This window comes from Polypterus senegalus, chromosome 12 (assembly GCF_016835505.1).
Source record: "Polypterus senegalus isolate Bchr_013 chromosome 12, ASM1683550v1, whole genome shotgun sequence".
Lineage (NCBI taxonomy): Eukaryota > Metazoa > Chordata > Cladistia > Polypteriformes > Polypteridae > Polypterus > Polypterus senegalus.
The window spans coordinates 12,418,906-12,536,691 of record NC_053165.1 but is presented as its reverse complement, the minus strand read 5'-3'; the positions used below and the strand labels follow the sequence as shown (position 1 = coordinate 12,536,691).

The 117,786-nt window shown below is 41.8% G+C and overlaps 3 protein-coding genes and 1 long non-coding RNA gene across 4 annotated transcripts; 2 read left to right on the top strand and 2 right to left on the bottom strand.

The window, feature by feature from the left end:
- Positions 1 to 19,709: 19,709 nt before the first annotated feature.
- Positions 19,710 to 26,005, bottom strand: vhl (von Hippel-Lindau tumor suppressor). Its single transcript, XM_039771006.1, has 3 exons — positions 25,661 to 26,005; positions 22,314 to 22,442; positions 19,710 to 20,139 (listed from the first exon to the last, which is right to left on the bottom strand). The coding sequence occupies exons 1-3, from the start codon at positions 25,860 to 25,862 to the stop codon at positions 19,958 to 19,960; spliced, it is 513 nt and encodes a 170-aa protein (XP_039626940.1). The 5' UTR covers positions 25,863 to 26,005; the 3' UTR covers positions 19,710 to 19,957.
- Positions 26,006 to 26,172: 167 nt separating this feature from the next.
- On the top strand, positions 26,173 to 46,045 carry trnt1 (tRNA nucleotidyl transferase, CCA-adding, 1). Its single transcript, XM_039771005.1, has 8 exons — positions 26,173 to 26,269; positions 35,997 to 36,135; positions 36,830 to 37,023; positions 39,196 to 39,334; positions 39,738 to 39,864; positions 42,829 to 43,022; positions 45,141 to 45,394; positions 45,487 to 46,045. Exons 2-8 carry the CDS (start codon positions 35,997 to 35,999, stop codon positions 45,733 to 45,735), a joined length of 1,296 nt encoding a protein of 431 aa, XP_039626939.1. The 5' UTR covers positions 26,173 to 26,269; the 3' UTR covers positions 45,736 to 46,045.
- A 3,048-nt stretch (positions 46,046 to 49,093) lies between these two features.
- LOC120540363 lies at positions 49,094 to 83,863 on the bottom strand. Its single transcript, XR_005635796.1, has 5 exons — positions 83,804 to 83,863; positions 71,035 to 71,071; positions 68,415 to 68,480; positions 57,293 to 57,407; positions 49,094 to 49,133 (listed from the first exon to the last, which is right to left on the bottom strand). It is a non-coding gene; the product is annotated as an uncharacterized LOC120540363 (long non-coding RNA).
- si:dkey-178o16.4 (vasopressin V2 receptor) lies at positions 59,989 to 71,500 on the top strand. Its single transcript, XM_039771058.1, has 3 exons — positions 59,989 to 60,063; positions 62,221 to 63,133; positions 69,836 to 71,500. Exons 2-3 carry the CDS (start codon positions 62,266 to 62,268, stop codon positions 70,042 to 70,044), a joined length of 1,077 nt encoding a protein of 358 aa, XP_039626992.1. The 5' UTR covers positions 59,989 to 60,063; positions 62,221 to 62,265; the 3' UTR covers positions 70,045 to 71,500.
- Positions 83,864 to 117,786: the final 33,923 nt, after the last annotated feature.

Genomic DNA, 117,786 nt, shown 5'->3' with positions numbered 1-117,786 from the left:
AAACTTAGACAGAATATTTACAAGAGAATGTTGTCTATAATGAGATTGTATAGAAAAATTTCATTTTACCTAAATATCTTCTTCAGATATTGTGTCTTACAGATGGTTACGAAGTTTTACACTAAGGCAATATTAATTATACTTACTGTATTGTCATATACATTTCTATTTTATCTTTATTATTATTTTACTTTAGGCTTCTTGCAAAAATATTTTTGACAAAAAAAAATTAAGACAAGAAACAGAATGAGGTCAAGGTCCCTTGCCATTTAATATAGACTGTTCCTACTAATGTTTATGCACTACTGTTCTAGCGCCCGTTATTGTAATGGGCTTAATGTCTAGTATATATATATATATATATATATATATATATATATATATATATATATATATATATATATATATATATACTCAGCAAAAAAAGAAACGTCCCTTTTTCAGGACTGTGTATTTCAACAATAATGTTTTAAAAATCCAAATAACTTTACAGATCTTCATTGTAAAGGGTTTAAACAATGTTTTCCATGCATGTTCAATTAACCATAATCAATTAATTAACATGCACCTGTGGAATGGTCGTTAAGACCTTAACAGCTTATAGAAAGTAGGCATTTAAGGTCACAGTTCTAAAAACGCAGGACACTAAAGAGACTTGTCTACCGACTGTGAAAGATGCCCAGGGTCCCTGCTCATCTGCGTGAACGTGCATTAGGCATGCTGCAGGGAGGCATGAGGACTGCTGAATAAATTGCCATGTCCGCACTGTGAGACGCCTAAGACAGCGCTACAGGGAGACAGGAAGGACAGCTGATCATCCTCGCAGTGGAAGACCACGTGTAACAACACCTGCACAGGATCGGCACATCCGAATATCACACCTGCGTGACAGGTACAGGATGGCCACAACAACTGCCCGAGTCACACCAGGAACACACAATCCCTCCATCAGTGCTCAGACTGTCCGCAATAGGCTGAGAGAGGCTGGACTGAGGGCTTGTAGGCCTGTTGTAAGGCAGGTCCTCACCAGACATCACCAGAAACAACGCCGCCTATGGGCACAAACCCACCTTCGCTGGACCAGACAGGAGTGGCAAAAAGTGCTCTTCACTGATGAGTCACGGTTTTGTCTCACCAGGGGTGATGGACGGATTCGTGTTTATCGTCGAAGGAATTGAGCACGTCTGTTGGATCGCAGGGTGAGGGCTAGGGCCATTCCCCAGAAATATCCAGAAACTTCCAGGTGCCTTGGTGGAAGAGTGGGGTAACATCTCACAGCAAGAACTGACAAATCTGGTCCAGTCCATGAGGAGGAGATGCACTGCAGTACTTCAAGCAGCTGGTGGCCACACCACATACTGACTGGTACTTTTGATTTTGAGCCTCCCTTCATTCAGGGACACATTGTGAAACATTTTTAGTTTATGTCTTATGGTGTTGACTCTTTTAGTGTTCATACAAATATTTACACATTAAGTTTACTGAAAGTAAAAACAGTTGAAAGTCAGAGGACATTTCTTTTTTTGCTGAGTATATATATATATATATATATGATTTTAATTTGTTGTTGAATGAAGCCAAGCCCACCTTTAAGGCCTGTGAAGGCTGAAGCAGGCCAGTAGAGTTTGTTGTCAGGCTGCCTATTTCTGGGCAAGCTTGGATAGGCCCTGCTCTGGTTTATTGGTCTTTTACAAGGCCTCACGCCATTTTGATATTTTTGGTTTTGTACATTCAGTGACAACACGGTTAATGCACTTGTTTCCTTTGATACTCTGGATGAAACAGAAGGTGACATTTATCTGACATAAGGCCATTGCCTAGACACTGTGTCCTGTACCTTATGCGCTAATACACATCAATTAATAATAATAATAATACATTTTATTTATATAGCACCTTTTACATGCTCAAGGCACTTAATTGAGGCCATTCACTTCTTCCTCTTCTGATCAGGCAGTGATTCCTGAACAAAAAGATACACCACTGCTCATCTTTCATGCCTTTTAGCCGTCCCAAGTGACATTTGTTCTTTGATTGATGATCATTTCAAAATAATGGGCAGCTAGAGAGATTCTTTCAGTCAACACAATACATCATTTGAGTTACAGAGCAAATTATTTCATTTATTCAATTCAAATGGCAATGTATGTCCAACTGGTTGTCTCAGACCTGCATTTCTATAAAGGAGTGTGTGGGGAGTGTGGCCTTTTTTGTAGTAGCAACAGCCATTTTGAATCAACTAAAGTGTCCCTTCATTAAAATTCCGATATTTTAAATATCCCATCTACTCCCCACCGAGTTTCCAGGTTGACAAATTTACAATTGCATTGTCTGGATTTGTATGTTCTGTTCTTATTCTTGGATACCAACTCGACCCCTAAAAGGAGATCTTTTTTGTTAAATGTTTTGGTTTTGTTGATTTTGGAGCTTTAAAAGAATAATACATATGATAAAAGTTTCCAAAGCTGTGAAAATATATTTATCTTTTAAAATCTGCTGCAGTCAGTTTCTTTTCCTTTTCTTCAGATTCTCGGTATGCCAAGCGCAGTTTTGTATGCCCCGAAACTGTAAGCACCAACTGAAACAAGAAAGAGAAACAATTGTCACTGCAAAACATGGTCACAGTTAAAGCAAAGAAGAAGGCTGTTAAAATTATTAAAAAAAAAAACAGGAGCTAACTTTTTGAGAAAGGCAATGATAAGAAATGAATATATTTGCAAAGATTGATTTAGCTGCAGTTAGAATCAGGATGACTCAAGAGTGTGGCTGGAAAAGTCAGTCAGGGTGCAGATGAGAGGCATAAGAAAGTGACCTGTTTGAAATGTCACTCATCACTGCTGACGTAGAAGTGGTTTAAGCACTGGAAAGCATTGCTTTATGAAAAGTAAGTGGCAGAAAAGGAAAAAAAAAATAAAAATTAGCTCACAAAATAAAAATGAGATGATCATTCTTTAAACTTCAAAACCGCTTTTTATACATAACACTGTTTGGTAATTAAAATCACTTACACTCAAACTGTTAGTAATGGCAATGGTATTTGAGGCCTTTGTCTATGAAGCTAAATGTGAAATACTGTCTTCCTTGTGTTGCTACATGGTTTCTATCTAAAAAGATCACAATGCGTTATGTCACAGAATTCCATTGTGGAAGTGCTACAAGAGTAAAACCACAGTTTAGAAAATGACTGGGGAATTCATTTGGATAATAAAACCTGGTATCTGGGGTAATACTCACACTTGGAGATGTGCTTTTCAGTAGGCCAGTAGCAAAATCCTCGTCTTGCTCTCTCATTAAACTCATTTCGGTACTTTGGCAGATTCTGAGGATAAATCTGTCTGGAGCTTCCTACTGGTGCCGTACCTGAGGAAGCAAAAAGTTTAGGAAATGATGCCTTCTTAGTCCAAAATAATCAACATGGAGTCCCTAGGACACGTTCTACCCTCCAATAAGCATTGCATTTTTCATTCCAATAGATGGAAACATTAGCAATGCTTTTACGAAGCCCATACCAAAAGAAATATAACAGTGATATGGCAACCAAACAGATACACAGGCACTTGTAATTTTATTAAGGTGTATATACTGTACATACATACAGTACATATTGTCAGGGATGCCAGGGGCCATGACCCGGCCGGGACGCCAGGAGGGACCGGAAGAGGGTCAGAGCCCTGCCTGGATCATGTGGGGTTTGCCTTCCAGGTTGCTTTGGTGGCCACGGGTCAAGGGCATGGAAGCCTTTCCCTGTAGGGGCCCGTGGTCACCGCCAGGAGGCGCCCCGATGTCTTGGAGACTTGTTGCCCCAGCACTTCCGCCACACCAGGAAGTGCTGGGGGGAAGATTTATGACGGCGCCCGGAGAGCAGCCGGGAGGACAGCCGGCACTTCCGCCACGCTGGGGCGTGGCCAACGGAGGAATGCCGGGAACACCTGGGGCTCATCCGGGTCCTCTATAAAAGGGGCCGTCTCCATTCATTTGAGGCTAGAGTCGGGTGGAAGGAGGACGAGGCAAGAGGAGCTGTGGAGGCGGCCCGAAGACAAGGCATTGTGGCCAGGACTATGATTGGTTTGGGGTTTGTGCACGTGACTAGGTCTGTGTGACCAATGGACTGGGGTCTTTGTGACCATATTATTGTATATATTGTGTTTAATAAGCGTGTGGTGGTTTTAAGACAACATGTCCGCCTGTCTGTGTCTGGGCCAAGTTCACAATATATACAAATGGGGCCAAAAAATTTAACAGTTGTTATCAAGGGACAATTCCAAAGTTGAATCAAATTACGGCAACAATGTATAGTATGACGTTATCTCAGAAGATTTCAGCCAGCTACACTGGTCATGCCTAATGATAATAATAATAATTCTTTGCATTTATATAGCACTTTTTCTCACTACTCAAAACACTCAGCAATTGCAGGCTAAGGGCCTTGCTCAAGGGCCCAACAGAGCAGAGTCCCTTTTGGCATTTACAGGATTCGAACCGGCCACCTTCCGAGTGCCAGTGCAGATCCCTAGCCTCAGAGCCACCACTTCGCCTAAGAAGAAATTGAAACAGTATGAGTGTCATTCTCACTGGATACTTTAACCAGCACTGTTCAAGCAGTAGTTCACCGTAATCACAAGTGCCTGGCAGCCATTTTGAGCACCTGTTGTAAATGTAGAAGTCAAAAGTGACTTGAATTCATCCCTTGATATCTATATAAATTTAATATCAGAACTTTAATACAGATTTTTCTTTTGTTGAAATGTGTATAGATACATTTTAGATATATTCTTTAGATCTATTGGAGAGTATCAAGTGAACTCTCTGTTATATCATACATTTGCCACTTTCACTAGACAAAGGGATTCCAGGGCTTATATAGACACAGATAAGAAGTGACAGCTAATTATTAGCAAATTATCCTATATACTTTGGAAAGTTAATAAGAAAGCTAGAAACGTAAACACAACTTCTCAATGACTGAAGCAAATTCAGGCTAAAGGAAATCCTATCTTTATATACAATACGCTACTGTGGCTGTCCATTTGTCTGTCCAGGATTTCAAATCACCTGTAGCTCTCAAACCGTTTGACCTGTTGATCTGAAATGTGGTACACATATACTACGTGACGTCTACTGTCTGCTTTCGAGGTGATGATTGACCTCTAAGGTTATTTCTCTTTTTATTTTTATTTTATTTTGTTGTAGCAGCAGGGCGGCTGTTCTCATCCCTTACCACCTTCACCGTGACTTCCCCCTAACTCTTCATATCTTAAATGATTCTTGATGGAAGCTGAAGTGCCAGCTTAAGTGAAAAAGTAAGGAAAACATATTAAGGAATTGCAACACAAACACTGACTTAAATCAGTTTCAACGCGAAAAGATGCTGACGAAAGAAGAGAAGCAGCGGGCCGCTAGGGTGGAGAAAAGAAGAGCTGGTCAGGAAGCAGCAAGCGCATCAACCTCTGAGCAAACGAGTGCTAAATGTACAGAGAAAGAGGATGAGCAGGAATGCTGAAGTCAAGTGGATTCACTGCACGTTATTGTTATAGCAGTGCGCTGTTACTGGTGTTTCATAATAGTAATATAAACATACATATGTGTAAAACTGGTTTTATATATATGTTGTGTCCTTTAGGGGGCATAACAGATACCTAAACCCCAGACTTAATTGTGCCAGACACAAGTCTTAGGTTCAAAATTAGTCTGTATGTAGATGCTATACCTTATTAACAATGCAGTAAATACAAGATTTTCATGCTTTCTTCTCATCTTTCCTTATCCACTACCACCCCTGCTCCAGAATCAAGTTCATCCTTCTCCATTCATGACTCCCCCCCAAAGGCTGAGGACTTCCTTTTAAAGCTGGACACAGGAGTACCCAGGAAACACTTCTGCATCAGGTAGAACCTCCTGCTGACAGGGGAGCCTCCTATGTACCCATACACCCCAACAGAACTACAACTGCCACGCAGCCCTGGGTATATCTAAATGGGAGGCAAACCAGAGGATTACCACCACTCAGTATACTGATTGAACCCATGGCCCCGGGAGACAGTCTCCCTCCATTCTTTCTTTATGTTGGAATCCCTACCAGAAAAGGAAAAAGAAACCAATCTGGTTTATATACCCATCCATATATACTGTAGATCTATATAGATATACAGTATATATATATATATATTGGGACACAGAGTCCAGAAGTACAGTCCTGTCTGTGTCCCAACATACCGACAGAGGGTGCTGTTGGGGGAGGACCTCCCTCCTTTCTTTATGGCCCAGAAGACATGTTATGGCACTGGAAGCATATCTGGGTCTCCCTTTAAAGGAGCCCACTGCCTCACATCAATGAGTCAGAGTAGGGAGGCAATGGGAAACACTCAATGGAGGATGAATTGTGTATTTATTGTGTAATTGTGGCAGATTACTGGAAAGGTGATCACAGTGAAGTGTATTAAATAAATAAATATAATTTTATCATAGTAATGGTGTTGGATATTACTGTGTCTTAGATTTGGGGCTCAGTGGCGCCCTCTTGTGGTCATAACTTAAAAATGATTTCCTTCACATTCCCTGAGAGAGTCATTCTACCTACCTGAGCTCCAAGTGCAAAACAATATTTAACCATTAGTCTTAGGACCGTGTTTCATACAGGAGGGCACCATGTAGAATGACTTGCTTTTTTAAATACTGCTTGAACTGAATTAATAATATTTTTTAAAAAGTATTACTTGAAAAAGCTCTTCCATTTCATTAAATGTTTCTTATTGTATTTGATTCTCTTCCAAAGCATAGTTATACTGTGCTGCTATTCTTGCTTTGTACTTGCTATTTAAAATCTGTCATTCATCATACTAAGTGCTACCACGTATTTGTTAATGCCTCATTTTTGATTTATCTTTTGTAAAGAAAGAAAGATTTGTGCTTTTTACATGATGTATGATAACCATAGTATCTGAAAGTTCACCTTGGGCTACGATGGTTAAACTAAGAAGTTGTACACAAATTGCAGTCACCCCCTTGATTTAGAAATTGTGTGTACACTTATGTAAAGTATAATTTGGGTGGGTTTAACATTACCTAGTGATTTCCTCTTAAGTTCTGTGGAGGAGGACTCCCTGGAAATCAGAACAGGGTACAGCTTTCCTTTGGAATCGTATCCAAAACGGGCTAGAACTTCTATATAACCAGTTGATGAACCTAAACAAAAGAACATAAGGGACATAAGTAAAGTACTTTTAAGTGAGGTCACAAAATCATTTCATTTTCTGGCCATTGCCTATGCATTTGTCAATCATTCTACTGTCTGTATGTGAATTTCCTATTCCAGGGTGGCAGAGAACTCAAGCTTCTCAGCAGCATTTGGCAGAAATCAAGACCCAGCCTTGGGCCAGGTGCACTCATGATTATTCTCACATCAACTCACGTTAGGCCATTTTAAAACTGCCAATGAACTTTAGATGCATATTGTATGATTATGATGTGGAACGAAATCAGAATGTCCAAAGATAACCCACGTGGACGTGGTGAGATACATGCTAGGAACTGAACACAGGTCTAAAGAGCTGTGAGCCAGCAGCGCCAACCAGTTACGAAAAACAGTCAGAAATATTACAGTTACAATATTACACACATAATAAACATAAGTCATAAATGTAAGAATCAAAAAGGCATTTAAACACAAGCCAAGGGGCAAACCCTGGCTGACACCAAACACTAAGTCCAATGTCTTATGGTTGATGTGTTTTGCTCTCTCTCATGTATTTCTCTCAATATTGTTTTAGAGAGTCTGTCACTCTCAGCTTCATCTACTACCACAAACCTTGTTTCACCCCAGGAAACTCTGTCCTTTGACACTTTTCTACATTAATTCTCTGTATCTGCTGCTTTGTGTACAACAGTTTGTAAGATCAATCCCTTCCTTAAAACCAATGCCTCTCAACTTCATGCCCATTTACTTGTTCTCTTTAGACTGGATTAGTGCATCTCGCTGCAAGCGAGGCTCCCAGCAACTGTTTTCTGACCTCTAGGAGTCATCCAGAGTGCAGATACTCAGTTATTACACTTTACGCCCCCACTACCGATGCACCTGAATTCATTGTTTTCTCACTGGCTTCTTTTTGCTGCTAGGATCGAAGTCAAAACTCTTGCCCTCATCTGCTTGCCACTGCACAGCCATGATCCTCAGAACCTCCAGTCTCCAGTCCCTGTTCATCTCATCGAATGTTATTTACCTATTTACCCTTATTTATTTACTTACTTCCTACAGTGTTAAGTCACAAGTAGAGTGCAGAACTTCATATGTACATATGTAAAAAAATGCATTCTTGCTCTGATGTAGAAGCATCGTCATGATCTGAGTTCACCTCTGTTATAGCGCGTCTATGTGAAAATAGCAGTGTCAAATGCGAGGTGTGGGGGTGGGATCGTAAATGCGGCTGAGAGAATAAAACAGAATAAAAGAAAACCAAAGCTAACCTTTACAAGTATCATAAATTATACCGGCTGTTACAGACTGGAATCAAATGTATGTTTTTATTCTAAAATAGTAAGAATACGAGCAGCTCACTTCTCAAAACGGACTTGTCCGGTCTCGAACGCAGGAAGTTTTGATTACCAGCCAACAGTTAATACCGTTGCACCACCGAAGTGGTCGTAGCAAATGTGTGTCAATGTCGCACCCTAACGCGGGTTCTTTTTCTGCGGTTATATTCTTGAATAAAAGCGCACTTGTTCTGTTATATTTGTACCTTTTGTGAAAGTGTTTCTTTGATATTTGGACTTCAGGCTTCACACATTATACACTTCATGTCTACTTTTTGTCAATTATTACTAAAACATGAAATAAGGTTTCTCTTTTAAAGTGTGTTTACATAGATCGTTGTAGACACGGAACACACATGAAATGCAAGTGTTCCAAATAACGATATAGTATTTATAAAAGGTGTCATTTTGCTTGACTTCTCACTCTATGCAACTCTAAGAAACTGACACGCAGGTAAACAGACTTGAGGTGAGAAAACTGTGTGTTGTGATAGCAGGCTGCTTGCTGTTTGCTGCTTATCAACACATTTAGAGGACAAAAGACGCTGACGGAGAGGTGCAAAGTGATTTAAGGTGGGACGGATCTACAAGTTTTTTCGTAGGCTCTGGTAATTCCAGTGTTAAAAAACTGACCCGGAAGTGTTTTCAAGTCATGTGGACGGAAGAGTAGAAGCACTTCTGGGTCGGACACTACATGAAGGACTGCTGGGAACCCAGCAGGCGAGTTGGGTGGAGGTGGACAAAGCTTGCTGGGAGGTGTGGAAGAGAAAGAGAGAGAAAAGATTTGTGTTTGTTGTTGGATTATATTTCCTGTTTATTGTGGCTGTGGTGCTTGGAGGGCACTATATTAGATCGAACAAAGAATAAAAAGGTTCTTAGTGCTTTTACCCTGTGTCCTGCGTGTCTGTCTGTTGGGTTTAAGGGGCAACAGTGACCCATAGCGTCCACAATAGTTACAACTGCAAACAAGACCAAATGTACAGTCAATACAGTAAGTAAAAAAAACAATGACAGAAGCAAAAAGAGGCCAGAAAATCCGGAAAAACAAACAAAAAAAAAATAGTAACACTCATCTTCCATAAGCACAGTGTTCTCCTGTTCCTGGCTTTTCTGAGCTCTGGCTTAAATAGGCAGAGGGAGGGCTCAAGAAGGGGTGACATAAGGGTGTCCTGCCTCCTTGGGCTCCACCCACAAAGCACAGGAAACACCAGAGCAATAAGTAATTACAAACCTAACTGAAAATACATAAGAATTGGAAAAATAATTTAAAAAGTGCAAAAATAAACCCATAAACACTTGTTGAAACAAACGTAACACACCTATAAGGTGCAGTGATTCTTAGTTCTTGCTTTGAAGACGTATAATGAGCTTCTCTTCACTATCCAAACTACTGACAGTCTACCAGCACCTTTCGAAATTCTCGAGTCTACACCCTGCACCTTTTGATGTACTTAAGCATTCCATCTCTCAGCCATACTCTGGACATTGGTCAACTTTTTGTGACCTTACAAACTGTCAACTTGCTGTGGTTTTGTTTATGGCTGTCTTAGTCAGAGTTCAAGGAGTTCTTCCTAATTGCCTCTTAACTTATCAGTGTTTTGCTAACAACTCTGATTACAGTGCCTTGAAAATCTTCTTGGTAAAACTGTATTTTAAATAAAAAAGAGAAGTAACAATTATATTATTACCTTTTCCCATAACGGCCTCAATTGGCATGGAGAACATACAAGTAGGTACCTGAATAAAGACAAAAATGTGCAGTTGTAGAGAATTTGCATTTCAAACTGAAACAATTCAAGCATATAATCCCCTTTTAGGATATATTGTGTTGCAAGTTGATGGTACACCCTGAAGTGTCTGGCTTATGGCATCCACACACAATGACAAGCAAAAACAACTCAGTGATCAATACGGGGACAGAGCTGGAAAGCAGTGACACCAGGGGGACATGTGAACTGTGCACTGAAGGCACTCGTCAGACGCGAGTTTGTCCCTGTAAGAAGAGCTTCAAACATTTTCTTAGATTTTGCTAATCTGAGAACTTTAATTATTCTTTTTCTAACTTTGAGATTTTATGTCAATGAATTTCCAGATACTTATTTCTCTTTTTATTTGTTTTACAAAATAATATATCAGTCAACTTAGGTTTTGGTACAAGATAAAAATATTTATTCATTCAGGTCCCATTTGTAAAAAAAAATATATATATTCTTCTTCTTATTATTATTATTATTATTATTATTATTTTCTTTAGCCAGGTCAGAAGTTTTCTTTTTTTGCAATTTTTTATGTGCATTTGAAGGGAGTTGTTGTTTACTTCTATAAAAAGTTTACATTTTCTTCTTGGGACAAAAACAATTTCAAATCATGGATTAACAAAGTATACCAAATTAAATAAAATCAAACAATAAAGTGCTAGCTATCTATCTATCTATCTATCTATCTATCTATCTATCTATCTATCTATCTATCTATCTATCTATCTATCTATCTATCTATCTATCTATCTATCAAACATATAGTGCCTTTCACATCTATCATCACGTCACCTTTCAGGCTTACCTAAGGTATGTGGTACCACCTCAGGATGAGAGGGGGTGCTGTTGTTACCAGTCTTGTCTCCTTTTTTCCCTCATAGCCTCAAGAAACCACCCCTTGAGGGCAACAAAGCCAAGGAGACCCCACTGTTTGTGGTCTGACCAGTATGAAGGAGGGATGGTCTTAAGAAATGGCCTCTCAGTTCAGATCTGGTGAGCCACAGGGAAGGTTACACAGATTATTATTATTCACACACCACAGCAACTTGCTGATCATTTCAGCGCCATCGTGCACTCCTTTCTGTTAAAGTCTTAGTTACCCTTTTGTGGCTACTTATTAAATGGGTTTTGCCCGATTGGCACTCCCAACTATTCTTGGGCTCATCATGAATCATCTATCACCCTGCTACAGTATCTATCTATCTATCTATCTATCTATCTATCTATCTATCTATCTATCTATCTATCTATCTATAAAAAGTTTACATTTTCTTCTTGGGACAAAAACAATTTCAAATCATGGATTAACAAAGTATACCAAATTAAATAAAATCAAACAATAAAGTGCTATCTATCTATCTATCTATCTATCTATCTATCTATCTATCTATCTAATCCTGCCTACTATACTATAAATGAATATCTATCTATCTATCTATCTATCTATCTATCTATCTATCTATCTATCTATCTATCTATCTATCTATCTATCTAGTAGTAGTAATAATAATAATAATAATAAGGCAGCTCAATAAAGTGCAAAGAGCCTAGTCAGAGTGACAGCGATTAGCACACTATGTGCATGTTCCATCTCTATAAATATAAAATCCAACGTCTCTCTGTCTATCTGTATGTCTGTCTGCCTTTCACGAGAAAACTACTTAACAGATTTAGATTGGGTTTTTTTCTATAATTTGGTTGAACATTCTGGTTGATTTTGCAACATTCTCAAACCTGCCAATTCTAATTCAGATTTACTAGGATATTTCAATTGTAAAGACAAAAAACCTAGGGTGGGACGGGGGTGTCCTAATTAAAGCTGCTGCCTCACAAACCCCATGTCCTGAGCTTAAGTGCTATGCCAGGGTGTTGGCTTCTTGGGAATTTGGCTATTCTCCCCATGTCTGAGTGGGCCCCTCTGTGAGGTAGGTGGTCCCTACCGTCTGTCTGTTGTGGTCAGGACAGGCTTTGGCTCCTTGTAACTCTAAACTATAATACAGAAGTCTGAAACTTGGATTCTATGATACAGTAATACCTGACAGACCTCACCATATAACATGTATTTCCATAAATATCAAACAATTTCTTGATCACAGCATAAGTAGTGAAAAGACTGGTCTTTTTTAAAATTTTCCATTCTTTATAATTTCATGATAAGAAACATTGTTTCTACATAGTAGAAGAAATATTCTCTATGACAAATTAATTAAAACTTTTTGTACCCCCCTCCCCGGTCTACCAGAGACTTAATGAAATGTTTCCATACATGCAACTGCACCTGCAACTTGATACCTTTTTGAAAATTAGGGTCATATCAGGTACTAAAACACACACGGCTCATGCAAAAGAAATAACAAAATGTATCACTTTAGTCTTCATTATGCTCCAGTGGTTGGAATGAATGTGAGGGAAGACAACAGGATCTCTCTTAGACCAATGCGTCATGCTGCCAAGAAGAAAACAGAGAAACGTACAGCAGAGTTAGAGACCCCTCTCAGATAAAACAGTCTGGTGGGCTGCACCTCGGCCACCTTCTTCTTTAGTACTCACCCTTCCTGTCTGTAGGGTCCTGGCTGCCCCAAATTCAGCTGCTTCCTCTCTCCCTGCATATTTCTTGTGTGTCTCAAGTTGCTGAGCCTTCTGATCACATTTCCATGTCTCCTGGTAACGACAGGATACACTCTTTGAAAAGTCTCATGCAAAACAAATATTTATGGAGTGTTTGATGGCACCCTTTAGGCTTGAGTGGCTTACAGTCGGTGCACACAAGCCTCAGAGATACGCCATAGCATTCAGCAGAGCTCTGCGGTTAAAACACCATAAATGGAGGAAAACTTCTGCAAATGATTTGGATTTCAAAATGTTATTATTTTGGATCAAGAATGTTTTCATCTATTTCATTTATGGTGATGGGTAACTCAGGCATCTTTTAAAAAATGTATTGCATATATATATTTATATATACAGGTATATATATACACACACACATACAGTATATACATATGTATAGACATATATAATGTTTGTATATATATATATATATATATATACTGTGTATATATATATATATATATATATATATATATATATATATATATATATATATTGTGAACGATAGGGGGCCTCTCGCTCCCTTGAACCCCTGTCCACGACTCCAGACACCAGGTAAAAGTCCTCAAGTTGACTTTATTTTGTCGCCACAGTGCACAAAGCACACTCTCCACCACAATACTCATATAAATTACCAATAAATCAATATACACAATCCTCCAGCTCCCAGACGCATTGCCACCCTTCCACCCAGCTCAGCTCATTGTCTGTGAGTTCCCATAGTCCTTTTATACTCCCTGACCCGGAGGTGTTTCTGCCCAACAGTCCACAAGTCCTTATTCCTTCCGGGTCAGGGTAAATAGTTCTTTTCTTCAACCCGGAAGTCCGTCGCTCTTCCTGTGACGAACCACCGGGTCACAGGGCACGAAGAAGCCCTCGGTCCTCCCTGCAGCTCTCTTCTGTGGCCCCCACGGCATCCAGCAGGGCTTTGCATAAAAACTCCATTGTCCATGATGCCCTGCTGGTCTTCTGGGGACCTCCATGCTGCGAGGAGGGCTCCACCTGGCGGCTTGGGGGTATTGGTGGGATAAATGGCGGCCATCCTTCACTATATATATATATATATATATATATATATATATATATATATATATATATATATATATATATATATATATATATATATACACACTAGGGGACTGTGCCCCCTACTCACTTCACTTACCCACCCCAAAATCCCCACCCCTGGGCGCGCTTCACGCTAGCCACTTCGTGTCTCTGACGCCGCATTGTGAAGGGGCTGAACGATATATATATATATCCATATCCATCCATTATCCAACCCGCTGTATCCTAACTATAGGGTCACAGGGGTCTGCTGGAGCCAATCCTAGCCAACACAGGGCGCAAGGCAGGAAACAAACCACAGGCAGAGCGCCAGCCCACCGCAGGGCACACACACACACACCCCCACACACCAAGCACACACTAGGGACAATTTAGAATCGCCAACGCACCTAACCTGCATATATATATATATATATATATTAGATGGGGTGTCACAGTAAAGGGAACAGGAATTCTTACCAGGCAAGGAGGCCAGCATGTTTGAAAGACTAGAGGAAACAACAGCATGTGGGTACTGCAGAGGGCAGCGTTCGTGGGATTCAGGTCCTCTTCGGAAACCCACAAGGCATCATGGGAGATGGAGACCTGGAGTACAGCCCTGTTCCATAGGTGCCACCAGGGGGAGTTGCAGGGAGATATGGCCCCTACTTTGTGAGATTCCCATCTGACCCAGAAGTGCTTCTGATGGACCATATTCTAGCCCCGGAACTATTTCCAGGTCACAGCTAAAAGCAGCCGCTTCACCTTGACTGGAGTTAAGAAGCAATGGACGAGGCTTGCTGGGGTCGGGGAATAGTGGAAGAAGAGGATTGTATTGCTTTATTGCATATACTTTGATTGTAATTACCTGTCTGTTATGGTAACATTATAAGTAAAAGGGACAATATTTGAACCTATGACCGTGTTGCGTGTGATTGTGTCTTGGGTTTAGGACTCAGTAACACCACCTACTGGTTACTATATATATATATCTATCTATATATTGTGGCGGACGGCCAGCACCTTATCCCAGCTGGGATGCCCCTGAAGTGAAAGGATGGGGGAAGGCAGCTTTTTCAGGACACTGCCTCCCCCAAAACGCTAGATGGCAGCTCCCCTGGAGTGTAGCAGCACCCCAGATTCCCGCAGGGCATCCTGGGACTTGGAGTCCGGTTTCTCAGCCCTGTTAGGTTGCCACCACGGGAAGCTATGAAAGGACCTGGAGAGTCATATTTCCCTTGCAGCCCGGAAGTGTTTGGAAGTCATAAGGAAAGAAGCCCCACAGGACTTCCGGGCTAATTAAACACTTGGGATTCTCCATCTGACCCGGAAGTGCTGGCAAGTCACATGGGAAGAAGAGCAGAAGCACTTCCAAGTCAAAAACTATATAAATGACTGGTGGAGACCCAGCCAGCAAGTCGGAGTTGGGAGGTAGTACGACAGAGCTTGCTGGGAGGTGTGGAGGAGAATATTGTGTAATTTGTATTGGTTGATTGTGTATTAGTGGTGGAGGTTAAAGAAGAAGAAAATAAATAAAAAGATCTTCTTAGAGCTTTTACCCTATGTCTATGTCTGTCTGTCTGTCTGTCTGTATGTATATATACATTTATTTCTATAGCACATTTTCATACAAACAGTAGCTCAAAGTGCTTTACATATTAAAGAATAGAAAAATGAAAGACATAATTATAAAAAATAAATCAACATTAACATCGAATAAGAGTAAGGTTCAATGGCCAGGGGACAGAAAAACAAAAACTCCAGACGGCTGGAGAAAAAATAAAATCTGTTGGGATTCCAGACCATGAGACCGCCCAGTCCCCTCTGGGTATTCTACCTAACATAAATTATATATAATTTATTTATATTATTATATATAAATATACACAAAGATGCTGCCTTAGACTGCCCACCAAAGTGATTTTTAAAGCTACTTATCTGGAAAGTGTTTGTTTGCCCATGAAAACAGGATATAAAAAATCCAAATTGACATTGTCATGTTGCAAACATCATTTCACACACACACTCACGCACAGTGTCACTGTAATGCCCTTTAACGACGTTGCACTTCACATGTATTGAAACAAGGAAGCAGCAGGAAAACATTTGTTCATTTTTGTTGCTTTATAATGTCACTATGGTTATAAGGGCTGAGGTTTGGAGAAGGATTATCATCTGAATTGACGGTCTCATAAAAGTAATTCTGTTTGTCCCCGTGGAAGGTGCATTGTCTAAAAGTGTCAGTCACAGCCTTAACAGAGAAGTCGGAGCACTAAAGACCTCAGCACTAGAAAGGTTTATTATTGTCATTTAATAAGAGTGAAAGCACAGAACTGAATCATTTGTAGATGTAGCATAGATGTAATGTTGTTGAAACTTTTAGAGCAATAAGAACTATAATACAACATGCATACATACCCAGAAATTTTAGTTTATTTGAAACCCATCACACATACAGTAAATCATGGCACTGTGATTTGCAGAGATTTCTAGCCTGGACGCTGCCACTGTGCAGGTTGTACATTTTCTCCCGTGCCCTCTTAGCTTATCTTTGGCTACCTTGGTTCTTTCCCTCATCACAAAAATGTTTTTTAAATTAATATGAGTCTCTAAATTGCTCTAATTAAATATTAGCTTGTTATGACTGAATGTGGACTGGCCACAGTATGTGGCCCTGGGGGATGCTAAATCTCGTACCCACACTGTCCTCTGTTGGGTCGCACAAGGATCAGTCCTTGGGCAGACCCTTTTTAACATCTATATGCTACCCCCCGGGTCACATCATCGGCAAGCATAGAGTTTCATGCCATTGCTATGCCGATGATACGCAGCTCTATGTGAGACTGGATTCGATTTCTCGTACACCTCCATCAACTCTTTCCTCCTGCTTGGATGAGATTGAGGCCTGAATGTCCAAGAACTTTCTAAAGCTGAACAGCACCAAAACTAAAGCTCTTTTATTTGGCACCCCACCATCAACTTCGTTCCTCTATCAATTGTATTTCTTTTTCTGGACATACTATTACCCTCTCCCCTTCTGTTACAAATTTGGGTGTCAAATTAGACTCCCATTTGTCATTTGATACACATGTCCATCACCTCAGTAAAACTGCATTCCTTCATCTTCAAAACACAGCCAAACTTCGTCCTTGCCTCTCCCTTTGTGATGCTGAAAAGCTGGTTCATGCCTTTGTCTCCTCCAGGCTGGACTATTGCAATGCACTTCTCATCGGGATCTCCAGCAAGAGCCTTCAAAAGCTCCAACAAGTCCAAAATAGTGCTGCAAGGATCCTGATGAGGGTGTGGAAATATGAGCATATTTTACTAATCCTTCGGTCACTTCATTGGCTCCCGATTCACCTCCATATTGAATACAAACTCTGCTTGCTCACTCACCAGTGTATCCATGGAAGTGTTCCACAATATCTTAAGGAACTCCTTATATTACAATCTACTACAAGAAACCTCTGTTTTGGAAATACCTACTGCTTTTGCCCCCCTGTGACCAAACTTCGTACAATGGGTGACCGAGCCTTTGTGGTTGCTGCTCCACCAGAGCACCAGAATGCCCTACCAGAGAGCCCGAGAACACACCAGATTGTGGGCTGTTTTAAAAAAACAGTTAAAGACTTATAGATAGATAGATAGATAGATAGATAGATAGATAGATAGATAGATAGATAGATAGATAGATAGATAGATAGATAGATAGATAGATAGATAGATAGATAGATAGATAGATAGATAGATAGATAGATAGATAGATAGATAGAAATAGGCATTATATAATAGATAGATAATAAATAGATAGGAAAGGCATTATATAATAGATAGATAGATAGATAGATAGATAGGAAAGGCATTATATAATAGATAGATAGATAGATAGATAGATAGATAGATAGATAGATAGATAGATAGATACTTTATTAATCCCAAGGGAAATTCACATAATCCAGCAGCAGTATACTGATACAAATAAACAATATTAAATTAAATAGTAATAAAAATGAAAAAAATTAAAATAAAATTAATGATAGCATTTACTCCCCCGGGTGAAATTGAAAAGTCGCATAGTGTGGGTCTCCTCAGTCTGTCACTGAAGCTACTCCTCTGCCTGGAGATGATCCTGTTAAGTGGATGCAGTGGATTCTTCATGATTGACAGGAGTTTGCTTAGTGCCCGTCGCTCTGCCACAGATGTTAAACTGTCCAACTTTACTCCTACAATAGAGCCTGCCTTCTTAACAAGTTTGTCCAGGCGTGAGGCGTCTTTCATCTTTATGCTGCCACCCCAGCACACCACCGCGTAGAAGAGGGCGCCACAACCGTCTGGTAGAACATCTGCAGCATCTTACTGCAGATGTTGAAGGATGCCAACCTTCTCAGAAAGTATAGTCGGCTCTGACCTTTCTTACATAGAGCATCAGTATTGACAGTCCAGTCCAATTTGTCATCCAGCTGCACTCCCAGATATTTAAAGGTCTGCACCCTCTGCACAGTCACCTCTGATGATCACAGGGTCCATGAGGGGCCTGGGCCTCCTAAAATCCACCACCAGCTCCTTGGTCTTGCTGGTGTTAAGGTGTAAGTGGTTTGAGTCGCACCATTTATCAAAGTCTTTGATTAGCTTCCTGTACTCCTCCTCCTGCCCACTCCTGATGCAGCCCACAATAGCAGTATCGTCAGCGAACATCAGCGAAGGTCTTTGTAGTGATGCTTCAGAATGAAGAACAAGCAGCCCGACTCGATTTTCATGCCTACCCAAAATGAACACATTAAAAATAAAGGTATATATAATAAAAAAAGTTTATTATTTGTTATGCATGTATACTTTTATATCTTTATCTTTTACTTTATCTTTACATATTAACATTTGAATGGCAGAAACAATTTATTCACAAAACATACTTCCTACGTGCAAGATGATTTACAGGAATGTTTCAACCTGTTCGCCATCACGTTCAGCACACCAAAAATGAGCAACAGTGCCATTTAAAGCCAGACACACATTTCGCGGGGAATGGATGATACCACAGTCTGTATTCTGTCCTTACCCCATAACTAGAAATCACAGAGTGTCAAATCAGGGGCGTGTTGAGGCCTTGGTAATCGTCCACCACAACCTATCCATCAAACTGGAAAGGTGTGGTCGAGATAAAAATAATTCATTAGTGTTAATCAATTCATTAATTAGTTAAATTTGACTGTATGTGTGAATATATATATATATATATATCTTATTTGGTTTGTAGAAAATACATTCATTTTTATAAAAAGTTTACTGCCACTCTTACTTTATAGATAGATATTACTGTATATTCAAATTACTTCCCTTGCAGTAGAACTTGAATTTTAGCTTTACCTTGCAGCACTGAAACTAGTTGAAATATGTATAGCATTTTTAATTACAAACATCCTGTAAAAAACATCAAATATAATTTTATTTTACTTTGCAAATGTTGCTCAATGAAGATTTTGTGAGTTTTTTCTTGTCTCCAGCCATCAATTCCGTTAATCAGTGAAAGGAAAACAACTACTTATCAGCTAAACAATTATCCTGTTTTCTCTCCCTTGCAGTCACCATTTAAAATGACAGACAAAAATGACGTATTAGTGTCCCGTCCGTCCCCAGTGTGAGGAGGCTCATAGCAACTGGATACCACATTTATTTGGGTATATTTAATGAAAGTAATAATTTTGTGAAACTGCAAGGTGTCGGAATTCTAGATAAATGCATGTGTTGTCAATAATTGAAAAATATACAGAATACAATGGAAATGCCAGAGTTCTTTTAATTCACAGTGCTTGGTTTGAGAGCAACAATGCGCTACAAAATACTGAATGCAGTGGATGATAAAAAAAAAATTCAGACAATCAAAACGGAATGAAGAAAGAGAATAGTCTTCTATTATTAAAAACAATACTATACTGTATAAATATAACACTTTATAGAGCAGTGCATGGCAGTAGTACTCAATGTCCTGATTATCCAGTATCATAAAGTCTTTGACACATTCACTCCTGCTGCATTTCCCTTTTTTCTACCAGTCGCAGTGCAATTCTCTGCAGATCTTTTTCTACAGCTGGGTGGTCCTCCAGGTCATCATGTAATGATCTTGCTATTTCCAACTTTCTGTAGTCTTCTCGCTTCACAAGGCCGCGTACTCTTTGCAAACATATTTCCTTTAGGCTGTAAACTAAATATGATGGGAAAAAACACAGTAAACAATTATAATATTAGGAGTGATTTAGGGGTTACTACAGTCATTATGTTTCAAAAATATCATCCTCTTTGATAAAACCCCTGTGTGCGTCCAGGTGTCTTATGTGTGGGTCTCTTCTGGTGAAGTGCGCATGCGCGGGGCCACACGGCACGTGTTCAGTCTCTTCCTGTGCATTCGCTGTGTGCGCACGAGAGACAGACAGACAGACAGACACGCAGGCCCGCATGGGTGACAGACAGACAGACACACACGCAGGCAGGCAGGCCTGCGCGAGAGACAGTCACGCACGCACGCACGCACGCCGGCCAGCGCGAGAGACTCACACACACAGAGAGAGGCCCGCATAGGGGACAGACATGCACGCGCACACACGCACGCAGGCAGGCCGGCCAGCGCGAGAGACTCACACACACACACACACAGAGACAGAGAGAGAGGCCCGCATGGGGGACAGACATGCACGCGCACACACGCACGCAGGCAGGCCCCCGACAGAGACAGACAAGCTCGCGCGCACACACACGCAGGTCCGCCACAGAGACAGGCGCACGCGTGCATTGTTGCAATGTTACGTTTCTTGGTTGTTTATTAGATTACGGATTTTTCAAATGTTCATTTTTTTCCCCTGTGTTTAAAACTCATTAAAAAAAGGTGTTTTTAGCGAGCGGGTCATAAGGTTGTAGCGCGAACTCTTGCAGTGTTAGTTTTCTCCGTTGTTCAAGGTTTTCTTAGTGTTATTCAATGTTTTTACATTTAGTTTACTATTACTATGTGCATTCAATGGTATTATTAACTATATTTGTGCTTAAAATCTTAAAATATATATATATAATATTTACATACGGTTCATATGATCTGGAACGGATTAATTGTATTTACATACAATCCTATGGGGGAAATTACTTCGGTTCCACTGTATTACTGTCTGACAAAATTACAGGCATTTTACGAAAATACAAACCAGTATTACTGAGAGAGAAAATTAAAGGCACACAATACAGTGACGCATATTACAGCCACATACAAGGTCCCTTGCCATTTAATATAAACTGTTCCTACTAATGTTTATGCACTACTGTTCTAGCGCCTGTTATTGTAACAGGCTTAATGTCTAGTACTAAATATTTAAAGAAATATGTGTCAAAACAACTGCCCCATGCTTCTAATGGGTACTTTTTTTTAGGTGGTTACTGTATGGTGCGGTATGGTGTCATTGGAATTTAACGGGTGTTCCAGGCAATTCACAACACAGAGAAGCCAAACCTGTTCTCACCGTGATAATATCTCGCACTGCCACCTGCTGGATTCCTCCAGATTTACGTAAAGTACGCGCGCAAGTATAAACAGTAAAACGCTTGCGTAGCAGGAGCGTCCACTGCAGCATGCGTTGTGTGAAGTATAAACCCGGCCTGATGGTACCAATTTTCCTATTGTTTTGTTTTTTGGTACCATGGCACGTAGAAGAGCGACTCCTTTTTACTATAGTCCAGGTGTAAAATAACATCCATCCATTTTCTTAACCCACTCATCACGGGGAAGCCAGAGCCTATCCCAGGCAGGCATTAGGTAGGAAAAACACCTGGACAGGGTGCCAGTCCATCCCAGGGTGAACACACACACACACACACACGCACACACATCAGGGGTGAGTTTATCAATTTCCAACCTGCTTAACATGGCTGTCTTTGGACTGCGGGAGGAAACACAAGTGGAAATGGGGAGAACATGCAAACTCCACTGACAGAGCACCCAGAACACAGACCTAACTAACTTTCTTAAATCTCTGAATCCATTTCAGAGTTGTCAGAATTCAAGACTATCCTGGCCGTAGTGAGTGCAAAGCAAGAAACATTTCAAAACGGGGTGCCAGTCCATTGCAGGGCCTCTTCACGCATACAGAGGGTCAATTTAGAATCACCAATTAACCAAAATGTCTCAAGGGACGTGGGAATTAGACCTGTGCAGACAGAGAGAAACATGCAGACTACACACAGACAATGACTGAGCATGGGATGCCAACCCAGGAAACTGCACCTGTGATGTGGCAGTGCTTGTCTGACAACAGATGTGTCAAATACAAATTACCGGTGTTGGGTGCACTTAAAGCACGCACAGAGATCGAGTAAGTTCACATATACTGGTTATACCTGGAAGAGTGATGAAGACCAGTGATTCCCTAGGTGCTGCATGATGTGATATGTTAGGTATGAACATCTCTCTTCCATTCACTTGCAGACACGTGTCTGTTTCTGCATCTCTGAACATCCAAGGATGACCTAAAGTGAAAGGAAACAGAAAAAATACAATGTTAGAATATTTCCTTAATGCTGAATGAAAATCTGTTCTAATGTGTTTTTACTTTCCGCCCCCCAAACCCACCAAAGTGTAGACACAAAGGCCCTGATGCAAAATTTGGAAAATACGTGTATTATAGTGAAGAAATTGTTGCTTGGCTAAACAAAGTATAACCTATTTTGAACCTAGAAATGCATGTGAGGGCGGCACGGTGGCGCAGTGGTAGCGCTGCTGCCTCGCAGTTAGGAGACCTGGGTTCACTTCCCGGGTCCTCCCTGCATGGGGTTTGCATGTTCTTCCCATGTCTGCATGGGTTTCCTCCGGGCACTCCGGTTTCCTCCCGCCGTCCAAAGACATGCAGGTTAGGTGGATTGGCGATTCTAAATTGGCCCTAGTTTGTGTGTGTCCTGCGGTGGGTTGGCACCCTGCCCGGGATTGGATTCCTGACTTGTGCCCTGTGTTGGCTGGGATTGGCTCCAGCAGACCCCCGTGACCCTGTGTTTGGATTCAGCGGGTTGGAAAATGGATGGATGGATGGAAATGCATGTGAGTAATCACTTTAAGACAAAGTTAAAATGGGTAGTCAGTTCACGGTTTAGAACATGACGGACAGTTCTGTCAAACGAATAGTGTATGTTATGTGGCTAATTTTATGAGAACCATTAGCTGAATTAACAAGTCACCAAATATGCTTATTTGGTTTTTGCCAATCATAGTTCCCTTCATTCTGAATATACGTAATAAGTGGCATCACAAATTGAATTAAACAAATGTATAATTTAAGGACCATAACAGCTGGGATCTATTCTGGGAGTAGCAAATGCAAAGTAAAAGATATTCTATAATAGCATATAAAGTGAAAAATACATACAAAAAAAATAAAAAGGGATAGAGTAACACAAATTAGTAGATCAAGTGTTATTGGGCAAACAGGTTAACTATTTAGAAAGACTACGATTAATAATTTTGTAAAGGATAAGAGTGACTTTTATATTGTACATCCATCCATCCATTATCCAACTCGCTATATCCTAGCACAGGGTCACGGGGGTCTGCTGGAGCCACAGGGTGCAAGGCAGGAACAAATCCTCAGGCAGGGCGCCACGCCAGTCCACCGCAGAGCACTCACACACACACACCCTGCACACACTAGGGATAATTTAGGATCGCCTATGCACCTAACCTGCATGTTTTTGGACTGTGGGAGGAAACCCACGCGGACACGGGGAGAACATGCAAACTCCACGCAGGGAGGACCCGGGAAGTGAACCCAGGTGTCCTTACTGCGAGGCAGCAGCGCTACCCACTGCGCCACTATGCTGCCCCATATTGTACATAAGTCTATAAAATAAAAAACAAGAAAAAAGCAGAGAGGCAAATCAGGATGTCGAGTTGATCAAACGGGTTCGTTTCAGCACAATTTTGAAAATAAACTGGTGCCAGTTGCCGCACTTACGCGACTACCAAGGCAGAATGAAAAGGAGAAATCTGAATTTGAAGCACACTGCCTGGCCAATATACACTCACCGGCCACTTTATTAGGTACACCTGTCCAACTGCTTGTTCAGCCAATCACATGGAAGCAACTCAATGCATTTCAACATGTAGACATTGTCAAGACGATCTGCTGTAGTTCAAGCTGAGCATCAGAATGGGGAAGAAAGGTGATTTAAGTGACTTTAAGCGTGACATGGTTGTTGGTGCCAGATGGGCTGCTGTGAGTATTTCGCAAACTGCTGATCTGCTGGGATTTTCACACACAATCATCTCTAGGGTTTACAGAGAATGGTCTGAAAAAGGGCTGGGCAAAAATGCCTTGTTGATATCAGATGTCAGAGGTCAGAGGAGAATGGCCAGACTGGTTTGACCTGATAGAAAGGCAACAGTAACTCAAATAAGCACTTGTTACAACTGAGGTATGCAGAAGAGCAGCTCTGAACACACAACATGATAAACCTAGAAGCAGGTGGGCTACAGCAGCAGGAGACCACACCGGGTGACACTCCTGTCAGCTAAGATTAGGTAACTAAGGCTACAGTTTGCAAGGGCTCACCAAAACTGGACAATATAAGATTGGAAACACATTGGCTGGTCTGATGAGGCTCGATTTCTGCTGTGACATTCGGAATAGTAGGGTTAACAACGTGAAAGCCTTCATCCATCATGCCTTGTATCAACGTTTCAGGTTGGGCATGGTGGTGTAATGGTGTGGAAGATATTTTCTTGGCAAACTTTGGACCCTTTTGTGCCAATTGATCCTCGTTTAAATGCCACAGATTACCAGCGTATTGTTGCTGACCATGTCCATCCCTTTATGACTGCAGTGCACCTAACTTCTGATAGCGACTTCTAGCAGGATAATACACCAAGTAACAAAGCTCATATCATCTCAAACTGGTTTCTTGAACATGACAATAAGTTAACTGTACACAAATGGCTTCCACAGTCCCCAGATTTCAATCCCAATGAGCACCTTTTTGATGTGGTTGAATGGGAGAGTCGCATCATGGATGTGCAGCCAAGAAATCTACAACAACTATGTGATGCTGTCATGTCAATAGGGACCAAACTCCATGAGGAATGTTTCCAGCACCTTGCTGTATCTGTGCAACGAAGAATTACAGCAGTTCTGAAGGCATAAAAAAGAGTTCAACCTGGTACTAGCAAAGTGGCTGGTGAGTGTATGTGGACACAGCTCGGAATGACTGTGTTCAGGTGTTTCATTGTTAACAGGTTCATCAAGCCATGCAACCTGCAATGACAAACACTGGCAATAGAATGGAGTCATACTGATCAGCAAGGTGAGCTAGCTGGGTTCAAATTCTTGCCGGCTGACTGTCCGTGTGACGTGCTCTCCTCAAGTTAACGTGGATTCTATCCACAGCACTACAAAGTTCCCATAATCTGTATATCAACACCAAGTGGGTGTGTGGAACTAGAAGCTAACACCATTATTTATATCAATACCCAATATAGGTCAACCCGAGCGTCGGGACCAACCGTGGACTCTTTGCAAAGAGATCGCAACTAAAATTATTCACTATAAAATAAAGCAACTTTCTGAGTCACACTTACAACGTCATATTTTCATACTGTTTTATACTGTTTGATCGCTGCGCTCTAGAATCTAGCTCAAGTAACACGGCACCAGCTACCGTTTCATGGCGTTTCAAAGGTAAAGTCAGACTTTCTCGCTTACCTAAGTATGTCGTCATCCGCCTCCCGGTTCCGGGTTGCAAGTCTCTGAACGGCTGCGGCTCCCCATTAAAATTGATCCATACTGGTCGGACCACCCGAAGTGTTCGGTTACAAAAGACAACGTTACATGAGATACGACTGTTATAAGATTTAATTACTGGAGGAGGGCGGCGTGCAGGAACAGGATGCTGCATCTCAAGCATCGCTAAGACCGTACGAGGTAGTGCGGTCTTGACCCGTCCAGGAAAACAGCTAGGAAGCTATCTTTTATAAAAGAAACAAATTCTCCTCAACTGTATCGGCTTCCTTCTCTTTCTTAACAGCAGACGTGTTTACATTATCAAAAGGGCGTTGAGACAGAAGAGCGTGTAAAGGAAGTCCCGCCCCCAAAGCGTTCCTTCCCACCAATCAAATATAAGAACTGTGTGTTACGACATCGAGGAGGCGGTGTAGCCCAGCAAGAGCGGAAGAGAAATTGAGTTTGGCGCATGCTCTGAATCTCTTCTAGCCCGTGGCCTCATGTATTTGTGACACTGTTGTAAGCCACGAGACAGGAGGAAGAGCTGAATGGCTGTGTTTTCGGGGTCGTGTCGACTGGTGTGTGATATCTGTAAGTCATGCGGTCGACGTGATCTGTTGCATTGTATTATATAGGTGGCTGTACGTGTAGGTCGGGAGCTGTGTGATTCTCAAAAGTAAAATAAGCTTTTAATTTGCCCGGTTTCGATGTTATCTTAAGGCTGTCTGAACTGAGGTATTGGCGCTTTAAACATTGAGGTCTTATATTAAAGAATTACATATTTTTCAGGCTCGTTGCAGAATTTTGCTGGCCAAAAAAAACTACTTGGGACAAATTTCAAGTTACTTAAAAATCGCCCGGCTGTGAGATTTAATTTTTGTCAATGCGTGGATTCTTCTACGGTTATTTGAATCGCTTAACGACTTCAATGGTGATGCTCATGTAGCAAGCAAATTATTTCAAAAAGTAATTTATATCCCGTCTCATTATATATAGTTGACATGTCAGACGTACTTCTTGCACTTGCTGCCCTGTTCAGATTAAAATGAATCCTAAGATCCACCTTTTGGAGTGATGTATGCATTAATCCTATCAAATATTTTAGGTGTTCCTTATCGACATACGGCCAGTAAATCGAAATGTGGCACTAGAATTGCTCGATCAAATCCATTTTTGAGAGATGAAGGTCACATATGTCATTTTATAAAAGACTGTTTTAAAGTACAAAAAGTAACCTCATGATAGTTTTTCCCCATAAAGTCCTGTGAACGCGTTTTCAGGATGGAATGACCAGCAGAAGTCATAGTCTCGCCCCACATTCCAATTTAACGTCTGTCCATCTGAGAGATGTTCTGGTGGCGAATCATCTCTCCATGTTGAAGCCATTTATACAACACCTTTCTCTGCTAGACAATAGAAAATCCTTCTAGCCTAATGTGTATACATTCCTGGCTCATCAGAAGGAGTAAGAAGAGAAGGAAAAACTACTGCTTGACAGTAAAAAGTGTTTAGGAATGAGTTGATTTTGGTTTGTTTCCATCTCAATTAACATTAAGAACGAGAACAACAGCCATTTTTCACCTCAACATCATCATCTTCTTCTTCCGGGTGCTCCCGTTAGGGGTTGCCACAGCGGATCATCTTCTTCCATATCTTCTGTCCTCTGCATCTTGTTCTGTTACACCCATCACCTGCATATCCTCTCTCACCACCTCCATAAACCTTCGTTTGGGCCTTCCTCTTTTCTTCTTCTCTGGCAGCTCTGTCCTTAGCACCCTTCTCCCAATTTACCCAGCATTTCTCCTCTGCACATGTCCAAACCAACTCAATCTCGCCTCTCTGACTTTGTCTCCCATTCTGTCCAACTTGAGCTGACCCTCTAATGTACTCATTTCTAATCCTATCCATCCTCGTCACACCCAGTGCAAATCTTAGCATCTTTAACTCTGCTACCTCCAGCTCTGTCTCCTGCTTTCTGGTCAGTGCCACCGTCTCCAACCCATATAACATAGCTGGTCTCGCTATCGTCCTGTAGACCTTCCCTTCCCCTCTTGCTGATACCCGTCTGTCACAAATCACTCCTGACACTCTTCTCCACCCATTTCACCCTGCCTGCACTCTCTTCTTCACCTCTCTTTCACAATCCCCATTACTCTATACTGCTGATCCCAAGTATTTAAACTCATCCACCTTCGCCAGCTCTACTCCCTGCATCCTCACCATTCCACTGACCTCCCTCTCATTTACACACATGTATTCTGTCTTGTTCCTACTGACCTTCATTCCTCTCCTCTCCCCTCATATCTCCACCTCTCCAGGGTCTCCTCAACCTGCTCCCTACTATCGCTACAGATCACAATGTCCTCAGCAAACATCATAGTCCACGGGGACTCCTGTCTAAATCTCGTCTGCCAACCTGTCCATCACCATTGCAAATAAGAAAGGCCTCAGAGCCTATCCCTGATGTAATTCCACCTCCAACTTGAATGCATCTGTCGCTCCTACCGCAGACCTCACCACGGTCACACTTCCCTCGTACATATCCTGTACAACTCTTACATACTTCTCTGCCACTCCCGACTTCCTCATACAATACCACCAACTTCTCCGAGGCACCCTGTCATATGCTTTCTCCAGGTCCACAAAGACGCAATGCAACTCCTTCTGGCCTTCTCTAAACTTCTCCATCAACATCCTCAGAGCAAACATTGCATCTGTGGTGCTCTTTTTTTGGCATGAAACCATACTGCTGCTCACTAATCATCACCTCACTTCTTAACCTAGCTTCCACTACTCTTTCCCATAACTTCATGCTGTGGCTCATCAATTTTATTCCCCTGTAGTTACTGCAGTCCTGCACATCCCCTTATTCTTAAATATCGGCACCAGTACACTTCTTCTCCACTCCTCAGGCATCCTCTCACTTTCCAAGATTCCATTAAACAATCTGGTTAAAACTCCACTGCCATCTCTCCTAAACACCTCCATGCTTCCACAGGTATGTCATCTGGACCAACGGCCTTTCCATTTTCATCCTCTTCATAGCTGTCCTTACTTCCTCCTTGCTAATCCATTGCACTTCCTGATTCACTATCTCCACATCATCCAACCTCTCTCTCTCTCTCGTTCTCTTCATTCATCAGCCTCTCAAAGTACTCTTTCCATCTGCTCAACACACTCTCCTCACTTGTGAGTACATTTCCATCTTTATCCTTTATCACCTTAACCTGCTGCACATCTTTCCCAGCTCGGTCCCTCTCTCTAGCCCAGGTCCTTTTCTCCTCCTTAGTGTCCAACCTCTCATACAACTCATCACGCCTTTTCTTTAGCCTTCACCACCTCTCTCTTCACCTTGCCTTATCTCCTTGTACTCTTGTCTACTTTCTGCATCTCTCTGACTATCCCACTTCTTCTTTGCCATCCTCTTCCTCTGTATACTCTCCTGTATTTCCTCATTCCACCACCAGGTTTCCTTTTCCTCCTTCCTCTTTCCAGATGTCACACCAAGCACCCTTCTTGCTGTCACCCTTACTACATCTGCTGTAGTTTCCCAGCTGTCTGGTAACTCTTCACTGCCACCCAGTGCCTGTCTCACCTCCTCCCTAAACTCAACCTTGCAGTCTTCCTTTTCAACTTCCACCATTTGATCCTTGGCTCTGCCCTCACTCTCTTCCTCTTCTTGATCTCCAACGTCATCCTACAGACCACCATCCTATGCTGCTTAACTACACTTTCCCCTGCCACCACTTTGCAGTCTTCAATCTCCTTCAGATCAACTCTTCTGCATAGGATGTAATCTACCTGTGTGCATCTTCCTCCACTCTTGTACGTAACCCTATGTTCCTCCCTCTTCTTAAAATACGTATTCACCACAGCCATGTCCATCCTTTTGGCAAAATCCACTATCCTCTGACCTTCTTCATTCCTCTCCTTGACACCATACCTACCCATCACCTCCTCATCTCCACTGTTCCCTTCACCAACATGCCCATTGAAATCGCTCCAATCACCACTTTCTGTCCCTTGGGTACACTGTTCATCACTTCATCCAACTCACTCCAAAAATCTTCTTTCTCACCCATTGCACACCCAACTTGCGGTGCATATGCACTAACAACATTCATCATCACACCTCCAATTTCCAGCTTCATAATCATTACTCTGTCTGACACTCTTTTCACCTCCAAAACACTCTTGACATACTGTTCCTTCAGAATAACTCCTACTCCATTTCTCCTCCCATCCACACCATGATAGAACAATTTGAATCCACCTCCAATCCACCTGGCCTTCTCCCCTTCCATTTAGTCTCTTGCACGCACAATATATCAACCTTCCTTCTCTCCATCATATCTGCTAACTCTCTCCCCTTACCAGTCATACTTCCAACATTCAAAGTTCCTACCCTCAGTTCCACTCTCTTTACTTTCCTCCTCTCCTTCTGCCTCCGGACACGTCTCCCCCTCTTCTTCTCCTTCTTCTTCTTCTTCTTCGGCCAACAGTTGCCCAATTTCTGCCAGCACCCTGTTTTCTAACAGTACTGGTGGCAGTCGTTGTTAACCCGGGGCTCGACCGATCCGGTATGGAAATTTGTATTGTTGTCCGCATATTGATTTGGCAAAATTTCACACTAGATGTGCTTCCTGACGTAACCCTCCCTATTTATCTGGGCTTGGGACCGGCATGAAGAAACACACGGGTTTGTGCATCCCCTGTGTCTGGGTTATTTTTCACCTCAACATATACTTCATATATACCACTCTTAACATCGGCCAGTTCTGATGCAATGAACCTCATCAGAACTGGCCGATGTTAAGAGTGGTGTTCCACAGGGGTCAGTGATAGGGCCGCTGCTATTTTTAATAAATATAAATGATTTGGATAGGAATATAAGTAACAAGCTGGTTAAGTTTGCAGATGATACCAAGATAGGAGGATTAGCAGATAATTTGGAATCTGTTATATCACTACAGAAGGACTTGGATAGCATAGAGGCTTGGGCAGATTTGTGGCAAATGAAATTTAATGTCAGTAAATGTAAAGTATTACACATAGGAAGTAAAAATATTAGGTTTGAATACACAATGGGCGGTCGGAAAATCGAGAGTACACCTTATAAGAAGGATTTAGGAGTCATAGTGGACTCCAAGCTATCAACTTCCCAACAGTGTTCAGAAGCCATTAAGAAGGCTAACAGAATGTTAGGTTATATAGCGCCTTGATGTGTGGAGTACAAGTCCAAGGAGGTTATGCTCAGCCTTAATAATGCACTGGTGAGGCCTCATCTGGAGTACTGTGTGCAGTTTTGGTCTCCAGGCTACAAAAAGGACATAGCAGCACTAGAAAAGGTCCAGAGAAGAGCGACTAGGCTGATTCCAGGTCTACAGGGGATGAATTATGAGGAAAGATTAAAAGAGCTGAGCCTTTACAGTTTAAGCAAAAGAAGATTAAGAGGTGACGTGATTGAAGTGGTTAAAATTATGAAGGGAATTAGTCCAGTGGATCGAGACTTGTATTTTAAAATGAGCTCATCAAGAACACGGGGACACAGTTGGAAACTTGTTAAGGGTAAATTTCGCACAAACATTAGGAAGTTTTTCTTTACACAAAGAACGATAGACACTTGGAATAAGCTACCAAGTAGTGTGGTAGACAGTAAGACGTTAGGGACTTTCAAAACTCGACTTGATGATTTCTTGGAGGAAATAAGTGGATAGGACTGGCGAGCTTTGTTGGGCTGAATGGCCTGTTCTCGTCTAGATTGTTCTAATGTTCTAATGTTCTAATATAATATTCTGAGGTTGAAAAATACATGTGCCATATAACAAACTGTAACTTATTCTTAATATATTGATTTTTCACTAAATCCAGTATCTCATAGTAATGGTTTGCGGTAGAGAAATTCCAATTTCAGCAGATTTAAATCAATAAAAGACACCAATTCTTTTTGCGCAGGAGGATTTCGGTGCAGGCCAGTGTTATACGCATATAGATGTGCACAGAATACAGTCCAATTCTTATTATGAAAGAACTCTACCCTGAAGATAGAGTGGCAGTGTAAAGTGGATTACGATGCCATGATAATGAAGGAAATGAAATAGTCTCCAGGTCGGCATGATGGCACATTGGAAGGGCTGCTGCCTCACAGTAAAGTGAGCAGAGTTTGCGTCGTTCACGTCTCGGGTCCTGCCTGTGTGGAGTTTGCATGTTCTCTCTGTGTCTCTGTGGGTTTCCTCCCACCATTTAATTAGGGTAAGGATGAATTGGCCCCAGTGTGTCTTTGGTGTGTGTGTGTTCTCCCTGTGATAGTATGGCCCCCTTTCCAGGGTTTGTTGTTGCTTTACACTCAATGCTAGCTGGGATACGCTCAAGCACCCCCCTACAACCCTAGTCTGGATTAAGCAGGCTAGAAAATTACATGGCATGACGTAGTCTCCATTGTAATGTCTGATTTTAATACCGCTCAATATGCCTTTCACTAGGGCATGACCTGTGGAGAAGTGACTGCATTTCATCTGTAATCTACCGCTGCACAAATATAAATTAGTATCTGTGAAGCTGACAACACCTGACTTCTGATTTGACTTGGGAAGACAGCAGCTCACATTTGTAAGACGTTATCCTGACACTTTTTGAATAGCTAATCTGCAAGATGACCTAGCTTGTCGTAGATTTCAATACACCATCTTCTCAATCTTTATAGGTCGGTTTGTTCATATCAGTTTCACTACATCTTACATGTTGGGTGGTGGTGGTGACATTTTGTGTATTTAACCCAGAGGTTACCTAATATTGTTTACACAAATGCTGAACTGACAAATTAATGAAAATTCTATTTTGTGCTCACCTAATAAACAAGGTTAAAGTGTCCTGGGATACCTGAAGAAGTATTTGCTCACACATGCATGTCAGCCAACGGTTTACTGGCAAATTCCCAGAATGATCTGCATTGGTAAAATGTAGCTAACGAGTGTTAAGGTTTCAACCAATAATTTTTTTGCTGATATTGGATCAAAACGGCTCAGTGTTAAGTCAACAAGCGTCTTGGGGCTCGTTTATACTTCACGCTCAGAACGTGTACGCGCCCGCGTCATGGCTGCCATGCGTTCCCAGCGTTAATTTGATGCGTCCTCTGAGCATGTCCACAGAAATTAACGCGACGCGTGCGCGAGTTGCAGTACCAGCAAAAAGTAGGGGGGCGCAGTGTGCCAAAAGTTGGAATGTGACATCAGAGTCTCCGTTTGCTGTCTACATGTGACAGAAAGCCACTTTGCGGATCCTACGAGATCGGTGTGCGCGCTTCGATGTTTGATGAATGGTTCGATGTGGTGAAGCAAAATGACGACATACAAATACATTTGTGGTGCTTTTATATTCAAGAGTCGCATATTCCCAATCGTAATGACACGATACATTATAGTCCTCACATAAAGTCTTCTGTGCCGTCTTTTTTCTATGGTTTCCTCCGTTCCTGACAGCAGCGGCAAACACCAATGGATCGCCATACTGAGTACATTAAATGTATGACATTCCAACTCTCTGCAAATTTAGAATCTTTAGATTTATACTTGTTATCACTTTCATGATGAAATGCATTAAAGTATGCATGTTACATTTTACAGATAAATGGGTAATTTCATTTAAATAATGAATACTGTTAATAATTACACACATGGGGGTTACACGGTAGCATTGCTGTCTCGAAGGGAGTCACGTCACTGATATTCCCTGCCTGGAGTTTACACGTTTTCCTGCTGGGTTTCCTCAGTGAGCTCCGGTTTCCTTCCGAAGATATTCAGATTTGGTGACACTAAAATGACGCCAGTGTATGTGTGTGCTTGTAGTCACCTTGCGATGAATTGATGTCCCATCCAGGGATTGTTTCTGCCTCATGCCCAGTGCTAGCTGAAATGGACACATCCCTGGATTGATGGATGTAATCATTAAACATCCTTTTCAGAGATATTGCGGTAAGGTGTCATTGGAATTTAACGGGTGTTCCAGGCAATTCAGAACACAGAGAAGCCGAACCTGTTCTCACCGTGATGATATCTCGCACTGCCACCTGGTGGATTCCTCCTGATTTACGTAAAGTACATGTGCAAGTATAAACAGTACAACGCTTGTGTAGCAGGAGCGTCCGCTGCAGCGTGCGTTGCGTTGCGTGAAGTATAACTCCAGCCTTAGGAGTCTGAAAGTTGCAAAATAAGTTGTCAGAAACGTTTGTTTTATATTAGTTTATATTGCCTGTCCTCTGTCGATTTACAGTATTTTAAAGGTATATTAATCGATTCTGTCACTAACAGTCTTAAACACTATTACAACAACATTTATTTCTATAGCACATTTTAATACAAGCGATGTAGCTCAAAGTGCTTTACATGATGAAGAAAATAAATAAGAAAATAGAATTAGGGAACACTAATTAACATAGGTGTGCTGGCGCCCTGCCTGGGATTTTTTCTTCCTTCCTTGCGCCCTGTGTTGGTTGGGATTGGCTTCAGCAGACCCCCTAGACCAGCGATGGCGAACCATTTAGAAACCAAGTGCCCAAACTGCAATCCAAAACCCACTTATTTATCGCAAAGTGCCAACATGGCAATTTAACCTGAATACCACCTAAAACTGAACACCAGCATAACCAAGGAGCTGGTGGTGGATTTTAGGAGGACAAGGCCCCTCATGGACCCTGTGATCATCAGAGGTGACTGTGTGCAGAGGGTACAGACCTATAAATACCTGGGAGTGCAGCTGGATGATAAATTGGACTGGACTGCCAATACTGATGCTCTGTCTGTCTATCTATCTACTGAGCTTTTAATTTAGAAAAGCCACTCATACATTAACATCTTTTGTCTTAAAAGAAAAACATAATAGCGGAGCTTTCAATGATACAAACAACTTTTTGTTGAAAGGTAAAAGTTTGCATTCGGTATGCTTTTGAACAATTAATGTGCTTTTTGCTGTTGTATGCATGCTGATAATTTGTCTAACCTTGGCTCATACTTTGTAAGCTTGAGAGCAACACATGCAGCACTCAGGTCATCTGTTAGTCTGTTTCTGGTGTCAGATTTGATTTAATTCAAAGCTGAAACCATGCTGCGCACAAGCATAAGATGATCCAAACAAAGTAAGGAAAGCAATCTCAAGTGCCTTCATTGACTTAAGATTATTTGGCAGAGAATTCCACACTTTAAGGATTTCATTTTCATAACTAACTGTGCTGTCCTTTGTCATCCCTTCGATCCTCTCAAGTGTTTCACGCAGGTCTTCCCTATTAAGCTCCGCCCCCAAAGCTTCTATTATATATTACGGGGTCGTGGATCAGGTGTGGCGATTAACAACTCCCGGCAATAATTACAGATGCGGATGACTCCTCACCTGTTCGCTTAAGCAAGGACTGCCCGCATCACAAAGCTCCCGGAAACCGCTCCGGCCTCTCTACCATAACCCCCTTTAAGCCGCAAGTGCGGCAATTATCTGTTAAAACTGGCCTTTTCGATTTTGAGCTGTGGACCCGCTATACCACATCCCCTCCAACCCCACCATGGGAATCACACACTGAAAAGGTTGCAGTCCGTGCCGCACCCTCAAGCAGCATGTGTGCCGCCCGCCTTACCCCAGACAGGAGAGGAAGGAAGCGCTCCCATTGGGCTGCTGGGCAGAGGGGTGGGTGATGTGAGAAAAGTCCTCCGGCGTGAAGAGGGGGAGCAGCCCGGCCCCGCATTCCTCTGGTTTTATAGTAACGAACTCTGTGCTCGGGCGAAGGCGCGCGTGCCCACTGAGAGGGCTCTGAGTGCCCCCTTTGGCACGCGTGCCATAGGTTCGCCACCACTGCCCTAGACCCTGCAGTTAGGATATAGTGGGTTGGATAATGGATGATTAATATAGAATAAAAGTAAGGTCCGATGGCCAGGGAGGACAGAAGAAACAAAAGGAACTCCAGACAGCTGGAGACCACCCAGCCCCCTCTAGGCATTCTACCTAACATTAATGACCTCACAATCAGTCCCCATGGTATTCAGGATTCTCATGGAAGAACTTGATGATGACGGTCACGTGGACTTCTGGCCTTTAATCCATCAATGTAAGGGACACCACGGTGCTTTGATCAGGTGGTGGTGGCGCAGATCGCCACCACAGAAAAATGGAAAAAGAACAACAGAGAAAGTAAGGGTTAGTACGGATTATGGAGCCCCCATGAATGATCATGATAATTAATTGAATGTACAGAGCATCAGCATCAAACTAAAATGAAGCTCTGAGAAAGCCATGTTAAAGTAATGTGTGCTGTATTTTATTTTTTTTTTCTTCCCAGATGTTTAGACGGGCATTTTTGAGCTCGGGTGTTGTAAGTAGAGTGTGCCTCTTGTGGAGAACGAGGAGCCTTTTCACGATGCAGTTGAAGAACAAAGAATTTCAGGCACTATTTACCGATGGCCTGAAGAGAATAGCAGGTAAAAGGACCACCTAGAAAATGTTTTATTATCAAAACTAATCCTGAATATTTCATGTCAATATCTAATTGGTTACACCTCGAAAGTGCACCGTTTGCTTCTGGCTTGATACCATTAAAAACGTGCTGAATACCACTGTTCATCTGGGTATTAGACTACAGACAGAAGTAATCCAACTTGGCATTATTGTTCATTGTCAGCCTGTAACTGCTAAAGTTATATCTGCTAACAGAAAAAAAAATTAATTACTCCAGTTGTCAAGACCAGCAAAGAACAGAAGCTAAATCTGACTCATGTCACTGAATCAGGTCAGGGTCCCCCCCCATCTACTACTTAAAGTCAAGCATGCTGGTCTAAGGCATCACACATGCATATCAAGTCTTTGGGCTCCAATTGTACTTGGTTGTCTTGTGAAAGCTGTTTTTGAACTATGTTGTTTGTCTCAAATATGGCCATCCTTTGGTCCTCTCTTGGAAGGTGACACGCTGTTATCCCAATATGTCCTTGCTTCTTCAGCCAGGCCTGAAAGTGTACTTGATTGACATGAAAACTCAACACTCTTTTATCTTTTCATAGGTGATTATCTTCACTTTCCCTGTGCGTGCCAAATAGGATAAATAAAGCAGTTCTTTCTGCAATGGACCCTTATGTCTTTACAATTGATTGATTAATTAATTTATTTTTTACTGTTTAGAGTTGTTCAAGGAGAACAATTTTGAATTACGAATTGCTGGTGGTGCTGTGAGAGATCTCTTAAATGGAAAACAACCCCAGGATGTGGATTTTGCTACAACGGCTACACCTGACCAAATGAAAAACTTGTTCCAAGCAGCTGGTATTCGTATGATCAACAATAAAGGGGAAAAGCATGGAACGATCACCGCGAGGGTGAGTTGTGGTCATTGTAATACTTTCATATGTTTTGTGACTGTATGCTGCTCATTGATTTGTTTAATTTATTTTTGTATAAGCGCTCTTCACGGAGTGCAGGCTCAGAATGCTGTATAACAAGTTCATGGCTAAATGCAATTACAACTCCTACTGTACAAATTATTAATGACTAGCTGTCCCCCACAGCTCTGCCCCCGCATAGTAGCGAAACAGGACAAAGTTTAAAAACAATAAATTAATTAAATTATTTATTTGTATTGAAAAGAATTTATATTGATAGCTTTCATATCCGAGGGGCTCTTGATATACAATATTTTTGGTTTTGCTATCAGGGGCGAGAATGTAGCTGTAATCTCTTCGGCAAAAAAATGTAAAAAGTTGGCAAGGCATCTCTGGCCAAGCAGAAGGTAGGTACACTCAAACGTTGCCACTGTATGTGATCGTGTTCAGCTCTGACGGGAGACCGTCTTCCGTGTAGGGAGAACAGCATGTGATCGTGATATCTCTGCCAGTGAGCAGGTACCCTCTAAAACACACATAGCTCTGATCTGTCTTCTGGAAAAACGTTACTCCTTAACAATCTCTAGATGATAGCGACTGCTGAACAAACAGGTATCGCTAGCTAAGCAGAGGCAAGGTATCCTCCAACACTTGGCGAGAGGTAGAGTGATTCGAATGGAGGCTGCCCCCACCCGGCTCCCTACTCCTGAGCTTCTGCCTTCCCCTTCTCTTGGCCCACAGCCTCTCTCTCGGATTCGTGTGAATAAGTTGGTACCACAAGTGAACTCTGATACTTAGCATGATGAGAGAGGTCACAAAATCAACCGGAATGTTGAAGCAAATTATAGAAAAAAACCCGATCTAAATCTGTAAAGTAGTTCTCTCGTGAAAAGCATATATATATATATATATAACACTCACTCTTTAGCATCCCTATAAGTTAATATAAATAGTATAAAAGTTTTTTTGGGGTTTGGAAACTTTTACCTGTAATAAATTTCTTATGATTGCAACACACTTATTTCCTCCAACTCTTGATTTGTTCTTTTCAAGTGTTTTTCCAAAACGCAGTTACAGTAGTTTGGCGAACTTCAGTTCTCTTTTTATTAAGTTGAATTCATACCCTTATGGCTTAAATGGGAGTTTTTTTGGGTTTTTTTAGAACATTAAATGTAATTTACATTTATTTGGCCTTTTATTTAAACACACATTTAGACAAATGCAGCTGTTTGTGGTCTGAAAGTGTTGTTGGATTTGCAGTCGTAAATGTAAGTGCACATTAACAGTCACAAATTCATTAAAGAGGGAGATCTAAAAGATTAATGACTGTTTAAATAAAGAGTCTAAACATATGGACTTCACATAAGCCTATTTATTTTCTCGTTAGTGGTAATATTTCATGAACCAAAGTAGTCAGTTTATGTCTCTAGGCACAGCTGTAAATGATAGTAAGTGTGCTGTTCCTCTCCACGAATCAAGCCTGCTCTTTTAGATTCTTTACCCTTTGAAAAAGTATTCTTAAGATGGCCTTTATTTTACCATTAACTACATTTTGTAAAGTATTTTTTTGCATTTGTTCAGTTATTGTTAGAAGTGGGCATGGAAAAGCTCAACAAATTTGTAATAGCACTAGCTTATAAAGCACTAGGAAAGACGTCCAGTGGTTCACTTTGACAGCTTATTGGCTACACTGCAGTTTGCAGTTTGCTTGACTCTCACAATTTTAAGCTGAGTTAACATGCTATATATGGTGGTCCAGATCTAATTATGCAGATCCAGATTGTCTGGATGACTTTAATTTATGTGGGGACGATTCCAGTTCGGCGCAAAGACGATTCTTCATGTCGTCAGTTCGCACACTTCTCGATGGTCCGGGATTTTCCGGGTGATTTTCTATGCAATAAACTTAATAAGTTATAGCGTAATGACAATTGCATAATTAGATCTGGACCACCCTACATGTTGATTACTTCTCAGAGAAGAAAAGCAGGTCAGATATTTATTTAAATGTGTTTGTTACATTTGCCAAATGAATGTTGAATTTGATTTTGAGCAGTTCATTTAAAGGCAGATAGCAATTTCTTGCCTAAAAACTTGCTTTGAAGAATCTTCAGTATCAACTTCCAGTAATTTCTGCACAATCTGATTAATGTCCCTCTTATGTTGAAGCTTCATGAACAGAATTTTGAAGTGACGACTTTACGAATTGATGTGCTAACTGATGGCAGGCATGCGGAGGTGGAGTTCACAACTGATTGGGAAAAAGATGCTGAGCGCCGAGACCTTACCATCAACTCAATGTTTTTGGGTATGCTTTGAATTTCGTCAATGTCTTTTTAGTGCTAGTCCACTGCAGTAAATACATAAAAAAATATTTGCCTCTTTGAGTAAGAGGTTTAGTGTTTGGGAGTGTTGAACTGCAGAGCAATAATTGAAACACAGTAGAATACTGAATATTCAACCTAACCAGCACCAATTGTTAGTCAGATAAATGGAAATAACTAACTGTAATGAGTATTATTGAAACAACAGGTCTGAAATGTGTACCAATAAAGCTTATTGTTACTTACATGTAAATGTACTTTAAATATGCCTCTATATTTTGGTAGTATGGTCATAAATAAACGTTTTAGACATTTACAGGTACTTGCTAACAATGTGAAATGTATTTGAATTTGTAATGTTACATTTTGTTGCATATCCATTCATAGGGTTGGATGGCACGTTATATGATTACTATGATGGGTATGAAGACCTTAAAAATCGAAAGGTTAGATTTGTTGGGAATGCAGCCCAGCGGATTCAGGAAGATTATTTAAGAATTCTTAGGTATTTCAGGTAAGTGCTATTGTACAGTATGTACCCAGACAGAGTGACAGTTTCATATGACAACATCACATCACCGTTCAGATGCTTTCTCATGAAATGTTTTCTGTGCCTTTCAGAAAAGAGCCTATCAATGAAAATCTCCTTACATTCATCTGAAAATCCCACAATACATACATTTAGTAAGAGTTTCGTTCAGAGTCCGGTCAACTGTATAAAAATAATCAAAAGTATTAAGAAAAGCATCACCAGAGAAAGTAACAAGAGCCAGCAATTTATAATTACAAAGTACACTTCCACTTGTAGTCTCAGCCACACTGCAAAAGTTGTTTGAGAATGGTTTGAGGAATGTGATGAAGTATTTAAGTCGTTGTCCTGGCCTGTAAATTCCCAAGCTCTCGATCCAACTGAGCATCTGTGGGGTATGTTGGAACAACACAACCAATTCATGATGTCTTCACATTGCAGTTTACAAGATGGAGACGATGTGCTGCTAATGTCCTGGCTCTAGATACCACAGGACACGTTCAAAAGTCTAGCAGTCCATGTCGTGGCAGGTGGTCATAATGTCTTAGGTCAGAGGTAGGCAAAGTCGATCCTGGAGAGCCACAGTGGCTGCAGGTTTTTGTTCCAACCCAGTTATTTAATGAGAAGTCACTTATTGCTGATGAAGCACTTGCTGCTCAAGTGACATTTTCTGCTTCATTATAGTGGTCTCTCTTGTTAAGGTTCCCCACCCTTAATTGCTTATTTCAGTCTTAAACAGCCGCATTCACTGTTTTAATGGCTTCTTATTAGCAATAAGATGCAAATGGCAATGGATCATTTATGGTTTGAAGCCTAAAACAGATTAATCTAAAACATTTTACTCTTAAGTGTTTGATTAAACCAAATAGTGCATGATGAATCCACACAGGTGTATATGGAGAACTGCTGGCTCCATTGTCATTTGTATCTTATTGCTAATGAAAAGTCATTAAAACTACTGAATGCAGCTGTTTAATACTAAAATAAGCAATTAAGGGTGGGGAACCTTAACATGCAAAACCACTAAAATGAAGCAGAAAAATGTCACTTGAGCAATAAGTGCTTAAATAGCAACAATTGACATCTCATTAAGAAACTGGGTTGGAACAAAAACCTGCAGCCACTGTGGCTCTCCAGGATCGCCTTTGCCTACCTCTGTCTTAGGTCATCCATAAGTATATACTGTACATTTATTATTAGTAGTTATGTTCCTCGGAGTCTTCATTTTAATAAAGAACAGCCACCTGTTCCCTTAATATTGACTTGTAACACTTTGGAATGACAAGATGGACTTTATTCAACAAGAGCTATAACTCCCAGTAGTGTGACGGTGCTAAACGAATTTGAATGCAAGCAACTTTGCTGTAAGCTCTGATCTCAGAGCAGCATGTTAGGAATAAAACTTTATCCATAAAGATTTTAAATGCTGGAGTTCATTAAGGTTCCAACCCAGTCTACAGACCACATACTATACGTTAATGGCACAACCATATTAGAGCTCATAAAAGTGAATGATAAGACCTCAGTGCCAGAGGAAGGTAGCAACCGTGAACAACTCTGCCCTGAATATGACCTGGAGAGATAAGAAGCTATTGAATACTCAACTCAAATAGTTCCACGTGCTGGTAAGCGTTATTGAAACGAGGACCCAAACTTTTCGCCGCTTCCCATTTATTATTAAATAAAAGTTTTATTATTATTACACCTAAATATATACACTTGGGCAAAAACAGTAAAGGTATAAAAGCAACTCCCCTTTCCAAGACACCTGGAGTAATGCAGAATACGTTTACATACAGGGTGGTCCAGATCTAATTATGCAGATCCAGATCGTCTGGATGACTTGGATTTATGCGGGGACGATTCTAGTTCGGCGCAAAGACGATTCTTCATGTCGTCAGTTCGCACACTTCTCGATGGTCTGGGATTTTTCAGGTGATTTTCTATGTAATAAACTTATAGCATAATGAAAATTGCATAATTCTGGACCACCCTATATTAATCACTGACTACTGTATATGGGTAGTAACTACATCAGCCAGAAAAGCTATCAATAAAGTTGTGACGTCTACAGGAACGATAGTGTCTATCCTGGAGTCCTTTGAATAGCTCTGTTCTACATGAGGTGATAATGCCGTGTCGCAGGATTCCACCCACTGAAGCTGTAAACCGTTCTCGGCACCACTGTCAGCTACTGCAGCATTAAAGTCCACTCCACTGAATTCAGAAGCTCCCCCCAGACAGGACTCGTCTTGAATTGCTAGAGCCCCAGAATCAACTGATTATTATATTTTACCACTCATTGCCAGTTTTTCCAGCACGCTATTTATTGAAGTCCTCTTCAGTTTTCTACTTTATGTTGGTTTAGTACATTTTAAGATCCCAGTATTTATGTTTTAGCTGAGAAAGGAAACATAAAGATGTGTGCTAGTTACACATGGCAAATAAAATGTTAACCTAAACACGGTTAACTTTGCATGAATTGATTTTAATTCTTTTTCCTCTCTGTCTTTTTTATAACAGCTGTTCCTTCATGCAGAACTAGCTGTATTAACCGTGTAAGACAAGTTGAGGTCTAAGTAGTCAACATAGACCTCAGTGTTAACATTTGCAGTGCACCATGCAATACTTCTGTCTCTGTTATATGCCATTTGGTGTGGGATTTGTAAAAGCATCGTTAATGTCTGTGATGCACCATCTGTTGGAATCACACATTTATAGCATTTTATTACCACATATGTTTGTTATAGGCCATCTTTTGGACTGACAGAGACATAGCAACCAGATGGACACACAGACAGACACACAGACGCTTATTTTATTAAAGTGGATTAGTTTACACCCAATAAAATTGTCAGAAACGTACAAAAGAAGTTTGTCTAAAAAATGTAAAGCCTTTACATTTTCTGTGCTATTAATGGAGTGCTTTTCTGTCCCCTCTATATGCAGGTTTTATGGGAGAGTAGCTAAAGAACCAGAGAATCATGAACCAGAGACGCTAAAAGCAATCAAAGACAATGCAAAGGGACTTGGTGCTATTTCAGGAGAGAGGATATGGGTGGAACTGAAGAAGATTCTGACTGGAAGTCATGCTGCTCACCTTGTCACCCTCATGTACGATCTTAATGTGGCATCATATATAGGTAAAGAGCTCTTCTTCTGTTTTGAAATCTAGTAACTTCAGACTCTTTGACTTTATAGCCTAAAGAAATTCATACGTTGACGTTGTTTAGGAATTCAGCATGGAAAGAAAGCATGAAAATTACCAAAGAGATGATCAGTCAACCTTTTCTCAATTGTGATTTCAGGACGTTTTCTAGTTTGCCTCCTTGGTTTACATTTGGTGGCCTTGGGGGATAGGACTCGTTTGGTGGAGTGTGTTCAAGGACAGAGAACATCAGGGCATGATGGTGTTGTATGTTACTGCTACATTCTTTAAAAAGTGCTTTGGGCATGTACAAATGTTGACTGTGGCAAACTGAAGAGTGAAGGAGTGCACAACTAGTTAAATTACCTATTAGTGCGTCTTTGTGTAATACACTGTACTAGTGCTGGGCGATATGGAAAAATCATATATCACGATATGGATTATTTTATATCACAATAACGATATATATCACGATATACCACCCACAATAAAGTACATTTCCAGTTATTCTCTGAAAAGTTTGACAAAAATATCATTGCATACTTTTTTTTGCAACTTTATTTTGAAGTGACATTTAACTGAACTGTTTCTTTGCGAAAAAGTTAATTTTTATTCTTGATTATCACTTATATAAAGGGTAGAGTATGCATTGCATAGCGACAAGACATTATCATTCATTTGTCATAGCCTATTTAATGCAATATTTTCTTTAGTAATTGATAAAATTAGGTTAGAAACGATAGAAACGATAGAAGAGAAATAGGACGATAGAAAAGTGTCTATCGTCCCCACGATATATATCGTCATATTGCCCAGCACCACACTGTACAGTGGAACCTCGGGTCACAACAGTAATTCGTTCCAAAACTCTGGTCACAACCTGATTTGGTTGTGACCCGAAGTAATTTCCCCCATAGGATTGTATGTAAATACAATTAATCTGTTCCGGACTGTACGAGCTGTATGTAAATATATATTTTTTTAAAGATTTTTAAGCACAAAAATAGTTAATTATACCATTGAATGCACAGTGTAATAGTAAACTAAATGTAAAAACTTTGAATAACACTGAGAAAACCTTGAACAGAGAAAACTAACATTGCAAGAGTTCACGCTACAGCCTTATGAACTGTAAAAACTATAAATTTTATTTATATAGACTAAGGGGCTTCACTCACCAGCCACTTAGCGTCTCTGCCACTCGTGTACTTGGATTTCACCAAACAACAAATCTTTTAATTCTCTTGGAAACGCCTCTTCATTGGGAAGAAACACTACTTTTCCCTGATGGCAACACGAATGAGACGATCTACAAGTCTCAGACTTAAAGTTTAAATCCGAACAATACATTCGATCTCTTTTCGCTGTTCCGTTATTTCACCGTGTAATAATTTCTGTTTGTTTGCGCTGATGTGATCTTTGCTATCATTTTTTGAGACTTTTGAATTTTCGTACTTCCATTATCTCTAACCTGGTCTGCATGGGTATCGCGCCAACGTTTTTGAATTCTTCATGACATTCCACTTTGTCATCTACTCTTTGTCTTTTATTTCCGGCCCCAGAGTGGTTAAATCTCTTGGCACAAAAGTCTCGTCTCGCGGTACGTGAAAGTGTCTCTTTGAAAAAGACGTGTCTCGTCTCGTCCCAGAAATTTTTTTTTATTATAATAGAGAGACAAGGAGCAATTAAAAAATATTGCCATTTAAGACTAAAATAAGCAATTATGGCTGGAGAGCTCTTAATGAGTGAGGCAACTAAAATGAACCATAAAAGGGTTGCATTAGCAATAAGTGACTTCTAAATAAGAAACTGAGTTTTAACTAAAATTTGTAGCCATTATGATCCTCAAGGACTGACTTTATAAACCCCGGTGTTTTGTATGCTTTGTTTAAGAATAAGCTATTAAACTTTATTTTAATTAAGTGTATTCTTTCATTTTTTCAGTGTATTCTAGGATATTTTTTCTTTTTAAACAGGCACTTAGGTTGTCTGGTAGATAGACACACAGAACTTTATTCGTCCCCAGGGGGACAAATGGCTTGAGAAGCCAGGGTTTAGATATTTAGTTTTAAGTGTGTACATTCAGCACCATCTTGTCATTCCTGTGTTGCAGGCTTGCCCATCAACGGAAATTTAGAAGAACTGAAACGCGTGTGGATGAACGCACAGCACTTGTCTGCAAAGCCTGTGACGATCCTCTCTGCTCTGTTTCGAGGACAGGACGATGTGAACACGTTAGATCTTAGACTAAAGATTTCTAAAGAGGAGAAGAACCTGGGCTTGTTCCTGGTGAAATACCGACGAGACTTGGTGAAGGACACAAACGAGACCGACTGCCTGAAACCCTACAGAGATTTTGTGATCGATGTAAGTAGGAAACCGTACAACATTCCCGTGTTTGTTTTTATTCGGACAGCAAAAGCTTTGGGTCACATTTGTGTTTTGTTCTTCAATGTCAGTCCAGGGAACCAGACTCCTTGATCAGAGTCTGTGAGCTCCTCAGGTATCAAGGCGAAGAGCAGCTGTTGGCGCAGATGGAGACCTGGTCCATTCCTCGCTTTCCAGTCAGTGGTCATGACCTCAGGAAAATTGGAATAGTGTCTGGGAAGGAGATTGGAACAATCCTTCAGACACTCAGGGATCTGTGGAAGAAGAGCAGCTACTCGATGGACAAGGAAGAGCTTCTCAGTCTCGTAAAAAGAGATTAGGAAACGTTAAAAAAAATTGAGTTAAATATGGACGTGAAAAGGCGGCCCGGTGGATGCCGGCTGTGGCCACGTGTTGAGTTTCAACAGTTGCCAGCCCTCGCAGTACAGTGAAGCACTGAGACGCAGTGGAGGAGCATTGTAAATTGTGTAAAGAAATATAAATATGTGAATGAAGGTAAAATTCACGTAAGGGCTCAGCTGACCCCCCTCAACCCGCTATATCCCTCCCATGTAATGTATATTCAGCATGGTTTTCTGACCAGACATCATTAAAAACACAAAATGATCCTCTTCACCCATTTTTGCTGAAGTGCAGGTGAGTCGAATGTTTCTTTCATTTCTTAACCTACTGAAAATGCCAGAATGCGTCTCTCGGATTTTACGTGAGCCTTGAATTGTGAAGTCTTTTATCGGGTTTGCTTTATATGGCATAGCATTGACAATTTTTTTTTTCAGTTCCTCTCTGAATTCATCCTTGCAGCTCACGGATGACGCTTTAGATTTGGCCACCTTAATTTCCCAAGCAGTGTACAACCTACAGAAATACAATTTATTTGTGTACAAGGAGTGCTATGATACCTTTTGACAGCCCCCCAAGCCTTGACTGTCTAAGAAGACAAGGGAAAAACTCCCAAAAAAACCCATGTAGGGAACAATAAAAAATGGAAGAAACCTTGAGAAAGGCAGTTCAAAGAGGGACCCCTTTCCAGGTAGGCTGGGCATGCAGTGGGTGTCAAAAAAAAAGGGGGGGGGGTAAATATTATAAAATACACAGAACAGAACACAATACAATATAATAGGAAAATAAAAATATTACAAGTACAGAGCAGAATTCAACAGGAGATGATATCCCATAATAATCCAACCCGCTATATCCTAATACAGGGTCACAGGGGTCTGCTGGAGCCAATCCCAGCCAACACAGGGCGCAAGGCAGGAACAAATCCCCGGGCAGGGCGCCAGCCCAGCACAGTCCCATAATACAGGTGAAATTCCATTACAACCAACTCCCAGGGACTTACAGAATCTCATTACAACAAAATATTTTTTATTTGTTACTATAGTGCTTTCTTTAACTAGCGCCCAGGCCAGTAGCTTCTTTTGTGTTCATTTGAATCTCCTCCTGCCTACAAGTTATGCTGACGAGAATTTTTCTCAGCACTTCCTTGCGATAATACGCTTTCCCGAAGCGCGATTGCAGCGTCTGTGGAAGACTTGTCTGTCCTTTTGCCAGCGCAGGGCAGAAACAGGTTCATAGCGCTGCAGTGAAGTAACACAGAAGCAAATCATAAAAGATCGGGGTCGCATTATAAGTCCCTTGTACCCCAAAACACGAGGCTGAGTCTCAGTACTTTAGGAAAACCAACTTTATTCAGCTTGAAACAGGAATGGCACACTTATTTATTGTAGCGGGATCTGCCACTCTGCTATACACAGACACAGCAGTCGGGCTGCATCACCCATCGATATCTTTTTTCTGTTTGCTTTGGCGGAGAGATGCAGAATATCTTTGAGCCAGCTGTTGCCCCGGCAACGGATAAACATTCTTCCATAGACATGGAGATCGCACTTCGGGACGCTCTTCAGTGTGTTGTCCAGTTGACGGAGGTCCCAAGAGAGTTTACAAACCTCACATTTTCTTGAATGAGTGCCGCATTAGTAGGAATGTTTCTTGACCGGGCATCACTGAACCACATAAAAACTGCTTTTTCGATGTCTTCAAATGCAGCAGTTCACATACGTTTGCAACCCGAGGTTTTTTTTTTCTTTTTTTCTTTTTTTTGCTCGGTCTTTTGAGAAAGTTGACAGCGTCGATGGCAAAATTCCGAATTTACTGGCAACGTCTTTTTTTTTTTTTGCCGCAATCGAGAGCTGCAAAAATGTTGCGTTTTTTTTCTAATATGAACTGTTAACGTTTTTTCGTGTCTGCCGTTTCTATAGGACGGTGACAATGAGTTAAATTCAAATGGATGTTTTTTAAATGTTGACGAGCAAAAGGTATCACTGAAAACCGCAGGAAACAAAAAGGAAAAAAAAAAATAACAATACGAGGAAAGTTCAAAGAAAGCAAAAAAAAAATGACGATGTTTCTGTTTGGGGATCGTTGTGCACAACTGAGCTGCAGCCACAGAACTGATTGATCTGCGGTTGATTCATTCAGGCATTTCAAGGTCTTTTCGGCACTTCGTTGTAATGAAAGCATCTGCTGAATGGACTTCGTAGTAACGAGATTTCTATAGACTCGTGTCATATGGGGAAACTATCAGGACCATAAAAATATTTTGTTGTAATGAAAATTTCGTTGTAAAGATATTCATTATAACAGAATTTTACCTGTAATACGATTTGGATTTGTTCAGAGTCTTGAAGACCTCAGCCATCAAGCTGCCTCCCCCCTATTGGCCATTTCAGTGCTGGGCCAGCCAATCCAATGAAAGGGCCCCTCAGAGGTGACTTTGCCTTAGGCTGGCAGAACAACTTGGCAGGTGGGCAGTGGCACCAAGTGCCACATTTGAGTACCAAGAAGAGAAACCGAGTAGGTGAGGGTTAGTAACAAATTCTAACTCTCACATTGATTGAAGTGAACGTGGTGACCGTGCGCGTAGTTTTAAACACACACCAGAAACTCCAGCTTGGACAACCTGTGTACCAAAAGCAGATTTGAAGGCCGTTTATAACCCGGATTACAGTATTCACATTCGGAGGACATTTTGGCACAGATGCCAATTCTTCCATCTCCATCCCTCTGCAAATTTCAGATGTTTTTGGCGTCTATTTAGATCATCACGGGTTTTTGCACTTACGTTATTTGGTCAAAGCAACCATAAGAGCAGAAGTTAAAGTTCTTCTTACAGAAATGCAAGGAAGAAGAATTCCCAATGAAGATGCATTTTCTGCTTAAATAATAATAACGAAGTACATGTCATATGTTATTTAATGCAATGAAGAGTTACATAAGCATACACCTGCATTCAACAACCACATTTATTTCTGTAGCACACTTTCTTACAAACAATGTAGCTCAAAGTGCTTTACATAATGAAGAAAGAGAAAAAAGACAAAAGAAGTAATTAAAATTAGGGAACACTAATTAACATAGAACCAGGATTGGTTCCTGCCTTGTGCCCTGTGTTGGCTGGGATTGGCTCCTGCAGACCCCCCGTGACCCTGTATTCGGATTCAGCGGGTTAGAAAATGGATGGATAAAAGTAAGGTCCGATGGCCAGGGAGGACAGAAAAAAACAATAAATAAAATCTGCAGGGGTACTGAGGCCACGAGACCACCTGACCAGCCCCCTCTAGGTATTCTACCTCACATCAACGACCTCAGTCAGTCCTCATGGTATTCAGGGTTCTCATGGAAGGACTTGATGATGACGGCCATGTGGACTTCTGGCCTTTAATCCATCAATGTAGGGACATCACGGTGCGTTGATCAGGTGGTGGTGGCACAGGTCGCCACCACAGAAAACCGGAAAAAGAACAGAAGAGAGAGTAGGGGTTAGTGCGGATTTTAGAGCCACCAGGAATAATCATGATAATTAATTGAATATACAGAGCATCAGGATTAAACTAAAATGAAGTTACGAGAAGGCCATGTTACAGTAATGAGTTTTCAGCAGTTTTTTAATGTGCTCCACCGTATCAGCCTGGTGAATTTCTATCGGTCAGCTATTCCAGATTTGAGGTGCATAACAGCAGAAGGCCGCCGGCCCGCCTCACCACTTCTTGTAAGTTTAGTTCTTGGAATTCTAAGCAGACCCTCATTTGAAGATCTAAGGTTACGATTTGGAGTGTCAGGTGTAAGACATTCTGAAGTATAAGATGGAGTGAGATTATTGAAGGCTTTGTAAACCATCAGCAGTGTTTTAAAGTCAATTCTAAATGACACAGGTAACCAGTGTAGCGACGCTAAGACTGGGGTGATGTGCTCGGATTTTCTTTTCCTAGTTAAGATTCTAGCAGCTCCATTCTACACTTGTGATCGATTGATGTCTTTTTTTGGTGGTCCTCAGAGGAGTGCGTTACAGTAATCTAGCTGACTGAAAACAAAAGCGTGAACTAATTTTTTAACATCTTGCAATGTTATAAGAGGGCTGACTTCTGCTGTATCTTAAGTGAAACAATGCTGTCCTAGTGATCTGATTAATATGCGATTTAAAATTCAGGTCAGAGGCAATAGTTACCCCTAAATTCTTTACCTCCGTCTTGACTTTTAATCCTAATGCATCATCAAGTTTATTTCTAAAAACCTCATTATATCCATTATTGCCAATCACTAAAATTTCTGTTTGCTTTATGCAAACTTTATTGTGTTGTATTTGCCATTTCTGCCCATCTATCTACACTCAAACCACCCAGCCTGGCAAAGTGAGGACCTTTCTTGAGAAACGCTCACCAAGTGAAGGGTCAGAACACTTTCTGGATGCGCTGTATATCTTTTATATAAATAAGCTGCCGTGGCTGTCCGTTTGTCCGTCCCGGATTTTAAATCACCTGCAGCTTGCAAACTGAATTATTGACCTGAAATATGGTACACATATACCACGTAATGTCTACTGTCCGGTTTTTGGGTGATGATCGACCTCTGAGGTTATTCCTTTATTTTATTTTTATTTTATTAATCAACTCTCGGCAGCGGCGGTGCGGCGCGGCGCGGCGCATGCGTACCGGTGCCATTCTCATCCCTACCAATTTCGCGGTCACTTCATCTACCTCATCATATCTTAAATCATTCTTGAGGCAGATTGAAGACTTAAGGGCCAGCTTAGGTGAAAAATGAAGGAAAACGTACTAAATAATTGCAACACAAACACCGATTAAATCAGTTTTAACGTGAAAAAATGCCGACTAAAGAAGAGAAGAAGCGGGTTGCTAGGGTGGAGGAAAGAGCTGCTCAGGAAGCAGCGAGTGCAAACAAATGATAAACGTACGGAGAAAGAGGGCGGAAACTAGGAATACTCGCGTTAAGTGTATTCAACGTCGTTACTGGTTATTTAATATAACAAGGAGTTGCATACAGGCATATCTACTTAGACTCGTGTGCAGTAAGCGTACGTGTTATTGATCCCTCTTCTTATCTTTGCCTTGTATTACAGCCTCCTTCCTCCGGTCGGCTGACACCAAGTTGAAACCGTAAACGAGCACAGGCAGGGCACAAACCGCGGAGCTTTTCTGCTTTTGCCAGTCCTTACAATGCGAACAGCTGTGTGTTTTATTCATCAGTCCATTCCCTCTCCTAAACTGACTGGTCAATGAATGTTTGGCTTCACGCAAAGTTCAAGTCTACGTTAGGAGAACCAGGCGCAATGCAGACAAGCGCACGGGAGGGGGCGCCAATGTACAAATGTTGTAGATGTGTTTTCTAAAGTTGCATTTCGTCCCCAAATTGTGCTTTTCTTTCTCTATTCTATTATTTATTGTACGTGTTTATTATGAGATCAACCACTTTAAGTATACCAGTTTGGCGTTTGTTAGGGCGCACTGACCCAACATCCTGGCTTCAAGTCCGTCGGCCGGTCTTTGTCCCCGCGTACTTTGCGAGCGCTGATGTCTGTCTGTCTGAGTGTGTAACGCACGATGTCCATTAAGCTGCAGTTAGCTGACGTGCGAGTCGGTGGTCAGCACGAGAGAGAGGGTGTGTGTTTGGGGGTCTCTCCCTATGTGGCAGGTGCCGAGCGGGATCGGAGGGCCTAGGAGGTTACACAGTGCAGAGGTGGAGGGCGGCGGATCGGATTGCTGACAGATGTGGATGCGGTGTGGCGGGGCTGAAAAGACCAAGCAGCTCATCAGCGGCAGTTTGCGGGACTCCTAGGTAGCTAGCACGTTAAAACAAGAGCATCCCCTTCGCTCTTCCCGTTAATGCGCAAAGAAGTAAAAGCTCCTGTTTTAGTTCTGTGGCACGGTGGCGCAGTGGGTAGCGCTACCTGCCTCGCATTTAGGAGACCCGGGTCCTCCCTGCGTGGAGTTTGCATGTTCTCCCCATGTCTGCGTGGGTTTCCTCCCACAGTCCAAAGACATGCAGGTTAGGTGCATTGGTGATCCTAAATTGTGCCCTGTGGTGGGCTGGCACCCTGCCCAAGGTTTGTTCCTGCCTTGCACCCTGTGTTGGTCCAGCACACCCCCGTAGTTAGGATATGGCGGGTTGGATAATGGATGAATGGATGGATGTTTTAGTTCCCCATTTCTTTGGGTTGTTTTAAATAAATTCTTTGCGTTTTATTTTCTGTCTTATTTGGGGAAATTAGAGCAGGTATTGCTTTCTCCTTTTGCACGGGGTGCTGATTGTTTTACACAATTTACTGGCTGTGCTACCCGTCTAAGAAGAAATTAAATCTAAGAAGTCAACTCGGACCTCAGCGTATTCAGCGTTAACGCAAGCTGTGCGCCAACTGTTGGAATGTGTTTTGTAAAGCATGTAGTAATACAATGCATTTCATCTGTCATTCTAACACATTTGTACAAATAAAATGTAAAGAGTAAAGCATAGCTCACCCCCCCAATGTCCTGGTTGGACTGCCTACCCCAACTTCGACCATTATGACCCCTAATCACCCCCTGTCTCTAACTGTGTTCCTCTCTCATCCCTTTACCTCCTAATAGCTAATGTGTGATGAGTGTACTGGCACAACAATGGCTGCCTTCACATCATGTAAGTGGATGCTGCACATTGGTGATGGATGAAGGGGCTCCCCACTATGTAAGGTGCTCTATAAATGTCATTATGTGCTTAACTGTCCCCTCACGTTATTTCTCTTCGTGGCAGAGGGTCAGCACGGTGGCGTAGTGCTTAGCACAACCACTTCACGTCTCTCATCGAGTTCTCTGCTTCTCCTCCCACATCTCAGAGACAACAGGTCAGGCTGATAGACCCCCCAAACCATACCCAAAGATGGACAGACTTCTTTTGGCAGCCTCAGTGACCCAAAAGTAAGTAAAGTCTATGGGGGGGGAACTATTTCTTGATGATTATAATTTGGAGACGGCGAGCGCAGCCTGCGTGGATGAGAATGAACAGCCCCAGAGAGCGAAGCGAGGACAAGGCTGGTTTGTTTCACAGCAGGACCCTTGGCGTTCTTTTTTTTTTATGCTTCATGTTGTTTTCAGTTCATTTCTTACTTTAACCATAAGCTATTTAAATCAAGCGGCACTGATTAGAAAAACACAAAAATACTCCAAAGGGAATGAGCGCAGCTCACATATCAACGGCCTGACAGACAGCCGGCAAACACGAAACAGACGAGCAGGCGAACTGCCAGGGTCACAGAGTCGGCCGCACAACTCCAGCACCTCCACAGTGAGGGCCTATCGGGGGGCTCCATGTATGATTTCATGTCTCTAAGACGATACGTGTATGGGAGTAGGGGACCACAGAAAAGCTAGTATGTAATGTCAAAGCCTAGACGTCAGTAGCCAGTACTGTACATGAATAGAAATGGGTTAATGTCACATCACGTGACTTCTCGTCACAGGCGATGTCAGACTTGTCAACTGCCATTGCTGATCTTCTCTATTTACACGACTGGAGAAAACAATTGCTGCCCACGTCACCTTTAGCTACTGACCACCGACCTGACAGCCACTAGTGTGCTGCCTGACAGAGCTGGTGCTGTATGAAGGGTTAGCAGGTACCTCTGCCCTTCATTTTTCCTTTTTTGGTTCTCTTTTAGTGAGTAAAACACGAGACATCAGTCAGACGAGCTTCTCTTCACTTTGTGAGGTCCAAAACCCCCACGTTACTTATTGCTGGTCACTGCATTCTGTGAATTGTATTTCCAGGTGAGTGTTCATTGGCTGTCAGCCCTCATGCACACACCCACGCACACAGAGCCCGCCCCTGCGACTAAAGACAAAAAGCAAACCCGAGTCACGGACTACTGGGAGTGCATCGCTGGGCTTGTCACATCCCTGACTGTCATCACGAGAGCGCAAAGACGGCCCGACTCATTAAGATCACCTAAATGAAGGCTACAACTGAAAATCAAGACATGGCCTTTAGGTGGACTGGAGATGTTAAACTGGCCGCTGAGGGGTGTGTGTGTGTGTTCACTCTGCGATGGACTGACATCCTGGCCAGTGATTGTCCCTGCCTTGTTAAGTTAGGCGGGAACTTCTCTTGCTCTGAAGAAGTACAGCAGATGAAGAAAATGGATGGATTGATCTGAAGCCTTTTCTTTATTTTATCTTTGTTTATTAAATGTTTTGTCACGGATGTGTGTGTGACATGACTGAGGTTTGCTCAGACCGCCACCCGCGCTGTTTGTACAGGCGGCAGATTCAGGCATTTCAACAGCCGCGTGAGAATCGGGAGCGCGCCGAATATGAAATTTACAAGGCGAAGCGGCGGCTCTCGAGCTGAATTTGAAACAATAAGAAGGCAGGCAGGGCTCGGTGATGGGGCGCGCTCTGAAAACGGAGCGCCCTTATGAACATTGCTGTACAGACTCCCGGTGACAAACGGACACCGAGGACTTTCAGCCGACGAATCATTCAACAAAAGTGGATGAAGCAACGGAACGGGGGGCTCCTTTATACCAAACAGCAATGCGTGCGTAAACTGGGACTGCCAACTCAGAGGTGTTCTTACTTCTGAGTTGTTCTGGTGTGCATTCGAGAGGGGTTTATTGTTTATCAATTACATTTATTTGTATTTATTGAGCTTCAACAAAAAGCTATCTTTCATATAATGCCTTTCACATCTATCTAGCTATGACATAGTTCCTTTAACATCTATCTAGCTATTATATAGTGCCTTTCACAACTATCTAGCTATTATTATATAGTATAGTGCCTTTCATATCTATCAATCATATTATTAATTTCACTCCTAACTATCTATATCTATATATATTATATATCGCCTTTCACAACTATCTAGCTATTATTATATAGTATAGTGCCTTTCATATCTATCAATCATATTATTCCTTTCACTCCTAACTATCTATATACATCTATTATATAGTGCCTTTCACATCTATCATATAGCTCCTAATATCTAGCTATTATTATATAGTGCCTTTCATATCTGTCTATCTATCATATAATTCCTTTCACACCTATCTATAAATCTATTGTGCAGTGCCTTTCATATCTATCTATCATAGAGTTCCTTCCATACCTATCTATCTTTAATATAGTGCCTTTCATATCTATGTATGTATGTAGTTTAGTTTACAATGTTTTTTTCTGTATTGCTGTTCTGTGAATCCATCCATCCATTATCCAACCCGCTATATCCTAACTACAGGGACACGGAGGTCTGCTGGAGCCAATCCCAGCCATCACAGGGCGCAAGGCAGGAAAAAACCCTGGGCAGGGCGCCAGCCCACCGCAGTGTTCTGTGAAAGTCTGTCAAATTGTTTAGTCACTGTGGATATCTGGCATTATTAATTGATATTTTTCATTGTTATATTAGCTTCATATACAGTATAGCTCTTTACTTGTGGTATTCACCTTTTGTAACCTCTCCGGCTACACTCGTTCCAAACGGTCCCCAGACTGATGTTACTCTCCTTTGTAAGTCGTTTTGGATACAAGCGTCTGCTAAACAAATACATGTAAATGATCTGAAAGCCTACACTCCTGAACATAAAGGTGTCGCAGTGGCTCTTCAGAGCGATGTCAGAACCATCCACACGAAGAATCCTTGAATCAGTCACCTGCTCTATAGATAGCCATGATTAGATGATGACAGATTTATGAATATCAATGGCTTCCTTGGGCGTCGTGGAGTTTGCATGTTCTCCCCGTGTCTGCGTGGGTTTCCTCCCAAAGTCCAAAGACATGCAGGTTAGGTGGTTTGGCGATTTTAAATTGAATTGTCCCTAGCGTGTGCTTGGTGTGTGTGTGTGTGTGTGCCTGGTTTCCTGCTTTGCGCCCTGTGCTTGGCTCCAGCAGACCCCCCGTGTCCCTGTAGTTGGATAATGGATGGATGGAATGGCTTCCTTATTTTAAAGAGCTCTCGCTACATAAAATCAAACTGGCTAAGTTCAGTCAGTCAGTCAGTAGTCAGTCTTTGTCTCACCCGTTTAGTTCTGCACAGAGTCTGGTAGGGCGCCAGTCCATCACAGGGTGAACACACACACACGTGGGCCAGTTTAGTACACCCAATCCACTTCACCTGCATGTCCTTGGGACTGTGGGAGGAAACCCGCCAACTCCACACAGGGAGGAGCCGGGACACGAACCCTGGTCTCCTTACCACTGCGTCACCATGCCGCCCCATACTCTACCCTATTAATCCATCCATTTTCCAACCCGCTGAATCCAAACACAGGGTCACGGGGGTCTGCTGGAGCCAATCCCAGCCAACACAGGGCACAAAGCAGGAACCAATCCCGGGCAGGGTGCCAACCCACCGCAGGACACACACAAACACACCAAGCACACACTAGGGCCAATTTAGAATCGCCAATCCACCTAACCGGCATGTCTTTGGACTGTAGGAGGAAACCGGAGCGCCCGGAGGAAACCCACGCAGACACGGGGAGAACATGCAAACTCCACGCAGGGAGGACCCGGGAAGCGAACCCGTGCCGCCCCATACTCTACCCTATTAATATAAATGTTAATTCCTTTAGGCTAACTTCAGGTTTTGTCCACATGATGGAAATCTTTTCAAAGCCCAAAGGAACCAACTTCATATGCAATGTGAACACTTCCAAGAATGGAATGGTGCTTTGTCATAAGGGATCTGTGAGGAACCAGAAAATCCAATAAGGTGCCATTACAGCGCCAGGGTGATCGGCGACTTGCAAGAAAGAGCTGCTTAGGTAGGAAGAATTTCAAATACTCGTGTTCGTTTATTATTACATTAGCTGTACCCTTTAATATATTAACATAAAACGTTTTTTGAGGTAAAAATAAACAACCTTTAATTGCACATTTATTTTATGAACATCACATCAACGGCAAACCCCCCCCAATTAACTGTCAATTTACTGTACCGTATTTTCTTAAATGGTAACGTGCTGCACGTTAATTCAGTCGGGATTCCATTGCGTTCTGTTCACGTGACATCCATGGCCCCCCCATCCCGTCCGTCCGTCCGTCCGCTTCAGTCGCGCTCAGACCAGTGAGCTGACAGACGCGACGGACATTACGGTGAGCAGACTGACCGAGTCCGGGGTGTCCGCGGCCCCCTGCTCTGCTCTCCATGCACTTTTCTTACTGAGCTCATTTTAAATGCGCTCCGGTTCTGGTAACTTGTCGGGAGAGGATGCGCGCGACTTGCTCGCCCGACTCGGTCGGTATCCGCTTAATTGGCCCTTAGCCGTAAATGACGCCGCAGTTCGCAACATTTAACGCCACCTTCACAGCGACAGCGCAAAAACGCGGGTCTGGGGAAAAAAAAGAAAGAAAAATTCCTCCTGTCAAAAATCGCACGAGTTCTTTATAGATTTGTGGGCGCTGAATTCACAACTGGCTACAGTTTTTGAGCGATAAAAACTTAAAACGAAAAGGAAAAAAAGGAGCATATTTTTAAATGATGTATTTAGACTTGAAAATGGTGAATTAATTACGTTTCATTCTTTTAAATATGATTATTACTTACAAAACGTAGTCCCTAATCCCCTGAAGGTATTTCAAGGTGGACTAACATGGGGGCTCCTTCCACTTTCTTGGTGATGGCAGCTCTCCTCATGTTCATCAGAGCCCGCTCCTGTGTTCTGCGAAAAAAAACAAACAAACAAAAACAAATGAGGGTGTAGAAAATGAACTTTTAAAGACATGTTGTGCCAAGTGCTAGTGAGGAAGAGAGAAGCTCCTTACATCTGCAGTGACTTGGCTGCCGCCTTAAACCAAAGCGACAGATAGATAGTATAGTATAGTGCAGGATTAGACAGACAGATAGTATAGTATAGTAGGCAGGATTAGACAGACAGATAGATAGTATAGTATAGTGCAGGATTAGACAGACAGATTAGTATAGTATAGTAGGCAGGATTAGACAGACAGATAGATAGTATAGTAGGCAGGATTAGACAGACAGATATAGATAGTATAGTAGGCAGGATTAGACAGACAGATAGATAGTATAGTAGGCAGGATTAGACAGACAGATAGATAGTATAGTAGGCAGGATTAGACAGATCAGGTCTGGGCAATGTCAGTCATGGAGAGCCGCAGTGGCTACTGGTTTTCATTCCAACCCAACTGCTTAATTATAAACCAATCCTTTCCAATCTCAGACCTTATTTAATTTTATGGATTGTTAAACCTACAATGTAAAGCTCTTATATCGTAGATTTTTTGCTTTCCACGGATATCATCAAAATGATTTGAAGCCTTAAAGGGATAATTTTCAGTCTGTCACATTTTCTATTAATTGTATTATTAAATCCAACAGTGCAAGATGAATATACAGATATGCAAATCAAAACAAACTGATGGAGAACCGCTGACTACTTTGTGACTTACATCTTATTGCTAATAAGGAGCCATTAAAACAGTGAATGCGGCTGTTTAAGATTGAAATAAGCAATTAAGGGTGCGGGGAACCTTAACAAGCGAGACCACTAAAATGAGGCAGCAAAATGTCACTTAAGCAATAAGTGTTTCATCAGCAGTAATTGACTTCCCATTAAGAAACTGAGTTGGAACAAAAACCTGCAGCCACTGTGGCTCTCCAGGACCAACATTGCCTACCCCTGAGATAGATAGATAGATAGATAGATAGATAGTAGGCAGGATTAGATAGATAGATAGATAGTATAGTAGGCAGGAATAGATAGACAGACAGACAGACAGACAGACAGACAGACAGATAGATAGATAGACAGATAGATAGTATAGTAGGCAGGATTAGACAGACAGACAGATGGATACTTTATTAATCCCAAGGGGAAATTCACACACTCCAACAGCAGCACTGATAAAAAACAATATTAAATTAAAGAGTGATAAAAATGCAGGTGACATTTGAAATACAATTAGTTGCATTTCTTGTTAGTTTTTTTTTTTTTTTTGCAGGTGGAGCGACTCTCTCAGGGTCACACACTCCTGCTACAACCTTGGGATTTGCAGTCAGTCATTTTCTAATCCGCTTGTCCTGAACAGGGTCGCGGGGGTCTGCTGGAGCCTATCCCAGTTAGCATAGGGCGTAAGGCAGGAGTGAACCCTGGACAGGGCGCTATAGTCCATCACAAGGCCAACACACACACACACACACCAGGACAAATTTAGTATCGCCAATTCACCTAACCTGCATTTTTTTGGATTACAATATGCGGGGGAGACACGGGGAAAACATGCGAACTCCACGCAGTGAGGACCCGGGACTGCAGGATTTGAAGTCCTAAGTCTCAAACATTATACTGTACGCCTGCCTATAGCTTCCCGTGGTTTTCCGTCTTTCCGGCACACACTTCTTTATTTATATATTTATTTCCATAAAGGAGTATTCTTTGACCGTTTGCTTATACCTGTTGCCGGCTGAAGACAATGCATGGAACAATCAAACCTCGCATATTTCTTTTACAAACCATTTAAAACAACTTTTTTCTCTCTGCATAATTAGAAATGCAGCTTTCTAACCTTTTAAAAAACATGTTTGGCTATTTTGAAGGAATAAGAAGTGAGAAAAAAATAGTGATTGAGAGAAAAAAAGGTGGAAACATTTTATTTCGGGCCGTTCCCATAAACGAACGTTACAAAGGAGGAAGACTGCTATTTTTCATCTTAAATAAACTTCAAATAATATTTTTAGCCTGCAAAATACTTACGCCATTAAACAAACGTAACTTTATTTAAATAAATAATTATTTTTCAAAACAATATTCGGGGAAACGGGTTGGAATCCCAATTTGAGAAACGGAGCCTTCGGACTCGACACACCTAAATAATCGACGATTTCTCCAAAGCGCCTTTTAACATCTGAGACACGCTGAGCTCCGTTTGGTTTGCTTGTCCAGCTGAAGCGCAGGCTCGCTCAGGGTCAGCAGTGATTTAAACCCGAGCCTTAACTACTACGCCATCTATAAAAGAGTTTTTTGATATTGGAGATTTTTTTTTTTGCGCAGAGCAAATTCAAACCAAACAAGTGGTTTTGTTGAGTCTGAAGGAGGTGGAAGTGGCGGCTGCGGCGGCGGGTTTGGGGACAGGCGAGCTGAGCTGGGGTGGGCGGGAGCGCGCGCTGCATGGCGCGTTCGCGTGAGATGCTGGTCTGCTTTGCGCTAAGCCCCTCCTTACAGTGTAGGTGGCAGGGGGCGGCGGGTGGGTGGTGTTGTCAAATCCACATAAATGATCGAGCTGGAGTAAGCCTGGTCAGACAGTGGCCGGACTGCGGCTGTCATCTGGGTGTTCGTGGAAGTCGAGGAAATCAGAGTGAGTATGAATCTTTTACGGGTATCCTTCTTAAAGAGAGTTAGTGTTTTAAAAATGACGTTTTGAAACTACTACTACTACTAGAATAATAATAATAACAATAACAACAGGTTGTTAAAAAGTGGGCGCAAAGGTAACGTTTTCTGGGTTCAGTTCTCTGCACTCCTAAAAATAAAGGTGCCAGAGGGCAACCATTCATATATAGGTTCCAGAATTAACCTTTATTTATGTAGATCCGTAACAGGCGCCATAAATAACCATGACCAGGTGATGACAGACTTTTTGTAACACCGGTGGGCACCTGATCTGAACAGGACTCTCACCACACGCAATCACCCCGGCGGACTTTCTTGATCTGGTTTTATTCTTTAGGTCGCCCACACTCCACAGTAAAGCTTTCTGCTTTGTCTACATATACGAAGAAACTTTTCAAAGCTCAAAAAGCCCTCCACGGGATGACGTGGCTCTACGAGGGGCAGCCCGGTGGCGCAGTGAGTAGCGCTGCTGCCTCCTAACAAAGAGCCCGGTGTGCGGGTTATAGAGTTTGCATGTTTTCCCCGTTTTCGTTTCCTCTCACCGTCCAAAGAGTTCGCAGCTTAGGTGAGCTGGCATTGCTAACACTGGCACGGGTGTGTCTGTGTCTGAGTGGCCACCCTGTGAAGGACTGGCATCCCGGCCAGACGTTGTTCCTGCCTTGCGCCCGATGCTTGCTGAGATGTGCCGAGCTAAGGGTTGTAGGGAAGCTGGAATAAAAGCGAACTTAAAATGGATGGGTGTTTATTTACAAGGAACCACACAACCCAGTAAAGCTGTGGTTCTCAATCTGTGGGGCGGGCCCCCCTAGGGGTCGCGAAGTAACAACAAGGGGGGCTCGAAGATGTGAAAAAAAGAAAACAAGAATCGAAAATATGAAAAATACATCTATTGAAACCAAAACAAATTAAACTAAAACATACCTTCTGATACTAGAAAAAAATATATGATAAATGTCGATAAAAGTTAGGTATAATAAAATATGCATCTATGATATATCAATAATTAAAAAAGAACAAATTGTTATTATTGGGCTCCTTTCAAAAAAACGTTTTTTGCGCAATTAAAACTGTTATGAAAACTCGGGTCGCAAATACTTAAGGCTTGAGGAAGAATATACAGTAATGCCCGCGTGTGTTCTGTTCGCATCCTAAACTTTTGTGACCTTAATTGCGGGCTCCATGATTTTGTCTTAAAGTAATAATAATAATAATAATAATAACGCATTTTACTTATAGGGCACATTACATTTGCAGTAAATCTCAGTGCTACATAAAAAGTTTAAACAAAGGCAAAACAAGTTTAAAACTGAGATAATAATAATTAACAGCATTCTTGTTAATATGCTTTCCTAAATACAGGGTGGTCCAGAGCTAATTATGCAGATCCAGATCGTCCGGATGACTTTGATTTATGCGGGGACGATTCCAGTTCGTCAGTTCGCACACATCTATGGTGCTCGATGGATTTTTCGGGTGATTTTCTATGTAATAAAGTTAAGTTATAGAGTAATGAAAATTGCATAATTAGATCTGGACCACCCTATAGAAAAGTCTTTTATCTGATTTTTAAAACAGCCCATAATCTGCTCTCTGGTAGGGCATCCCAGAGCCGCGGAGCAGCCACTGCAAAGGCTCGGTCACCCATTGTACGAAGCGTTGGTCACAGGATGGCGAAGGCGGTAGGTATTTGCAAAACGGAGGTTTCTTGTAGTGGATTGTGATACAGTATAAGAAGTTCCTTAAGATATCGTGGAGCATTCCGTCCACAACATTCCAACACATACAATAAATAGTATTGTGACATTCCGCCCGTGGTTGGCTCCTGTCTTTTCTGCGCTAAACTCACACGCACTTTTTTGGCTGACGTCTTTATCCAAGGCGACTTACATCATTTGAATCACAACGGGTGCCATTGCTTTCGTTTTTCCATTTGGAGTGTGTGAAGTGACTCGCTCAGGGTCACATAGCGGGATACGAGCTCACAACCTCAGCGCCTCAAGTCCAAAGCCTTAACCACTGCGCCGATCTCGACACAATCACGCAAAGAAAAAACACGAATTCAGTTCATGGATGGCAATGTATGCCCTTTAATTAATTAATGTAAAACTTTTTTCTGTTTTAGACATACCTCCGCCGTTTGCAGCCTCTGAAAACAACGGAAAAAGGAATGCGGATCTTCAACGCCAACGTCAGCAACGCCAGCTTGCGGCTGGACTCGAACGGCGGCTCGGACAGAAACGAGAAGCTGGCGCAGGTCGAGGTGGCCGTGCTGGGCGTCATCTTCCTGTGCGCCTCCGTTCTCAACTTCGGGCTGCTGGCCATCCTGTGGCGCCGCCGCAAGCAGGTGTCCAGGATGCGCGTCTTCGTGCTGCACCTCTGCCTGGCGGACCTGGTGGTCGCCTTTTTCCAGGTCTTCCCGCAGCTCTTCTGGGACATCACGGACCGCTTCGTGGGCCCCGACTTCGTGTGCAAGATGGTCAAGTACATGCAGGTGGTCGGCATGTTCGCGTCCACCTACATGATCGTGGTGATGACCATTGACCGCTACCAAGCGATATGCAACCCCATGGTGACTTTTCAGCGGAAGCGGACCCGCTGGAACGCTCCCGTGTGTGTGGCGTGGGGCATCTCCCTGCTCGGCAGCCTCCCTCAGTTCTTCATCTTTTCCAAGACCGAAGTCTCGGAGGGCGTCTTTGATTGCTGGGCCAGTTTCATTGACCCTTGGGGTCTCAAAGCCTATGTCACTTGGACGACCTTCGTGATATTCATACTTCCCGTCGTGACGGTGATCGCGTGTCAGGTGAGGATCTGCCGAGCGATCCAAATCAACCTGTACATCAAGACCCACCAGGAGGGAGACGACGCCGGCGACACCCCCCTGCCGTCGAGAGCCAGCAGCGTCATCGGCGTGTCCAAAGCCAGGATCAAAACGGTCAAGATGACAGTGGTCATCGTGATGGTGTACATCATCTGCTGGGCCCCTTTCTTCACCGTCCAGCTTTGGTCCGTCTGGGACGAGGAGGCGCCCACCGAAAGTAAGAACTGGTGTTCTGCCGAATTGCGCTTTTGTTGTGTTGAGGTTATATAGCGCCTTTCACAGAGTAAGTCATAGCATCATTCATTGTCTAAACCCGCTCATTTATGAGCAAGACCACGGGGGCAGCTTGAGCCCACCTTTGTAGCAAGTATCGGACGCAAGGCGGGAACAATCCCGGGACAGGAAGCCAGTCCATCACAGGATGAACACACACACATATATGGGGGTGAGATTGGGGGGGATTTAGCAAAACCAGTTCACCCAACCTACATATCTTTGGGCTGTATGGAATAAACCGAAGCACCCGGGGAGAACATGCAGACTCCACAAGGAGACTTGGAACTTGAATCCCGGTGTCTTTATTGCGAGGAGACGGCAGCGCTTCCACTGCGCCACAGCAACTGAAAGAATTTAGAAAACATTTTGCCATGTCCAACACAAAAAAGGCACTATAAAGACTGCAAGTTCCCCCGTGTAGACCCCGCTAGCTGACTGTGTGACCCCAAATAAACCTTCACTTAACCAGCGCTCACAAAATCCATATTATTCTGTATAGAAAGGCGCTATATTACCGATTTAGTGTGTGATCCTGCAGGAAGCCTGTCGGTGCTCACATTTTAGAAATATTGAACTAATGCTATTGTATAGAAAGTGCCTTGGCAAAGGTGCTATATAAGAGTTTGCTGCTGTTGTACTATATACAGAAAAGGGGGAAACATGGAGGAAGAACAGTATGGAAGCTTATTCACATCACTCCAAATATACTCCAGATATTGCAATACATATTAGTAGTGGTTAAGACTTCGGACCTAGGAGTTCAAACCCTGAGGCTATGGGTTGAAATCCCACTACTGACACCATGTGTGACCCTGAGCAAGTCTCATCACCTTCTTGTAGCATAAATGGAAAAACTAAAGACGTGCTTCGGTGGTCTAACGACATCCAATGAAGGAAAAGATTAAATACACATGTGACTTGCAGTCGAGTGAGAAGAAGTGAGCAAAAGTTATAGATGTACATTTCTTTTTAATCTAAAGACTTTTAAATTTAGTACTAGGGCTGATCAATCCGTTAGGTGCCGTTTATGAAAGTTAAGAATCGTGCGCTCCGGACACCGAGAGGGGGCGCCCCGTTTATATAACATGAAACTCAAGAGGCCATTCGGCGCTGTGCAGATACCGATAATACCCAAACCCAACCCCCATATCCACCAAATTCCCGACTTGAGCTTCAAGTGAGCGTCGACCGGCACTGCTTAGAACAGTTGCACCTTTAACATTGAGGCGCTGCCACTCCGCCTGAGTGCCAGGGTCTGCCTGGGGTTTGCATGTTCTCCTCGCTCATTTGCGGACTGATTGGTATCAGTGAGTGAGCTCAACTGCCTATCATTGTCGATTTTAACACGGAACACTAGCAAGGTGCCAGTAAAGCTAACCAGTTAATAATGAAGTTTAATTCTTAATGTGATGTGAAGTTAATTAACATATCCGTCTCTTTTACACCCTCAGCTCGAGCCCCGATAATTCGAACTTTGTTTACTGATTGCTGCGCCACCAGATCACACTGCTTCTACACCAAACTCCGCCTAAGTGCCAGGGTCTGCCTGGGGTTTGCATGTTCTCCTCGCTCATTTGCGGACTGATTGGTATGAGTGAGTGAGCTCAACTGCCTATCATTATCGAATTTAACACGGAACACTAGCACGGTGCCAGTAAAGCTAACCAGTTAATAATGAAGTTTAATTTTTAATGTGATGTGAAGTTAATTAACATATTCGTCTCTTTTACACCCTCAGCTCGAGCCCCAATAATTCGAATTTTGATTACTGATCGCTGCGCCACCAGATCACACTGCTTCTACACCAAATACCTGCATTAAAACCAAACCCGATACTTTATTATTGAGAGGTGTTCGTTACTGGAGGACAGCCTGCACACTGTCGTGTTGTAACGCTATCTCGCGCTACATAGAGGGTCTCCAAAAAGGAGTTTTTAACAAATAAGAACAGTTAAGGAGCTAACTTCGGAACCAGTTATATATACTATCTACCCCCGAAATAATCCGGCGCGTTTCATCCTGTTCATTCCACATGATGCATTCAACAAACAGAACATAAAAACAGACATTACGGCAAACGATCTACACACAAATAACACGAGGCACTGCCCCCCAAAATAAACCCTTTAACGACATCCGTCCATTTGGAAGCTCCAACTTTGTAAGGAGTAAAACTAATGGCGGCGCTGCATACCGCTATCTCACCGCTGAGCTCAGTTCAGGTTTTCTTAATCTGTTTGTGTCCTGCTAAGCAGCTCAGTAAAGATTTCTGTCTTTCTATGCAAAGATCCCTTCAGAGAATGAAACGGTTATTTGTCGAGCAATGGGATCTACATTGAACCACACAGCCCAGTAAAGCGCCGTTACATTTTTAAGAGTGATCTTTAAAGCGGAGGGTTTAATCAATTAATTTAATGATTGTGGATGCAAAACATGAGAAGAGCGGCAAAAGTTAGGGAGACCGGATTTTCCAAGTAACAAACCGGGATACTTGTGTGTCAGCTAACTGGACTGTTATGGTTCCAAAATGAGACACGTGAAGGTCATTACTCCAGCGAGCGTGCATGGTCAGTCAGTCAAACATTTTCCTATGCTATAGCCTATCCCAGTAACTAAAAAGCTGGAACAAACCCCGGGCAGGGCGCCCGTCCATCGCAGGACAGACACACACACACACACACACACGGGCCAATTTAAGAAACGTAAGTCCACTTACCCTGCGCGTCTTTGGACTGTGAGAGAAAACTTATGCAGACACTGGGAGAACATACAGACTCCACGCAGGAAAGGACCCAGGACGTGAACACCAGTCTCCTTACTGAGAGGCAGCAGTGCCACCCCTAAATTAAAATCAGTCAGTCAGTCATGTTCTGACCTACTTAGTCCTAAACAGGGTCGCAGGTGTCTGCTAAAGCCCATCCCAGCTAGCACAGAGCGCAAGGCAGGAACAAACCCTGGACAGGGTGCCAGTCCATCGCAGGGCACAACACAACACAACACACACACACACACACACACACACACTTGGGCCAATTTAGGAAACGCCAGTCCACCTAACATGCATGCTTTGGATTCTGGAAGGAAACCCACGCAGACACTTGGAGAACAAGCAAGCACCACACAAGGATGAGTCGGGACGGGAACGGTGCTCTTATTCTAAGGTACACGTCCATTAAGGTCAGTCTCGGCTACATAGAACTACCCTCACGACCCCAAGTCCCTAGCAGAAGTTCGCTGGAGACGGAGGAATTACAGAGGGCTGGATATGAGGTAGGAACATTTATTTGAAAGACGCAACATTTTTTTGTTTTGTTTTTTATTCATCTTGTTTAATGCGCGTTCGTAATGTTGAGATCAATACGCACCGTTGCAGGCAAAGCGAAATCTGGCTTGCTAAAGCGGCAGCCTATGTCGCCTAATGGGACTGTCCAGCACGTTTGCTGCGAAGGGTCTCACTGCAGCTTGCAATACCAATGTCTGTTGGGGAGTTTACCTCTTGCTTTCTCCCTGTGACCCTAAACTCAATGTACCCTCAGCACATGCTGGGTTAAATGAACGGGATATGCTTATAACGTCTGTGCAATTCTCAGTTCCCGTCGAAGCCCAGTCAGTTTGGTCCCCCTCGGTGTCTACAGTGCGCATGCCCCTTCAGTTACCAACAGCTCCTCTGCATCATTAGCGTGGTTGTTTGGGATGATGTTGGGGGCTTTGGGGCATAAAGGCCCGTAACGCACGTGGATTGACTTAAATAAACAGCGACTCTAGATGTTAATTTTTCCGAAACACGAACCCCATGACTTACCAAAATGGCTCCTGTCCATGTCAATAGCGCAGGGTGTGTGGGTGAATCAGGAACACGCCCCCATTAAGTTACCAAAGCAGCGACCCTCAGTAATTCCAATTGCGGAGCCGCAGCTCCATACGTCAGTAGAGGTCTACACCAGCAGTTTCACAGAGGAAGTTAAACTAAGTTAAGATTAGGGGGTAACTTAAGGTTAGGGGTTTGTGTGGACGGGTTGTGACGTCACATCCACCCTGAAACCTTTGGTACAGACTTGCAATGCGGCTCTGCACTTCTCATGCCCCTCGATGTTCCACGCGTGCGCACCACTTTAACTAGGCTCGATGGCGGTCCTAATGGACTGCCCGTCTCTGTCAATTCCTGTCACATGCCAGGCGCCTGCCTCAACTGCTTTTGTGCTACACGTGTGCACGGCGTTACCCACAGCACCACTATCTTTGCAAAATAAAACAACGGGATTTAACTGCAATCCAAAATACCTCGGAGGTCAGTCACGTAATGCCCCAACATCACGGAATGCCCATATCAGCAGTCACAAAGTGCCCTGTGTTTGCCCGGTTACACTGTGGTTAAGATTAGGGATGTGTGAGGGTTATTTGACTCAAAGGGCGTTTCGTGACTGGCATTGTGGGCATTACGTGATGCACGTCGTAGGTACTGCAGGCTGCAGTTAGGCCCACCTCAAATAACACGATCAGTTTTATTTTCCGTAGTTAGAAGGGTATTGCTGTACCTTTAAGTAAATGCAGAGCTTCTACCACCTTAAAGTTCAAGATCAAATCTTCTTGCGTATGACACACATTGTCACTTTGAACAATTATGGGGGCGAATTAGTGGGATGTGGGGTTTCATGCAGAGGAGCCCCCACAGTTGCTTTCTAACATTTTATGTAGCTACTGGTGGATTAGCATTGTTTTTGTCCATAATTATGCCCCTCTTCCACAGGGTAGCCCATACCTGGTGTTGGCTCCGTTGCCCATTACCACTACTACCACCCCCCTACCCTGCTTTGAGATGCCACTTCATGCTCCTCAGTGTTGCCACAGACAGATTACTTACCTCCTTTCCATTCCTGCTCCCCCTTGTGGCGCAGAACACACTGGACACACCAGTGCTCATCACACAAAAAGAGAAGGATCTAACTGCACAACCATACATCACCACAGGTTTTCACTGCAGTTTCTTGGAAGAAGCCCATGAGATGTATCCACCGGCAGAGCTGCACCACCATAACTTCTCACAGTTCTACACCCGCACTTTCTTAGCTGTTTATACCACATGCTAACCACACTAAGCCCTCCGTCCTAAAGCTGCTGGTCTAGACCTGTGGTGCTGTGGCTCTGCGAGCGAGAAGGTCCCCACTGCAGCATATGGAATGGGGTGTGCCTAAATGTAGGCGGGATTAAATATGTAACCCTACCTGTAACTCACAGGCATCATGTGTTTGGGTTCTGCCGAGCTCCATGTTAGCCAGGAAAGATGCAACCTGCAAATGATGAAAATAAAACTGCATGTTTATGTAACTTGGTATACTCGATAGTTGTCATCATTTGAGTAGATAAACTGCAGAAACCCTAATCCTTAACCATAGTGTAACCAGCCAGTAAAAGTGTGCGGAATGGGGCATGGCACCTTTGCCTTATGGGCGGAGTTAAACGTATAACTGGACCCATGTTTAGAGTGACACCTGTGGTTTATGGGAGGAGTTAGACAATTAACTTGACCCATGTTAAACATGACATCTGTGCTTTATGGGTGGAGTTAGATGTTGTCGGCCCATGTTTAGTGTGACGCCTGTGCTTTATGGGCGGACTTACAGGTTGAACTTGAGTTATTTTTAGTGTGCCACCTGCGGTCTATGGGCAGAGTTACAGGTTGAATTCTACCCATTATTAGTGTGTCATTTTTCTGCAGAGTTAAGATATTTAACTCAGCCCATGTTTAGCGTGATGCTTGTGGTTTATGGGCGGAGTTAAACGTTTAACTTGACCTATGTTAAGCATGACATCTGTATTTTATGGGTGGAGTTAGATGTTTAACTCAGCCCATGTTTAGCCTGAGGCTTCAGGTTTATGGGCGGAGTTAAATGTTTAACTTGACTCGTGTTTAGCCACGCCCCATTACACAAGCTACAGAGAGTGGTACTTGGGCTTCATATGGCTCTTTCAGAGAAAACCTCGCACTTTTTGGACACAATTTAAAATAGAAGGTGGACACTCTGATATTGACATTCATTTACTTGTCTGACGCTTTCATCCAAGGTGACTTACAACATTTGAGATATACTTTGTTCCATTTCTTTTATTTTCCCAGTTGGAGGATCGGCAGGTTAAGTGACAGTAGCGGTAGTTTGAACCCACAACCTCAGGGTCTGAAGTCCAAAGCCTTAACCACTACACCACATGCCTACCTCTGAAGCAGCACTAGGACACGTTCTTCTTGTTAAAGCTCTAATGGCACTTGCCGTTATGTTATTAGAGACGTGGCTGTATGCAGTACAAAGTGCCTTGCTCATAGCATTGATGCCACATCACCCAAAACACTGACATGCATGTTAGGTGAACTGATATTGCTAAATGGGTCTGTGGTGTGTGTGTTTGTGTGCGTTTGCCCTGTGATAGACTGGCACCCCGTCCAGGCGTTGTTCCTGCCTTGTGCCCCATTCTCGCCAGCACTGGCTCCAGTTGTCCCGTAGAGCTGCCCCGGATAACTGGATTAGAAGTTGGGATGGATGAATGGACTCAGCGAGTAATTAAAATACCCTAAAAATGTCTTTTAATGTTGCCAGTACCTCATTCCCAAAATGTCTTTTTTTTTGACGACTTCCTGTTTATTTTTCAGCGGCCACCTTTACAATCCTCATGTTGCTTGCCAATCTGAACAGCTGTACCAACCCCTGCATCTACCTTTTCTTCAGCGGGCAGCTGTCTAAGGGCCTGGGCACCCTGCTGTGCAGAGAGCACTCGGACTTGAAGGACTCGACCCCAGAGGAGGCGACTGTCACCAGCACGGTCTACGTGAGCCTGAAGAGCTCGTCCGATTCAAGGTAAAGGAGGCAGACCCGCCTGCGCATTCGGATCAAAGCGGAGCAGAGCCTCCGGGACACAAGAGCGAGTGCCGGACCGCTCCCGGATACTGGGACCAAGGCGTCCCTTGAACCAGGAGGGTATCGCTGAGGGGAATAAGCAGGAGTCGACGGGAGTGTGAGGCCCAGCAAATGCAATGCTGTGTTACCGAATGACAAATTGTAGTCTTGCTCTGATGTTCTTTTTGGAGAGAAAAGGGTTTTATCTGGCGCGTCTCACGTGTAGGTCACATTTTGGGCAATGCATGATCAATTTAGGCCATCTTAGGCCACATTCTGTGCAGGGAATTAATCTTTTAGATTAAAGAGTAAACCAATAGGTGTCATCAGCAGAAATGATCAGAAATGATGTGCGGGCCCCCCAGGGGTTCACCCCCAATGGGATACGAGGGGTCAAAGTTACTCCTTTTCACAAAATTCAAAATACCAGCATGTAGAGTCTATTTTCATACGAGGTGGCCGATTACGAATATAATAAAATTTTTCGATATTTCCTTCTTTACCGGCGGTCATAGCCCTTAAAAAAGTAACAAATTGGGGTATCGGTTTAGACTGTTTCAAGGTCGGTGATTCTGAATATGAGGTTATTTTTTGGTTTTTGATCCTTTATTAGGGGTCTGCCTCACTATGGAGCTCCATCTGAGGGCAAAGCATGACACATTTCTAGTACAGTCAAGGATATTTAGACTTTGCATTTGAATCGAAGCACACATTTTAATATTTCAAATATCCAACAGAAGCATTCTTGCTTACTATGCAGTTCTACCTCATAGAGTTAAGTCATTACGTTTCTTTTACAATACAAGTTTAAGTTTATTGGCATGTACACAGCGAACAGTGAAACTGTCATGTCCGACCGAATGTACAGCATGTTGCTGTGGTCTAGCGCCACGATCAGTAAGCAATAATGTTCAAAAAATAAAAAAATAGATAAATAAAAATAAGAGAAGCTTACCTTGAAACCTCTGAATTCTTCCTTTCCCAAATGGCACCTTACAAATCAAAGAGGCAGAAGTTAGCAGAGTTCAGCTCATCCTCTACAATGTGTCATACATCCAGGTGTCTGGCATATTAGACGTGTGTGTATTACATGTGTAGTTAATACATTCCTTGCTGTATGATATGTATGTTTATTACATGTAGCTACTGTGTATAACATGTGTATTATATGTACACAATGTGCATGTATTACATGAGAACAGCACACGTTATTGCATATATCTATTCTGTATAGTGTGGCCTTCTATGTATGTCACATTGTCACTTGCGTACAATTTAAGCATACCAATATTGTGTAACGGTGTGAAAAGGATATGTGAGCATGTGTTAAAGAGGTAAAAATGTAAAATTGTTATATTTTCATATTGATGCAACAAGACTCAACATCTTTGGCAAATAAATAAACATTAGCTTGTGACATATATGACAGTATTTAGACTTTTGTCACCTTCTGGCGAGAGTGGGATGGAGCCGTCCTGCTAGCAGGCCACACACTTCTGATGTCCGACCGGTTGACGTCATCCTGCGCCGTTTTTCGGTCCCCTGACTTGCACCTCGCTTCCCAAACAGATTGAAGCTGAGGGAGGAGGTCTTCACGGGTAAGTTAGTCTACTGGTCAGCTCTGAGTCCTCTGGAAGCCAACGTCCGTTTCCTGAATGCTTCACAACCTCATTGTGAGTTACCCAATAGGGAGGCCTTACTTTGAACGTCGGTCAGTCCTCTGCCTCAGGCTCTTTGGGGATCACAGCTTCTCCATGTCTGTTGACTTTGGTCCAACTTGTCCATTTCACCTATTTGGTTCAGATTTTGTTTCTTGTACCCCCTTCCAATATGGTGGGTAGCAACTGATATGAAATCCTCTGCACATAACAGCAGATGTAGAATCTGACTTCCATCAAAGTGGTTCTTCCTTTGCTCTTCATAACTAAAGCAACAGAACCTCTGTGAAAAGATCCTAAGTGGAAAAGTGAACGATGGCGACTGCAGGACTTGGGCACAGACCTGGGCACTGTGCCATCATGTCCACACATGACTTGGACATCCTCAACCTTCTTCCAGGTCTGATCATCAGAGCACTGCCTTCACTTTCTAACAGCTCATGATGAAGTCCATGTAAATGAATCCAAATAAGCCGTTAAAGACACAAAACTCACCACTCGTCATGGCACACTTTAGTTTAACTTACATAAGAAACGACTTCTGTAGTGGGAGAGCTCGGGCCCTTCTAGTCGAGGCCTGGCATAATAATCAGAGTTAAATAAAAGAATGAATCTAACTTGCCTTCATTTCCACCTGTGTGTTGATTACTCTCTGCCATTATCACTGGAATTTACAACGTTCTACAGTGTAATATTGTCCAAGTACGAGAGACATTCAAAAAGTTTCCAAACTTTTATATTTTCATTGGAAACGGTGAAGGCGGGAGGAGTAGCAATTGGGCATTAAAAAGTAGAAAAATTAAATTGCATCGCAAATGAAGGTGACTGAGTAGAAAAGTGATGCAATTCATTTTTGAAATTCTTAATAAACAGAGTTAAAAACTAAAGTGTGGAAACTTTTTGAAGGACCCTCGTAGTAGTAACACAGACTGCTCTGACACACAGAGGGGCTTTAAGTAATCAACACAAGCAGGGACACCTGGGCAAATTGTTTGCTTCAACTTGCAATGCTTCATTTACTTGAATCGCTGCAGAGCATCTGTAGGTTATAACCGGTGAGTTGTTCCCTGCTGAAGTTTACTGCTTACCTTTTCACCATTTTAGGTCATTCATCACATTTCAACTGATTAAATTTGAAGAAAAACCGAGTTGTTCTAAACTTCTGACCGGTAGTGTATATTATATAACACAAGACTGAAGGCAACGTGTTGGGGACCAGCCGATACCCCGTTTAATGCTGGATGAAAACCAAAATTAGTACATAAGAACGTGGTTAATTATTGCAGACATAGCGAGTCCATCAATGTCTACATTTCTCGTCTGGCTGTATTGGTAAATCCGTTAAGGAGCTCCCTGATCTTCATTTGTTGGTTTCAAGTGAATGCTGTTCTTTAAATGGCCCGTGGTGCAGAAGAGGCCTGTTTGTCCTGAGCCAGGCCAGAAGTGGCCATCCGCAAGTAATGGCGTTGGCAAGGGTGCTTCCTATTCACGTCAAGAGTAGAGCCTTGCTCTGGACTAGAAAGGGTCCGTCCTGGATGAAGAATCTGATATGAAAACTGAAGTGGCAAGAAACAACCAGGTTTAGGTCACCTTGCTCTGAGAAATCAGAAAATATCCCATCAGGGGACAAGTGTCACATTGGTGGATTGCTGCCTCACAATGCTTGAAGCGGAGTTTGATACGGAGATACTTGCTGCGTGAAACAGGCACACTTTCAAATTTTATGAGGATTTTCCTTCACAAACAAAACTATGAAAGTAACATTTCCTGGTCTGTGTGTGTGTTATGGTGGACCAGCATCTCTCAGCAAGTTCCTGATTTGTACCTTGGATTAAAGAAGAGGGGGAATTGCATGTCCTGTAAAACCAAAGCCAGTCAGCAATTACAGAAGTCTTACAAGATGCAAGTTCCTATTAAGACTAAGCAAGTGGCTCGTGTAAGTCCTGTTGAGCCCGAGTTGTCAGCAATGCCACAAATGACCTTCTCCGTTAACTTATAGGCTCAAGGCAGTAAGTCACCTGTGATTTAACGCTTCACAGATTAGAAATGTGTGTCAATCAAGCCAATGGCCGCAGGTCACCAAGGGGCCCTGCCTGTCATTTCTACTGAAATGCAGGACTGTCACACTGGAAATGGCACATCAAACTGTCACCAAGGGATGGAACTGAGATGTTCAGTATGCACAAGACACACCGATGCCTACTGGGCCTTCCAATCGACTAGAAAATGAATGGCTTGAAAGCTTTGGCACATCCTCAATGGCGACAGTTCCAAATTGCTGGTTTCCGAAGCCCCAAGTATGATTAATTGCTTGTGGGGAAAGGTGTTAAAAAAAATGTCACAAGTAAAGAAATGTCGGCACGGCGTGACATTCGGGTGCATTTGGAAGACTTGGTTAGCTGGATTGAAAGTTGCAGCATTTTTAACATTTCTAGTGACTTCATCAGAGAAATTAGGGTTAGGGTTAGTGTTAGGGTTAAAATGTCTGTTACTGTGAATAGTGAAGTGAGCATATCATTTGGCTGAAACTGCCTTCAACTGCAGCAGAGTCCAACTCAAGTGCTGGAGAAACTGATGTGGTGTTTTTAGTTGTTGAATGTGGAGGGTCTGAGGCCAAGTGGAGCTCAAATGGCTCCGTAAGGATCAATCAGCCTTTAACACTCCTGTGGCACAAACGGAGGGGTCAATGATTCAGGTCTTTAGCATTACAACTGCCTGGCCTTTCAGATCAGCCACCTTTATTTCCCCAGGCTATCTTCCTGGAAGAGGAAGGGGTGCTCAGGCTTCTAAATCTTGTACTCATTCTAGAGCAAGAGTTCCCAAACTTTATTCGGCAGCAGACCCCTTTACCAAAAACTTTTAAAACCGTCGACCTACCTAGTCATTTACTTTACTTACTCACATTAATACATTTGTACAGTACTCGATATTACATATTTCACTAGATATCAAACTTTTCATTTTAATCACTTGTAATTAATGATCGAAAAAGATAAAAGGACTACGGAATATGGCATTATCTCGTGCAACATTTAATACAGGGGGTCCTCGGGCTATGACACAGTTCTGTTCCTACAACAGTGATGTCACCCGAATTTTGGTGTAAGTCGAAACACACTCTTGCTTAAGTAACTTTCCTATCTTAACACATTTGCAAAATCATAATCTAGAACATAAAAACACAAAATCTAAGCCTCAGAAAAAGGAAAAGGACATAAATATGCTGTACACTGTACTGTAGTAACAGAAAAAATGAGTGTAAAAAAATCCTTACCTTTATTCCTTCTCATGTCTCAATTTTTTTAAGTTTTTATGGGAGTGAGCATTGTAAACTCGAAACGTTGTATGTTGAAACGTTGTAACCTGAGGACCCCCTGTATCGAAACCTGCACTAATGAAAATTAGAGCAAAAAAATACGAGCAGAGATTTTTTTACATTTTTGACATTTATAAAATAAATATCCATCCATCCATCCATTATCCAACCCGCTACATGTATATCCTAACTACAGGGTCACGGGGGTCTGCTAGAGCCAATCCCAGCAAACACAGGGCACAAGGCAGGAAACAAACCCCGGGCAGGGCGCCAACCCACCGCAGGGCACTAAAATAAATATGGAACTTCAAAATAAGTACAAATAGTCCAAGCTGTACTATCTGCATTTCTTTTTTGGTTCGGTCATATTATTATCTGAAGAAATAAAAACTTTTATTAACAAACAATTTTGACAGCCCCAGTGATAAAAAAAAAACTAAAAAAAAAACAATAAAGTATGTACTTACTTGAAACAGAAGATTTGTGTTCAAACTCGAATAAGTAAACTGTGTCCTCTGGTTTTCATTTTCGTAGTACTGCTCCTCAATAAATAATTATATTCAAAGTTCAAATCACAAATACGTACATGTCACATCAAACAAACCAATTTATATTGTTTTATGAAAGCAGGACCATACAAGACTGACAGATTCTGCTAATATCGAATATCCGTCGTCTCGTCTCACCGCGAGCAACTGTGAACATGCAACGGTTTTTCCTGTCCGCACTTGCTTTGATACGTTCGATAAGACAATGCACAGTCATGTTTGTGCTACATGTATTTTCATGCATTCTTACGTGTGACTCTTTTAACGATACATTTTACCTTTTCGTTCGCAAGTTTGGTATGTAATGTGTTTTTATTAAAAAAGTGTGTTTTTTTTATAATTATTTTACTTCTTAATTAGGTGCCTATTGGAATCATAGATATTTTGAAGTAACAAACAAATAGCAGTAGTAAGGGGGTCTATTTTTGCTGTCGTCGACCCCTAAATTTTTTTATTGAAACTATCGACCCCTAGAAAGTTCAAATCGACCCCAGGGGGTCGATATCGACCATTTTGGGAACTCTTGTTCTAGAGGCTTAAAAATTCTACCTGCATTTTTCAACATGCCTTCCCCATAAAACTGCACACCACATAGCTGACACTTAACGAAAGTTCTTACCTGATTAAATCTATATATATATATATATATATATAGACACACACATATATATATATTGTCACACACGTGTGCATGGGGGGCAGCTGAAGGGCTTAGAAAATACTGATTATACATCTGCCCAGGGGGGCGGCACGCTGGCGCTCTTTCTGAGTTCTCTGCAGGTCTTACCCGGGAAATCCCACCAGGAGCCGCCATTTCCAGGAAGGACACATCACCTCCGGTTCCGGCCCCAAGGATGAGGTCACTTCCGATTCCGGCCCCAAGGATGATGTCACTTCCAGTTCCGGCCCAGAGGACGACATCACTTCTGCCCTCTGTACTATAAAGCCCACTGCCTTTGCTCTGGCAGGCAGTTCTGTTTTGGACTCTGTTGTGTAAACTGTTATACAATGCCTCAAATACTTTTGCAGCCAGGATACCGCATTAAACGGGTGGCTGCCCCAAACCTTTCCACGCCTCAAGTCTCTACTTATTACTATATATATATATATATATATATATATATATATATATATATATATATATATATATATATATATATATATATATATATTTAAAAAAGTCAATGTGTGTATGTGTGTGCATGTTTCAGCAGCACTTCTGAATGGCTGGAGCGATTTTCATGAAACTTGGTACACATGTTTCTCAATGGTCAACTAAAAATTCTGTAGGGTGAAATCAACCTTAACTCACACCCTTCTGGGTAGGATGGGGGTGATCTTACGGTCTTGTATGCATGTGATCATCCAGTTGACACTCGGAACGACCACCAGAGGGCGAACTGGAGGTGACTGTCAGCATTCTTTATGTTTGAGCACCACCATCGCGCCCGCCTGTTGCTTTTGAAATTAAATAGAGTTGGCTGGGTTGGTATCCCAACTATTTTTGGGACTCATTCTGTCTTTGTGACTCAAACAGCCATATATATATCTTACTGTAAATATGAACGTCTGCGCGTGGAAGTGTGTGTGTCTGTCTGGCCCGGAAGTGAGAAGTAGAGTCGGGGTAAGGGCTCCAGCTCCGAGGATACACAAGCGAGGCCAGCACACTGGCAAAAGGAAACCTCCTAAGAAAGTCAGCCGCTTAGCTGCTAATGCACAAATGATGTGAGCACGTCGGAAACACGAATCCTCCTAGGAGGGAGATGCCCAGAGTAGTTCTAACCCACCCCCATCTGGGTAGGGTGGGGGTGATCTTGCGGTCTTGTATGCATGTGATCATCCAGTTGACACTCAGAACGACCACCAGAGGGCGAACTGGAGGTGACTGCCAGCATTCTTCATGTCTGAGTGCCACCGCGCGCCTGTTGCTTTTGAAATTAAATACAGCAGGCTGGTTCTTAGCATCAACTGGATGATAACATACATACAAGACCGCAATACAAACACATTAGTGAGTCTTCATTGTTTGTTAATTTATTTTTATTTTTGAAGTTGTGTTTTTTATATTATATTTTTCTCAAACAATTAAAAAAAAACAAAAAAAAACACTTTATTTTCCTCCGGGGCAGCAACGCTGGGTATTTCAGCTAGTAGGGTAATAAATGTGCCTGAACAACAACTGAGTTATCCAGCTTCCCATTTTAAAATGAGATATTGTTAGACGTTAATAAAGAATACGCACATTTTCAACATATCTGCTAGATGTGACTCTCCGTTACAGCAAGTCTCCAAATTTCAATAAAGTTGGTCAACTGGAAGTGTCAAGGAGAGACAGACATTGCAGTAGCTGCTTGTACTGGAGGATAAAAATCATCACTTTTTAAAACTGCAGACTGGCTCTACTAAGTTTTTAATTTTGCTCAAATGAACTGTGATAAACTATAAAGGAAAATTGACAAAAGCAATTTACCTTGAAGGCAACAAACATTATTTTTTTTTTAATGTGAACAATAATTTATAACTTTAAAGCATTTGTCTTATTATCTATATAGTTTGTGGCGCATTTAGCTCAAAATGTTCAGACGGTTTACAACTTAGTAGTAAAGAATCAGAGACAAGAAGAGATGGCACAGGTAAGTATGAGGATTAAAGCTTTTAGGCAGAGCCGTCCATCGGCAGGATAGCTAGCCAGCCATATGTCAGTATTACCACATGGTCTAGAACTTCACCTGAATGTTTAACATAAATAATGATTATATTTGGGTGCAACACCAAAGACAAGATATGTCAGAAGGAGGGATACCATCCCATTTGGACATCGGAGAACACAAGTTATGCTTCAGCCCTATTGCTGAATCAAAAAGCTGCTCTGGGCAACTTCTACCTTTAAAATTGCTACTGATTTTCAGACTATATACATATCTTATTTTTTTATTATACTTCTTTAGTGGCTCATCGATGGATTGCTGCCTCACAATGCTGAGTTTAATATTGGGATGCCCGCTGTGTGAAGCAGGCATATTTTAAAACTACCAGGCTAAGATTTGCCCGGTCCGAATGTCTACTGGAATTATTCTACTTTAATAAATATCACATTGGATTTCAATTTCTATACTTTGCCTTTATGTCTAGAGTGATTCAAGTAATGAATTAAATACAGGGCACCTGGTGTAGGGGAGATTGCCACTTTATCTTTTCTACAGCGTTATCAGGGTGATGAGGGCACCCCAATAATGTGGTAAAAGTAAGACACTGTTGGTTGATAAGTGGCATATAACCAAAGGGTGTATTAACCTTCATGTGTCGAGGATATGCTTAGGGATCAAAGTAGCATTTCTAGTGCAAAGTCCAGTTTCTCATAGCACTACCCATGGACCAAATGCAAGTCTGCTTCAATGGTAGTTCCTGCCGTCACGTCTCCTCAAACACAACAGTCAGGCACCTTGGACGTGAATTCTGCTAGCCAGCTGATGGTAGCCTGACGCCTCCTACCCCTGGAGGCTTTGTGAGGGACCACTTGGGAGGTTCTGCACACCTGATCAGCTTTCTGGTAAGTCCACTGGGAAGAGCAAGGGAGTGAAACCTCTGACAACTCTGAACGTGCGTTTGGGCACTTCTTAGAAAACACTGGAGCCAAGGGACATGTCGACAACAAGAGGGAGAGCTCAGCAGGGGCCAGTGCAGAGGCAGACAAGGGGAGAAACAGAGAGATCTCCCTCCGGGGTTTATGATAATGAGAACACCACTCACACAAAGCGTGGCCTGCAGATACTGAAGGATTCACAGAATCCATGATGATTTACTGGAGCTCATTTAGAAGGAGTTTTATAGGATTTCAGATGAATGACTGAAGTGTGGTGAGTTAGTGAATTAGAAGGTGACTTTCAAATGACTTGCACTACATTTAAGTCATCACTGTTGCAATGCTAGTTTGGACTGTAGATATTAAAATGTAATTTTACCTCTGTAAGAGTGCAGTCAAGAAAGAAAGAAAGAAAGAAAGAAAGAAAGAAAGAAAGAAAGAAAGAAAGAAAGAAAGAAAGAAAGAAAGAAAGAAAGAAAGGGCATTTTTGTGCCTGTCACAGTGAGTAGCACCTCAACATTTTATAAAAAGAACAGAACACAGTGTCAATAAAAAATATTTACCCTTTAAAGTTTTCTTGTTCTACAACACTGATTCCCATTAGTGTTAACTTGGCTTTTTTCGTACTGATCAGCAGAAAAGGACCTGCCCATCTACATCCTTCCAGTACCTCCTTAATGGTCAGGATGCCAGGCCATCAATCCGACACACACTCTTTCTCTGTATTATATATACATATACTAGGGGGCTCTGCCCCCTGCTCGCTTCCCTCGCCAACCCCCGTGCAGGCCCTACGTGCTCGTCATTTCCCAGATCTGCCGCTTGCTTCGGATCGTGCTGTGCTTTTGGATAAACACGAATATCAACTCTGTCTTTGATATCTCTGTCTTTCGAAACTATTATCGCTGACAATTCGTCACACGTTGGTTTATTATACAGTACGATATGCGAGCGTGATCTTTTGGATTCATATAGAAATCTAAGAAAACGTCTTTGTCCGTCTTTTTCAGATAAATTTAAATTTAGTGCGATACTTTTGGACGTATGGATTTGTATCCATTATTGGCTGTACAATTTCTAATACATCTGATCATTTAACTCTTTCGATTCTTTGTTGCATCGTTTCTCCGTGATCATAAATATAAACCTGACCGAATTGTGGATTTTTTCAAAATTAAACTTGTAGTAGCTTTAATTGTTGCGGGACCACAGATTCTCATAGTGTATGGTCCTGAATGGTGTACATCTATGTTTTAAGCATTGAATGATGCGAACGCAAACAGATTATTGTAAATTCGGATATTTTGCCTGTAGTATTTCTCCAAATAACAAATCTTTTAATTCTCACGGATACACCTCTTCATTGGGAGGAAAGACTACTTTTCCTAAATGGCAACACGAATTAGACGATCTACAAGTCTCTGACTTAAACTTTAAAGCCAAACAATATAAATATACTTCTGTCATATCACCTATGTCCATATATTCCATCTCTTTTTGCTGTTCTGTTATTTCACCAAGTAATAATTTCCGTTTGTTTGCACTAATGTGATCTTTACTATCAGTTTTTTAAGACATTTGAATTTTAGTACTTTCATTATTTCTAACCCGCTCTGCATGTGTATCGCGCCAATGTTTTTGAACCTCTTTACAATGTTCTACTTTGTCTTCTACTCTTTGTCTTTTATTTCCAGCCACGGGCATGGTTAAATCTCTTGGCAAAACGTCTCATCTTGCGGGACTTGAAATTATCTTTCTGAAAAAGTCTTGTCTCGTCCCAGGATTTTTTAATATAATAGAGAGATACTGTATATACATACATACATAGCATACGGAAAGTATTCACAGCGCATCACTTTTTCCACATTTTATTATGTTACAGCCTTATTCCAAAATGGATTAAATTCATTTTTTTCCTCAGAATTCTACACACAACACCCCATAATGACAACGTGAAAAAAGTTTACTTGAGGTTTTTGCAAATTTATTATAAATAAAAACTGAGAAATCCATGTACATAAGTATTCACAGCCTTTGCTCAATACTTTGTCGATGCACCTTTGGCAGCAATTCTAGCCTCAAGTCTTTTTGAATATGATGCCACAAGCTTGGCACACCTATCCTTGGCCAGTTTAGCCCATTCCTCTTTGCAGCACCTCTCAAGCTCCATCAGGTTGGATGGGAAGCGTCGGTGCACAGCCATTTTAAGATCTCTCCAGAGATGTTCAATCAGATTCAAGTCTGGGCCACTCAAGGACATTCACAGAGTTGTCCTGAAGCCACTCCTTTGATATCTTGGCTGTGTGCTTAGGGTCGTTGTCCTGCTGAAAGATGAACCGTCGCCCCAGTCTCAGGTCAAGAGCGCTCTGGAGCAGGTTTTCATCCAGGATGTCTCTGTACATTGCTGCAGTCATCTTTCCCTTTATCCTGACTAGTCTCCCAGTTCCTGCCCCCCACAGCATGATGCTGCCACCACCATGCTTCACTGTAGGGATGATAATGGCCTGGTAATGAGCGGTGCCTGGTTTCCTCCAAACGTGACGCCTGGCATTCACACCAAAGAGTTCAATCTTTGTCTCATCAGACCAGAGAATTTTGTTTCTCATGGTCTGAGAGTCCTTCAGGTGCCTTTTGGCAAACTCCAGGCGGGCTGCCATGTGCCTTTTACTAAGGAGTGGCTTCCGTCTGGCCACTCTACCATACAGGCCTGATTGGTGGATTGCTGCAGAGATGGTTGTCCTTCTGGAAGGTTCTCCTCTCTCCACAGAGGACCTCTGGAGCTCTGACAGAGTGACCATCGGTTCTTGTCACCTCCTGACTAAGGCCTTCTCCCCGATCGCTCAGTTTAGATGGCCGGCCAGCTCTAGGAAGAGTCCTGGTGGTTTCGAACTTCTTCCACTTACGGATGATGGAGGCCACTGTTCTCATTGGGACCTTCAAAGCAGCAGAAATTTTTCTGTAACCTTCCCCAGATTTGTGCCTCGAGACAATCCTGTCTCGGAGGTCTACAGACAATTCCTTTGACTTCATGCTTGGTTTGTGCTCTGACATGAACTGTCAACTGTGGGACCTTCTATAGACAGGTGTGTGCCTTTCCAAATCATGTCCAGTCAACTGAATTGACCACAGGTGGACTCCAATTAAACATCTCAAGGATGATCAGGGGAAACAGGATGCACCTGAGCTCAATTTGGAGCTTCATGGCAAAGGCTGTGAATACTTATGTACATGTGCTTTCTCAGTTTTTATTTTTAATAAATTTGCAAAAACCTCAAGTAAACTTTTTCACGTTGTCATTATGGGGTGTTGTGTGTAGAATTCTGAGGAAAAAAATGAATTTAATCCATTTTGGAATAAGACTGTAACATAACAAAATGTGGAAAAGTGATGCTGTGAATACTTTACAGATGCACTATATATATATATATATATATATATATATATATATATATATATATATATATATATATATATATATATATACACACACACATACATACATACATATAGACAAGGGGGGACCCAAAAATAACGAGAATTTTTTTCTGGAGGCTGGAGGGGCCTTAATTCCAACATTTGCCACTAGGTGCGTGTATTAGACTGCCCTCTGCATCATTTGGCCAAGTGGCGTCCTTGAAGTGCTCAAGCGATTACATAATGCAGTGTGGAGAAAACGACCCAATTGTGGCGATTAGGCTGTATGACAATAATAATTATATAAATAAATAAATAAATACATAAATTAAAAATAATAATAATACAGATACAATAATCTGTATCACAATAATGCTCCCATTCAGACAGCATTGAGTCTGCGGCAGTTTCTCACGGTAAACGGGATGACAACAATTTCTCACACCCCTCTACTCCCCGGACTTTGCGCCCTGCGATTTTTTTTTCTTATTTTCAAGAATGAAGAGGGACCTTAAAGGAAAGCGTTTTTCAGGATGTTGAGGAGGTCAAGGAGCAAACGACGGAGGCACTGAAGGCTATCACTTTAAAAGAGTTTCAGAACAGTTTTGAACAGTGGAAAAAGCGGTGGGACAATTGCATTGTGTCTCAGGGAGAGTATTTTGAGGGTGATTCAATTTTGGAAATGTTCTGAGAAATATACGATTAAAAAAAAAGATTCTCGTTATTTTTGGGTCGCCCCCATACATTTTGTGTCTTTTTGTTGGTGTTGCAAGACTGTCACAATTCTGAATGAATATATCATTCATTGTACTACATACACAACAGTAAACTTCATGTGCTGTTACATATTAAAGGCACTAGATAAAGCAGAAAAAACATTGTTCGACAGATCTAACTTGCACAGTAAGACTTTACTTGGTGAAAAATATCACATTAGTAACACTTCATCAGGATGCACAGCAAAGTGGGAAACATGACAAAACTAAACTGCTTCTGATCTGTTTACTGCCCAGCGTGACAGGAGAGATGGCTGCTTTGTGTACCCACCTGTGGAGACGCGATAAAAAACCGTGCAGACGGGAGGTAAGCAGAGAGTTAGCATAGAAAGAAGGGGGTAAAGTGAAACTCATCTAAGCAATTAGATAGACCCTGGAGCTACCAGTCAGGAGCCATTAATAAAGCACAAAATAAAGAGGAGACAATACCTGTTTGTGGCATCTCAGTTGGGTGCCAGGACTGCTAATGGCGATGAGAACAGACTGCCCCACGGTGAACTGTCACGTCATCATGTCTGAATCCAAATTCTCAGAAAGACTGCAAGGAAAAAGACTGATAAGAGGAGCAGATACAACGTCAGGCAGGAGACCAGTGGGCATACGAGTGTACAGCACAAGGCCGCTGGCTCAGTCTAAACCACCGACTCCATGTAAGATCCAGGACGGCTCACATTACATGCCAGTCCTCACATTTTCAACACATGGAAGTGCTATATCTAAAATGTGGTTTGGTGAGGAAGTCGCTACTAATGTGTGCTATATAAAATAAGAACTCTATTTCAGTCCCCACCGCTTATTCCTTATATGAGCCTGAGAAACTCATAAGTGGTTCAGAACTTTATAGGTCATTACTATCACGTGAAATTAAAACTGCTCAACACAGACCATGTTGTCACTCTCACCTAACGAAACAAAAGCTGTAGAAATACAGAGATAGTTGTACTGTACCTGGGAAGAGTTTCTGGATGCTGTGGACTATGAAAGGTGCTACACGAGCAGTCAAAAGTTTTAGAACACCTCAATATTTCCAGGTTTTCTTCAGATTTAATCAACTGAAATGCAATGAACAACCTGCAATGGTGAAAAAGGAAGCAGCAAGCTGCCAGGGGTTCACATTTAAAGTTTAGTTTAGCAAAAAGTGAAAAAAAGGACAGGGAATAACAAATAGGTTACAATCTACAGATGTTCTGAAGCAATTCATGTGAATGAAGCCTTGCAAACAATTTGCACAGGTGTCCCAACTTGTGTTGATTACTTAAAAACCCTCCATGTGTTTTAAAGCAGCACCCTCTGAGGTACTACGTCGACAATATTCCAGTGATAATGGCAAGAAAACAGCAATTAACAAATGAAATGAGACCAAACACTATTATCCTTAGAAGTGGAGTCTTTTCGTTTAGAGAAATTGCAAACAAAATCAAAGTGTCAGTGAGTCCAGTGGTGTCCTACAAAATCCAAAGGCAACTGGAAACTGGAAGAAACTCTGATAGGAGGAGCTCAGGCAGAGCCAAAGTCACAAGCCAATCAGAAGACGAGTTTCCGAGGGTCACCAGCTGACATGATCACAGGACAACAGCTTCAAGCATAACTTAACAGTCCAGGTCGACAAAAGCAAGTGTCAGTTTATACTGTGAAGACGAGACTTTGTGCTTCAGGCGAGTGGCCGTAAGAAAGCCATTCCGGAAAGGACAAAACAGGGCCTTGAAACACTGCAGAATGGAAGAAAGTCTCATGGAACAATGAATGAAACTTTGAAATCTTTGGTTTGGCTCCAGCAGACCCCCGTGACCCTGTAGTTAGGATATAGCGGGTTGGATAATGGATGGAAATCTTTGGTTCACCATGCAGGGTGTTTGTGTGCCGTCGAGTTGGTGACAGGATGGTTCCTCAGTGTGTGACACTAACTGTCAAACATGGAGAAGGAAGTGTGATGGTCTGGGATTCTTTTGCTGAAGGCAGAGTTGGTGACTCGCACAGAGTGACTGGCATTCTGAATCAAAAGGGTCACCACAGTTTGGATGTTATATCAGCAAAAGGTGGCTAATTTGATTAATTAAAAATTGGAATATGATTTTGTATGTTTAATGGTTCCTTGACTTATTTTTGTTTTTTATTTGCCATTATTTGTTTTATGCCTTGATTTCATGAAACATTAAGACATTAAACTGCATGCATTTCCCTAAAAACTGAGGTGTTCTTAAACTTTTGACCGATAGTGAAACGGCAAGGTCACTTGCTCCCTACCTGTTAGGCCTTGAGTAACCCAATTACATTGCCCATGAAGTCGACTTCTAGTCGCGGGTATGCCAATCTCGCTGACTTCAGCTGCTGATCTCACCACTGGACCACGTTACTTTACACAACTGAAAGTCATTGAGCAGGTCACATTTAGCGACTGCTTGCCGACGTTCCAGCACAGCTGTGCTTGCCTCTTCTTCATGAGGTCTGAGGGTGCCAGCATAGTACAACGGGTTATCAGGATTAACAGCGAGTCCAGCCATAGTCTCTTATTTTTCCTCCTTTATTCTGTTATGGTGCATAAAGCAAAAGATGCTTCAGACAGATGAGTCTCTATTCTGTTTGTGAGGTCCAAAGTAGGGAATCCACTCCCGGATGGGTTTATCCATTCCCGGGAATTCGAGAATCCCGCATGTCATTCTCGGGAATCCCGGGCTTCCCGGGATGACACAATGCACGGGCATCTCATATGAGAACGGTTTTAGAGCGACCGTCACTTATTGTTAATAAAACTACTGAAGTATGTTGACACCAATAAAAGACTAACCTTATCTACAAGCAGTTCATGCTGTCATATAAGTACATGTATCTAGTTCAGGAGTGCCCAATGCGTCGATCGCGATCGACCGGTAGATTGCATTGCATTCAAAAAACATTTTTTTTAAACGTTAGTCTATCATATATCCTCCCTATGGCATTTGCCACTTGATTGACATACAGTGCGGCCAGTCTGAGATCTCCTTTCTTCTAACACACTGGTCATCCCGCACGCACGATCAAACGTGCAAGCTACTGCAAAACTCCAGCTGTGATCTAGTTAGCCTTCCAATTTATATCGACTAAAAAATTGTTTGGGGAGGGTATGGGCTTTATGTGTAATTAGAAGAGGATTTTTTTTTCTCACAATGTCACAATCGAAGTGCGTTTGTCTGATCTGTCAATCTATCACTGCTATTCCAAAGAAGGAAAATGGGGAAAGGTACTTTTGAACTGTTCATAAAAACTACGAAACTGACGTCCTTCCAAAAAGCGATCTGAGAAAAGAGAGGGAACTAAAATTGCAGTTAAGCAGACAGTCGTCATTTTTCTGTCAGCTGAATTCAAAAGCTCCTTGACTGCATTATTCAGCTCTACTTATTTATGTGAGTCAGCCTTTTCCCACATCCAAATACTGTAGGGACCATAAATGTATTGAATTGTTATTGTGCCATAAAGGTTATTCAGTTATGGAAGGTACAACAACATACATTTTATGTATAAAGTATACTCAGTGTGTAAGTGTATGTATATATATATATATATATATATATATATATATATATATATATATATATAGTCACAAGAATGAGACATACCCAGATAAAGGTTTGGGGCAGCCACCCGTATAATCTGCTATCCCGGCTGCAAAGTCGTTTTTATAGAAATACAGAGCACTGAAGTGCATACAACCGAGTCCAAAACAAGACTGAGGGAAAAGGGAAAAACGGCAGGCTGTTAAAGGGGAAGACAGGAAGTGAGGTCATAAGGATCGGGCACGTGTTCATCACTCATTGGATCAAGCCCGGACGTGACATCAGAGGGGCCGGAGCTGGTAAGGTCTGTTTCCATTGGTTCGGTCCCGGAAGTGACGTCAAGAGAGCCAGCTGGAATCTCCCGGGAATGGTCTACAGGGAAGGGAGAAAAAGAGTCAGTGCACTCTGCCACATCCAGGCATGCCTCAGAACTGCCTTCACTCAAGCCCTTTAGCTGCCTCCCATGTGTAAGTGTGTGACAATATATATATATACTTTTTAATGTAGGTAGATCATTTCAACCTGGTCATTTTAAAAGTAGCTTGCAAGCCGAAAAACTGTGGGCACCCCTGATGTAGTTAGTTGCGGTAATAAGAGCGTAGAAAGTATAACTTGTCCAGCGTGCAGTCGTCCAGGCGAGAGAGTACTTCGTGCAGAGTACGCCAGCTTTGCCTCCATTGAAGTAGGCGGCACAATCATCAGATACAGATACACTTATTCTAAACAACGCCCGCGCTTGCCGTTGCTGTGAAACACCGCCATTTCAGCTGTTACTGATGCATCCAGTTTCTTGTCATCATTCATTGATGGCAATTTTTTGGCACAGATAATGCAGATGCAACAGACTGACGCATTGCAATTTCAAGTTGCTGTTCAAAGCTATTGTCTGACAGACGTCAATGACGTCTTCAGTTTTCAACTATAACTCTGTTATTTCTTGATCGATTTTTACACGCTATATATGCAAACTTGGCTGTTCCCGGTTTCCCGGGAATTACAGCAGTTTCATTCCCGGGAATGCGGGAATGAAAAATGTCTGTTTACCGGGATTGGATTCCCTAGTCCAAAGCCCCCATGTTTCTTATTCCTCATCGCTGTATTCTGTGCTTTGCTCGATCTGATCAACAATCATTGGCTGTCCGCTCTCATGCACACAGAGTCCACCCCTACGACTAATGATAAAAGTTTGATCGTGTCAGCTGGGGTTGAAATAAAGTGGGTCTGTTACATTAGGTGACTGCCTCCAGCTCTCTATAATGACGTAAATGAAGGTTACCACTGGAAAACTCTGGAAAAGTCGTGTAATGTGACTTGGCTTTTAGCGGTCATGTAGTAAATACAGTATGTGACAACAGTCTGTACTCCCGAAGCACTTCAGGATTTATGCTTATTAGTAAAGGTGTTACATAAAACAAGCAGCTCACTGATTTGGTCTTAGATATGTGGAGGAAAATATCGAAACTTACAGTTTTTTCATAATTTGGAAATGGATTACGTTTAAATTTCTTCTGTGCCATTCTGATGAGGGAGGCACCCACAAGAGGAATTACATGGACTTTGTTGTATGGAATAAAATGCTGAACTAACAGACTGACATTACTGGAATTGCTTAACTTGATTCAGGATTAAAAACTGGACAGATTTTGGAAAATAAAAAAAACAAAAACACACACAGACAATCGGAGAGCCTGCTAAATCTACACAGGCACTGACTTGGATTCTTTTTGAACCCGGGATCTCGGAGCTGCTGGGTAGCAAACAGATGCACTACAGTGCCACCCCACACTGAAATCTATTAGAAAAAAGTGAGACAACATGGAATATTTACGATGCTAGAAAATTTCCAAGAGCTTCTAAATGCAGCAAGAATAAAGGCGGAAATTGTGACCTAAAAGAAAAAATATGTGTTACTCTATCCGTCTATAAAATATATCACATTTTATTCTCTTAATACAGGCTTTTGCCTTTTCCAAACTTTTGACTTGACACATATTCATTATTTGAATCCTGGGTTACACATAAATATGTCATGCAGTAAAATCATTTGGCAATGCTGCGATAGATTGAGCTTCTCTCAATGGCGGCGCTCTAAATCTGAAGCTGTCCATTCAAATTATGACTAAAAGGACTTCTTTATTAAAAGTAATGACGGTAGCAGGGATGGAAAATTGAATGATGTTATCTAAATTGTGAGTAATGTCACTCATTTATTACTATTAGCTGTTTTCCTAGAAAATAATAAAAAAAAAAAATTACATAAATATATTTCAAAATAATGAGCAGCAAAGCTTTCGGTTGTGCAATCAAGTGTGACTGAGGGCAGACTCAGCCATTTTTAAAATGTCATTATTTGAATAAGCTTCACACCGAGTCTTCTATCCATTTTCTGAAGCTGTTCAAGCCAGTCAGAGATCTACCTATCATATAGCGCTTTTCCTATCTATTTATAGGGAACACCACCTATCCACAGTGCAAGTCCTGCCGACTATGCCAAATGCTTTATTGTTACACCATGATCCAATCCATCTTAGCTTTCTATCTATCGTGTGAACACACCTGGGTTATGGTGAGCCTGAATTTATCACAGGTTATGTCCACATTAGTCTCTATTTTCACTTTCTGTCCAGACTACCCCACCGTTCCTATTTCAGCAGGGACAGTTGTAATGCAAAACCCTACCTGGAGGGGGTGCCAGTTCACCTTAAGAGTCCAAGCTGCCCTTGATTTTCAAACAATGCCGTGTTCGCGTTTTATCAAACAGACTGCAAATCTGAGCTTTGTAGCGGTCAAGTGCCACAAAGATTCACACCGTCAATGTGACGATGATTTATTTATTTTAGTGGAGGATATACCAGGCACATCCCCAGCCTTGGATCGACCCACACATACTCACAACAGAGACCAAATAAAGCACGCTGAGAACATTAAACAATAAAGAATATAATGAAATTAAATTAACTAAATGCAAACAATAGTACCATCACTGACCCCTTTGGCGATATTACATTTAACATATACACACAAACACCACACAGCAAAGTCCATGGGAAAAACCAAACCGGATGAAATGAGAAGTGACGAGATTAAGTCCACAGATCTGTATGTTGAAAGAGAAGGGAAAACACAGTCCTACCGGTAGTTGCTGAAAGGATGCAGACGGATGGATGGTTCAGGAGCGCTCCTTTTCTTGCGGGAAAGCCAATGTATCCAAACACAGTCCTCAGTACACAGGTAGACAGACGATCCAGATGATAACAAACAAACACAATGATTGAATATTGCTGAATTAACGGCAGGCAGTCCAACAGTTAAATGAAACACACAACGTACAACAACAAAAACAACTTTTTTCTTTCCTGACACCTGCCCTCCTTTTAAGCCCCTCTGGCCACCTTTGACCCCAAACAGCCCATGCAATGACTGCTGGGAGATGCAGTTCTAACTACTATTAAATTATTGAATAATTATTAAATTTAATATTTAATGTAGCATTTGCTACAGCTTCTAAGTCAGAAATTTCACATGAATGCCTTACAGAGTCAGGCCTCGAAATTAGATGACTCCGAGAATACGCGGCAGCTCAAATTCAAGGTGTGACATCATGCTGCACTTTCACCCGTCTAAAATAAGAAAATAACATGTTCAGCCAGAAATGGCATTGTTGTGGTTGAATTGTATTCAGACCGATGAGATACACATTTAATATACAGTGGGCCATTTATATGGATACACCTTAATAAAATGGGAATGGTTGGTAATATTAACTTCCTGTTTGTGGCACATTAGTATATGTGAGGGGGGAAACTTTTCAAGATGGGTGGTGACCATGGTGGCCATTTTGAAGTTGGCCATTTTGGATCCAACTCTTGTTTTTTCAATAGGAAGAGGGTCATGTGACACATCAAACTTATTGGGAATTTCACAAGAAAAACAATGGTGTGCTTGGTTTTAACGTAACTTTATTCCCGACTAGAGCTGCTGATTAACTGTGCAGACTGCATCTCTGTTGTTAGTCATTAGCACTAAAACATAAGTAACATGAGAGTTATACTTGGATACTAACCCTCACCTATTCTGTTATCTCTTCTCGGCACTTAAATGTGGCAATCGGTGCCACGGCCCACCTGCCAAGTTGTTTTACCTGCCTAAGGTGAAGTCATTCCTGATGGAGGATCGCAGGAATCGTGGGAAAGAGGGGTCCTTTCATCGGATTAGCGCTATTTCAGCTGTGGAATGGCCAAATGGGGGAGGCAGCTTGATGGATGAGGTCTCCAGGGCTCTAAGCAAATCCAAATCATATTATGTGATATCATCTACTGTTAAATTCTGCTCCATACTTCTAAAAGTGTGATTTTTATACTGTATTGAGGATTTGTTCTGATCTGTGTACTGTATTGACCCCGTTCTTTTTGACACCCACTGCACGCCCAACCTACCCAGAAAGGGGTCTCTCTTTGAACTGCCTTTCCCAAGGTTTCTTCCATTTTTTTTCCCTACAAGAGTTTTTTTGGGAGTTTTTTCTTGTCTTCTTAGAGAGTCAAGGCTGGGGGGCTGTCAAGAGGCAGGGCCTGTTAAAGCCCATTGTGGCACTTCTTGTGTGATTTTGGACTATACAAAAGTAAATTGTATTGTATTGTAAATTGTATCCATGATCCCTACGTTGTGGGTCTTCTGTCTGACTCCTAGTGGGGTACGCCCTAACACTGGAAGTTCTCCCAGCACCAAGTTAAAAGAAACAACTCAACCACATCCTGATGATCTGGAGTCGGGTGGAAGAAGGACAAAGCTTGCCTGAAGGATTGGAGGGAGAAAGAGAATAAGAGAAGAACTGAATTATTTGTTATCTCAAAGACGTTTTTGTAAGGTATTTCTACAAATAAACCTTTATTGTACTGGAACTTGAGCCTGTAATTGGGGTTTAGGGTACCGCAACACCCTCTAGAGGTCACAACCTCTAAACATACAAAACACAATAAGAACACTGTGACCTGCCTCTCTTGCTGACTCAATAAATTAAAAAGAGAACAAAAAACTGTCTGATTTCGGGGGCAAGGAAAGTCATTCACATGGCCACCAATAAGAGACTCCTGGATTCCAAGAGACCACCTGCAGTGCGGTTTCTTTGAATTACACCATTGAGCACAACCTCTCACCGTGCAGTAAAAGATTAAATAACAATCTCATCTACATCAATAAAAGCTTAATTAAACTCTGCACACGGCACTCACATATTACTGTTGAGAGATTAATGAAGATAACAAAGCGCTCTTTAATACAAGCTGCATATTACAGTATGTGTCATCAGGGCTTTGGCTACTCACTCTGTCCTTGCCGTCTGTTTTAACGGGTTTAGGGTCCCGAGAACAGCTCTTGTAGTCGACTGCTCCCATATTATGCACCATAAGAACGGCATCCTCCACCTGCCTGTAGACATGATACCAGCTCTCTCATCTTTCCTGCACTTTAACAATGAAAAGAAATTACAAGTGTCAGTATTGAAACTCTGCAGGAGATATCCAGGTAGACGGAAATTATGTTGCTGCATTGACCAGTGGGCACAGCCCCTCCAGATGTTGTGCAGAATTAATACGAGTTAATACGCTTCCCTCAATTATATTCTTCCTTTTTTAACTTTTCCCATTTCTATGTGAGTCGATGTGCTTGATCAGCCTTCTCCATACAGCTCGGTCCTGCACCTCCTTCTCTGTCAAACCCTTCAGATCTTCTTTGACTTTATCTGCTTCAGCCTTCCACACTTGGTCTTCCCCTACAGTTTCATTCCCATCCCTCTTTTGCCCACATATAGCTTAATAATAATAATAATAATAATACATTTTATTTGAAAGCGCCTTTCAGAACACGCAAGGACACTGTACACAGTAAAAATAATAATAAAAGTAAGAAAATAAAAAGCAGGCAAAAGAGCAGGTAATTTACAAGATCATAAAACATAAAACAGTTCCAAGATAGGAAAATGGAGAAAGTTATGTGGGATAAGCTATTTTGAATAGGTGAGTTTTTAGTCTAGACTTAAAAAGAGAGAAATAGGTGATGTTTCTTATTTCAGGAGGTAGGGAATTCCAAAGTCGAGGAGCAGAGCAACTGAAAGCCCTGCTCCCCATAGTGGCAAGACGGGGGACAGGGACAGAGAGAGAAAGAGAAGAAGAGGATCTGAGACACCGAGATGGGATGATGATCTGTACCAAATCAGAGAGATGTGGAGGAGAGAGATGATGAATAGCCTTAAATGTATACAGAAGTATTTTAAAATGAATGCAATATTTGACCGGAAGCCAATGGAGCTGCTGGAGAACAGGGGTGATGTGGTGAATAGAAGGGGTCCTGGTGATAATACGGGCAGCAGAGTTCTGAACACGTTGAAGCTTATGAATTGATTTTTGAGAAAGACCAAAAAGAAGTGAATTACAATAATCAAGCCGAGAAGTAACAAGGCTGTGAACAAGAATGGCAGTGGCCTGTGGAGTAAGAAAGGAACGGAGACGATTGATGTTACGCAACTGGAAATAAGCAGACCGAGTGACATTATTGATGTGTGAATTAAAAGACAGAGTACTGTCTTGTCTCTCCTCATCACATGTCCATACCACTTCAACATACTTTCCTGCACTTTCTTAGATTTCTCTGCCTTTTTTTGTTGTACTTCTGATTGTCTCACTTCTTATTCTGTGCTGTTATGTAACTCCACACATCCATCTCCACATTCTCATTTCTGCCACCTCCAATGTCTTCTCCTGCACTTCCTTTAACTGTGCATGTCACAGCTCCATACATCATTGCTGGTCTTACCACCAGCTTAGACACCTGACCTTTAACCTTTGCCACACAATACCCCTGATGCCTTCCTCCAGTTGTTCCACTCACACTACACTCTGTGGTCTTATTTCTACATCTAATTGCCCATCTTGGGCTACCATGGATCCTAGATATTTAAATTTTTCAATGGCTCTCCCAGCCCAACTTGGTGCCAGTCCCAAGCCTGGATAAATAAAGAGGGTTAATGTCAGGACTTAGCCAAAACCTTAATGATGGAATCGATCCAATCAGTTTCAGAAAATAAGCTTCCCTCAGTAATTTAACTTATTATTATACAGTAACGATTATACCAACCCTCAAGCTTAGTCTTCATTAGCGATTTTTATCTCAATTTTCTATCTTAAACTTAGTGCAATTACCATCATCAAGGAATGTGAATACGTCGGGTGCTACAAGCCCATTTCCGGCTGAGGGGCTAAACCAATTGGCCCTGCAGTGTCCTCTATACCCTTGGGCATGTGTGTGCATGTGCAACCTGAACTTTCTACCTTAGCAATGGGGCCTGAAAGTCATCGCCCATATTAAAATTAGGACCGGCTATTGTTGTTGCTTTTTTTTTTTAGTGGCGCATTTGTATTTCCAGTTTCAGCTTTTCCCAGTCAAGGCAATGCAGCACAAGCCAGCAAAGAAGTAATAATTCTTGGCATTAATATAGCTCTTTTTCTCACTACTCAAAGCGCTCAGCAATTGCAGGTTAAGGGCCTTGCTCAAGGGCCCAACAGAGCAGAGTCCGTATTGGCATTTATGGGATTCGAAGTACAAAAAGTTCAGGAACGTTTAGCTTTCTTAAAAGGTGACTGCAGTAACTCGAAGAAAGGGATCAATTTCATGAATGCATTGTTCACAAGAAATTACACTGCATCTTGATTTTTACCCAGCACTGAGGAGGACCGAACTAAATCTGAATAAAATCGGGAGTGGTGTCCCCTAGACTTTCTCATATACTCAGATATGGGGATGGATACTTGAGGAGAAAACCACAGGATAATGATTATATTTTTATATTATGTACATTAAAGAATCAGCAACAACAAATCAAATCAAATTAATAATATACTGAACAATTGAATAAATCAGACTCTGCAGCTGCATGAATAAAAGGTAAAGTACCACTTCTGGTTTAGCGCAAATAGCCCAAAAGTTGATAGAAATCTACGTTTTGTACCTAATAGTTGTATGCAAAATTTGGTTGACCAAAGTGAAAGTGTAGTCAAGTTATTGTGTTTACATATGTGACCCGACATTTGCATGAGACATATGCGTGCCGACAAAATAGCGGCAATGAAAACGCGGCGTCAAAATCGCGCCGCCAAATCGTGAAAGTTTCATTAAATATGAATTACTAGTTTAAAGCATATATAATGTTTATTTTAGAAGTCAATATTATCAGACGCGGCATGCCATCAGCACGGCACGCAGACACTCCTTAAGATGACGCCCTGCATATGTAGGAAGAATTGCAGCAAGACGTCTTCATAGTTGAGCGTATTTAGACTTGCTGGCTGCCTGACTGCTGGTAATTCCGCTTTGTATACGACGCGTTATGCCAACCCTCGACTGAGTTATTTGTTCGCGGCAGGCCATCAGCAGTTATAACCTAGCACATAATGTGTACATAATGCGCACGTACGCATCTCACTCTCTTGGCCTCTCTCGCGATTTTCTCGAAAACCAGTTAGCGGGTTTGTCGGCGCTTATTTGTCCGTCGTGGTTTTGTCGGGGCGCATATGTCTATCGCGCTCTTGTCGGTGAACCGTTTACATACACACACAGACAGACAGACACACAGACATAATTTCAAAAATGGTATTTTCAGGGAGGTCTGAAACATCGAGATTCATCGAAATCTCAAAATTAAATTTTTGGACGATTCTAATATTTTCCCTACGAGAAAGTAAATCGGACTTGGAGGTGTAAAACGTGGAGATTCATCAAAATCTCGAGGACGAATTTTTCGACGATTACAATAATTTCCCTATACTTCGTATACGATAAAGTAAAAAGCCATCAAGGAGGCGTATGTGTGCTGCATTGTGGAAAGGAGGCCAGCTGTCTGATGCTCCTGTTTCAAAGCAGCACAGAGTCCTTGTGTGGGATTAACAGGCCTGCATGTAGAAAATCGTTTTTTCTTTTTTTTTTCCCCAATTGTTTAGCTGGCCTGGCACTGACAAGCAAGCACCTGGTCACACAGAAGTTAGTGCTGGTACTGGCACTGGGCAATGTGCAGTTCAAATCGTGCCATGTGTGTAGTCTGTGCGTGCTGTCCATCTGATTGTGGCTTCGCCTTTTTCACCTGAAAGAAGTTTGTTTTCTAAACTTGAGGTCTTGTCATTTCAACATCGGCAAATCACAGCCAGTAGATTTTCATTAGCAGTGGGTGATTATGAGGTTCTCACTGTTTCAATGTTGAAATCTGTGTGCCTGGTATCACGATGATCTGAGGCCAAAGGAGTCAGACTGGGCACCAGCATCCCATTGTTGGATTGATTTTTTTTGTGACATAAACTGTACAGTATGTGAACTGTAAAGAGGGACTGACATTATTAGTTACCAGTGATGAGCGAACTCTGTGGAGTTCGCTTCTACCCAAGTTCGGCGAAAGCACGGAAAAGTTCGGGATCTTTGCTGAACTCTGAGAAAATGCAATGAAGTCAATCCAGTGAGTGGATTATAATGGTGCAATGGTGTCTCAGAAGGCTAGAGACGGATCCTCCAACTAAGCTGAACCAGTTATCGCGGGTAAAAACGTGATCTGGGACGTGAAGAAATGCAATACAACACGTCCGTGATGGCTTATGGGTAGTTTGAACATGCATAGCACAGCATTCTGCAGTTAGTCTAGTTGACGCCAAGGTGAAATGAACATGGATGCCACGATGCAGGATCACACCACTGTTGAACAACGTGTTATAGTCAGATTTCTGTGAGCAGTGGCAGTAAGACCTGCTGAAATTCATCGAATTTGTAGGTGAACCAAAAATAATATAGGCGCATGTGACCGACTCATTACCTTTATGTTATTGTCTATGTTCTTGTCATCCTCACTCATGTTCAGAAGAAGTTCAGGTTTTCCCTAAAAGCTTGAAAAGTTGCAATTCTGTCCCTTCTTTCTGCTTAACAGTCAGTCACCTCTCATCAAGAACTATTACAATATAATATAGAACAAGTACGTCCCCATGCAGTAATATGTTCCAGGCTTTAGGGGAAAGCGAGAATGGCTCTGGTGTTGCTGCTGACGTGAATCTCAGAAACCCATCGATCAAGCGTGTCTCTCGGCCAGCTCAGGAATGTTATGTTGGTCAGCACCAGCCTTGACAGAAGGCCACAAAAAATGAAGAGAGGAAAAGGCCTCCTTAATTCAGAATTCTTGGAATTTTGCTGAAAGTCGAATTCAGAGACCACAAGAGTAGTGGAAAACAGCAGGGCTAGGGAATGGGGCCTGTGGAAAGAAATTAAAAAGGTAGAAAAGGGCCAGAAATAGGAAAAGTGTCCAAGAGGCGCATTATGGGAAAAGGAGTGGAAACCAGCAAGCAGTATTTATGGAAAAGAGCCACTGGGGGGTAACGGCCTGGTCACAAACGCACTGTATGTGACTTGTAAGCTGATGTTAACCACAATGAAGCCAGCTACAAGTTATGTTATGCTTTCCCTTTTGAGTGTGACAGTGACAAGCCGAGGAATGGATGGGGTTAATGCACATGAGCAGACTGGTTTTGGAGACTGAGGAAAGAGGTTTGACTCTTTAAATTTGTTATCATATTGAGGGTGCTTTAATAGCTGAAGCCACAAGGAGGAAGCACTTTAACTCTTCTCCAGGAGTTTTTTGTGAGACCTAAAAGTTAATAGTGGAGTGTCTTTATGGGGAGTGTGCTCTGAATGGTACTGACTTTCTGATCCCACTCCCAGCCTCTCCTAACAAAGTCCCATGTCATTTTATGTCCTTCCGACTGTATTCCCATTTTCCTCTTTAGAGGTCACATGAATTTCAAACATAGCCTGAGAGGACTCTTCAAACAAATGAATATGTATGTATTACTGTCTCACATATTTACATATCTTTTGTGCTCGATTGGTCAAGACTATTAACTCCTTCAGGGCGGATGTCGACTTTTGTCGAAATACAGGGGCAGAGGACGATAATCAGTTTTAGTTCAACTTTCTTTGCTAGAAGGAAAGTTAGCTTTGTTGATTTGACCTCGATTATGTGCGTATGCGTGAGTAGCGAAGAGCAAACAACCTCTAAAATGGCATTGACATCTTGCGAGAGACCAAAGGGAATGCACAAAGTGAAATACTCCGTGCACGACATTTTGTGTTTTATCGCCGAATCGGACTCTGACTTGTTGGACTCCGATTTTGATGCAAGTGATCTGAAGATGGAGATTGAAAACGAAAGTGACATACCGGCTTCAGCTGATCATGGTGCTGAACGTGCTTGTGTAGCTGATGCGCCCACGGCAATTTTTGCCAGGGAGGAGCGCCAGTTACGACGAAAAGAGGTACAAACCAGATTGTGTCGCACTGCCACTCAAAGACAGGCCAGGCAGCTGCCCCTCCACACATTCCTACTGGCCACCGAGCTGTCCCTACGCAGCCACCAGAGACACTGAACAGGCGTCGAGCAGCAGCCACAGCAACGGACGTTTTACGTTGATTTACATGTGAAACCTTGCGTGCTTTTCTGAAAATAGAGTTGCCTGCAAAAAATATTCAGCCCTCAAAGAATTCTATAATTTCCCATATGGGGTTCTAAAGTACAGAGAATCTCAATCTGAGGTCTATTTCTGGGTTTTTTTGCCTCCTGACAAAGTTGAACATTTCTTTACGTTCTGCCGCAATTCAATTTTGATTTTGTTGCAGGCATCACCAAACTAAGAACATTGTGTTGACTGTTTTTGTGAAATCCGTCTCAAAATTCCTCGAGACACGGTCAATAGTGACGTCAATTGAGTGATGGTATAAACGTCAGTCCCTTCAATTCCAGGATTTCCAAACTTGGCGGATAACAAACTCATTCCTTGTGATAATCTCTACTTACCTTCTGAAATCCTGATTATAACCACTTGCCCTCGTATTTTGACTATGAATTTTTGATTTGTTTTTTTGGACCTCTCTAAGTCCCACTTTTGACCTTGGCCCATTTCTTGAGTATCGCATCTTTTGGTGATTTTAATTTTTTGTCCTTAGTAGCTTATGTTCTGGTAAAGAATAGCGGCAAAGATTTGAAATGAAAACAGGGAGATCAAAAGTATGTCAGAAAACACAGCAAGATCAGAACCAGAAAAATCAGACTGTTCTTAAGTGATGCCAAATTAAAATACTAATCTGTAGTCAAATGAAATTTCCAGTGCCGGGAAAACAATAACTAAAGCAAACGCAAATTCTTACAGGGAAAATCTGGCAAACTTGGATAATGAGGATGGGCATAGTGTGAACTTCATACCATTGACCCGGTGATAATGCGGAGTTGGGTGCCACGAGATTTCCCCAGAAATGGCAGAGCTCTACTTCAATCTAGTAATGGCACATAGCCTTAAGTTTTGAGAGCAATGTCCAGTGTTATTAATTGTTTTTGTACTCAATTGTCATAATATGTTTTTTTTGAGGTTTCAGAGACCAAGGAATGTACTTGTTGTATTCATTTTTTATTTTACTGTGCGTGATGGACAGCCTGCATGGGCCAGGACCAAACATGGATCCCTACCGAGCTGAGAGACCATTAGAATGGAAAGACAGTTTATTCAAGACACTGAAAGGCTGCCTGCCCAGGTTAGGACCCCCATACGAATATCTGCAGGGTGTGCTGGGTGTTGTAGTCCCATGGGGCAGCCCTGTTGGGTTCCGTGAGGTCTGTCAGGGGGAGCTGCTCTGTGAGGCTTCAGTCTTACCCGGAAGTGCTTCCGAGCTACAGCTTCATGTCACTGGAAGTATTCCCAAGTGTAAGATAAAAGTAAGCAGCGCCGCTTTAATCTGGGAGTCAGAGTCGGGAGAAGGAGGACAAAGTGTGTGAGAGAAGCGAAGGAGAAGGAGACAACAAAGAGCTGTGATTTGGTTGTGGTGTGGGAAACTCTTCCTTAAAAGAGTTTCACACAAATAAAACTTTAATGTAATAGCAAACTTGTGTCCGAGCCTGTGCGCTGAGAGTTTTGAGAGCTATAGGAACCCCTTGGTGACCACATGTTAAAAATTATACACATTCTTCTGCAGCATCATCTTATGGACGCTATCAGTTTTGAGACTGATTGCTAGGAGGAGAGTCCGTGATGCTGCATGATGGGTTTTCGAAGGATGCATGCCATTTCATCACTATCGCAATGCTATAAAAAGACAGTGCCACACATACCTATTTCATTTAAGATTGGACTTCTGAAGGTAAAAACTTTGCATTGTTTTTTATTGTTAGTTTCTGATTCTACAGGTTCCAACATTTGTTTCTGTCTTGATCTGTCTGATCACGGTTTACATCTCGTGATTTTTGGCTCTAGTTACTAGTACCATCTTAAGCTTATGATTTACTGCTATGGTGTCTAACTACGATTCTGGCAACACACACTGAGTTTTGTTATTTAATTATGGTCATCATGGCGTGTTCTCTCTCAATTTTATTTTCTCTCTAAACTGCTGTTGCATTCAGTAAGCAATGCAATGACATGATAATGCTGATTTATGTTAATGCATACCAATATTTAAAATGTATTTTGATTCAATTCTTCAATATATTGCAGTTTATCCTTTCAATATTTCATTTAGATGATGATAAAATCAATTCCCTATAGGCAACATTTTGTGAATCTATTAAAAGTAATAAGAAACACCTTTGGCCCAAATCATATCACACTTTTAAATGAGAAAATTGATATTACTTTTGTAATTGGGAAAACCTGATAATGGTTGTCATGCACAGGCACACGAGACAGATTAAGGGCTTTGATTATGGCAATTTTCCACTGATCCAAGGGGTGGCGCAGTGTGATAACAGTCTCTCTTTTCCTCCAATCTGCAGTAAGGGAGATCGACAGCTCTTCTCTCTTGACGTCAGCTCCAGGACACCTCTTCCTGCCCGATTAAATCATAATCGGAAAAAGCACCATCTCTGCCAGTCATCGAAAAAAAAATTCACGTCTAACTGTTTTTAACATGCGTTTCTTTTGATTTAAAAGATCTCAGTTATACGGGGTTTGCCGAAAGGTGCCCCAACACTATGATCTTGTTTGTCTTGTTCTTACATGTTACACAACACACACGAGCGCAGAGGTGATGCTGGTCAGTTATGGCACAAAATAATCGCTGCCGATACCATTTAAGGGTCCTTAAAGGGGACACTGTGGTTAGGTTAAAAAAAACAGAAAGAACACATTTTCAGTTCCACTTCCACTCATGTGACCATGACAGCCAAGTCAGAATTTTTCTTTTTAATTTTCTTGCATTATACAATAATCCCTCGCTATATCGCACGTCGACTTTTGCGGCTTCATTCTATCGCGGATTTTATATGTAAGCATATCTAAATATATAACGTGGATTTTTCGCTTGGACAATGTGTCTTTTTACTTCCTGTACATGCTTCCTCAGTTGGTTTGCCCAGTTGATTTCATACAAGGGACGCTATTGGCGGATGGCTGAGAAGTTACCCAATCAGAGCACACAGTTAAGTTCCTGTGTGCTGATTGGCTCAGCGATGGAGCACCAAATTCGATTCGGCGGTGTTAACCAGGAAGTCTCGTCTCGCTCATTCAGCATCAACGTGTTTCACTGTGTAAAGAGTTAACTTTTGTGCTCTTTTGTGTTTATCTGTGCGTAGTCAAGCCCTTCGTTACGGCTCCAAAACAATCTGCTCCTGCTACTGCTTCAGGGGCCGTGCCCAAGCGCCAACAGAAGATGCTAACGATTGCCGAAAAGGTAAAAGTTTTGGATATGTTGAAGGAAGGGAAAAGCTACACCGCTGTAGGACGCCATTATGGCATCAATGAGTCCACAATTCTTTTTATTTAAAAAGGAGGAAAAGAATATGAGATCCACGGCCGCAGTGTCCTTTTAACCAGGGCGCAAAACAAGTTGTAAGTGGATGTAATAAGGCGATAGTCCGGATGGAATCTGCTTTAGGCATTTTGATTGAAGACTGCCAGTTAGAAGAACAATGGCGGTGCTACACAGTCACCTGAAGAGGCTCCTTTAGAAGAGCTGTAACGCTCTCCTTTGTTGTGGAGTAAAATTAAACTCATCGTTATCAGACAAGTCATCGTGTCATTGTTGGTGAGTAACCATAATTAATTTTCTACGTACAGTACTTAGTACATGTATGTACGTTTAGTGTCACTGTACACAATTTTTCTGGCATTGTACGTTTTTATTGCTGGTGGCCTGTCTATCGTAATGGCTGTGACATATGTGATATCGGAGACGCTCGATATCTTTAAAATAATATTTAGGTTTTACTGTATATAAACAGTGTGTTTACATACAAAATTTCAACGAATCTTACCTAATATCTAAGAGAATACAAAGGGTTTATGCTTTATAACTGTGCGGGAAATGTTTATAAGAGTGTGGGAGAGTTTATAAGGGCTTAAAATATATAAAAATAACCATATGAACCTATGGTTTTTACTTCACGGATTTTCACCTTTCGCGGGGGGTTCTGGAACGCAACCCCTGCGATCAAGGAGGGGTTACTGTAGTCATTCCAGTATGTATTCAGACTGAAATGTGTGTGTGTGTATATTTATTTACTTACTTATTTACGCAATTATTTTCCATCCATCCATCTAACATATAATGCCATTTTGTCTATGTTTTCAAATTTTATTTCAGTTAGTTTTTGCATGTGCGGTTTTTGAATTTCACTAATGGCGCTTTTCCACTGCATAGTACGGCACGACACGGTTCAGTTCAGCTCACTTTTGGGGGGTTTTCCACTGGGAACAGTACCTGGTCCTTTTTTTAGTACCACCTCAGCCGAGGTTCCAAGCGCCGAACCGTTACCAAAGCGTGGCGTGTAAACTCTGCTGGTCACTGATTGGCCGGAGAAAATCGTCATTACTGCGTCACTGAACTTGCGACACGAGACACAACAGACCCGCTAGATTTTTAGCAGAGCCAGCGAAGGTTCGGACGCACCATTTTGTTTTAACCAAAAATGGCTGTTTCGTGGTCTATTGAGGAAATACAGACCTTCCTCTCGTTGGTAGCCGAGGAGCGGATCCAGCGAGAACTGGATGGGGCGACGCGGAATGAAAAAGTTTTTCAGGAGGTCGCTTGTGGTGCGTTTACGATGATGTCACGGCAGTAGAGGCGGCGCAACTATAACGAAATACAGTAGAGCACTTTAAAACACTGTTGAAAACACATTACTTTAACATGGCCTTTTCATAACTTCACTTTAACTTAATCCTGATACTCTGTATGTTCAATTCTTCATAATAACTATTCGCAGTGGCTCCAAAATCCATACTGACCCCTACTCTCTCTTCTGTTTCTTTTTCCGGTTTCTTTGTGGTGGCGGCCTGCGCCACCACCACCTACTCAAAGCATCATGATGCACCAACATTGATGGACTGAAAGCCAGAAGTCTACGTGACCATCATCAGGTCCTTCCATGAAAACCCTAAATACAAAGAGGACTGTTTGACTTATGTTAGGTAGATTGCCCAGAGGGGACTGGGCGGTCTCGTGGTCTGGAACCCCTACAGATTTTATTTTTTCCTCCAGCCTTTGGAGTTTTTTTTTGTTTTTTCTGTCCACCCTGGCCATCGGACCTTACTCTTATTCTATGTTCATTAATGTTGACTTATGTTTATTTTTTATTGTCTTCTATTTTTCTATTCATTTTGTAAAGCACTTTGAGCTACATTTTTTTTGTATGAATATGTGCTATATAAATAAATGTTGATTGATTGATTGATTGAACGACACGTGAATAATCCCGCCCACTCTAAAGCGGTACTAAACTGCAGTCGAAACGCAAACCGAGCCGAACTGAGCTGAACCAAGGTGAGCTGTACTGAACCGTGCTGTGCCGTACTATGCAGTGGAAAAGCGCCATTAGGGTTAGGTATATTTTAGCTTTGGACGTCTGTCCCTTGAAACTCAGTCCTTGGATATGCCCATTGAGCTCACTCACAATAGTATTAGATTTTGTTAACAGTAATGCAAACAACAACAATTTATTTCTTGTATAGCCGAATGGACAAGGAATTCCTCAAAAGGGCTTTAACAGGCCCTGTTTCTTGATACTACCGCCGACCCCGCAAAGCCTTGACTTTCTAAGATGATAAGAAAAAACTCCCCAAAAAAAAAACCTTGTGGTGGGAAAAAATTTACGAAATCTTGGGAAAGGTATTTCAGAAAGAGTTCCCCCTCCAACACACTTCCTGGTAGGCTGGTATAAAAAAAAATGGGATAAATACAACACACAAAACAGAACACAAGTACGCTTTTTCACCGATTTCAATGGCCAATCTGTCATTGCCACCCTTGAAATACAACGGTACAGACTTTGGCTCGAAGTCGTGTGGCCCTAACTCTTTAACCACAAGGAGTCATTGTTATTGTGAGGACAAACACTCGACAGCCTACAGAACTAACACCAGTACCTTATATATCTTCAGCCTAGTTCAAGCAGCCTGACAATTTGACAACAGAATCTTGCCGACTATGCCAACAGGAACTGTATATCAAAAAGAATCAAATGAGAAACAATTATCAAGTTGGCTTAACAATTTATTAATAAAAGAGTGTGGTTCATTTATCGGTGTACGGGCCACTGCATGTAGCATAATTAGAAAAGTGTGTGTGTTTTCAATAACTGTCTTGACTAAGATGAATGGAATGGCTTGCAATCTGAAAAGTAGCAGTAAAGGTGCTGTGACCGATGCTGCCAAAGTGCTCATCTTCCTAATCGTTTTCAAATTAAAATCACAAGGAGTTGATTATGCAATCGTGGTGGCTGCACACAGGAATAAAAGGAATCTGCTCGGCTACCAGTGAAACTGTCTGGCATGATGGGGAAAATTAAGAATGTGTCTGTGTGTGGAAAGCTGGGTTTGCCAAATGCTCTGCATGTGCTTTGAATTACCCAAGAGGGCTGATATTTTCAAAGGCAAAGATCGCCTGACAAAAGGCTGCGGCAAAGCCTGGGAGCAGCAGTATATGTGGTTCACGTGTCAATCAGTTCAAAAGTTGGAGCATCCCGGGTCGCAGAGAGTGCAGTGGTGAGGTTTAGAACAGTGCCTGTTGGGGCTCAGAGAGTCAGCGATTAAAACATTGGAAAGGTCGCTCATCCCGTAAGGGGGGAGATACAAGTTATTCTTTAACTGAACAGATGTTTGTCATGTTTTATAATGTCTAGTTAGAATGTGTAATGAATGCATGACACATCATTGTTTCAAAATCACAACAAAAGGCTCATAGGGGAGCACTGATCTCACAGGAACACAAACAATTCATATGGTATGTTTTCATTAATGTATGCGGCAGCATATTGTTTTTTTTTTGAGGTAAGGAAGACAGAAATGTCAAGGTAAGATCATTTTTCAGATAAGGATGACAAAAATTTCAAAGTTAGGTAGTAATACTCACTGATCCTGGTGGCGGAGAGTAGCGACTTGCTGCATATTGATAGGCACATGCGAATAAGAATTTCACTGTACTCTGTACATGTCACAATAATAGATCTTTGACCCTATGGAAAAATATAATAAAAAAAATCCAGTTAATAGGCATTTTGTTGATTAAGGATGGTCAAAGTGGTGTGAATGATCCACAATCCGATAGAAAAGTGCAGGCCTTCTTACATTAGGGTTGAATCTCAGCTATTCCGGGCCTACCAAAGAGCTAAAAAGTTCCACCCAGTACTTTGGTTCATCTGTTCAAAACAGAATGGCTTAAAGTTGGAGCTCTTAGACAACTCTAAATTTATAAGGGCATTAGTGTCACCCGTACGGTGCTAATTAACGTGCAACACATTGCCAATCTCTAGCACCACCACCACTACTACTGCTTTACAGGCTATAAGTTATATATTTTTTTGGAAAAATTAACATAAGAAATTTGACAAATGAGCGAAGGCCAATCAGTCCATCAAACCTGTTTGTTCAGCTAACATCTAAGCTGTCCCAATATCTCATCAAATACTTCTTAAACACTGTCATGGTTACTTCCTCTAACTCCTTTTCTTGGTAGTTTGTGCCAGATTCCCACAACTCTTTAGGTAAAGAAGTGCCGTCCGGCTTCGGCCTTAAATGAAATGTACTTCACCTTAATTTCCAATGGTATCCTTGAGTAAGCAATTCACCATTTAGTTAAAAGAATTTGGCTGGATCTGCTGTATCAATGCTTTTCGGGATCCTGAAGATCTGGATTAGGTTTCCACGCAGTCTCTTCTGTTTGAGATTAAATGGGTTTAACTTTCTGAGCCTCGCGGAGTTCGACATGTCCTCAAGTCCTCAGATGCTCTCCTTTGAACAGCTTTAAACAATGTTATGTCTTTTTTGTAGTGTGGTGACCAGAATTTCAAACAATACTCTAGATGTGGCCTCACTAGTGCATTCTATCATTTGAGCATAATGTCATGTGATTTATATTCACCTGTTTTTACGATACAATCTAACTTGTAACTATGATTTATAAGTTTTTACTAACTATATTATTACTAGGGGGCAGCATGGTGGCACAGTGGGTAGCGCTGCTGCCTTGCAGTTAAGGGACCTGGATTCGCTTCCCGGGTCCTCCCTGCGTGGAGTTTGCATGTCCTCCCCGTGTCTGCGTGGGTTTCCTCCCACAATCCAAAGACATGCAGGTTAGGTGCATTGGCGATTCTAAATTGTCCCAAGTGTGTGCTTGGTGTGTTGGTGTGTGTGCCCTGCCCGAGGTTTGTTTCCTGCCTTGTGCCCTGTGTTGGGTGACCCTGTAGTTAGGATATAGTGGGTTGAATAATGAATTGATGGATGGATTATTACTAGCTATATATTATATATTTACAGAACTATATTGTATTACTAACTATAACTGACTAGTCTTTTTAATCACTTCTGCACATTGCTCTTTAGATGATAACTAGGCTGACCGGCCTTTTAAGGCGACCGACTTTTAAGTTGACCACTTCTTAAGGCAATTCAATATGTAGATCAATTTGATATTTTATACAAACTCATTCATTTGGTTATATTGCATTTGAGCGGTATTACTTTAATACTCGTAGTTTCTGTTCTTTTGTGATGAAATTTAATCTTTTTTTCTATACTGACGTCGCCCTTTTGAACCCCCCTGATATTTACTACGCGGTGAGGCATTTGTACTCCATCAACATTAATTATTTCCAGAGACATAATTTTGTCTATTTTTCCAGCACATTGCGCACAAAAGCAAGGGAACGATGGGAGCACCAGAACTCTGCTCACATCATGTCGCTTCGTACCGCAAGCTGCAAGTAGTAAGTCTGTGATAAGCGGAATACCGCTACGCTTTCCACTCACGGGACGGAAGGAAAATCCTGAACGCTTTTATATAGTAAGAAAGAAGAAGAAGATATCGCACAGTCTGGAGTAGAAAATCATCTTTTATCTGCAAAAACGAAACTACAAATCCCATCGTGCATTGCAAAATAGACGGGGCGTGTGTGAAACTCTGCGCCTGCGTAACACTCACGGGACGGAAGGACAATCCCGACCGCTTTTATATAGAAGGATGTTGTGTCAAAGTAAAAACCTAAATCCTTTTCAGAGTTCACTTCCTATAAGACGGCGTCTTCCATATTGTATTCATAATTGACATTCCTTTTGTCCACACGTAGCACTTTGTTCTTTTTATGCTAAACTGTGTTTTCCAAGTGCTTGTCCACTTGTGGTGTCCCCAGTTTTGTGAAAGAAAAAAAAAAAGCAGTGACCGGGTGCGGTGACTTTATGAAGGACACTGCTGCCCAGACGACACAGTGCAAGTCTCCTCTCACTCTAACAAAACCCTGCCGAATGTTTGTCTTTCTCTCGCGGTCATAGCTGATGAACCTTCAGTAGTTTTCCTGAATTGTCACCTCTTTCGTAACAAATGATGTAAAACTGCTCCCTGCTTCGTTGATGGCGCCACATTTAAACGGAGATTACACTCTTAGAGGACTACCAAATTAACCCAACCAAATGTGCATATAGACTTTAAATGAAATACCCATAAATGTTTACAGAGAACATGGAACATGACAAACCATTTTGGATTGTTACTCCTTCAAACAATACTAAGAGTAAAATCTTATATTCACAGTAACTGATGGATAGAAAGCCACTTTTCAAAGAATGTTTGCAGCACACAAACTAATACAAGTTAAAACTGTACATCACTACTCTTTCTCTAAACTCTAACTTTCTAAAACATGCCTAGGACTTGATTCCAATGGTCTCAGGTACCACCTGGCACCAAACTCCCTTTGGGGAAGTTTTGTCTTTTCCCCGGGCTCAGACTTTACTGGACGCCTATTTTAACAAAGACATCTGGAATTTATATGAACCCTCATCAACTAACTGAACTCTTTTAACTTACATTGCTGGCTTGCCAACTAATCAGGTTTATCTGGAAGAACTCCACACCGCCCAGCATTTACCAAGGCCAAAGGGACATGTTACTGTATACCATGTGAAACTGCAGAAAGTAAAGTTTACCCTGCTACTTACACAAAATATGGCAGCCTTTCCTGGATACAGCACTTCTTTTCCAACCCCAGAGCGATTTTCGACCTTATCCTTACATGCTTTCAAATATGACAAATATGGGGAGGTACAGTACACGGGGGATTGTTAGGTGAAGGACTGGAACTAGTGAAAGGGAGAAAAGTAATATATTATTAATAAACAATTATTTTAAATATTTAAAAAGTCCAAACTCCAGCAATTTTTGTGGCACAACTGAATTAACTTTGCTCTTTCTCTCTAAATCTTGGATCCTGCCGACTACTCTTGCTCTGCTCACATTTAGGCTGCAGTTTTAATTTACTTAAATTAAATAGTTACGACTCTTAGCCAGAGGAAAACATTGCTCTCCACCTTAAACGACAGCTTTGACTCTGGATCTCTATGACTTTCTGTTCTTATTTTTAATATTATTAGGCGGAACATTACAGAAGCATACCACTCAATCATACTGATATTAATATCATATTAAATACAATTGATTACAAAATCAATCCAGAAAATATAATAGACAAAAAAAAAAAAAACAAGATTCAACCCTCATTCTAGTGAAGAGGAAAAAGAAAAAATGAACAGGAAAAACCCATTTAACGTTTTCAATATGACTGAACAAATTAATAGCATAAGAGACTCAATCAAAGGCCTGGCATGCTTATTCTAAAATTTTTTTCATGAATTCCTGTCATGTTTTAAAAAATGTTTTTTTATATTTTTAAGGAAGAACAGAATGTCTCTTACCCGCTGAGTTAGAGAAGGTGCGCTGGAATTCTTCCACTTAATCAAGATAAACCAAGTCTACGAAGGCACCTGAATGTTACACCATGCATGCATGTTCTTACTTTTTGCTTTAGAAGGCATGTCATCAGGGAGTTTGCTTTCAAAAGTTTTATATGAAACAGAGATTAGTTGGCTGATGTTGTTACTTGCTATACTCAGACAGCCACGGGAGAAGTAATGAGGAGGTGGGAAACTTCAGTCCTCCTAAAAAGAGAAGAGGCTTATAAGAGATGGATGACACGTGAAGATCCGTGACACCCAAATAGCCGCAGTGGCATGGGTTTTTAAGGAACAGACTGATAACTGCCATACTCATTATAAAAATACCAGTAATGGCGCACTGCACGATAACATGCAGTGAATACACTTGACTCTTTCTCTGTACGTTTAGCATTCGTTTGCTCAGAGGTTGATGCGCTTGATCCTTCCTGAGCAGCTCTTCTTTTCTCCACCCTAGCGGCCCGCTGCTTCTCTTCTTTCGTCGGCATCACTTTGTGTCAACACTGATTCAGGCAGTGTTTGTATTGCAATCAGTACGATTTCTTTCATTTTTCACTTAAGCTGGCACTTCTTCAACCTGCCTCAAGAATTATTGAAGATAAAAAAGAGGTAGGGGAAGTGACGGCGAAGGGATGAGAACGGTGCCCGTATACACGAGCCGCAAAGCCACCCAGCTGCCTGCTGCCGAGAGTTGATTTTACAATAAAATAAAAAGTGGAATAACCCTGGAGGTCAATCATCACCCCGAAAGCAGATAGTACACATCACATAGTATATGTGTACCAGATTTCAGGTCAATAGGTCAAACGGTTTGCGAGCTACAGGTGATTTAAAATCCTGGACAGACAAACGGACAGCCACGGTAGCGTATTACACATCAAGATAACAATTTTAACAAACGAGTGGAGACTATTCTCTCCATCTGGATAGATGGACAATTCAGAACTCATCCAGATAAACATACTTTTTAAAAGCTGTCAAGGTTGTGTAAGACGCTGAGGGTCGCTGTTGCCCCTCTTTCAACCCAACAGACAGACACACTGAACACGGGGTAAAATCACCAAGAAGGTATTTAATTCTTCTTCTTCTTGTAGTAGTGCCCTGAAGCACCTCCGCCACCATACATGGGCAATACAATAATAATGAATACAATAAATCAGCACAAATCTCTCCTCCACACCTCCCAGCAAGCTCTGTGCTCTACCTCCCAACTCCGGCTCCAGCAGTCCTTTATATAGTCCTTGACGTGGAAGTACTTCTGTTGTTTCGTCCACATGACTTGCTAGCACTTCTGGGTCAATTGGAGAACTTGCATTGTCTTCTGCCCGGAAGTACTTCTGTCCTTCTGTATCCAGCAGGGGGCGCTAGCTCCCATATTGGAATAAGTTCTTTTGTAATTGCGGCGTGTTACATAACCCGGGACTATATAGATATAATATAAAAAGGCGATACCCCTCCCTTAGTGATACGGCGGTAAGGAATCACATAGTAGAAATAACTTTGCTTTCTTTAATGACGGTTTACGTGGCACAACAGATGAGGAAGCCATGACATAAACCCCAGTTCGGGAATGAGAGCCTGATGTATAGAGTCTGCCATTTTCGTTGCTGCACTGGAAGGATTTTCCGGATCGGATGACGTTATCTCCCATCCGTCCGTTGGCTTCAAAGGTGTGCCGGGCAATGCTCCAAGGCTTTATACTCTTCCTTCATGTGCAGGCCCCCACTTTGGTGAATCATGCCATTCCCAAACAAAGCACAGAGGATACAGGTTCATGCTGACTTTGACACACAAAATTGCCCATTTCGCACTTGTCTTCTAATGCTTGCCTAGCAGTTCTTATATTGTGAACTCCCGTGTGCTAAATCTGGTCTTGTGTTAGCTGTACATGTGAGAAGAAAGACAAGTGGATTTAAAATATTTGCACAGTGACATATTAAACTTATATTCTGATTACACCTTCCATCCTGTTCTGTGACTTTAGAGTACTTCTGGGCTATGTAGAAAGTACAGACTCCCAGGTCTCCCTGCAAACGTCTCCTGGTGGCACCCACAGCACCCAGCATGGTGGTGAAGCCAAACTCCAGATCCCATGGTGCCTTGCGGGAATCTGGGGCACCACTATTCTTTAGGGAAGTCGCCACCTAGTGTCTTGGGGGAGGCAGTGTCCCAAAGCAGCTGCCTCACCCCATCCTTCAATTCTTTGAGCGTCCCGGCCGGGTTGAACTGCTGACGGTCCATCATAGCTGTCACCTAAACTTACAAGACTTGGGAGTTTACTTCAGGCGACCACAACTATTTGCCTGAAGAACTTCTTCCTGGAGTCCACCCTGGGACCAAGTTCCTTAATTTCCATCATTGTCTTTGAGTATGAGAATTACTATTTAACTGCTACTAAAATACAAAAGCTTAGACTCCTTGCAGTACTGTATTATTTATGCTGTGTTGAAAAATGAACGAATGAAGTATTACAATGTCCAGTTTTGATACTGTACTGGCCGGCATGCTTTGTCTCCCTTTATGGTGTTTTAGAGGGTCAAAGCTTTTTCTCTAAGGGTAGAAGATGAAAGTCAGAAGGGGGTGGACTCTTGTCATAAATAAAAACTCAGCCCTGATGACAGATTTCAGCAAACAGTCCATCAACTCTCTCTTTACATCTGTCGCCTTCACAATATAACATAACTGCTTCTATAGATTTTGATATAGCAGCCTTCATATAATGTTGCAAATCCAAGCTTCTTATTTAAAATCATGCAGGAACAAATTGTGACTCATTTGTCACAGTTTAAGCGAAAATAAAGATGGTCAGGAGAATTTAAATAATAGAAATAATAGATATTCTCTACAGTGCTGCAGTCAAAGTGTTCACCCACATGGTATTCGTATCATTAATGGAATAAGATCTTCTGATTTATTAACATAATAATTGAAAGCATTAGTCACTCTCTTTCACTATGATTACACTCAGGTATAAAGAGCAGAGCGAATAAAAAAGACTCATTAAATTCATGTTTCAAAAAGTACTCGCAATTAAAGAGGAGCCTGTGTAATGGTCTTAAGAGAACCATTGAAAGAGCCGTCCATCCAGAGAGCAGCCAGAGATGCTAATGGGATGAAGCGATGTATCATTAACGCAAGAGAGAAGCACTTGACTAAGCGGTGGAGGAGCCATCTAAACAATTAGTGCTTGTCATCAACTCCATTATCACTGCCTGCATCTTGAGGGCTATTCTTAACACAAAGAAAATGGTATGTTTTAGGCCTTTGCTCCTATTTTAAATATTCCCTTTCAATTTTGTCCATGTGATTGTCAATGAAAGAGCAGTTCCTCAAGTTTTAGAACTTGGCACACATGACAGAAGAGATAGATTAATTAAGAAAACAGGAAAAAAAAAGATTTCAGAAGATATCAAAAGAAATGTTTGTAGCCTTCACTTCAGGATATCAAGTGCAATGACGCAGAGCACTGACCCCTCTTAGATACCTCTTTTGTATTTGCCAGGTCTTTCTTGTAGAAGTGCAAACCTAAAACACCCAACTAGGAAAGACAAAGTGTCTACAGTTAAGTGATGTCACATCATTTTAATTTCATTTAAATCAGTTTATTCTTACATAGTATAACTGCCACCAATTAGCTGTCATGTGATATTTAACAAAATAAATCTTATTTGTTTCAGGGCCCCCCACTCTCCACTAACAACTCATTTCAGTTCTCCCAAACATTTCAAAAGTACAGCAGAATTGAAAAAACAATGAAATGGCATAAAGCTACAAAGTTATCATAAACCAAGCTACCTACAAATACACGCACTAATAAAGCACGATGCTCTGAACATGTGACATTACTATTACTACTCGGCTCCTTAGGGACAAGCTGACTAAGATGGGAGTAGACTCACACCTGGTGGCATAGATCGTGGACTATCTTACAGACAGATCTCAGTATGTGCATCTCGGGAACTGCAGGTCTGACATTGTGGTCAGCAGCACAGGAGCGCTGCAGGGGACTGGACTTTCTCCGGTCCTGTTCAGCCAACATGCATCAGACTTCCAATATAACTCAGAGTCCTGCCACGTGCAAAAGTTCACTGACGACACTACTATCATGGGCTGTATCAGGAGTGGGCAGGAGGAGGAGTACAGGAAACTAATCAACGACTTTGTTAAATGGTGCGACTCAAACCACTTACACCTGAACACCAGCAAGACCAAGGAGCTGGTGGAGGATTTTAGGAGGCCCAGACCCCCATGATCATCAGAGGTGACTGTGTGCAGAGGGTACAGACCTATAAATACCAGGGAGTGCAGCTGGATGATAAATTGGACTGGACTGCCAATACTGATGTGCTGTGCAAGAGAGGACAGAGCCGACTATACTTCATTAGAAGACTGGCGTCCTTCAACATCTGCAATAAGATGCTGCAGATGTTCTACCAGACGGTTGTGGCGAGTGCCATCTTCTACACGGTGGTGTGCTGGGGAGGCAGCATAAAGAAGAAGGACGTCTCACGCCTGGACAAACTGGTGAAGAAGGCAGGCTCTATTGTAGGCATGGAGCTGGACAGTTTGACATCTGTGGCAGAGCAACGGGCGCTAAGCAAACTCCTGTCAATCATGGAGAATCCACTGCATGCGCTGAACAGGATCATCTCCAGACAGAGGAGTAGCTTCAGCGAAAGACTGCTGTAATCGTCCTGCTCCACTGACAGACTGAGGAGACCCCACACTATGCGACTCTTCAATTCCACACGGGGGGTAAACCTTAACATTATACAAAGTTATTGTCTGTTTTACCTGCATTGTTATCACTCTTTAATTTAATATTGTTTACTTTTATCAGTATGCTGCTGCTGGAGTATGTAAATTTCCCCGTAGGATTAATAAAATATCTATCTATCTCTGCAACTACATGCATACACACAAATATAAATACATATGAATATACTGTATATATGTATGTGTATATACAGTATAGTGGAAGAACACTAAAAGAAAAAGAAAAATGTACATAAACAAGTGTGAAACAATGCTGTGACAACCAGGGTTATTCACTGTTTCATTAACTCGCCTCTAAGCGCTTAGGTTCAGATCACTCCACATAACTAAAGAGGCTGTTAATGAGAGCCATGTATTATTTAAGGTTTCTCGGTAACGCCCAGTTTTGTGTTATTTAGCTTTAATTTCTGTTCTCTTCTGCTTTGCGCTTTTGCTATTGATTAAAGGAGCTATGCAAAGTAACAACAATTAAGATACAGAAACGGGGAGTATCCACTTTATCAAGAATCAATAAGAGAAAACCAAACTAACATGAAGATTCATCTTGGAGTATCTAGTACACAAAGCATTTTTTATTAAGCCCCCTATAAATAAAGAGCTGCTCAGCCGAAGAAGGGAAAAAAAAAAGTCTTACCAGGTTATCAATATCCGCATCCAGTCTCTGCTTTCCCTCTCATTTCTCCTGATGGCCCTTAATGAAAAAATAACTGCTTACATTTAGAAAGTTTCAATTTCCTGTTAATGTGCTCAGTGGAGAGACCAAAAAAAAAGATAAAAGCCCTCAGGAGCAGCCTCCATGTCTACTAATCTTATAAAGAACTGGCAGTTTATCTGGCAAGTAAACTGGAAGCAGTGGCACAAATGGCTTCCCATTTCAAAATATATAAAAAGTGCCTCATGCCTATATGTAAATTAAAGCAGTGCTCGCTTGAGTAAGAAGAAACTGTCATTCTGTTCCTTGTGAAGTGAAGGAAGACTTGCAGTCAGGGATAGTAAGGAGTGCGTGGGGTACAAAACTGCTGATTTCATCCCTCTTTAATTTTACATTAGAGCAGAGGTGCGGACCTTTATGTTTATCTATTCTATCTAGTTTGTGTTTTGCAAAGTTTTAGATGTAAGGATTCCTAATTAGGGTTAGGGTTAGGTTTCCACTGACAGACTAAAGAGATCGTTCCTCCTCCACACTATGCGACTCTTCAATTCCACCCGGGGGAGTAAATGTTAACATTCATTTTATTTTAATTATTTTCATTTTTATTACTATTTAATTTAATATTGTTTCTTTGTATCATTATACTGCTGCTGGATTATGTGAATTTCCCCTTGGGATTAATAAAGTATCTATCTATCTATCTATCTATCTATCTAATGGTTACTGGAGACATCCTAGTCTGTCCTAGTGTGGCATTATGATGCATTCAGATAACATATCTCGAGTGTAACCCGTGGCTAACACTGTTGACATACAGTACACAGTTTGGATTCTGAGTGGGGCTCTTAAAGCTCCACATTTCAGGAATGCTGAATGTCTCACTTCTGACACTACCAGCTACCAATATTTGTGAACAGTTGTTGGAAAAGAGGACATGAGAAAGATTTGGGACGACACTGCGACCCCATTTATTGTAAAGTCAAAAAATAACTGAAGCTTTTCAGCAGAATAATGCCACAAAGGACTCAAGCCTCAGATCAGGCTATCCAAGATGGCGATGCATCCAGTTAAATGAAAGCCAGGCAGGAAGAGGTGGGTCCAGGTGGACGGAACAACGGAAGTGATATCAGAGGTGGTGAGGTTGTCAATCATCCAGGCTTTAGAGGGAGGAAGAGAAGAGGCATTAGAATACAGTGTCACCCTGCAGACTGGTGAGGAATTACTACCACCAGAGCCATTAAGCTGTCCCAAAGGCGCACGTGTGTGACATTGTGTTGTCGTCATGTAGGTTTCCTTCTCTAAAGACAAGCTCTCAGGTCAAATGGCCCCTCTAAATAATTAAGGTGTAAGAGAAGCAGTGAGCTGTAATATTGTAGACGTCAAATTAGCCTCAGGGCAACATTCATTGGAGTTAAGAAAAATCATGTGTTGCGAGTCAGTCGAAATAGCATATTGACATACAGTAAAACATTCGATCCAAAAATAAAAACCTATACCTAGTATGCAGCGGTTTCTAAAGAAAACTGAAAAGAATTCAGCTGTCATAAAGAGATGCTCAGGTGCTTACGTTTGACAGTTTTATGCTCAACCTTTACGATACACAACAATAAAATACAACAATAGGCACTCACTCACATGTTTGCTTATTGCCTTGCTGCAGGGATGAGGCATTAAGTGCGTCTCCTTTAAAATTACATTATGTTTAGAATATTCCTCTGTGCTGCTTTACCATCTCCATTGTCATTTCACTTGGTGAAGTAGAACCCCACTTAGCAGCATGTGGTGGACCACAGAATCTGCGTATGGACGCAACATCGGCAGCAAGCATTTACTATCTTGGCAGATGAACACCCTAATTTTGTAAAGCTTTGAGTAAACTATGAGCATTCCCATTTGGAGATTAATGGCAAGTTCATTTAGGACTGAAACCACGAAACACTTCTTTACTCAGAGAGTTGTGGGAATCTTCCTTTCTTCCTGTGAAGGTGAACTCACAGAATGTAAAGTGTCTCTATTCTTTGATATTTGGAGCCAATATAATTTTGTGAAAATGGTTAAAAGTGCCTCATTGCAAACCCTTCAACTCCCAGTCCATTTGCCAGCCCTGTTAATATCACAGCCACGTGTATTTTCCGAGGCTAGCTGGACAACCAGTTCCTGAGATTTAATTTCTAATAATAATGCTCACTTGTAGTTGTTAATGTTCAACCAGGGTTCTCCTCTGGTGGGAGTTCAAATTTCTCTTGAATATCTGTTAGGTTTGTTTTTTATTCTTTTTATGTTAATATTTTTGACCATTTAATTTTTGTGCATTTAGGTATGTCTTACTCTATGCCATCAAGAGGTGAGTTCACCTGCCTATCACTGTCAAGGAACTACTCTCAGCCCTATTAAAAACTAGGGAAAAAAAAAAAAAAACACAGTCCCCTGCGGTTCATTAAATGCACTGGCATTGGTGAGTTCCTATTGCGATTATTCTATGCTTTTGTATATTATTAAAATTTGCCCTTTTGCTCTATTTCTGTGTCTTTTCTTAGGATTTGTGCATTGGACATTTTTTTGGGGATTGTCCATTTAAGGTGACTACTTTTTCCTTTTGTGCTCTTCAGAGTTTCACTGTTTTCCAGAGAATCTTTTTATTCATAAAGAGTCTAGGTTTGCTGTTTTTGTGGCTAGCTGGGTTTGGACAGTTTTCATCCCTCTAGTAGACATTTTGAGTCATTTCTGGGACTTTGTGCTTAGAAACTCTTGAGTTTATGAGAGTAGCAAGTGCAACAGTTGGTTTCAAAAGTATTTTTTTTATCTAATTATGTATTTTTTAGCATATTAATATTACACCATTCTAATGACACCTTCTGCTCTCCAAACCTGGCTGCACATGGCTACCACCTGTTTTCTATTCTGAAGAGATGCCTTCATAGGAGGTGCTATGTCAATAATGAAGATGACATCAAGTCAGCTACAGAAGAGTGGGGAACAGAACAAGGAAAAATGATTTACTTGAGCAGCATAAGAAACATTTCATAAAAGTTTTGACATATACATTAGTGTTCATGGGGATTATGTTAAAGATAATACTTATTTCATTTGACCAGGTCAGGCACAAAGCTTCCTGATCACCCCCTTGCATGTCTTACAAATCTAAAATGAATGGTATAGTCACTAACAATC

Excerpts from the sequence above, each read along its gene's own strand:
- vhl (XM_039771006.1), bottom strand. The coding sequence starts at position 25,862 with ATGCTTGAGATGCAGCATCCTGTTCCTGCACGCCGCCCTCCTCCAGTA. Across the intron at positions 22,443-25,660 it reads GCGGATGACGACATACTTAG|GTCATCCTTGGATGTTCAGA; the intron begins GTAAGCGAGAAA and ends CTTTCACTTTAG. Across the intron at positions 20,140-22,313 it reads GGTCTTCATCACTCTTCCAG|TTTACAGCCTAAAGGAAATA; the intron begins GTATAACCAGTA and ends CATCATATTTAG.
- trnt1 (XM_039771005.1), top strand. The coding sequence starts at position 35,997 with ATGTTTAGACGGGCATTTTTGAGCTCGGGTGTTGTAAGTAGAGTGTGC. Across the intron at positions 37,024-39,195 it reads ATGGAACGATCACCGCGAGG|CTTCATGAACAGAATTTTGA; the intron begins GTGAGTTGTGGT and ends CTTATGTTGAAG. Across the intron at positions 43,023-45,140 it reads TAATGTGGCATCATATATAG|GCTTGCCCATCAACGGAAAT; the intron begins GTAAAGAGCTCT and ends CCTGTGTTGCAG.
- si:dkey-178o16.4 (XM_039771058.1), top strand. The coding sequence starts at position 62,266 with ATGCGGATCTTCAACGCCAACGTCAGCAACGCCAGCTTGCGGCTGGAC. Across the intron at positions 63,134-69,835 it reads CGAGGAGGCGCCCACCGAAA|CGGCCACCTTTACAATCCTC; the intron begins GTAAGAACTGGT and ends TTTATTTTTCAG.